Below are 144,179 nucleotides of genomic sequence, written 5' to 3'. Positions count from 1 at the left end.
TAAATATATTTAATATATAAACATAACATATTTTTCTAATATATACTTGCATGTGTATACAGTGTGTACAGAAAGTATTCAGACCCCCTTAATTTTTTCACTCAATGTTATATTGCAGCCATTTGCTAAAATCATTTAAGTTCATTTTTTCCTCAATGTACACACAGCACCCCATATTGACAGAAAAACACAGAATTGTTGACATTTTTGCAGATTTATTAAAAAAGAAAAACTTTTAGTATTCAGACCCTTTGTTCAGTATTTAGTAGAAGCACCCTTTTGATCTAATACAGCCATGAGTCTTTTGGGAAAGATGCAACAAGTTTTTCACACCTGGATTTGGGGATCCACTGCCATTCCTCCTTGCAGATCCTCTCCAGTTCTGTCAGGTTGGATGGTAAATGTTGGTGGACAGCCATTTTTAGGTCTCTCCAGAGATGCTCAATTGGGTTTAAGTCAGGGCTCTGGCTGGGCCACTCAAGAACAGTCACAGAGTTGTTGTGAAGCCACTCCTTCGTTATTTTAGCTGTGTGCTTAGGGTCATTGTCTTGTTGGAAGGTAAACCTTCGGCCCAGTCTGAGGTCCTGAGCACTCTGGAGAAGGTTTTCGTCCAGGATATCCCTGTACTTGGCCGCATTCATCTTTCCCTCGATTGCAACCAGTCGTCCTGTCCCTGCAGCTGAAAAACACCCCACAGCATGATGCTGCCACCACCATGCTTCACTGTTGGGACTGTATTGGACAGGTGATGAGCAGTGCCTGGTTTTCTCCACACATACCGCTTAGAATTAAGGCCAAAGTTCTATCTTGGTCTCATCAGACCAGAGAATCTTATTCAGGTGTTTTTTAGCAAACTCCATGCGGGCTTTCATGTGTCTTGCACTGAGGAGAGGCTTCTGTCGGGCCACTCTGCCATAAAGCCCCGACTGGTGGAGGGCTGCAGTGATGGTTGACTTTCTACAACTTTCTCCCATCTCCCGACTGCATCTCTGGAGCTCAGCCACAGTGATCTTTGGGTTCTTCTTTACCTCTCTCACCAAGGCTCTTCTCCCCGATAGCTCAGTTTGGCGGACGGCCAGCTCTAGGAAGGGTTCTGGTCGTCCCAAACGCCTTCCATTTAAGGATTATGGAGGCCACTGTGCTCTTAGGAACCTTAAGTGCAGCAGAAATTTTTTGTAACCTTGGCCAGATCTGTGCCTTGCCACAATTCTGTCTCTGAGCTCTTCAGGCAGTTCCTTTGACCTCATGATTCTCATTTGCTCTGACATGCACTGTGAGCTGTAAGGTCTTATATAGACAGGTGTGTGGCTTTCCTAATCAAGTCCAATCAGTATAATCAAACACAGCTGGACTCAAATGAAGGTGTAGAACCATCTCAAGGATGATCAGAAGAAATGGACAGCACCTGAGTTAAATATATGAGTGTCACAGCAAAGGGTCTGAATACTTAGGACCATGTGATATTTCAGTTGTTCTTTTTTAATAAATCTGCAAAAATGTCAAATATTCTGTGTTTTTCTGTCAATACGGGGTGCTGTGTGTACATTAATGAGGAAAAAAAAATGAACTTAAATGATTTTAGCAAATGGCTGCAATATAACAAAGAGTGAAAAATTTAAGGGGGTCTGAATATTTTCCGTACCCACTGTATATAAATACACACAGTACACACACATATATTATGTAAACAAAAACTTCTATTTTGGATGCGATTAATCGTTTGACAGCACTATTTAAAAAACAAAAAGACAAAAGAAAAGTTAAGAATCAATTAATCAATCAAAAGCTTAGCATTACTATAAAACGGCTATTTATACTACAATAAATAATAAAGACAGACAGATAAAATTTAATCAAAAACATGTTTCTCAGAACACAGTTTTGGAACATTTTGGACCAGCTTTTGCTTCGGCAATGTCTCAATGAGGCCTAAAACGCTGCCTAAAAAGCTGTCGCTCACTTGGTCTTGGAACAGAGCACCAGTGATCAAAGACGCTTCTGCTAAAATATCAGCTGAAAATTCCAATTGACGTAAACAAATCATTCCTATGTGCCCATGCAACAAGCTTAGGCACGAGAGATCAGTCAGACATCAGCCATCTTCAAAGCGAGCTCTGATTACACAGCAACAAAGTTCACAAAATCACTATGGGTGGACTGCTTACTGACTCACTGGAGGACCAAACATGCCCAGGATGACTGTGTGGGCAAGGCCAGGCAGGGCTGCTCTCGGCTGGGCCAGAGGAGGAAGGAAAGCTGGGGTGTCTGGTTCAGGAGGATGTGAGGGAGAAATTTGGTGTTGCCACAGTCCACCCTTTAATGCCCTTCCCTTCCCCTTAATCATGAAACACTAGCACTTTGGCACGGCCCTGAGACTCACAGGCTGGTGAGTCTGCAATCTGCCTATTCTGGGTGACCCTCTGCATAACTGCAAATACACTGAAAGACACTCTAGTTAGAATAGATGTCACCAATAAGACCACACAGACTACACTGACTAATAAATAAGCAATAAATAACCATTAAGCTCAACGAAGATACATTTTGTGATAATGAAAAGTGTGCAAACAAGTAAACAGGATATTTAAACCTCAGAGCAACACTCACAATGGCATCCAATATTGACGCACTTGCGGCTGCACTGCAAGTATAACTCGCTAACAAAAATGAAAAATAGGTTTGTGCAACGAGACTCGTTTTGACGGGAGTGATGATTAAGAACATGAGTTTTGAAGCGGAAACACACGGCAGCAACAGAGCTCCGCTTACGTACATATATCAATACAAACACGAAGATCGCATGTCGCATAGAAAATATCCGCATAGACTGACTGGACTAAACTGAGAAAAAACTAAAGTATGAGCAATAATAACAATTTTAAGGATGTCATAATTCACCTGTACATGCAAAATCCCAATTTTTCTTTTGCTACATGCACAAGACGGATGCATTCACACACCTACAGAGCTGTAACCGCACAGAAACGATTCTTTCTGTACAGTCATACAGTGAAGCAGCTGTAGGTTGAGTTATCCGGTGAGCTCTAGGTCTGTGGGTAAACCGTGCTCACCTTCAACAGGATGTCACCTAACCAATCACCCGTGACCCAAAGAGTCACAACCGAACAGACAAACAGAAATCAAAGCTGATAACTATCATTTAAAATGTTTTAAACCACTATCAAGAACTCACAGTCCTATTAGGATTTTTCAAAACACAATTCAATATAATTTGAGTATAGCTTACGCTACCATTTATACATTTCATTTATACTATTTCTTGAAAGTTATTACAGTAGTTTGCTTTATTGTTTATTGCATTTAGTTATTCTCATTTATTTCGTAATTTCAGATGCATTAAATCATCAGCATTAAAATGGCAATATGCTTTTGCACAGAAACTTTAATGTCAGCATCAAGATATTTTCTAGAGCAAACAAAATGCATTCTCTGAATTCATTCCCTCTCCACAAATTCCTGTAATTCTGATAAATAAATAAATAAATAAAAAGAGATAATTTAATATACAGTTTATTATACAAAAACAAATACAAAACCCCCCCATAAAAATAAATAAATTCTAACATTTCTAAAAGTTCTAATATTCTTATAATTAATATATATAAAATTTCTAATATAAATAAACTTGCATGTGAGAAAACGTATTTACACGTGTTGTGGGGTCATGAAACAAGAAGGGCTTTATTATAATGCCTTTTTAGTTTAATACTCTATGTACTGCATAAACAAAGAACTCACTCGGATATTTGCATTTATCTTGAGATCTGAATAATTCAACAAAATGCCCCTAATTTTCCCCTAAATGCATAACCTATACTATCATGTGATTCATGCTTGGTTCTGATTTATCTCAGACTTTAAGAAAAACTCCTGCAAAAACACCTATACACTGCTATGTTCAAAATTCGGCACACTTCTGAACTAAAAATTTTTGTGAGTAAAAAACAAAAATCCCCCTTTCCACACTAACATTGCACAGGGGGGCAACTGTAGTGAAATTGGTCAGTTTAAACATGTCTACCTGAAAAAAAGGTGGTAAAACAGGCCCCGTGACTCAGATTCCCGGCTGGATGGGGCTGCAATGACTCGCACGGCTTACCGCACAACATGAGGCCTTGGGCAGGTCAGGGAAACAGTAGCTGCCGATAAAGCTGTCACCTCGCTCACATCTAATGAAATAAGTCATTGATCGATTCTGTTCTGTCTTGCTGCATAAAGCCTTAGTAAGACAATTAAAGACCTTTTGTTCACTGTTCAACACTTAAAAAGCCTAGTTTCTGTAGTACACTATGGCGTAACTTGATTTGCAATCAGTTTATTCACCCTCTTGTGACTCTGATCCGGTATCTGTCTACTCACAAATACTGAGAATAAAGGGCTGATTATTTTCTTGCGTATTATTACGGTCAGTATTAGTAAGACAACTCATACTAACATTCTAGCGAAAAGCTTGGTCACCACCCAGTCACCCTCCATGGGGACTCAACCCTGAGACCTTGGACTCAATGCTGTCTTTGTCCAGTGATGCCTCGAGAACAGGTGACTTTGCCTTCCGTGCATGCTTTCCAGAAAAGAGCAAAAATTTAACTCCTCCATGCCAGGAATTCAACACCAAATTAGTTATTTATGACCACAATTTTAAGCCTACGAGCATACCAGAAATAGCAATGGTGGTCACTCAGTAATGTCTCCTATTAGCACTGGAATGAGTTCAGATCAGTCGAGCTTTGATTTGATTTCTCCTGTCAGGAGTATCTTTCCCATCCATCCACTATTTTCTCTAGGCCTACTTCTCTTTTCTGTCTTGTCACCATCAGTCAAATTTAAAGTACTTTAATTAAAAACAGGGTCATCTGCATATTCTTTGTTTTGATAATGTGACCATTCACGAATGTTCTTAAGGAACAGCAGGAGATACTGTCAGATGGAAATGCATGGAGAAAGGACGCATCCTCTGTCAATCAGTTAGCTGCCGTTCACTTTGAGCTCATATACTGAGTCCATGACTATCAATACGGCGGCAAGACCGTATTTGAATAGGCACAAAATAAGCCACACACAAAAGCATTTTTGAATGAAAACAACCAACTGTCTTCACCAATCAACGGTAATGATATCATCAATGGGAGGGGTTAACTGAGGTGAGACCACAGACTGTTTCAGTATGATTTAACTAACTACACAACACACACGGCACTAAGCCAACACTTAAAGTGATAGTTCACCCAAAAATTAATAATCGGTCATCGGTTCATTTCAAACCTGTTCCGATTTTGTTTTTCCAAAAAGGAGACGTTTAGCAATTTATATGAGTTGCTTTCTTCTGCACAATGAAAGTGGATGGGAACCAGAGGCTGTCAAGCTTTAAAAGGTAAAAACGCCATAAAAGTAGCATAAATGTGGTATAGTCAAGGTCATCTGAAGCCATTTGATAGTTTTAAGTTGTTATCATCTTTGCCGCTTTGGTCACCATTCACTTTCATTGTATGGAAAAGAGCAGCTTGCACAATTTGCTAAATATCTAATTCTGTGTTGCACAGAAAAAAAAGAAAAAAAAAAGAAGTAATTTTCATTTTTGGGTGAACTATTCAATTTATCCTTTTGGTTAACACAATCTGAAAGCAAGCCTAGATGGAGTGGTTTAATATTTACAAGCAAGCCCTGGGCAAGGCATTAGTTCTAAGATCTCTCTTACGATTAGCCTGCAAATCAGGAAATAACAACAATAAGTAGCATTAATATAAGACAGAACAATAAGCCACACTCCATCTGAGAAAAAGGAAAAGCCTTAAACAGGAAATCAAAGCCTTTCAGGACTACTAGACTACAGTAATGTCAAATCATGCATAGTCTGAAGATAATTTGCACTGAGTGAACAAGGACACGGTTCCATTCCAGTAATTGCTTGTTTTTATGTTTTGTTCCGACTTTTAAATTCTGTTTCTCCTCTCGCATCCTGTAAAAAGCAGCTTCAGGACCCTGATATCTCCTCACGATGGATAATTTGGTTAAGTGTACTTCCACAAAATAAGGCAAGATCTGAACTAACTGACATCACAGTTATTAAGCCGCACAGGCCCTCACAAATCAGCTAAACTTGTCAGTGACTTTGCCAAAACTTAATGCATAAAATAACTCTTAACTGCAAAGATAAAAGATTTTCCATTATCAACAGTTGTAATTTATAGACGTCCCACTTTAAGACAGGAAGATCCATATAGCAATAATAAAACACACACTGACCAGACTGAAAACAGACATCCATCATCTAATCGTATGTTTGCTCTTCATTTAAACAATTCTTTAGGGCCACCCTGGCCAAAGTCACTGACCTGGACATGAAATACAATACATAAAGAACTGTAGCCTAAATGTACATGTAAAATTCTTGGCAGACAATGCAAAAAGGCATTTCACTGGCATTAATCTTAAAATGGTAATGTCTGTGCCTTTTTTATGTCTCACAGATAGGATGCATCAAATTGAGCTGTTTTTCTTATTCCCTTTTTTCTACAGATTTTCCTATCTGTAATACTGTATAGTCTCATAGAACTTTGCCTTGAAAATAGTAAATGAACAAAAAGTCAATTGTTAATGTTTCATTACATGTCCATACATTACAGAACAAACAGCTGATTTTTTCCTTTATTTATTTATTTATTTTTTACAGCCAAGAGACTGTCATTGAGTTAGTCAGATCTAAGGCTGCCCCCTAATAGTCGACTAACCGTTGGTCGACCAAAATTTTATTAGTCAAAATAAAAATCCACAGGTGCAGTCCGTGACGGACAGATCATTAAAATCGAATGTTCAATAACCACTAATGATCGCTCAATCTAATGTTATCCTAGAGAAATATGCGCTATTCAAGTGTCTATGCGGAGTGTGGAGAACAGTGCTCACTGCAGGACAGATGGAGGCGGCGATACGATTGCTTCTAAAATACATTTTTGGTCATACAGATAAAATTAATACATCATTCGAATCTGTAAAGACTCTACGTTTATTTATGTGCACTCACAATAACAACAAAACACTGCGCTTTTGTAAAACAAAGAAAGGAAACAGGATGAGCTTTCTGCTGTCTCGGTCTCTGTAAACTTGAGCGCGAAACTCAGAAACTCAGTGTATATTTGCCTTACAGATAAGAAAACATATCTATAGAGAGCGAAATGTCTACTTTCAAATGAACGAATTCAAATGGAAGACAAATATTCTCAGATTATGTAATCCGTATGAAACATGCATACAGATGTATCACTACAGCAGAGATGACGAGTCAGTGTCGCCAAATTCATCTCTTAAACCGAGAACAAATAAAGCACTAGTTTATCAATGAATTATTAAAATGTTAATGCAGCCTCCTTATTGTTTTTCCCTGACACATTCATAAGTATTACTTCTGCCGGTGAGCTGTGGAAAGCTTTATGCGTGTGCTTGAGCATTTATTAGGCTATGAAGGGAATTAAAGGCTCGGTATTATGGTTTAAATGGTTTATTAATAAATGTGAATTTAGTCGACTAATGCTTAAAATGAACGACTACTAGTCGACCAGAAAAAACTTCAGATTCAGAGGGCAGCCCTAGTCAGATCTGATCCTGATCTCCTGCAAATTAACAAAAATCATAAACAAACAATTATATAAAACACAAAAATGCCAGATTCTAAAGTTCAGAATTACATTAGTACATAAACCTGCATGTACGTAGATATTTAAAAAGTAATAGACATTTATGGAACGCACCGTACTTCAAATAACAATCTTTTCTTTTATCTTAAATATAAAAAAGGTTAAACTATCTGTTGCTTGCATACTGCTTGAAAATGTTTTTCCACGCAATTCAGGGTCAACATCCGTTCTGTTATACATTCAAACTTAATGTTCAGCCATGTGTCACATGTATGAATGAAGCCACATTTGCCCTGGTAAAATTGCAACCTTATAAGTAAGAAATAAAGAATTTACCCAGTTTCACTTTGAGGGAAAGAGAACTGAAAGCATTTCCCCATATTTGCATCAGCCAGAAAAGTCCTGCTAACGTAAAAAATCAGAAAGTCATTTTAGACTTCACATCACTGCATGTCTATATATTTCATTACTTTTTCAAAATGTCATAGCCACAATGTCTACATGCAATAGTTTATACATAAACAGGACTAAATTAAGCCTTTAAAATAAAATCTATTTGCACAAATAGCAACTCTCATAATTTCTAGAGCAACCAAAGCAATATTAACACACAGGCCAAACACACAATTAACTGTCATAAAATGTTCCCACAATGATAATAACAAGATACGTTTATTGTAGCAAGAATGCAAAGCAATAAAATAAACTAAATAAAAAGAGTTTATTTATATAACAGCACAAACAGTTGTGTGTGAACAAAAAAAAAAAAAACACTACTTACACACCCTGCTTTTGTCAAAGCAGCACAAGAACATACTTTAAAATAATATGCAAGAGTCTAAATTAAACTTGATTTCTAATCTTCTACACACAAAAAGGAAATCACAATACAAAGCCATACATTTAAAAGGTGTACAGGTCTCAGATTTGTATAATTCAATGATATGTCCTTGATTTTCCTACTGTTTTGGTACTGTTCAAGAGATAGACTGAAAATTAAATGAATCTCACCCTGGGTCTGCTTTTCCATGGCTCTTAAAATCACATTACTGGACAATGAAATAACACTTTAACTGTCACAATTAAGTCGAGCGAAGTTCAGTGATTATCGATGGATCTTTTCACACCTATAAAATCAAAGAGGAGGCCATAACAGGAGCAAGGCAGGACCATAAATGTAGAGGAAGAAGAGTTCATAAGTGGAAGGTAGTAAAAGAGGTAAACATTAACATTTGTGTCATAAAGCCCAGGATACGGTGCAGCACACCATCCAGGCTTGCAACAGGAAGGCCCGCATGACTTTTTACTGGCTTACGACGAAATACTAAAAATTTATTGCTCCAGAAAGTTCACAGCGATGACATGAATATTCCAGAAATAACAGCATTTTATTTCTTTTTGATTGTGTGATGTTATGATAATTGCAGTGTAAATCCAAATGCTCTCTAAGGGATATTTATGAGCTGAGTGTAAAAACTAGTAAATGTAAACTCATGTAAGAGAGCTGAATGTATAGCTTGGGACGTTTTGCCAAAAATGCAAAATCTGAAACAAGGAGGACAGAGAAAAACAATTTAACTTGTTTCACTGACAGAGAAAAATGACTTAAAATGGCAGCAAATAAAATTAATCTTTTTATGCCTTGAGGAAAAATGAAAGAGGGAGGAAAGATCTTTGATAGGGAATTCTGGGTACAATCCTACAGACTACTTCACATCGTAAAAGGGCACATAAGCAGCCCTTTTTTCTATTAAAAAAAAAAAGTAAAGAAAAGAAAAGTGAGGGTTTTTCTAAAAAATCTAGATATTTATCCAAGAAATTCACTTTGGTCTCAGAGCTTTGGTTTCGTAGTTTTTATCTTAATATATCTATTCACAGGTTAGTTCACAAGCACGCACACACACACACACACACACACACACACACCTAGGATTTTCTATCACAGTGGGGACTTTCCATTTATTTAATAATATTTCCATCAGCCCACCCTAAACTTAAACCTCACACACACCATTCTGCGTTTAGATTTTTTATGTGATTGAGTATGTACATTAAGCTCTTTGCTGTTTCACTTTTCACCAAGCTATTTGGTCCCCACAAAGTAGACAATACCTGACCTAGACACACACACACACACACACACACACACACGTCCACAAAAGACTTGAACAAGTAAACTTTCTGATCTGTGGTAAACTTCACATTTCTGCAGTTTTACCTACACTTTCTCTAACACACACACGCACACACAATCCCACAACAACCCTATTTGCACCTCTCACAACAGATGCACACACAAATACACACACACACACACACACACACACACACACACACACACACGCTCAGATGGATTGAAGTTGCATCATATCTGTGCGTGTTCTTGGTAAAACCACAAAAGGACACCGAAAGATAAACAGTAATGACACTGTAAACGCAACTCTCAAATCACATCCAGTTCTTTGAATGAATCTTCATTTTCTCTGTACTACGTCTTGAGAAAAACAAGTCCATAAATAACCCAAATCTGCTGATATTCCCTCCACTTAATTTTGGGTCAAAAACATCATGTGGACAAAAAGTGAGTTTTTTGTTTTTTTGTTTTGTTCTTCATTGGAAACAGATTTGTAAGAAATTCCCTATAGCATCAGCAATTTTTGGAAAGTAAGAGGGCAACAAGCTGTTTTCAAAGCAAAGGGCTGATGCAATCTACATGTGCTGTTGCAGTTATGGCCAGGGTGATTGACACTTTGCATTGTCAGATGGGGCTGCCCCGAAGACAGGTGTTCACAAGCCAAAAACAGCAGCGCTGGTCCCAACCTATAGCATCCTATTACCCTGTTGCAACACTACTGGCCACAATACAGGTGCTTAAAGAGTCTGGGGTTTAACACAAAACAGCATGTGTTTGTGATTCAACATATAGCAGATGGTATCAATGTGGATCTTAACAGCTCAATTTATATAACTCTACTTCCTGTCACTTTGTGGACAGTCTCTCCAAAAAAAAAAAAAAAAAAAACAGTAATGCACTATAATACAAAAGTCTGTAGGTAGAGTAAATGTACAAATACATACTACAACCCCTGAGATACTTAAGCTACACGAATAGGCCTTTACAAACTTTTTAAGGCCTAAGGTGACTTTTAGTGGATATATGAAGTTAACTATGAACATGATCCCACTAACATTTGACAACTAAACAAATACAGCATCTTAATTTTGAACAGTATCCATTAGTGTATAACATATGCAATTTAAAATCATACTTTAAAAAAATGTATTATTTTATTTAGCATTTAACTTAATTTTAATATATAAGAACTGTGTGTTTTTCTAATATATATATATATATATATATATATATATGCACACTACCATTCGCTATGATTTTTATAGGCAATCAGTACATTTTACTCTGCAAGAATGAATTAAATTGATCAAAAGTGACAGTAAAGACATTTGCTTTATCACAAAAAGAATTATATCAGAGTTTCCACAAAAATATAAAGCTGTATAAATTAGTAAGCAATATAGGTCAAGGTCAAAGTCTTACTAAAAAAGAAAATACAGTTTACAGAACACCAAACAAATATAAAACATAAATATATATAAATATTGATTTCTGAAAGATCATGTGACACTGAAGCCTGGAGTAAATTCAGCTGCTGAAAATGTAGCTTTGCCATTACAGAAATAAATTATATTATAAATTATATAAAATCTATTAAAGGGGTCATATGATGTGATTTTAAGTTTTCCTTTCTCTTTGGAGTGTTACAAGCTGTTTATGCATAGATAATATCCCTGAAGTTGCAAAGACTAAAGTCTCAAAACCAAAGAGATATTCTTTATAAAAGTTAAGACTCCACCACGCCCTCCTAAAACGGCTCATTCAAACACGCCCCCACATGTCTACGTCATGGTGTGGGGAGATTTGAAAAACATCGCCCAAATGTATACGCAAAGAAAGGGGGTGCGATTTTTATTCTCGCTGTAGTATTGTTGCTGCTTATGCACCATGTCCTGGAGACGCTGTGTTTCATAAGCCCCTTTCACACTGCACGTTGGTCCCGGAAAATTGCCGGAGTGCCTTCTGTGTGAATGCAAACACGTCCCGGGATTGATTCCGGGATCGATCCCAGATTGGGGACCTAGTAACATTGCCGGGTTCAGTCCCAGAACGAGCGCTGTGTGAACAAAAGCCGGATCAATGCCATAAAGGGTGTGTCGTAGTGATGACGCACGTTATCGTGTGACTGTTTTACTGGGTGTTTTGAAGGCAGATCAATGTTCGCGACGAAAAAATATGTGCAAACTGTAATGAAGCAGAGATCAAGGAGCTCCCCACTATCTGCACTGAAGCTGAGATCCTTTGCCAGCTTTAGTGAAACGGAACGCGTCACATTACCCGTCACATAATTTCACGTGTCTTTACGGGATCTTTACGGGCTGTGTGTGAATGCAACACAGATTCCGCAAAATCACTGGCAGTGTGAATGAACCAAAATCAAAGATCCCGGGACAAATCACGGAACACATTATCCGTGTATTTTCTGGAATCTCTTGTGTGAAAGGGGCTATTGTGAAAGCGAAATTACTTTGTTTGGGCTTCCAAAAGAGGACACAACTAGAAATCAGTGGTTAAGTTATATTTACAACACCGTTCCAGAACAGTTCAACCCAAATATTCGAGTGTGTGCAGCGTATTTTACGGAGGACTGTTTCCTGAACCTGGGAGTAGCCTGCCAGCTGTGCATAAAGGCTGTTTCTATAAAGTGGGGCAATTCCAACTTTGCAAGGACAGTCTGGCGCTTCCGACTCACAGCCTGTAAGTACCTTTTCTTATTTAAAGAATTTGCCACTCACAGCTCAAAACTCGCGTTTGAATAGTCAGAGTAGCGCTTGTTGTTTGTCGTTTCTTCGATCACAAATGCAGACATGGTAATGATTAAATGTTTAAAAAGACAGTATAAGGCCCTGATCACACTGAATGCGTTTTTTGCAGTGAGAGGCGCCTTTTTTTTATTGTTTTCTGTTGGCAGTGAGCGTTCTGCACGCTGTTTATGCGCCCCGGGCGCCTTGCGTTTTTGCCGCCTGCTGCGCCTTTTTGGAGGAGCGCTCTGAGCGCCTGAAGTTGAAAAAAAAAGCAACTCTGAGCGGAAAAGAGCTCCACGTCATCGCGTTTTTTTCCATTGTCCAATCGAATGAAAAAAGAGGCGGGCCTTCTGTTGTGGTGGCGAAATTTCCCCAGTTGCTCTGAAAGTCCGGAGACTGCAATAATGCAGGAGAAAATTTTGGTGTCTGTCGCAGGTTACCCGGAGCTGTATTTTTTAAGGTTTTTGCTAATATGTCAAGGTTTTTACCCAAACATTTTAGAGCGCTCGTGCTATAATCCTTTGATTAGACTGACAGGACAGCCGATTCGGTGGTTGCCTAGCAACATAAAAAACACAGTGCACTGCTCTTTTTTTAAAAGTCACCAAAAAAAAGGCAGTGCGGTGCACCTCGCGTTTTCAGAACTAAAAAACGCATTCGGTGTGATCGGGGCCTAAGTCATTATAATCAGTAATTATGTCCCCACTGGATGCAACAAATGCCTCGTTTATAATGGGTTTTATAGTTTTTGTGTCGTCGCGCCGGGACACGGCATCACAATACAGTAAGGGGCGTAACATTTCTGTCTCACGCTTGAGGTATTCGGCCATTACAACGCACTGGATAGCTGGCCAATCAGAGCACGCCTCGCTTCTCAGAACGATGAGCTTTGTAAAAATCGGCGCGTTTCAGAAAGTCGGAGCATAGAGGAGCAACAATAATGTACAATATGTGGAAAATAATGTGTTTTTTGAACCTTAAACCGCATAAACACATTGCATTACACCAAATACATAAAATAATGTTCTTTTTAGCAACGTCATATGACCCCTTTAAAATAGAAAACAGTTGTGTTTAACACCATGCCAGCTTCTGTGGCTATTTTCACGGCGATAAAAATGATGGCTAAATTATATCAGGTTTTTTTGGCTTAATTCTGTTAAAAATCTCTTCAAAAGTGTTAACTGAATAAAAAGGTTTTCTCACAGGGTTAAAATCGGCACAATATGATTAAACATGCTTCAGGGATAAAAGCTTCTTAAAACAGTTTAAATTATAATAATATTTTGCAACATCATTGTTTATTTTCAAATCATATTATCAAATATTATCAAATCATAAGGGATTTCATTCACAAATATTAAAAATCTTACAAACTCCAAACTTTTCAACTGTAGTGTATATTTAATGAAATATAGCACAAGCACACTTTTTAATGAAAACATTTCACAAATGAGGAATGTTAAGTTTACAAAATCGGAAGCAATAGATATATTGTTCAAATCGAAAACGACAAAAAGTCTTGGACACTCTCTGGTTGTCAAACTTCGGGGAGCATGTTCACAGTTAATATGATAAACTACATCGGTGGTTCCTCTGATTGGACATTGTGAACCTGAGGGAAATTGATTTTGTACATCCGTGAAAAATTACCTCGACACCAGTTGGTTAAAATTTTTTTTAAAGAGTAGCACTATTCTGTGGTTCAGTGTCCAAATACGTTTTCTGGGACTTTATGTGCTCTAGACTGGAAGAGTCTAGAGCTTATCATAAGATGCATTAGATCGCATGTCCCTGTCTCCCTCAGCGTTTGTCTCCATCTCTCTCTCTCTCCTTCTTTCTCACACACACCCACTCACAGTATTCCAAACAGTTCTTTTAACCATTATGGGATCTTTATGTGAAGTGGCGGTTCGTATGAAACACTCTGGGTGGGCGTCATATCTTCAGATTAGAAGGACCACAGGCCACAGGCCAATGACAGAGACGACGTCAGATCCATTACATGACTGAGCCAAATCACCATCCTGCACTGTCAACAAAACTCCATCCGCAAACTAGGACCAACCTGAGCAATGCCATCAGATCTGAGGCGCAACTGATCATCCCTGTGGGAAAACAATGACTAATACAAGAAAAATTAAGCATTTAAGTTGCATTAAGGCAAGACAGTATACGCATGCACTAGTCAGTTTTGAGAGTTTGTGCTTTTTTTTGTTGTCTTTCTGATTAATGAAAATAAAAACAGACATTTAAATGTTTATTTCATTACACTATCTATCTGTATCTGTAGATTGCAATTACAATATAAAGCCGTTTTCAAAAAATGAGTCAGAAATTTCTATTTCACACTTTTTACAGAGGATGTTGTTCATATAGAATTTGTGCAGTTAAAAAAAGCATTTTATTTCTAAAACATGGTGAAAATGTATTTTTGACAATATTTTCTGATTTATGGAGAGCTAAACAGAGACATCCGAATCCCCTCTGTATAAACATTTAACTCTAATATGTCAAAAAAACAAAAAAAACATGTATAATGAACCTGGCTTTATATAATGTTCTGGCTTTATATAGATTTCTGTTCTGGCAATGTATGGAGACAAGTGCATACATTTAATTAGATAATGTCTATTTTGCAACATTTCAGAAAACAATCGTTGTAATGTGCTGTGTTTAATCGACAGGTGAAAGTATTGTGATATCCATTAATAGAAAAAATGACTCTGTTCACCTGTAATGTCTTGTCTTAATCCCAAAGCTACATCCACATGTCATTTCATGCCTTGCAGAAAGCATACAAGGTTTTAAAACACGTATTAAGCACACAAGCTAAGCTTAGTCTATGTTTGTGAAAGCGATCTTACAGTAAGTTATAACAACAACAAGCAACGTGGGCGTAAAGCATCAACAACTCCTGTCTATCTAGGCCATTTAGCTCTGAAAACAAGATGATGGGAATTTCAGAGCAACGGACAAAGTCTGGACCCCATGATCTCATTTCGGCCTGTAATTTACCAATGGCACGGCCTCCATACTAATTTCCCCAGTCAAACTGTCAATTTGATGTTTTATGGGAACTGTAGGTAGACACCTTGAAGACTATGTACAGGGTTTCCCCAGTGTACACAACAAAGGAGCTCAATGGCACATTTGTCGGTGACTTTCTCTCCTTGTTTTCATTTAACTCTTTCATTTTCCGCTATACATCTAAGTAGTCCACCCACCCTCTCTGACACACCGAAACCACACACACTCACACATATGTCCATGTGCACACACCGTTTTGCCTTTCCATTTGCTCATGGGCCCCCAGATATAAGTCAATGTCTTGAATTACTCACCCAGTGAGGGCCACCATCTGCTCCGCTATATGTGCTTGCTGAAGGTATCACAAAGACTTTCTGTATGAGAGAAAGACAGAATCACTCCATCAGTTATCCACTGGGTGATACACTCGTAACCACATCAGATGCCCCCCTATGGACCCTCCAACACAGAAAATGAGTAGGCAGTGGTCAGCAGAAAGTTTTTTTTTCTGTGATCAGAGGTTAATACACAATATGACACATCTTTGAGCAGACCGACATGGAAAAAGGCCTTATACAGATGGCGTGAGCCTTACAAGGCCCAGGGCTACAGCTAATACACTCGAGGGAGGGGGACTGTGAAAAAAAAGAAAAGAAACAAAAACATGTCTGAAAACCTGACTGGAAGTAAAGCAGGATCAAAGATGGCTCCTGTCCAGTCTAGATCCTGCTGACTCACAAGTTCAGCCATGATAAAAGGCAGGATGGGTGGCGTGGGTGTTGGGGGTAGGGGTTTGTTGGCTGGTGCCTGGTGCAACTCAATCAGTCGGGACTTACTCATTATGTTTTTCTGCTTCAGTGTTTGTCACGGCCGTCATGGCTGAGTCGCGCAAACACCCTCCTTAACGTCTGGAGCCTGCATGATCACATCTGGACGTATTTTCAATTAGCCGTTTCATTTTTAGTGTTTTTGTGTCATCATCTTTGCAGTTAAATTTAGTATGTGTTTTAGTATGCAAACAACCCCCCCCCCCCCCTCTTTTTTTGATGAGCTTAGCGGAACTACTGACTAATTTTGTTATTTGTAATAATTTAATAACTTTTTATAGTGACGATGTTTAACTGTATGCAACTGTTTTTTCTTCTTTCCATTGTTCCATCATCAATAATGATTTTTATTTAATGTTTTTTAAATCAATTTGTTGTATCATTTATTTTTTATACGAGGGAACTGTGGAAATTTTTAAATGTATGCAACTGCTGTTTCATTGTTTCCACGGTTCCATCATCAATAATGAGTTTTTTAACGTTTTTAAATTAATGTATTTTTTTATATGAGGGCTTTGTGAAAAAAAACAAAACATTTCACACACACACACACACACACACACACACACACACACAAAGCCCTCATATGAAAATAAACTACATTAAATATTTTTTACAAATGGAAACATTACAGATAGTAACACAAAAATAGTAATTAAGACATATGATATATGGTTATGTTATAGTACATCCGCATAAATACCCATATTTCTTTTTTTAACATGATATACCAAAAGATCATAATGTGCAAAACATGCAACTACTAGAACACGAGTAGAGCAGCAGATCTCAGTAAGAGATTGTCAGAATAGGGTTAATCCCAATGAAATAAAAGAGAACATTTGAGACGAGTGTGTCATGTTATATATAAAACCATATTGTGTGACACCTGATCCACAGGTGAGGCCATTCAGACATTGTAGATGTATGACTAACACTGACACTATCACTATCACACATTTTCTGTCCCTCACTCTTGCCTAGATGCACACACTTTCTCTTATCTTTCATTTGACTCCTTTCTTGCTCACACACAAGTTTACAAGTCCTCTCAATCTCTCTTTATCCATCTAAATACACACACTCCTATGTCTGTCACTTTCCGCTGCCCAACCCTCACATACACACACACACACAACTTTACCGTAACAGTAAAAACAGCTCAAATCTATTCTTATGAGGGCGTTGCTTTTGTTGTTACTGTTCTAAATGTCCAGTTTAGAATATGAATATAATTACGAGACATATTTATGAATTAAATATTAAGGGGGCTTGAGAAAATATGATATTTGTATACAATCTCACATTTGTTTTTAAGAAAATAATCCTTTCAACAGTATAAGGGAATAAAGCGATTGGGTCTCCTCTAAGCATTTAATTCTAACAAAAAAACAACAACATTAAAATCTCTTAATTCATTTCATTTGTGTATGTACTGCAAGAGTATGTTTATTTATCTCTGTGTGGGTTGATTTCAAACACTGATACGAAGGCAGTATCTTTTTCATTTTCACTATGAGTGTTTTGTCAGCTGTCATAACGGTTATGTTAACAGGTTGTGAGTAAACTGTGCTGAAATTACTAGACGAAAAATTTCTGTTCATACTGTATTTTTCAGGCCCACTTCATTATTAAGAATACGAAGAGGCGAAATTACTACTTTTTTCCATTTTGATCCATAGCCATTTACTGTGCAGGTATTTAAATACACTTATAAATATAGAAATACATTTTAAATGTATTGGTGCAGTATAAAACAAGGTGTAGCCTGTATTAAATATATTAAAAGTGCATCTGACTTCCTAAACCTACACTACATCATTCTGCAAAGATGAAGAAAAACTACTGAAAGTATGCGTTACAGCATATTTGGACAATTTCCACCATAATTTAATACATCTGAGTATGGAATGAATGTTAGGGCGTCTCAATCGAGAGGCTACAGCTGCAACTTTCACAAAATGGAGGCAGATAAAACACAAAATGGCCGCCTCTGATTTTACTTTAGAGTTTAGTTGATCTGAATGCTCCTACTGGCATCTAAACTCCACAAAAATGAAGTTATAGAAACATTTCACTTTTGTAATATACAAATATATATAAAAACATGAATACTTTATATTTATGGTTATGTATACATATTTTAATATACATAGGCAACATATGGAAACATATATTGTACGTTTTGCATATATTTTTGTACATATTGTACGTTTATTTATTTGTCTTTGCATTAAATTAATGAAACATATTAGAACATATTATCTTTGCATATTTTCAAAAGTCTGTACGCCAGGAACTGCTAATTCAAATTCTTTACTGTCAGCTTCTTGTTAGGTGATTATTGTGAATATGAATCAGATATATAAAGAGGAAATACACAAAAGTAAGCTTGTGAACACATACATTTCTCAACCTGCATGAACAACATTATTTATTATATATATAATCGGGGCATCAGCATTACTTCACTACTGTTTTTAAGTAATGTCTTTACTCACCTCAGTGTGTGTCTTCTTCATTGTTTTTCTTATAGCACTGAAAATAAATTCCAGAAAGGGTTTGGGAAAATGTCCTGAGGTGATCCATGACATAGATATGAGATCTGAAATATACAAAAAGATCATGAAGGTCTAGGAAAGCACGAGTAATAAAAAAAAAAACACTTAGAAGTCTTTCATTCTAAATCTATATTTTAAATAAATGCAAAGCAATATAGTGATGGTTACTATTTTTTTTCGATATTAGAGTAAAATATATAAGATTAACACACAAAGAACAACAAGAATCCTTCACTCCGATTCCATAATAAAGCTGATTTTTTAAAAGTGGAAGCTCTGAATAAAACTATGCATCACTGTAAAACAGTGTCATATTCATGCTATTACTAATAACCTTGAAAGCACTTTTATTCGTCAGAACACTTACAGAAAGACGGGTAAGAATTCCTGAGGAATCTCTCGGATTGCAAAGTCTGTTCTGATGGCAAAGATCTAAACAAGAAAAGAGTAAGAGAAAAGTACTATCAGAAAAAGGAGTCGGATACAAATCAACACAAAAGACTGCTAAAACATTTAGACATTTAAGACATTTAGTTTGCCCTTGTGATACACAAACGAAAAACTCTTTTTAAAACTGTGATCTACATTTTAAGCAGAATAACTGAAGGAAAACATTACAGATAAAGCCATTTATATTTTCATATTTTTAAGCATTAAAACTGTATTAATTTGGTATGCAATAATATACTCAAAGACTTGAAATTATGTAACCAACACACACTATACAAGAAAAAGAGGAAAAGCATATTTAAAACTGATAATAGAATAGAATAAAACAGAGCTCATTAAAATCATTTACATCAGTTGTCCAGGGACATTTTTAAAGGCTTAAAAGCTGACTTTACTAATAATTCTTTTTAAAAACACACTCTCTTTGCAGATCAAAATTCATTTGTAGCTTTTCAAGGTTTTACAGCACTCTAAAAATGAATAACATCAAATAAAAATGATGAAGTTGAAGAAATGAAGTTATGATAATACAAAGACAGTAATGAAAAAGATATCATACCATTAAAAATAATAACTGTTTGATTCAGAGTTAAAGAATAAGTGAAATTAAATATATATTTTAGGGATATAAAGCACCTGTCACATATGATTTTTAGTCAAAGACCCTATTTCATTTAAACCCATCGATAAGAAAAGTGAGGCAAATTTGAATACACTTAAAAAAACAGCTTGCTCAAATTTCTTTCATGCATCTATCATGCTTCAATGTTTTTTTTATCTTTGCTTTAAAAAACAAAAAGGTAACGAACACATCTGAAAAGTATTAACAGTATTATCTAATTTCTGATTAAATAAGTATCCAATTATTGTGCAAAGACATTCGGACAGTGAGCTAAATTTATTAAATCATCTGTGTAGTTTAGTTAGACATTACGAGTTTAAAAGCAATCTCAACTCTTGCTTTACACTATTGTTCATCTTAAAAAAAAAAAAAAAAAACCCTCTAATTTTTCACATTACAGTCATTTTTAGGAATTTTATTTCTCCATTTCTCTGTTTAATTATTTAACATGATTTGGGAGGGTTCTTTAAACACACGCAGGACAAAGTGTTGCCACATATTCAGAGAATCTCTTTTTAAAATGGTTTGTATGCAAAAGCATATCAGAATGAACTGATCTTGATGAAACAATTAGAATAAATTAAAACATCTTAAGAATAAGGAATCATAGGAAAGATGGGATTTTAGCCAGCAAACAAACTGATAAAGCAGGAGGAGCATAGATTACAGAACAAAGAACAACGCTTCTTATTTTCAACTGGCAAGTTTTTAAGCACAAAAAAAGGTTTGGAACAGTGCATTGATGGACTTTTCTCTTTGTACATTTTATTTTATTTATTTAATTTTAATCTCCTTACTAATTTAGAAGGGACTCTTTACATTATTAGAAGAAAACCAAAGAGAGAGAGGGAGAGAGAAGGTCTGTGTTCACTTAAGAACAAGTAGTTAATCTACACTAATTACAAGAACTTGTTCTGTGTCACAAATTCACAATTCTTAGAAAAAGAACAAGATAACTATATCATTTTTAAACAAACCAATTTGGTGTAATACTACTCTAAAAACGACAGAATCTTACTTTGCAAATGCATCATTTTTGCAGGATTTTCCCCCAAAACATTACATTCAGTAAAATGCATATGTATCTTACCTAACAGATTGAATTCTCGTGTTCTATACTAAAAAATAAATGAACAAAAATGTCCAAATGTTTAACCCTTACCAGAAAGATCCTTGAATCTTTGAATGACACATTTTAAAATTTCCATTTGAATTGGAATGGGGGACAAGACCAGACGCCTAGGTGCTTCCAGTGAGTCACTGAAAGCTTGAAATATCTGAAGCTTTATTCCTCACAAAAGGCTATTTTACTGAAATGACATGGACTTTCCTGCTGATACCCTTTCTGGGAAGAGGGGTGGTATATATATATATATATATATATATATATAAAAACTATATAAATGAAAAAAAAATCTAGGAAATGATAATAACAGCAGATTCTAAGGGAGAAGTTTTGGATGTTTGCATAAACACCATAGCATTAAGGTTTAGCAGACATGGATTCTTTTAATAGGTTTAAATAGCAAATATATAGATTTCATTTTATTTTATTTATTTATTTTGAGATTTACGGTCTGAGATTTACGGTCGGGTTAAGATAGACAAGCAAACAAGGTTAATATTTCTAAAACAGCAGAATTTGTAGTAGCTTGATTTGCACTTATTTTAAAATTTTCATTTATCATATATATAGATATATCTTAAAATGGAAATTTGAGAGTATTTTTTATTATACAAAGAAAATAATTATTAGGCTACTAAATAAATGGTTTACGATGTTATTCTAAATAATATTTCATGCAAGGATTTAGTTCATTGCAAAAACACTCTATAAATGCATTTCATAATCCTTCTGCACATATGAAACATTCACAGTTCATCTCAGGATCAACGCATTTACATGTTTTTCAATCGAATAATTTTTTGCAGTTCAATGCATACACATATCATTCTCAATTTCTCTCGTATGATCGAAAATATAAACGTTTAACACCCTCTGATCATAAAAATGAGAAGGGGTGCTGCGAGAAACGCTGACAGGTGGCAAATACAATTAATATATTGATGACATGGGCCAATGAGATCATCTTTAATTCATTTACTGTACATAGCCAGAGAATGCTTTTTGCTGCTAGAGATAAAAGTACATTAGCACTCGATATAATGGTCGAAGGGCATGGGAGGGGATTTTTACTGAATCAAACCTAATATGGACATCAAATCGGTCCAAGAAAAGCTGGCAGGGGAGAGAAAGGAGGGGTGATGGGGAGCAGGCAGAACAGCTGTGTTTTGATTGGAGCAACTTGAAAATTCCGAATTTGTTCTGTCCAATCACAAAGACTGTTTGGACACATAGCAACAGCACATTTCATTCCATTGCCGTTTCTCTCTCTCTCTCTCTCTTTCTATAGATTCTTCTGTTCATTTTTACAGTAAACCAGACAAAAATGGTTGTCACAAATGTCAGGTTGGTAAGAGAGGAATGTCTTTTGTTCCGAGCTTGAGCACTCCGGATCAGCTTTAAACCGCAAGATGAAAGCGGTTGATTAAAGAGCGACATTCATGCCCATCCCCGTTACAAACACATCATTCTGCTCCGAGCAGTGAGTCACTTTCAAACGGGCATAAGAAACTGCTGAGTAATGTCAAGACTAAATCACTGCATTCAGGTCCAGTCACAAGTCTCTCATCTGTCTTCAAAGGTATCTTTTATCTCCAGACATCTGTATACACTATTCATTCTCCACCCATCTACCCCACACCGAACAGACGCAGCTAAATGTGTTTACTCCCAATATTAGCAACAAAACAGACCCCATACGACGGACAGAAAGTTATTCTCAGAATGTTTTTGTATTGCTTGTGCCGCTGACTAATTCCCCTTAGTCATTTTTCTTGCACAGCCTAACTTTAACTCAGAAAATAATGCAGAAAACTGATGAGAGCTACATCGAGCAGCTATTTCAGAGTTTTATAGAGCGGTACACATGTAATCATGCCGTTATGTGACGTATTCATAATTCTAGTGGGAAGTTTCCCTCTCTAACCACAACAGTGGGCATCTGACACGATGAATGAGTAACCAGGCTGCTTGTTCTTTATTTCAATCTATTTCAAACTTTTTCTCATGCACATGGAAAATTACCATTTGGCAAAGAGTTCAGCCACCACAACCTCCCCGCGTTTACCAGCTCCGACCCAGCATCCCTCAGGGCAGGGTTTACCAGCAATTACATTTAAGAGATCTCGTCAAAGGTGCGCCTTCAGTAAAACCATGGGAGACAGTTTCGGCTCTCTGATATGCTTCCAGCACTATTCAGCATTTTTTTTTAAGCTTTTGATGTTGGTCATCATCACTTTTTTCTTTTTCTTTTTTCTTAGGGCTTATTTTTAAGTTCATAAGTTCAGAGGGCATATCATTTTTTTTGGAAGCAGTTTTGAGCATATTTTCGGGATGTGGATTTACCCCAAAAATACTGCAATTATATTTAGTGACAGACAGCAAGTCACAACCGACTTTTGTTACCAGAGAAATGACGAAGATTGACGCATATAGACGAAAGACTTCCCTAATCCACATTCGCACCTAATAATATTCCTCTTTCCATGCCACATTCTACAGTTACAGCTTCCCCTTACGTCAATGGCACCTTGGTAACAATAGCAACACTCCTATACATACACATCAACATTTACCTGAACCCTAACACTAAAAGAGTTCATTTAAAGGGAATAGTTACATTTCTATCATCATTTACAGACTCTATGAAACTCAATGGGATCCAAAACAACATGTGACTACATTGGCTTTCATTATATGGAAAACCCCCCCCAGACATTTTTCAAAATATCTTCTTTTTGGTTTCACAGGTTTTTAACAATAAATGGGTGAGTAAATGATGACAGAATTTTACTTTTGGGGTTTACTAACCCTTTAATACCATTTTATCTCTTTATTATTATTATTTATTTAATAAATTAAGATAACAGATTTCAATGGTAGCTTAGAGTTTATTTGCATCAGTTTACGTTTCATTTATACAGAAAGTTAATTTGTCTGTCTGTGGAGCAAGTGAGTTTGCAAAAGCAAATATTAAGCATGATCTAATACCGGAAAATCAGATCGCCAGCTGGGAGAATCACAGGATGATCGTAATCAGGTTAAAAAAGAAATTGTTCTTTTCTCTTATTATTATTCCCATCTTTTTTTCTGAATGAAACCCTTTCAGACAGGCACCAAGACAAACGTCTCTGGCACACATGCCACCAAATATCAAAGTCCTTTATATGAGCCGCTCACTCACTCACTCACACTCACACTCACTCACACACACACACACACACACACACACACACACTCTCTCTCTCTCTTTCTACGGCGTAGCGCAGGAAGTGATTATGGGTGCCTGACGTAATCGGACCGTTTCAGGGAGGGAGAGATGAAAAAAATTCAAATCTATCTATCACAAGGAAGAAAAAAAATGTGCACCCTGGAGTCCACGTTGACAAATTCTTTAACAAGCTGTGGTCAAAGGGAAGCTGGTTGAAGACTGACTCAGCCCCTCCTTTCAGCAGTTTACTGGAAACACGGGGGGAGGCAGGGGGAGGAGGGAGTTTCAGAGAAGTCACATGACCCGTAAGGGCAGGGCTAACCACAGCTCCGGGAGGAGGAGAGGAGCGCAGAGGAATCAGGGCGAGGGGGAGGCAGATACACGCCCTTCCCCTAGCAGATGCCTCCGAATTGGGTTACTTATTCGACTGCCTGGGAGTTGGCAGGGGAGAATTCACAGACTAACCAACCCTTTCAGTGCCGGAAACAATGATTCAGAAGCATTTTTTAACAGTCTTACTCCAAGTTAAACAAGAAACCAGACATTTTTGCTTGTCTTGTTAACACTTGTTTTAAATAAAATAAAAGCACACATAAATATCAATAAGAAAGAATAAAAAAACAAAACAATGCTGTTTCAGTGACTAAAACAGCTGTTGATGACTATAAACGGATGCAGCTGATGAAGTCTCGTCTGTTGAGCTGCTTTGTGCCAGCCTCGCTCGTGTGTCACACACGTGCCATATGTCTGGTGATCTCTAGAAACCAACATGACGACACAGACACTTGACATACAATCCCATGCCCTTGACCTTTGGGCAAAGGACGTCTGGAACCATTCTGTTATGCTGTTAGACGTCATACAAGCACAGAAACACACCTAGAAACATATAAACAAATTAGTAAAACACACAAATACCCATTTAATCAATTCCTGTGCTCCGTCAAAGCTGAAAAATGTACAAAAAAAGTAGACAACTATTGAATATTTACAATGCTATTGCGGATACTGTCCTGGACAAAATGTTGTTTACAAAAAAGCAAGGTACATCTTTTTAAATCCGTTTTGGAGAAAGGGACCCGCTTCGTCTTCACTTGCAACGCTACTGGAGGATGATTTCGGATTCAAAGTGGCAGAAGATTTCGGAAGATTTAAAAAAAAAAGCCACAGACGTAGAAAGCATGTCGTCTTCAGTCTCAGAGCACATAAGGAGCAAAAGGAGAGATTTGGGGGGAATCAGGCTTCAGACTGCACAGGGAAACTCTCCTGCAGCGCCAGCGAGAGATGCTGTGAAGCGGACGTCAGAATGACCAAACAGCGACAGAGAGGGAGTGAGAGATAGAAAAAGAGAGAGAGTGCAGGAGAGAGACAGATAGGAGAGGTACTGTAGAAAAGGCAACAGACACACATTGCAACTCGAAAAAGTTGTGCAAAATAACATGTCAGTTTTCTTCAAACAACTGGCTTTCATCCTCTCCTCTCATTTCTGTTCTGAACTCCCTTTAATTTACTATCCCTTTCTCTCTCTCTCTCTATCCCCACTCCCTCTTTTGGTATTGGGGAGAAAAGTGAGGACAGGACACACACATTAACACTCATAAACAAAATAAATACATTTATACAAAAATATGAGTGGTTCTCAACTGGTGGTTTGTTACCTCATCTGTTTTTTGCGGAGTTATGGACTACAGGGGAAACTATGGGGAATACAAACAATCAAAACTCCTGCCATATCTTATATTGTTGACATCACAGCCTGTGTGCCTAATCGAAGGTAGATTATTTTAGTGCAAATTAATTTGTTAAAAGTTAGCCAAATTAAATGTCAACATGACTACTACGTTTGTGTTTTTTTGTGCAGTGAATTATTATTATCACTGTTGTTGTTGTTGTCGTCATTTTAAAGATTTTTTTTTTCCCCCTGTACTGCATTGGGTAACTTGATATCTAATGCAAAATCGACATTTATGACATAACATACAGTATTAGTCAGAGTACCAGGCCTGTCTAAGTGTAACAAAATGTGTAACAGTGTTAAAAAAAAAAAATAATAATAAAAAAAATATTATAGGCTTGCGCATTTGATGGAAACTGCACATTAATCTAAATGCAGCAATGCTGTTATGTAATCACAGAGGATTTTTTTTTATATTTTTTTTAAGTTAAATGATTGGCTGCTGAGGTGCAGAGTAATTCAGAAACAAAATGACCACGTCAAATGAGTCACGATACATACTTCCATCATGACGGTTTGAGGTTAACAACCAAGATAAAGGTTCCCCGTAAGTCTGACATGACCAGAAACTTCCCATTCACACGAAAGACTGTTGAGAAAGAACTACATCTGTCAGAACACGCACACATAAACTGTTCAGAGATCTTTTTATTGGCTGCTTCAAGAAAATGTTTTAAAGTTGGGTGCAAAACACTTCTAAGGAAATACTACCCATGCAAAACCCAACACCATACTACCAGGATGATTGTCAGGGTGATGCTATGCAGTTGCTAAAGTGTTCTGAAAGGTTAGCATTTTGCTATGCCATTACTAGTGTGTTCTGACTGGTTATCAAGTTGCTACCCTATTACTAGGACATCCTAAATGGTTATTAGCAATTTATTTGCTATGCCATTGCTAGGGTGTTCTGAATGGTTAGCCAGCTGCTATGCCATTAGTAGGGTGTTCTGAATAGTTAACATGTTGCTGTGCCATTGCTACCATACTAGGGATTAGCATGCTGCTATGCCATTTCTAGGGTGTTCTGAATAGATAACAATTTGCTGCTGCCATTGCCATTGTTCTGAATGGTTAGCATGTTGTTATGCTATTGTTAGGGTGTTCTGAATGTTTTCTGTAAGTTGTTTTGCCATTTATAAGGTGTTCTGAATGGAAAGCATGCTGCTATGCCATTGCCACCATGCTAGGGGTTAGCATGTTGTTATGCTATTGTTAGGGTGTTCTGAATGTTTTTTGTAAGTTGTTTTGCCATTTATATGATGTTCTGAATGGATAGCATGCTGCTATGCCATTGCCACCATGCTAGGGGTTAGCATGTTGTTATGCTATTGTTAGGGTGTTCTGAATGTTTTTTGTAAGTTGTTTTGCTATTTATAAGGTGTTCTGAATGGAAAGCATGCTGCTATGCCACTGCCACCATGCTAGGGGTTAGTATGTTGTTATGCTATTGTTAGGGTGTTCTGAATGTTTTTTGTAAGTTGTTTTGCCATTTATATGATGTTCTGAATGGATAGCATGCTGCTATGCCATTGCCACCATGCTAGGGGTTAGCATGTTGTTATGCTATTGTTAGGGTGTTCTGAATGTTTTTTTGTAAGTTGTTTTGCCATTTATATGATGTTCTGAATGGATAGCATGCTGCTATGCCATTGCCACCATGTTAGGGGTTAGCATGTTGTTATGCCATTTCTAGGGTGTTCTGAATGGTTGTTAGCAGAGCTGGGTAGTAACTGATTACATGTAATCTGGACTATGTAATCAGATTCCAAAAATTAAGTATTTAAGATATTAAACTACATTTTCAAATACTCGTAATCAGACTACAGTTACCTTTTTATGGATTACATGATTACATATAGTTTACACAATAGCAAAAAATTATTCAAAATTTATTTAATCTCAATTTATTCACTCTTCATTCTTTTTCATCTTTTAAATTTTCCTTTCTAAAATAGCCTGCAGCTTATACATTTAGAAAGTCTTCCAGTTTTGTGGACATTCACACAAAGACCGTCATTAGTCAGGTGGCCACACAGCATTTGAGCACTGGATTTACAAAAATCATTTCAGGTTTAAGTGTTTCAATATTGCATCTATTACATTTTTTTGTCATGTAATTTCGAATCAGTAACAGACTACAATTCATAAGTAATCTACCCAGCACTGGTTGTTATGCCATTTCTAGAGGGCTCTGAATGGTTGTTAGTAAATTGTTATGCCATTTGTAGTGTGTTCAGAATGGTTAGCATTTTGCTATTCCATTGTATGACATTCTGAATGGTTGTAAATACATTGCTATGCAGTAGCTACTCTAGGGTGGTAAGGGTCAAGTCGCTACTAAAGTGTAAGATTGTGCGGTTTTTAGCACACCTCTCCAATGCAGGACAACTTGCACACTGAAGAGTTTTTCGAAAAAAGTGTCATAAAATAAAGGGAAGTCAGATGGTTGGACACCAGTCTCCAGAAAAGTTGGTTGTGTTTACGACTGGATGAGGCTATTGTGGTTAAACTCCTCTCAGTCATTGTCACAGTTGCCATAGTGATGGGCCTATTGGTTGCAGATTAATCAGAGGAATAAATCATGTGATGTGTCTCCTTAGTAATGATAGGCAAAAAGCCACCAACTCTTCCTGGAGTTTTATGGGATTGTGATATATTTGAGGTTTCATTCATTCAGCCAAAGTTTAATATTTAGTGTTAGGGGTTTGTTCAAATCCCTAATCATAAGCATTAGTGCTAACAGTGATGCCTGTCTTAGCAATTCCCTCTAATAAGAGGTTTTTGAGAAAGGAGAACAAGAAACAGGCATCATGTGAAACGTGGGGGTGTGGTTGTGGATTGAATGCAGGATAGAAAAGAGGAATAAAAAGAGTGCTGAAATAAAAGATAGCAAGAGAATAAGCAGGTCAGCTGGAAAGGTGAGAGAGGGGAGGGATGTGAATGAATGTGATATGACCCACCTGACGATTCTTACCATTGTTGAGTGGAACATCTCTGCAAACTCCTCACAGGCTTCATCACCCGGGCCTGTCCCTGACAACCCGGCCGCCTGGGCTGTGAAGAACGCAGGGACCTCCCCTATCACCGTTCCCACACCATACACCCTGTGAACACACGCCGCACATGAACACTGACATTGTATATATATGACTGTGCATAAAAAGCCAATGAATTCTTCACAGAACCGCATGACTTCAGGATTATTTTATCTGAAATCAAAAAGCATTGTTCCGTGGCGTATCGAATTATGACAGCTAAAGTTCTGAAGAGTTTTCTCCTCTCTTGTGCTGTTGTCAGGCTGACATTAATAGGTCTGTTATTTAATCTGGACATCCTGCCTCACATCCTGTCTCTTCAAAACAACTGGCTTTGATGGTGGCCGACACTGCATTACTCACAATGCAGTTGGCCCTAATCTCCTGGGCAGCTGTCCTATTCAATGCCACTCAGTAGGAGGTGTTTGGTTAGTGCGAGTGTGTGTGTTCCACCTGCCCCTTGGGTGGGGAGTGTGGAAAGCCCACTAATGTCTACAGGGGGTTTGCAGGGTGGCACAGGAACAGATGAGCTCTGCAGGAGAGGAGAGCTCCACTTTCCCTGATAAACCACCGCCAACATGGATGGGTGTGTATGTGTGTGTGTGTGTGTGTGTGTGTGTGTGTGTGTTGAAGTAAGTAATCCTTGCCCTGAGAATACTCACCTTTGAACAGACAGGAACACATGTTTGTGTGTATGTGTGCGGCAGGAGTCCTTCCCCCTTCACCGTAGAAAGCCCTGAGGGTAAAAACACACACGATTGTGTTGTAAATGTCCTTTCTGCCAATGACAGTGCTAAGAACAAGAGTTATGACATCGTCAGTCTCCTGGGACTGGGCGCAGCCTGGCAGACAGTCTGGCATTGCCAGGTGTTTTGAGACCCATATTGCCGCCTTCACTCTCGGTTTGCTTTACTGAAATGAAACTAACACAGGTCAGGCACAGACTCAGAATGGAGAAGACCATTGGAATAATAAGAAGAGTGAATGGAATAAAACCCAACTTTGAATTTATAATATTGATTTCTACTTTATTCTTGGTATTAATCTCAAAGTATTAACATTACCTGAATGTACACAATTTCTTTTGTATCAAGCTCAAAGTGTATCAAACGTTCATCATCAGGTTAAAAAAAATAAAAATAATAATAATTATAATTCACAAGAGCTTAAAAACAGGAAAACTGATAATTGTCCATTATGGGATTTGTTATTTAAAATTTGACAACTTCAAACAGATTTGAAAAAGTGTTTGATAAATACATCAAAATGTATGTATAAAAATACATTTTATTTAAAGGGGTCATATGACGATGCTAAAAATAACATTATTTTGTGTATTTGATGTAATGCAATGTGTTTACGTGGTTTAAGGTTAAAAAAACACATTATTTTCCACATACCGTACATTATTGTTACTCCTCTCTGCCCCGCCTTAAAACGCATCAATTTTTTACAAAGCTTATCGTTCTGAAAGGTGATGTGTGCTCTGACTGGTCAGCTTTCCAGTGCGTTGTGATTGGCTTAATACCCCAAGCGTGTGACGGAAATGTTACGCCCTTACCATATTTGGAAACACACAGTGTCTCCATGACATGGCGGCGGCAACAATGCCTTCTTTCTTTGCGTAAATATTTGGGCGGTGTTATGCAAATCTTCCAACACAGTGACATAGATATGTGGGGGCGTGTTTAAACAAGGCGTTGTAGGGAGGCATGGAGGAGTCTTAATTTTAATAAAGAATCTCTCTTTAATCTTTGCAATTTTACAGATCTTATATAGGCACAAACAGCTTCCAAAGACATTGGAAAACATGAAACTTGAAAAAAATAAATAAAGTGAATTCCTGCACCACTTGTGACAGCAAACAGAATTGCAATCTGTTTGAATGGATTGAATGGGCCAGACATAATAATACTAGTTCAACCAAAGGTGTGAGTTTGGGGCCAAACTACTAGTTTGTCTGACCAAAGTTACACACTTCTCCTTACCTTCACCTTTTTGATTTATTTTGTCAATTATGATATTTTTTGCCTTTGTTAGACAGGACAGTACAATATAAAAACATGAAAAATAAATAAAAATGAGGGATAGAGAAGCAGACTGGAATATGAGTGATGGGAATATTGGATCATTTTACTGACTCGGATCTTTGAATCTTTTTTTTCCCCCCAAGTCATTTCGTTCATTTCAGCAGAATATAATTAACATGTTACATGTTAATAGCCAAATTCCACTACACATCTACTTATGCAACGTTTCAAATAAGACCATTAATGCAATAAAACTATAATGCAGCCAAGGCCAAATAATGAGAAATTGAAACTATTAATTTATTGTTTCAGATTATGCAGTCTGTTAGTTTCCCTCACCTCCTAATCATATCCTTGGTTCTTTTGTCACGTCACATCCCCATAAACTGAAGCTATGCAGTCTGTACCGGAAACAGAATTGATTAGTTCATCTCTCGAGTTTATCACATGCCCGCTTCCCGGCTCAGTATCTTACAATAAATACAAACATTTCACATTTGTAATAACTACACGTAGGTATCTTTGCTTTATCAGGTAGATTTTTTCCTCATCATACTGATAAAGTTTATTACCACATCATGTTAACCATCATGACAGAAATTTACAAATGTTTAAATTGTGAGAAATAAAAAAGCTACAATTTGAGACCAGAAAAGCATCACATAACTGTAAATGCGTTTGTAAGAAAGGTTGGGAATTATGAACTTATTTCTGTATCCAATACTGCTGTCACATCACGTAACAAAAGAATGAACGACTCGAGAAGTGAACTAATCATTTCTGTTTCCTGTAGAACCAATAGGATGTGACGCATGTGCGGTCAACACGAAATGAACGAATCCCACGCTGAGACGACTCGTTGTTATTAAAGCCGTATTAAAGATTAGTTCAAATTGAACAAATCATTTATGAAAGTCACATGACTCAAACATGCATCCCCACAAGCACTACAGTAGTGGGCACAAGTGCCAACTTGTGCACCAAAGCTTTGACAAAAAAACTATGTTTTTTACAGTACAATATGCTGTCATTTATAATGAGTGTGTTACAAACTCATTAAATTTAGGAACAAAGATGGCCAGTCTTTGTATTTGGAAGGAGCTATTTCTATGAATTCAAGATTATACACACACACACTTATGCACTTATGAATATGACTTTACTTTTTACTGTTAATAAATAGCAACAACATCTCAGTTATTTTCTCGACAAGCAGAAGGTCATCACCGCTGCTCCTTTTGCATTTCTAGAAGCTGTTAAACAGTTCTGAAGAAAGTCTTTTGCACATGACGTGTGGACAGACATGAGGTGATAATGACATCACATATATTCAAGTGCATTTCTCATTTCTGAGTGGAAAAATAGCTCAAGAGCATCATTGTGCTGTTTTTCTCCATAATCAAAACTTCCCCAGAATTTTCTAAGAAAGCCTCTTGACGATGACCCCAGAAAAGGTCATTTGAAGTAAAGATATAAACTGTTCTGTACATTCAGACTGAAGACAGACATAAGTGGGGTCATAATCAGCCACTCACATATTTGCAAAGGTTAAAAACATTATTTTAGCTTTCAAAATATAGATTTTTTTATATATAAAGATGCAGAGAGTTGGAAATGATAACAGGTCACCTAACATGACCCTGAACTTTAAAGCCACAACAGTGAACACAGTGCAAGTAAACAACTCTGCATACGCAAATAATAGATGAGGTGAGTGGCAGGAAGACGGTAAGAACATTTCTAGATCAGTCTGTACCATCTTTGCCTTGTCAATAGAATCACTTCCTCATCAAGCCATGCATATGCGTGTGTTTTAAAGAACAGGCTGTACTACTCATAGTAAAAAAATGCTAAACCACATGTCTGGTGTGTAAAGTGTGAAACCGCTAGTAAGCAGCAGCAGGGAAATTCACAAACATTGACAGGTTCTTTCCCCACCGTGCGCACTTATCATTCAGAAAAAAAGACCTCAATGAAATCAGATCTCAATATTAATAACATAAAACTGAGTCATAAGCAGGTCCAGGCAGAATCTGCAGCTTTTTTTGGACGTACTTTGCGGGTTTTGAATCTGCTGAATGAATTTAAACAGGGTCAAAAAGCAAATAATACACTAATTTGCTAAAAGCATTATCGACTCAGCCAAAATGTATTGTGATCCAAACATCTGAGACTACAGTGAAAATATGACATTTAAATCTGGAAATAAACAAATTGTGTGGTCTGATCAACTTAAAATAATGTAACATTATAACGTAAAATGAGTAAGAAATATTTAAGATCATGCACTATTTGTAGGTCACTAATTTTGTGGGATTGACTATATAAACTCCTTTGAACAAAAGGTCAGATTTTCTTGCCTGCAGCTGTGTGACTCTTCTGCAGTCCAGATCTGGTCAGTGTAGGGTGGTTTGGTGGAGAGTCACACTCATGAGCCAGTAGCATCACATGTGACGACACTGCAAGACAAAAACAGATGATTATAGAAATGTACATGTATGATGACTGATGTCTATTCTATATTAATACAAAACAAGATTTACAATTAAAAGGACTGTATACCAAAAAAAAAAAAAAAAAAGTGAATGGGAACTAGGGGCTGTGAAGCTCCAAAGCATGGCAATGAAGCAGCTATTAACATTAATATTAGAATCTTTCTTAACAAAATCTTGCATGACAGTTGTGGCCACCATTCACTTTCATATTTTGAAAAAGAACAGTATGGGCTTTTTGTTTTTGTAAAAAACTCCTTTTGTTTTACACAGAAGAAAAATGGGCTTATAACGGCATAAGTCCCTAAATACATCATAATATTAATATTACCAATTAATCTTATTTCCATATTTCATTTTTTTTTTTTAATAAGCAACCTTTTTTCATTATTTATCCCTTCTTTTACCTTTTATCTCAGCAAAATGTTCTGATGATTTAAAAAATAATGCAGTTTTTGTTATCATGTTGGCTTCATACAATTTTTAAAAAATGTTTATAGGCTAATCTTTTCTTCTGAAAATGAATCATTTTTAAAATATTTTTTAGAAAATTAAAGTTTAATAATCGAAGTGATGAGGGTCTATAGGGGTCCTCTCTGCATGTTACTAACTAAAGTTTTTCAATAATATTGTATATTTATATCAAATGTTTCGGTAACACTTTATTTTAAGGTGTCCTTGTTACACGTTACATGTCCTTACTATTATAACAATAATAAATGATGCATAATTACATGCAAGTAACCCTAATCCTAACCATTATAGTAAGTACATGTAGTTCATTTATATTACTCAGTACTTAAATGTATAATTACACTGTAACAAGGACACCTTAACATAAAGTCTAACCAATGTTTCATAATTTATATATATATTTCTTTTCCAAACATTCCAAACAACAACATTTAATCCAGAAATTAAAAACGCCACATCATAGACTTGGTGTATTCAAGTCATGGTTTTGCATGAATTGCATTTGAATAACTTATTAGACTGAGACAAAAAATGAGCGTCACATCATTGACCCTTGTAACAAATGAGTGGGAGACAAAATGGAGGGTGGTGATAATTGGAAACCCAGGGGGCAGAAACGAGCCCCGGATCAAAGGAGGAAAGAAACTCTGGGGAAGAAACGACCGTTACTAAGGGTGAATCCTGCACCTGTGCCAAACACACTCTGACAAAAAGGCAAAGAAGCATGAATGAGCATCAGAGAACTTTCCATTATACACACACACACAACAAAAAAAGCACAGGAACACACACATACTCACTGCTTCTCTGCAATCCATTCATATCACAAATACAGGAATGATGTGTCACCAGCCAACTGTTGCTCCATATAGGGAGATAAGAATGGTGAGAGTGGGAGGAGAGATGAAGCAGAGTGACCCCGTGACCTTAATCAGAGATGAAGCTCTCATAACCTTACCTAGTTCACCTAGTCATGAATGAATGGCCTTTAACACTAAGCCTTTAATTTCATAACAGACACAAGAAAGCGAACAATTGATTTCTTGCTTTTCATGCCTCATGATCTCTCTTAAGGTGTTACTGAATGATTACCACATTTACACAACATTATTTTTATGAGACTTTGAGGTATATTAAATAAACATAAAAATTTGTGAAAAATTACAAAATGGTGATGAGCACACTAACAGGAAGGAAAACATATCAGCATATTGTTTTGTGAAAATTGTTCATCTCAGATATGGTGTCAAAAATGTAATTTGCATTTAATAATAATACATTTAATCATTTAGCAGACGCTATTATTATTTATTAAAAGTAATATAGAAAATAGTAATAATAATAAAGAAATAGTGTATATTTATGTAACTAACGAACTAGTTTTTAACAGAAAGGAAAAAATTTCAGGATATAGTGTGAAAATGGTTAATCTCTGACATGCTGTTAAAAAAAATTTAATTTATAAAAGCTGATGTTCACATTTAAGATAACTATTTTTTTTATATAAACTAGTTTTTAACAGGATCACCATGTTGTTTTGTGAAAGTCTCAGACGTGATGTTAACTTAATTAAAAGCAATAATTATAATTATTACATTATAATTGAGCAATTTGCATTAAAAAAGATTCTGTCATTTTGGAAAGAATGATTTACTAATCTTTTCTTTATAACATCACAATGAGTATTTCTTATACAGTACAAATTACCGTATCAAATGGGGTCACTGCCATCTAAAACTTTTAAAAGCTCCAAGATACGCACCACAGAGAAGACAGCAAAGAGTTACAGTGATGGTTAAATTCTCATCTTTTATACGAGCGCAGCTGCAGCAGGCCATGTTTGTTTTTATTCTGCTGTGTTTTCTTTCCCAAAAGGAGGCCGGAAAAAAACCCATGAGCAAGTGCAAGGATCAGTATGACTTAGCACATGAAGGAAAGAACGGAATTGTGATGATAAATCCTAAGCTTGTTTCAACACATCTTCACACGCACAGCTGATGACCAACATCCAGCCTGTCCCGACAAATCAGGAAGAGCACATTTAAACTGACGATACATTCTCCTACACGCCATTCACATGCTTCTACTTGTACACACATACACACACGACACCACCGGCCATTGTGTAAACAAACGTGGCCCTTTCAGATAGTTGTTTATGAATGATTGGTTGTTTAACAGGGTGTAAGACAGGAGTGCTTGCTGACGCACATTCTACAAACAAGCCCGAGAAGGATTATGTAATTGAACACTGAAAAGGCCTTTTGCAACAGGGTGGGGACCTGACTTCCGGTACAAAGTAGGGCAAAACTATCAGAACTAAACCAGGCCAGAGAAACAGATCCTTTAATAACGGCACTATAACCGGCGGGCATATTCCTCTCGTGTCAGGAATGCTTCTAGGAGTCTGAATCATCCAAGTAATCATACCAAACTGTCACTCGTTTTCCAGGGTTTGCATCTAGGCTTTATAATGAGTCAGAGTACTCCTGATATTGAGCAAAGGCGAGAGCTTCCTCAAAAAAACGAATGCGTTTTTGAGAATTACACAATGATGCGAGTGATTCTGAGGTGTAGTTTCTACCTTAGAGAGGATTTGTCGCAACGGACCATTACGCCAAATGAGGGGAAGGTGTTGTTAATTGTTTAACAATGACGATTTCACTTTTTAAAAAATGTACTGCATGACTTAGGTGATTTCGCCAACAGCACCTGTAAATGTGAGGCAACTCCCAAAAAACATTTAGGTGAGTGAATGTGAGAAATGATGAGCATTTTCTGACAGTATTGCGCGCATTAGATGTGTTCACCTCGGACCTGCTGTTCTTTTCAGCTTCATGTTCAGATGCCTCATTGTCTTAAAATGCCCTCTGTGTGTAGAAACAAGATATAGTGGGCAGATGAACAAATAGAGCAGCATGTATTAAATGAAAGATTTGTTTTCTGGCACTGAGGGTTGTGAATAGATATGAGTGTTTACTTAATGCATAAACTGTAATATATATCTCTGATGAAAGTCTGATATATCCATCTGATATAGTTGAAGAAAAACCTGTTTCGTTATCAAAATCTTAGGTTCAAATTTATATACAGTGGGTTCTATAAACTGTTTTAGAATTTTGAAAGTTTAAAAAAAAAAAAAAAAAAAGCGCGTGACAAAATGGAGAATAAATTTGCTTATATGTCAACATATTGACATTACTAGGCTAGTAATCAAATACGTAAATTTCTGACTTTGATCACAAATCAAGTATTATATACAAAATATACAAATGTATTGTAGTTGCTTTAAGTTCTCACCAACTGTTTCATCTTTTTGCAGTCTGTGGTGTGATAACTGAACATATCTGAAAATATGACATTATAAAACGGCATGCATAATAATTAGAAAAAAGTAAATGTATATTGTTTGTCAAGGATATTTAACCATATTCTCAAAGACTATATTTTTTAAAAAGTATGTATTCTAAATAAAATGCATGTCTAAATAAATGTTTCCCACCTCATTGGCAAGAAAAGAATTATAAAATGTCACATTAACTATGTTGTGATTCTGAGTGGGGTGTAAAACTAAGTTCCACAGCACATTTATAGGTAACAGATTCAATTAGACTGAGAAATTGAGAATCGGGCACTTGGCTCTTAATTTGAGTGGGAGCTTGTAATCATCTAGCAATAACAAGACAAGAGGAGGGGAAAAGGAGGAGATGAGTGAATAAAAGGGGAGTGAATGAGAGTAGATGTGAGGAAAAAAGAGGGGTGTACGGATAACGGCCTCTACACAGGGAGCCGTTTACCCTCCCTGATGTTCCACAGCGGAAAAAAAAAAACACGCTGTTGAATTATGTCAGCAGCTGTGAAGTCTATAAAATGGCCTAATACTTGTCTTTTTTTCCACAATAGCCCGTCTGCACCAAACACCGGTCCAGGGGCCTAAGCCATGGGATAATGGAAAGAAAATAGCGGACATTCTTGTGGCGGCCCACAGAAACCGGGGCCGTGCAATAAAGACAGACAAGATCACTAGTAAAGTGTACACACATTGAAACAGAGGAAAGATGCAGCCAACTACACCACATGGGAGGGAAGGACCTGGGGTCTGGCAACCCTCCCTTATAATCTGTGAACTGGCAACCGGCTGTTCTCTAACTGCTGGGCCCAACTGATGTTTGGTTATGAAAAATGAAAGTGATGAATTATTACTAATCTGTGGATCATTTTCTGTATTAAGCCGACCAGACTTTTTTCCCCCCCTAATGTTTGTTTTTAATCACGAAGGAAACAGGAGAAGAAAATGCCTGACCACATGTGCGATTTCTAATTTCTTTTACAGGACATGTATAATAATAAGAAAAACAAACAAGTCATTTACAAATTAGCGTTATATAATGCTTAACATACCTGTTTTATTCAAGTGAAAAACATTATTTAATGTCATATTTGTGGTGCAGATGCTCATGCTTGAGAGTTGTTGGCTCAGCAACCCAGGTTTGAGTCCGACTTGGGTCATGTCCCATTCCCACTCCCCTCTCACACCCCTGCTTTCCTGTCTACACTTGGATGTCCTATAAAACAGTGCAATGCAACAAACAATTTTTATATCTATAGGTAAAAATAAATAAATAAATAATAAATATATATTACTTTATTTACTTATTATACCTTTACTATAACTGGATCAGTCTGCGAAAATATGAATTATGCTGATCATATAACAGACTCTCTCTCTCTCTCTCTCATATATATATAGTCTGTTATATGATGTATATACACACACACACACACACACACACATATAATATATATATATATATATATATATATATATATATATATATATATATAACTAACAAAGAATCATTCTTCATCACTCAAGCAATTATTTACATTATTTAATATTATCTAACACACACACGCATATATATATATATTTCAGATTTTTTTTTTCAAAGTAATGAAACAAAGACGGATTGTGCAGTCCAAAAAAATACTCATACATCATATTTCAGTTTCTTACTTCAACATTTCACTTTTAATTCAGTGTTTTACTTCCTATTTCTTTGTAACTGTTGGTGAAAATGGAGTTTTTCATAATTTTCTAAACATTTTTTTCAGTGTATACACACTCTCTCTCTCTCACTCTCACACACACACACACACACACACACACACTAAAAATACACAAAGGTATGTAAAAATGAATAAATAAAAAAGAAATATATTAGATACAATTCCTTGAATTATATCAACCAATTTCATCCCTTCATAGGATTTTCAAAATGAATTTGATCTGATTTCATTATGCTGTTCTATCACATTACTTAAGGTCTATATCAGGCTTGGACGATCACTTCAGACTATCAGTGAGGTCATCTGTGGCACCCACAAAGCTTCTGTGAAATTCATTTTCACATGTGTGTAGGAAACATCATGCAGTTGACTTTGGACTGCACGATCAATCGCCAATGATTGGGAATGTTCAGTTTGCAATCTGGAGTGAGAGACAGTGTGTATGTGTGTGTTTTGGTGACTATGAGACAGTGTCCCCTGGGTTGAAATAATGTGTGGTTGGGTGTGTGTGCATGCGTGGGGGTTAGTCCATGATTTATCAATGTGGGATTTTCAACCACATGAGCTCATTCTAGTTCCTCCACCCACTGCAATGCCACCGGAACACACACATGCTGTCTGGCCCAAAGACAATGAGGTGAGGCTGTCGGGGAGACTGGCCTCAAACATTTATTATGACCATTCCTGGCACAAAAAGTGCACGATTGACTGGTTAGTAGACACATTTGGTCTTGCATACATCACCGATGACATAGGCTGATCAAAAAATTTCAAAACAATTAAAAGCCCTGCCATTTATGCCCTAATTTGTTTTGATCTGTCAGGAGGGAAGGGAGTGTCCCGTTCTAGAAAGACATCAAGCGGCACTAACACCAACGCCTTTCTAATTCATAATTTATTGGCCTCATCACAAAAAAAAAAACTGCCAACTCTCCTATTCAAAACTGCAATGAACCAGATTCTCTAGATATCAGAGTTTATGTTGTTACAAATATTTTAAGACAATGGTCTGCAGGTGACAAGACCTTCAACTGAAAAATTAATAACACTTTGCAATAAGGTCTCATTTGTTAATATTAGATAATGCATTATCTAACAAACTAACAATATTTTTAAAGCATTTATTAAAATGGGCTAATTCTAGTTAATAGAAATACAATTTACTGTTTTAATGTTAACAAATTTGAGTAAATGTTAAAATTAACATTAACAAAGATTAATAAAGACCTGCAGTATTGTTCATTATTAGTTCATGTTAACTAATTTTTTTAATGATAACAAGTGAAATCTTAAATGTAGTTACTAAAAAAATGGGTTATACTATTTTAAGGTGTCCTTGTTACAGTGTAATTATACATTTAAGTAGTGAGAAAAATTAATTAACATGTACTTACTATATGGTTAGGGCTAGGATTTGGCTTAGTGTTACTTACATGTGATTATGTAACATTGTGTAACAAGGACACCTTAAAATAAAGTGTTAACAAAAAATATTTTAAACGGACTACAGGATGTAAACGGGATTATAATTATGACACAGATGGTACAGATTATTCTAACATACTTCTTATAAAACCCTCAAAAAACACTTTGCAGCAGTTGAACATTCATTTTCAATGAAAGCTGACAATGTCTCGAGTCATGCAAAACATCCCCTTACAGAATTCTTTGACTCTTTATCAATCAAAAATGTTGCACACTATCTTGTTCTGGAGAGCTTTTCTTTAAGATGTTAACATTATGGTAATCTCATAGGCTGAGCTGCTAGTTTTATCAGTCATGGGATGAGTGTCACGCCATTGTCCTTCTGGTGAATGAGAGAAATTAAATCAATGAAAACACATGCATTTCATTCATCCCAAAAACAAGTTTCTCCAAATATAAAAAGAGCTTTTGTCCATGTCTTAGCACAAAGAGGATATTTATTCATTTTTAAAAAAAAAATTAAAATAGAGAGAAAATGATACTGGAATCTTAAGACCTCGTGCCGAACATCAGTACTGCTTCACCTTTAACACATAAACAGGCACGTCTGCACACATTTACACCTGTCACATCCCCCGTATGAATTGGCCGTTTCCTTTCGTGTGTCTCAAACGCGGTTTCACGGCCCTGAGCAGGTACAGGTCTGACTCACAGCTCAAACCCGCCCACAATCATGAATGACGTGCACAATTACAATGCCATTGTGTGGCGATTGAGGGGACGGGGAAGGGTGAGGTATGTGAGTGTGTATTTGTGTGCACCTGGGCAATGCTGTTCACATTTATGATTGTAAGTGGATTTGGTATATTACTCAAATTTATGTCACAAAAAGAGTTTCCCAAAACAGTAAGAAGGGCTTCAGAATCTGGATAATGGTTAATAGTGTGTGTGTGTGTGTGTCTAACATAGACAAATTTACTGAACATATGCCCAGAAGTTAGCAAACTCGAACTCGAAAAAAGAAAAAAATCAGAAATTGAACAAGTATCCTTTTTCCCCTTTTCCTTAATTTTAAAAACTGTGTTTTATTTTAGAGTTTGTTTTAAAATGTCTCTATAGCCATTTGAAACCAATTAAAATTGTTTCATGGCAGGCAAAACATTTGTATAGCAAGAGAAATTTGAGCCTGTGCATGTTAACGGACAGTTAAACTAACTGCTTAAAAACAAATAGATAATTGTTCTGTAAAATGTTTTAAGCAACCTGTGGATTTTTTGTCCAAATGTATGTATTGATTGTATTTTAATTAGGTTTAAATTTTAAGAATAAAATAAGAATCTAACGTAAAACTGTTTATCACACAAGCAAATCTGAGAATGGCAATGAAGAGACGGTGGAACAATAATGTGATAAAGCACCGAATGTAACACACTGAAAGACGGAAGGAGAAAATATTTTCTTTTATGACAATATGCCAAAACGGGATAAATATAGACAATACTTTTTTTAAGTATGTCCACTCTTTATAAAAGTAATTTTGTATGAATTAATTTTAAAGTACCAGAATGATATTTAACAGGTAATTAATTTTTTGGGCTTAGTGCATTTGAAAGTTTATGAATAAACAGCGACACACCAAATCTATTGGAAGATGATATGAAACATAATATACACTGACCCAACCCTGACATTTTTTATTGTCGTAGCTGGTAACAGCTTCAGGGCAGCAATTGCAATTTTATTTCAGGATCTTTTTCATTTGTGCACACTGCACAGTCCCTCAAACACACTTTGCACTTTCCGCAACAGTTGTAAAACTTTATATAGGGAAATGCAGTGTAGCCAGGTGCGTTATTTCAAATGCACGAGAGGCTTAAATCACACTGATTAAATACACTAATAGTTCTTTGCCTTACGTACACAAACGTGTTTCAAAGCTGATTACGGCAAAATGATATTGTCGGAACACACTGGCTGTGTAAATAGCTGGAGGAAAACTGCCACACACATGCTTGTGCGACGGATTGTCTAAATGACAGCTTTTATTCAAGTGTAAACACTGAAATACAAAGCCATCATGTTTTTATACTCAAATTGAGAATAAACTATTGATTTACAGGAAAATGTGGCAAATTCCAAACTGACAAAAACAGCAATGACAACAACTATTATTGACAGCAATATGGTAATAGGTACTACTGTGTTTTTTGAAAATGATGCCATATATATATATTTTTTTTTTTTTGTGGAAATATACTACTGTAATACCATGGTGTTCCATAACGTACCATCATGTAAATACTATTGTATATGATATGAGTATTTTCCTCTTATTTTATATGTATATATAAAACATAAATATAATATTTAATATCATCTAATATTTTTATATAATTTGTTCATATATACAGCATTGTATATTTCATTAAATACACACACACACACACACACACATTATAGTGATTAACATAATAGTCCAATTAACTTAAAATTGAGTCGGTACCTCTGAAATAAAAAGTAAGAGGGACAAAGTATGTTATTTTACAACGCAAATAAAATAGTGGTCAGCGGACTGGTTCAAAGGTCCATAAAAGTGCCCGCTGGTTGAAGTTATAACAACTGACTTTCCTGCGAGGGGGTAGAGTACACGTGGTCCTGCCTCCCACTGAGAGAGACACAAAGAGAGATGTTTGGGTCGAACTGTGACTCACACAAGTCTGTGAGATACTAGACAAAACAGCCATCAGAAACAAATCACGAGAACTTCGTAAAGAAAAGTCTTGTTTGGTAAGTAACAGTCTTTTGCGGCTCCGAATAAGCTGGCGACAGGGTCACCTGTCATTCATTAGAGGCCAGTAAAAAAAACTTACAACTCCATAAATTTATATTGAACATTTTCATCAGTTTTATGTATCCTTTCCATATTCCTGATGGACTGACAGCTCCATTAGGAAAGAGTGACTCCACAAGAGTGGGACTGAATTAACATCAAATAATTAAATAATTATACCGTTCACCCTCTGCTGGACAACTGTGAACACTAAACGTGCATCACCAATCACTTAATCAAAAACAGTCAGATAACATAAAAAGATAAATTTTGTTGTGAAAGTAAATTTGATAAATAGCACTAAATGAGTTCTGACGTGATAACGAATGGGCAAAATGTCCAGGCCATAATTCAACTTAAAAAGAGATAAAATAAGACATTACATTTTTGCATGAAGACAGTAAAGCCTATGAGGATCATTGTAGGTTTTACCTTCCGACATTATTTTCACATAAATTAAGCTAATTTCCCCTCTAATTCTTAATACTGTGTAAAACAGAAAGAGTTAATATCAGAAGGAAACAAGTACAACTTAACTAATACAACCATTGTGTTTACTTACAATTGTATTTTATAATTGTAAAAAATAAATAAATAAAGCATCAAACAAATACACTCTAAAGAAGTTCTAAGCGACCACAAAATGAACTAGGTCAAATTAAAATGTAATGACTCTGTACAACAATAATTATTTTAGTGAATCTGCAATGTAAGCATCAAACGTGCATGAAAATATATATATATATATATATATATATATTTTTTTTTTGTGGTAATTTTCCTTATGCAAAGTATAATAGAAGAACTGTCAAGAAAAAGACTTCTTGATCACCTGGATATGCCAGAACCAACAGAACAACTACAACTGTATTTTCACTTCCAGCAATGTATGTGCTCAAGCCCAAAAAAAAAAAAAAAAAAAAAAAAAAACTGTATTCAATTCTGTTCACAGAAAATTACATAGAGATGACATAGTCATATGATACACTGTGTGTATACAATATGAGGTGTGCCATTACATCATCCAACAAAGTACACATGTTCTGTGTCACAAAAGACCAATAGGAAAACATGACTGCCGAATGCAGGTCAGGCAACAACTTCACCGGCTGAAAGAAAGACACCAATTATCTCTCTAGATAAGAGAAATTCACGTCGAAAAATTTAAATAAGCCTCCTTTAATAGTTAAATGCCCCTACAGGTAACAAGACTATTCATTTCTTAAACACAATGTGGGGCAAAAACGTGTGGATCTCAGAAACTAACGTATTTTTAGTAACAGCAGGGCCAAGAACACTGGTCTACGGCGCCATCTCCTGGACATTTTGTAGACTTGAAGGAAAAAGAATACAAGATGAGGTCTATAAGGTATGATGCATTATGTCAGTATCAGTCCCAAACATTTCTGTTTTTAAATTTTCTAAATTGTTAAACTCATTATTATTGTTGTTTTTTTATTGAACAGATGATATTACAAATGTATTTATAAAAATGTACTTGACCAAAAAAATAACCAAATAACTAAATAAATACATATAATAAGATAATAGATAAAATAGTTAAATACATAAAGAAAGAAAGAAAGAAAGAAAGAAAGAAAGAAAGAAAGAAGAAAGAAAGAAAGAAAGAAAAAGTAATTGTATGGTCCAAGTGAATTTAGGAATCTTAACATTATAATAAACAATATAAAAAATAAAAATATTCCTTTAAAAAAAAAAAAAAAAAAATCAATCAATAAATAAATAAATATTATACTGGCTGAAAAGAAAGAAATAAATCAAACAAACATCAGGCAATAACAAACAATAAATCTTAGGCAATATAGTGTTGATATAATTAATATCCTTAAACCATATCCATAACACAGCATCAAACTGTTACTCCTGTCAACTACATTTTTAATGTAATACTAAACATATTTATAAACCTGTACACACACACACTTATATAAGCATGAATCTATAAATATCATATCTGCTTAAATAAGCTCAAGTTACTTTCAATATTTGTAGTTTCTAACTAAACCAAACCAAAGCTAAGAGTTAATTAAAGGCAACGATGCATGACTAACTTAATTTATCAGTTCCTAGTAAGCCTCAATGAATCCGAGGGGTCACTGGGTTCGTCTGTTACATAACGAACCACACGATGTCGCTGCAGCTCTAGCAGATAACAAGAGAAACATAACATGCCAAACCGTAGAAAATCAAGTCACTAAACCTTCTCAAATTACATTTAGGGCAGGAAAGTTCTCTTTCCAGAGGAAGTTTCTAGTTCTTTCTTTCAGCGCTTGAATCCAGTGACGGTGACAACTGAAACATAGCAAGTGCGTAGCGCGTGTGACGCAGAAGTGTATTCACAGTTAGTCTGCGCTCTCTAAAACCTACCAGCTGTTTGAAGCCTCTGTCTGTGGCCGTGCCAACACCTGTATGTCAAAACAGAAGCTTAAAGTAAACAACTTCGCGATATAGGATTTTTAAAAAGCAGCCCCAGACCGAGACGAAGGGAAAAACACAACAGGACTCAGTGAGAACAAGGCAGAGCGACGTGCGTACGTGCGTGTGTGCGTAAGGGAGGGGCGTGTCCTCGGCTAAACCGCGGGTCAACGGGTTCGTTCATTCCAATAGCCTCGTGAAATGACAACCGATCCCAAACACGATGTGCAGATCTGACACACACACACACACACACACACACACACAGAGAGAGAGAGAGAGAGCACGGAACCAAACACCACCCGTTATCGACACATATGAACACACACACGCACCTGCAGACCCCAGACACTGCTGTGTGACTATCACACGCACGTGGATTCACTTTCACCCTGAACTACATGCAATGTTTACACACGCATATGCAACAAGGAAGCAATGTGTGGGTTGCACAACCACATTTACACAAGCTTTTAGAAAGACGCAACTTGAAATTCATACAGTATACATTTATGAATGCAGCAGTCTCCTATATGAAACTATAATAAAACACATTTGCATGGTACGGACATGGTGCAGGTGGTTCTTACCAGCTGAAGAAGCTGTGCACGCCTGTTCTCAGTCCAACAGGACAGAAAATAAAACGCAAACTTTCTTCAGTGCATAAAGTACAGCAGCACATCTGAAGCAGACAAGTACATGCGGGAGAAAGTGAAAGAAATGAGAAAGGAGGAGAGAGAGGTACGACTTATGGGAAGAGAAAGAGAAGTGCGACACAGCAGGAAAGGGGAGAGGGAAATAGATAGAGAGAGCGCGAGAGTGAGAGAGGTAGAGAGAGAGAGAGAGAGAGAGGGGCACCTCAGTGTGAGTTCTTGCTGTTGCAGAGAGGGGTGGTCGGAGCTGTAGGGTACCAGAGTTCAAAGCACTGAGAGAATAAGAGTGTTATTCTGCTACAGCCAGCCAAGTCTTACACAACACCAACCAGGGGCAGCAAGTTCCTTCTGCCTATCTCTCCCTCCCTCAGCTCATTCACCAACTCGCTCACTGTCTCGTTTCCTCACTCACTGATTCCCTATTCTTTCCATTTCTACTGTTTCTATTTCACTTATGTGGTTGCTCTTTTCCTTGGATTTTTCTTCATCACTCCCTACATGAAAGCACAACTGAAATCCATTTAATCTCTTTTCAAATTACATACAGAGCAAATTGCTTATTGGGATAGTTTACCCATAAATGACAACGGTGTCATCATTTATTCCCCCTCATGTCATTCAAACCCGAATGACTCTTCCGTGGAAGGAAAACAAGATATTCTGATTTTAAACATAACAACAAAAATCATATTCCACAGAAGGTGACAGTTTTTCATTTCTTTTCTTTTGAGTTTTAGAAGAGAAAAAAATCCCAAACTATACTCTTCCAAGATTCTTCCTAGAGCAAACACGATTCACGGTCATTTTATAGCTCTACGTTCTTGCTGCATGTCAGCAATTGAGTATAATTTGTGTCTATTTTTATTGCTCTTAAGGAATTTTAGAAGAAACATCTGAGGGCGAATCCATTAAGTGGCCATGAAAGAGGATGATTTGAGCTGTAAAATGTTCCTCTGGCGAAAAAGGGCAGGTTGTTTTGCAGTGAAACTTGCGGGTTTAGGTTATTATGGAAGCATTGAAGGGTTTCTGGAAGAGGGCTAGAGATCTGCATCACTGGAATTCCAGGAAAGCAAAACAGTAATAGTCTCATTCCCCGCTTCATACGACACATACTTTGTCAGTGTAGACCTTTCAATGCCATTATTAAAGCATGATGGATTGCTTTTATAGCTAGCATAAATGTAAGAGATCATGCACAGCCTGTACATTTGGATTTTGGCGAGGATTTGATTCAGATGCAAGGTCACAGCTGGGTTAAGTATTTGTATTTAAGTTGATAGTCTGCCCAAAAATAATCAATTACTCAAACTTGTATTGTTCTAAATCTGTATATCTTAATCTTCTGTGAAACACAAAAGATATATTTTTAAAACGTTTAAGTGTTTTTTTTGTGTCTGTTCAGTGAAGGTCAGTGGGGTCCAATATTGTTTTGGACCATACTGACCTCAATTAAATGGACTAAAAGAGTTCAAAATATGTTCTTGCAGAGAAAATACAGTTATACAGGTCTGGAAATTATTATTATTATTATTTTTTTTTGCTTGAACTATCCCTTCAAGTATTTTATTAAATAAGGTTTTTAAATATGATTTTTTGCAAGATGCAGGTAGAAACTGTTTATATAAGGCTGATACAAAATCTGCAAAATCATCATTCATAAATCACTGGTGTCAGGTTAAGCAAGAGAGCTTGTTGTCGTGAAGAGATGGAGATGTCAAGGCATGTTTTTCTGCTGAGCTAGAGGAGGTATTATGCAACCATGTTCACAAACAAAAAACCTACTATAAATCTTTAAAATAACAGTATCATAAATTAGATGCAATTTTAATGCAATCAAATCAATGCGCGAAGTGATCCAAGATCATAACCAGGTCATCATAGTTTCAAAGACCTGACAATATTGGAGTCTAAAAATAGACAGAAAGATTTCATAATTGTTACATAACAGCAGGCTCAGCTTCACCTTCTGAAGTGCTGCCTGAATGGAGATGGCAGCAAAGAGGATGAGGAGGAAATAAGGCCATAATTTGACCTTATGTGCATAAACTGAGGATTTGCTAAAATAGCAACAACGCAAACTAAACCGACACATACAGTCTTTAAAAACAGTCTAGGTCGGAGCTGTGGTCTAGCAGTAAGCAACGACACATTAGGCCAAGGAGGAGTCCAAACCTCCATAATTCCAATTCAAATCTCTGCTATCTCTAACAAAAATAAGTGGAAGAAACTTGTAAAAGAGTCTACATTACAAAAATGTCTTGTCTGGACATCAACAACTGTGCTTAATGTGGTAATACCTACAGTAACTAAATGATGTTACCAGTAAAAGTCATTTTAAAAGTCTGATCAGGTAGATAAAGGTTCTTAAAGGAGCAGATCACCCAAAAATGAAAATGTGCCTGAAAATGTACTCAGGCCATCCAAGATGTAGATGAGTTTATATCTTCATCAGAACAGATTTGGAGAAATTTAGTATTACATCACTTGCTCACCAAATGATCTTGCAGTGAATGGGTGCCGTCAGAATAAAATGATAAAAATAATTCACAAAAAATCCACACGACTCCAGTCCATCAATTAACGTCTTTTGAACAAACAAAAAAAATGAATCCATAATCCATAATAATACTTCCTCCAATGAAAAAGTAAATTTCCTGTTGTTCTCTCACATATGAATCCACCGACATAGCTGTTTAGAACTGTTTTTTTTTTTTTTACTTTTTCACTGGAGAACACAATATTGTGGATAGAACACTCATATTTTAGCAACGGTTTGAAGTTAAAACACCTTATGCCATGGTCTGTCTGAATACTCGATTCTGATTGGCTGGCAGGTGTTGATTAAATTCGTTTAACTGCACAGGTAGTTCCAGGTCAGTTTAATCACGTTCTATATTAATGTGCTTCCTATAAACATTGGTAACCATAGTAACATACAGTTACAGTTGAATAGTAATACAGACGAAAATAACCGTCATTTTTATCTTTCCGGTCAAATATTGCAGCTCAAATATTATTAACATCTTTAATATGTGAATGCTGGCAAATGACCATGGCATAAACGGGATAATCAACGGCTAGTTGTGCATTAAACGATTTGAATGCACTTCGCGGAGGCTGCGCGTCGGGTGGTTCTTCGCCTCCACGTCGTGCATTCAAATCGTTTAATGCACAGCTAGCCGTTGATTATCCCTTACTTAATGATGGAGTTGTTTCTTACAAACACACAGCTTTTCACAAGACATTAAGTGATGGACTGGAGTCGTGTGGAATACTTGAGGTTTTATTGTGATGTTTTTATTAGCTGTTTAAACTCTCATTCTGACGGCACCCATTCACTGCAGAGGATCTGTGGGTGAGCAAGTGATGCTAAAATTCTTTTTAGTTGAAGAAACAAACTCATGGGTGAGTATATTTTCAGCACATTTTCATTTTTGGGTGAACTGTACTTTTTAGGAAACATCAATGACACTACTTCACTACGATCCCTTTCCCTCTCGTGTTAAAAATGAGCTGTGAACAAATGGGAACTTGCTCAGGGGAGTGGAGCATCCGCTGGCCTATTTTGTAGCAGTCATTTGCGTCAATTGAACGCAGCAGTGTTGGAAAAGCCAAAGTTAGACGCCTGGTCCGGGAATGTCAGACTTAGTCATATTAGAATCATTTCCACGTCAGTATTACGAGTCAGAGCGGTTCGCCTTATTAAACGCTCCCACACATGCTGAGAGACGACTTGAATTTCTCTACATGAAAGATCTGTTTTTCCATGTAAACGTGCCAGTTAAAGCACAATTAAATCTGCACATTATTACTAGCCCCTGAGAAAAAGTAGTCAGTCAGTAAGAAATGGTAGGCTATAAGAAGCGAGTTTCTGTATTATCTAATATATACAGGACATACAATGCAATATTTACAAATTTGTCATGTGCATCATACTACATAAACATTAGAGTGGCCTGCTTGAACACTATGTACTCTTGAAGCACACGTAGACCACACTCTATCACATTCAGCTGTGTGGGAGGAAACCGCGCAGAGGCCCCTGGTTCTAAGTGTTTAACTACTGGTATTACATACCCGCGGCTGTTTCGCAAGAACAGCCTTACTCACCTAAGCCTTTTCAAGCCTCTTCTGCAGAACTGAAACAAAATCTATTAAAATAATCTCAGGGGGTTTTATTAAACCCAGACTAACTTGGCAAAGACTCCAACTTGCAGTTAGATGTCAGTCTTAATTTGTAAGAACCGCTGCGAGTGCTTTTATTGGATTAAGACAAGGCTTTGAGATGTAAATGACACTGTTAATGGTGATTCTTAAATCTTTTTGAGGCAGAAAGAATCACATAGTTTTTCTGTCAAATGCATTTAGATTTAATTTTGAGAATGTTTCCTATTTCTTCATCAACTTCTTCAATATGAGTGTCGCTAGCATAATGAGTGTCCTAGTGTCCTCTACAGCACATTTTCTTGTCCATTTGTTTCTACTGCTTATCATCCATTTACATGCACACATATATGCACATTGCACATTTAGGGGATTCTGTTACTACTTTGCTGTTCCATAGAAAAGTTTTATATACAGTGGTGTGAAAAAGTGTTGGCCCCCTTACTGATTTTTTATTTTTGCATATTTGTCACACTTAAAAGATTCAGATCATCAAACAAATTTGAATACACAAAGATAATGCAAGTAAATACAAAATGCAGTTTTTAAATGATGATTTCATTTATTAAGGGAAAAAAGCTGTCCAAGCCTACCTGCCCCTACGTGTAAAAATTAATTGGCCTCTCCTATTAAATCATGAAAGAACTGTGATTAACCACATTATTTTAGAAAGCTGAGTTAAATTTCACTAGCCAAACCCAGGCCTGAATACTGCGAGACCTGTTGAATCAAGAAATCACTTAAATAGAACCTGTCTGACAAAGTGAAGCATGTTTAAAGAGCAACACATCATTCCGCGATCTTAAGAAATCCATGAACAGATGAGAAACAAAATAGTTTACATGTATCAGTCTGGAAAGGGTTATAAAGCCATTTCTAAGGCTTTGGGACTTCAGCAAACCATGGTCAGAGCCATTATCCACAAATGGAGAAAACTTGGAACAGTGGTTAACCTTCCCAGGAGTGGCCGGCCTACCAAAATTACTCCAAGAGCACAAAGACGACTCATCCAGGAGGTCATAAAAGAACCCAGAACAACATCTAAAGAGCTGCAGGCCTCACTTGCCTCAATTAAGGTCAGTGTTCATGATTCAACAATTAGAAAGAGACTGGGCAAAAACAGCATCCATGGGAGAGTTCCAAGGAAAAAGCCATTGCTGACCAAAAAGAACACAAAGGCTCGTCTCACATTTGCCAAAAAATATCTGGATTATCCCCAAGACTTTTGGGCAAATATTCTGTGGACTGATGCGACAAAAGTTGAACTTTTTGGAAGGTGTGTATCCCGTTACATCTGGTATAAAACCAACACAGCATTTCTTAAAAAGAACATCATACCAACAGTCAAACATGGTGGTGGTAGTGTGATGGTCTGAGGCTGCTTTGTAGCTTCAGGACCTGGACGACTTGCCATAATTGATGGAATCATGAATTCTACACTATCAGAAAATCCTGAAGAAGAATGTCCAGCTGTCAGTTTGTGACCTCAAGCTCAAGCGCACTTAGGGTCTGCAGCAGGACAATGACTCCAAACACAGCAGCAAGTCCACCTCTGAATGGCTGAAGAAAAACAAAATGAAGACTTTGGAGTGGCCAAGTCAAAGTCCTGACCTGAATCCTATTGAGATGCTGTGGCATGACCTTAAAAAGGCGGTTCATGCTTGAAAACCTGAATTACAACAATTCTGCAAAGAAGAGTGGGCCAAAATTCCTCCACAGCGCTGTAACAGACTCATTGCAAGTTATCGCAAACGCTTGATTGCAGTTGTTACTGCAAAGGGTGGCCCAACCAGTTATTAGGTTTAGGGGGCGAGCACTTTTTCACACAGGGCCATGTGGGTTTGGATTTTGTTTTCCCTTCATAATAAAAAACTTCATTTAAAAACTGCATGTTGTGTCAACTTATCTTTGATTAATATTTAAATTAGTTTGAAGATCTGAAACATTAAAGTGTGACAAACATGCATAAAAATATAAAATCAGGAAGGGGCCAACACTTTTTCACACCACTGTGTGTATATACAGTGAGGAAAATAAGTATTTGAACACCCTGCTATTTTGCAAGTTCTCCCACTTAGAAATCATGGAGGGGTCTGAAATTGTCATCGTGGGTGCATGTCCACTGTGAGAGACATAATCTAAAAAAAATCCAGAAATCACAATGTATGATTTTTTAACTATTTATTTGTATGATACAGCTGCAAATAAGTATTTGAACACCTGTCTATCAGCTAGAATTCTGACCCTCAAAGACCTGTTAGTCTGCCTTTAAAATGTCCACCTCCACTCCATTTATTATCCTAAATTAGATGCACCTGTTTGAGGTCATTAGCTGCATAAAGACACCTGTCCACCCCATACAATCAGTAAGAATCCAACTACTAACATGGCCAAGACCAAAGAGCTGTCCAAAGACACTAGAGACAAAATTGTACACCTCCACAAGGCTGGAAAGGGCTACGGGAAATTGCCAAGCAGCTTGGTGAAAAAGGTCCACTGTTGGAGCAATCATTAGAAAATGGAAGAAGCTAAACATGACTGTCAATCTCCCTCGGACTGGGGCTCCATGCAAGATCTCACCTCGTGGGGTCTCAATGATCCTAAGAAAGGTGAGAAATCAGCCCAGAACTACACGGGAGGAGCTGGTCAATGACCTGAAAAGAGCTGGGACCACCGTTTCCAAGGTTACTGTTGGTAATACACTAAGACGTCATGGTTTGAAATCATGCATGGCACGGAAGGTTCCCCTGCTTAAACCAGCACATGTCCAGGCCCGACTTAAGTTTGCCAATGACCATTTGGATGATCCAGAGGAGTCATGGGAGAAAGTCATGTGGTCAGATGAGACCAAAATAGAACTTTTTGGTCATAATTCCACTAAACGTGTTTGGAGGAAGAAGAATGATGAGTACCATCCCAAGAACACCATCCCTACTGTGAAGCATGGGGTGGTAGCATCATGCTTTGGGGTGTTTTTCTGCACATGGGACAGGGCAACTGCACTGTATTAAGGAGAGGATGAAAACTACAGGAAACGTTTGACCTCTGTAATTGCAAACAAACGCTACTGTACCAAATATTAACATTGATTTTCTCAGGTGTTCAAATACTTATTTGCAGCTCTATCATACAAATAAATAGTTAAAAAATCATACATTGTGATTTCTGGATTTTTTTTTTTTAGATTATGTCTCTCACAGTGGACATGCACCTCGATGACTATTTCAGACCCTCCATGATTTCTAAGTGGGAGAACTTGCAAAATAGCAGGGTGTTCAAATACTTATTTTCCTCACTGTATATATTAGCATAGTACAATGATTTTAGCATAGTACAACAAAGTTTAACATAGTATAATGATTTCTGAAGCGTCATGTGACGAGTAATGGCTGCTGAAAATTCAGTTCTGCCATCACAGGAATAAATTACATTTTAAAATATTAAAATAGAAATTTTAAATTGTAATTTTTTCCCCACAATACTACTGTTATATTACTGTATAACTTAACATAAAAAAAATCTTACATTCATATAAAATTATATGTAGAAGTTTAATTTTAATCTGTAGTTGTACCACATAGAAAATCAAGTTTAGACACAATACAGCTCCTATTCAAATACAGTGCTTGCCAAGACTCAGCATGGTCAGTAAGAGTGTTGAAAAATGTAATTTAATATCACTGAGATACTTTTATTTGAGTTGTTTTCCATTTTAATTTCAAAGTAATTTTGTTGAGTGTTTATGTCACATATATAAATTTTTATTCCAGTTTTAGTTTGTTATTTCAGTACTCAAGTTAAATTAAATGCAAATGAGAAATGCTGCCTTGGCAAGGTTTTTAACTTGTTTTTATTTCAGTTAACATTTATTTTATTTTAAGTAACAAAATGTTTTTTTTTATGGTTTTAGTTTTAGTTTCAGCTATAACAATAATAATCCTGGGATGAAATCAAATAATTAGGCCTATATTTACATCTGAAAATTGCATTTGCAAAAGAACAAGCATTAGGTGTGCACATTTCTGTTCTATAAGGTCAATGAGTACATTAGAAGAAAGCCTGCAGGGCTGACCTGTCTTTCCAGAGCTCTGATTGTGCTGGTCCCATAGTCCCACTCTTCTTCAAGGAAACTTCAAATCTGTCCCATTTTCAGCCATCTCATTATAGACAATCATGCACCTGTGGGACAGATAATCACAATGTTTAAAGTGTCTTTAGACCCACACAGGAAGACGGGGAAGGGGGAAGAGAGCAATACAGAGTCTGCATTCACATTTCTTCTCTGTCCCAGATCATTCTGGTGGCTGCAGTTCTCTGCTGTGTTTTGCAAATTACTGTAACCCAATCGGACCTGTGTATGACCCAGTGATGCAACCAACTGCATTGCCAGAGTCATCATGGATGCCAAGGCAAGAGTACGAATCACATTATGTAAAGCTAAAAGCAAAAAAAAAAAAATCATGATTCATTTCCATAATTATTCCATTCTGGAACCTAAACATCCCATCCCAATGATAGTATAATATATTTATTACTGTGGAACACAAAAGGAGATATTTAGCAAAGTGGTCAAGCTGCACTTTTACATACAGTATAAGTAGAGTAGTAATCTTCTCGGAGATTGTGCTAAACTTTCTACAGAAGAAAGAAGATCATTTAAAATGACATAAAGGGTGAGTAAATAATGACATTATTTCATTCTTGGTTGAATTATCCCTTTAAGATTACATGTGACAAATTCACAGGAAGAATGAGTATTTGTGCACTTAACGATACCCTAGTGAGAACTCACATTCACTAAATAGGCCAGTGGCATGAGAGTCTATATAAAGACTCTCATTCCAGTTACCAACCACACAGAAAACCCTGAGGCCCACCACAAATGCACCAAAAATAACCCCAAGTATAGAGTTTTGACAACAGGCATACAAAAAGTTTTAACAGTACCATCACTGCGGAAGGTACTCTGCGTTGCTGTGAAAACACTTTGATGGCGGTTTTATCTTGAACACAATCTTTTCACATCTCTCTCTTTCGTTTGTCAAAACGGTCAGTACTTGTTCTTGCTTCTCCAGTTTCACTGTGCAGCAACAAAGACATCAGGGGGGGGAAAAATCTGATCTAACAACATTTGAAATGCACGCTTAACATAATGTAATGTACCTTTGTAATTGTGTTCATTTTTGTTCTCTTAACGATTACTGATTTCACTTAGTCCTTCATTGGGGATGAATAACCTTCACTGCTGGTGTTAAAGCAGCAGATGAACAGCAGCCTGAATAAACAAAACAACAAAAAAAGAACCAGCAGGTAAGACAATCTCGAATGTCAGAATCAAGAACATTTAGTCAGTAGTTTAAGTCTTACACAATCCACAGCACACCTGCTCTCCCAGGGGTACACTAAGGGTGCAAAACCATGAGAGGCCAGACCCGAAAAACACAGTGTCTGGTTTCAAAGCTTCTTTACACTGTCTTAAATTAGGCTGGGTCTCTGGGGCTCAAAAGAGTGAAGAATTAAAAGTACCCAGATAAGAGTTTGGGCCCTAATTGTAGGAATAGATAGGCTGCTGTTAATGCATGCACCTGTCTGTAAGTGACTGGTGTAGCTGGGTACTAACTCGTGATACTCAAAATGCTGTCTAGGAAGGTAGTGTGCTAGATTTTGAGGCATCACACTTACGTTTTAAATGTTTTGCCATACGTTAATTAGGCAAAAAATAAAAATAATTGCAACAACACCTTTTCACCGCCTAATGAAATATGATAGACAATTTATTTCCTAAATAATTCAAAATAAAGGTGTGAAAGAAAGGTGAAGACTTTAAAATATTAATTCATGAGGATAAATCACACATTATAGAAACCTGACTGGATTCTTGCCGAATTTTTCTCGGGTTTTGGCGGTTGCTTTAAACACGTGACGTCATCATTGAGCGTCGGTTTGAAAGGAGCGGCTCGTGGAGTTTGCGGGGAACTACAGGTTGCTGAATCATTTTGATTTCTGGTGAGTCCGGTTTCAAATGTTCAGAAACACATTTATGCTCAATAGTCTCACCAGCACCGGTTAGTATACTTAAAAGCTCGTTAGAGGGTCGTTTAAGCGAACACGTTTTTACCTAGATTTGATCCAGCCGGCTGGGCTGACAGCATTGACTTTGACGAATGTAACGTTAGTGCAGAAAGCGGTCGTTTTATAGATTATTATTAGTAGCACAAATATGATTCTGCTTATTTGATTCTGTACCCATACTGCAGATCCCAGTGCTTCCTCTAAAATACTATAGTAACAGTTATTGTTACTAATATAGAAACATAATAAACATCAAATTTCCTTCACACGGTGTTTTCATAATCATTTAGTTTAGTTATATTTGCTCTTTTTTCTTTTTCAATTGCACAACGAGGCTAATGTGATCAGTTATGAGCATTTAGATTTAAAACTGGATGTCAAACTGGCTTCTTAAGTCAGACGCGAGTATTAGCATATTTTTATTTACATAAATGGTAAACCATAGTTTCCCGAGGTTAAAATACTATAGTAACCGTTATTGTTACAGTAAATTAACGTGTGATACAAATCTTTTTGCTGTTTGGTTTCACTTAATGTGCCATTTGTAGATAGTACCAGATTTGTTGCAGTAACATTCACCTTTGTACTATGGTAACATGGTAATTTTGTGTAAGGGTATAGAAATGCACTGATGTTTATGTTATGGATCACTCTTGTGTTTCATCAGATACGAGGATGGATTCTCTGTATGGGCCTGTCGCTTTGGGTATGCTGGCAGGTGTAGGCTGTGGGCTCTGCCTCGGATGGCAACTCAGTGGGCGTTTTGGCAGATCGTCCCGCAGCATGATGGCAGCTTTAGGAAACAGCGCCGGTGCTGGCAGCGAGGCCAGCATGATGGGCGAGAGCGGAGAGTTCAAAATGATCCTGGTGGTCCGAACAGATCTGAAGATGGGCAAAGGTAAAGTGGCAGCCCAGTGCTCCCATGCCGCTGTGTCCGCATACAAGCAGGTCCAGCGTAGAAACCCAGAGCTCCTGAAACAGTGGGAGTACTGCGGTCAGCCCAAAGTGGTGGTCAAGGCTCCAGACGAGGACTGTCTGCTGGAGCTGCTGTCCCACGCCAAAGAGGTCGGACTGCCGGTCAGTTTAATCCAAGATGCTGGAAGAACCCAAATTGCACCAGGGTCTCGGACGGTTCTTGGTGTGGGACCGGGACCAGCTGATCTTATTGATAAAGTGACTGGACACCTAAAATTGTATTGAATAACACTATTGGATTAAGATGGGACTAAACTTATCATTTTTTATACAACTAGAAAGAGTGGTGAAGATGAATTAAAAAGGTTAAAATCACACATTGATTTATAGGTTTAACCATTTATTTTAAGTAAACGGTTCACCCATTCCATCATTGAACACGAATACATTTTTTATCATTATAAGTCTTATGTACAGAAAATTTTATTTTGGGGAATCTCATTTCTATCATATTTCATTCCCCTCCCCCCCCCATACCCAATGGAATAAATGACTTTTGTTTGTTTAGCTTTGATTTAGGTGCAAAAATCACCTCCTGATCATTTTTCAATCACACAGCAAAGCTTGTATAATCCATTTTGTGAACATTTTGATTTAAAACACTGGATTTATGTCAAACTGGCTTCTTAAGTATTAACATTTTTATTTACATGAGTGATTAAGCCACAAATTCCCGCCTTAAAGCTTCATTTATGTTATGAATGTCTGAAACGGTCCAGTGAGTATGAAGGGGGAGAAATTACAAAGTGTGTTGGGAAAAGAATACATGGCACATGAAGCTATGTTTAGACCAGATTTTTCTTGACAAACAAGAAGCCTTTATTTATAATGATAATCTGGGTGAGGAATTTCATTCTCTTTGTGCACAATCAGATCACTACAATATACGTGTATAATTAATCTCAACTCAGTGAAAACTGAGTACAGGACACACAGGTTAATCTTTGTTCTTAAACCATTTTTGATTTCACTTCTTTACAAATAAAGGGTAAACTGAGTTTAGGAATAACTGGCAGGATAAACTGGCTTTCTAGTCTCATTTCGGTGCCGTACAGTGACCTAAACATCACAACAACCAGCATACACACATACGCACACATACACACTGCAGCACAGAGAGGTAAGGTTAGTAAAACACACACAGGTGTGGAGAGCCGCATATATATTTATATATATTTTAATCATTATCCCTCCTCAAATGGATGGTCCCACACAATGAGTACGGGTTACTGCACAACAAAAGTTTGTTTTTCATATGGAAAACAAAAACTGGAGAACCTGCATAGGTCAGGGAAAAAGTTAGAAGTTGCCATATGAATGCATGTTTATGCATTTAAAAGAACCCTTTTTTATATATATTTCGAGAGCTACGCACCCCCATTGAATTACTGGTATTGAGTAGTGTTTGTTTGTGGAGGCGGTAGTTGTATATTTTTTTCTCGATTTTATTTTCTTTCCTGGAATATACAATATTAAATGCTGACAGACTGAACAAGTTGTTCACACACACCAAAATGATACATTAGTTTTTCTCTGACTACGGAGTGCAAATCTGAAGTTGTTTTGTCATTTTAATTAAGCTGACTTGCTTCTCCCACAAGTCTCCTCATTGTAGACACCATTCCCCTTTTATTGACAGATAAACTGACAGGAAATTAAATCTAGTAAGTATCTGGAATGTGAAAAAAATAATTCTTGATGAAATCTTTGACAATATAGAAATAAAGTCCTTCATGATGGTATAAAGAAAACGCGATAAACAAAAACAATCATTTTAAAAAAGGTAAAGTAAAAGAATAACATTTGCTCAAATCCCCCGTTGTGAGCACAAAGTGGTAGAGTCGGACTGGTGGAGGACTGAGGAAGAGAGATCCATGGGGGTGCTGGACCGAACCAAGCGGCAGCTGGAAGAGGAGCGAGCTGGAAATGGGGAGGTCCTTACATGCCGTAACCGAAACCCGGCTGGGCCTGAGGAGCTGGGGGGTAGCCAGGCGCTGCTGTGTACCCATAGCCGTAAGCCTGCTGCGGGGGGACAGGCACACTGGGACCGGCTGTCAGCATGAGCTGAGGTGTGCCTGAGGAATGAGAGATATTGAGAAAATTGATTTAATAAAATGTATTATTTAAAAAACAAACAAACTAAATACTAGTTAGTTTCCATTGCAATGTACTTTCACTGTTTTACCATAAACAATGGGTTGAGTCTCTGTCGCCTGCTCCTCTTCTTTCCTCAAGGATTCAGAGGTCTCCAGCTTGTCCACCTAAATACAACAGAAAAAGTTTTCAGTCTGTATACGAAAATTCTATTATTCATTCTAATTAATTCAGAAATTAGTATTCTGATAATTGATGTTTTCATTTTATAATAATATCTTATACTAAACTGAAGTATGTGACTGTTAAATCACATTTCAAAGTGAAAAATAAACATTTTAAAAATTAATTAGCTTAATTTCTCATGTTTTTATTTTTTATATATTGATAATGTCTTCATTTTTATTATTTAATTATTATAATTTAAAAATTAATTGAAAATGTAATTTTAGCCATTCATAACGTTCAAATTAATAAAATAAAGACATCAGTTATCAATATAATACTAATAATTATAATATTTTATTAATTATACAAATACAATTTACTGTATGTAAATGTTACTAAATCACTTTTCAGTTATGAAATAATTCACAATAATTAAAGTTCATTTTATTTTTAAAGTGACATTCCTAGTCCTCCATACATTTTGTTGCCCATTTTAGAGTAGCAGCCCATCCTTACCTTGCTGAGGTATTCCCTCATCACCTGGATGAAGTAAGGCATGGCAAAGTCCATGATGTTGTGTCTCCACGCCGTCTCCAGCACCACATCAGGCCTGAGCAGGTCGTAGCAGGTGAAGAGGCAGGCGGCGAAACACTCCTTCTTATCTTCCTGAAGGAACCACTGCAGCAGCTCCTCGGCCAGTTCTATGTCCTTCGACTCAGACGCGTACTGCATGGCATCCTGGGTAGAAGAACACACATGGCTGTCACAAATCAGATCAACTACATTTACACATAGCATGACTAGACAACTACCCCATCATCCAACTCACCTTGTAGAGTTTGTCTTTCTTGCACAGCTCCACACTCTGCTTCCATCGGTTGTTGCCCTTGAAGAGGTAAGCAGCGATTCTCCTGAACTCGATCAGCTCGTGTTTCTCCAAACGCTGGGCCAGTGAGATGTTGTCAAAGTTATCGTATGCGTCTATAGATGTCCTGAGTGCCTGCGGACGGGACAGTTGAACAGATGATGAGGTGGCGGACAATAGCTACTGTAAAAAGCTACTATAATTGTTTTTTTTGAAAAATACTTTACACTGTTGTTTGTACCTGATAGTCTTCCTCTGAGATGAAGAGGTTGTTAAGTGCTTCATTGACAGACTTGTTGTTATGATTTTGTACTGACCGCAGATAAGGCTTGACGAGAGGAAGCTGCTTGACCTGAAGAAACCAAAATGTCATTTTAGCAGATTTTAAACAAGCATGAAGTTCAAAGTTCAAAGGCTCACCACACAGGCAAGGAAGCCTTGTGCTTGCTTTCTGTACCTTGCTGAAGAAGTTGACGGCACGCGAGTGATCCAGTCTCGGGGAAAGAACTATGAGCAGGTCGTTCAGTAACAAGGGCTTGAACTCCAGATAAAACTGGATTGCTTTGTAGTACAGTTCCACGTTGGCCACCTAAACAAAACAAGAAATACGATCACAGTAATTTAATTCATTTCCTGGTGGTGTTGTAATAGTATTGTTTATATATACTATTATATTATTTAATAACATTTTTAAATTGTTTTATTTTTATATGATCAGTATTCATTTTAAATGTAAAATGTTATTTATTTATTTTCATTTATGTTTCTTTTTCATTTAAAATGTATTCCCTTTTATTTTTTAATGTATATATTAATAATGTCTTAATTTAATTTAGTAAATTGTGTATTTTGTATATTTATACTAATAATTAATAGTAATCATACTCATCAATATTATATATTAATTTATGTCAAATAATTGTTTTTGCAATACTAATAATTAACAATTATACTTGTAAGTATAATATATATAATTAATAATAACTATACAATTGGCACTATGTAAATGTTAACAAATCACTTTCAAATGGACAAATCATTAGATGTTTAGAAATAGTTTAGATCATGTTTATATTTTATTTTGGCTTTATTTCTGTTAGCAACCACTGATTGTTATAGTTTTATAAAACAATAGTAACACTGTAAAACGTCATCAGAGTTTAAACTCAAATGAAGTTTGCTGGAAGTGTATTTATCTACACAGGAAAAGCAGTTGAACTTTACCTTGGTGATGATGTCTTTGAATTGTCCCTCTTTCCAGGCATCTGAGGGATGGCTCATCATGGTGATGATGGCATTGTCGTATTCTTCATACTTGTCGTAGAGGAAAACAAGCTCTGCCCACAGGTGAGCCTGCTCTGCAGCCCTCAGGACCTGAAAAAGAAAAGACGTCAAGAAGTGAAGGAGACAGACTTTGTAACATCTTTGCATTGCAGATGGTGATACTATGATCATCCCTTTGGAGAATATCAGATTACATGTTGAATTAAATTATAGCTGGAGGGGGATGATGGAAGAAGAATTCAATGAACTCCTGCTGTTCAACAGAACTGAGTGAAGGACACTTAAAAAAAGATGAGCGTTACAAACCAACATCTGAAATAACAATCATCTTTAGTAGTGCTGTGTACCTTTGGGATGTTGACTCTGGACCAGAAGAGCTCCAGGTGTTCCCTCATCTTCTGTGGTTTGAATTTAGAGTAGAGGATGGCCAGCTCTGTGAACATGCCCATGTGAGCGCGCTCCAACCCCAGCGCCGCCTCCAGCATGGTGATCAGCTCCTCGAAGTAGCCACGGTCCTATAGAGAGCATTTTAAAACCATATAAATTAATTCCATTTTTATCGCCTCTGTTAGTTGCAGAATCTTCTTGGAGGATCACAACTTGCCTGGTAATAGTTGATGAGCTCTTCTAGTTCGTCGGCATGAACCACGATGTGAAGACCGCATATCTGAGCCAATCTGAACTCTGTCCCATCCACACAAGCAAAGCACACCTCCTTCCATGTGCGAGTGCTGTTAGCTTTGCGGGCGCCGTCCACAGCGGCTTGATACTCGCCCAAATGGACCAGGGTAGAAGCCAAGCGGCCGAAGTTGGAGACGTTATTGTACAGAAGTTTTGCCGCATCATACATCTTCTCATCATAGCAGCGATCTCCAACCTGTGAGCAATAATAAATAAACAGTGTTACATAATATATTTTTTATACTTCTATAATAAAGTACTCTTAATAACCAGTGTTGTTACTGATAACTAAAACTGTATGAAATTGTTTTCGATAAAATAAAAATAAATGTTTTAAAATAAAGCTGAAATAAAAATAAAATACAAATATTTAAGATATATATATATATATATATATATAAAAAATTTAATTCTGCCCTGGCAAATTAAATTAGTTTAGGTTGATGTATTAAAATGACTAAAACTGAAATGAAATTAAATATAAAATAAAAATAAATAAAAACTATATAAAGTTATATGCATGTATATGTATATATGTGTGTGTATATGTATATATGTATGTGTGTATTTCGGCTGAATTATTTATTTAAAAATTGTTAAATTGTTAATAAAATTTATGATTTTGCTGAAATAAAATATAAAAATAAAATCTAAATAAAAATATTTACAAAAGCACATAATAAAAGTACCAAATGTAAGTGAATTGAAAACTGAAAATAGAAAAATAAAAGCCAATTCAAAATACTAATAAATGCTATAACAGTATTTTAATAATACTATAATAACATTGTTACAAGACATTAAAGAATTAAGGAATTCATTAACAGTATTTTAATAATACTATAATAACACTGTTATAAGACATTAAAGAACTAAGGAATTCATAAAACACAATTGTGCATCACCTGCTGGATGTGTGCATTATTTGGTCCATTTATAAACTCTTCCAGTTCAGCGAGACGGTTGGTTTTGGCCAGTGCAAAGATCAGCTCTGTCTCCACATATGACTCTCTGGCCTTCTTTCTGGCCATCTGCAGAAACTTCACCAGGTCCTCCCAGTTACCTGAGCCAGGAAATACAGTTGTGAATACAGAAACAGAGGAAAAATGTCCTTAAATGCAATCATTTATTATCTAGAACTAGAACTGATCAGGACGTACCACTCTGGGAAGCGACCTGAACTACCTCCATGTAGGCAGAGGGGTCATCAGCCTTGATGTAGGAGTCAATGGACTCTTTGACGAGATCCTTTTGCAGCTGAGCCTTAGCCAGCTGGCTCCACACTGCAGGTTCATTACAGCGCTCCGCAAACTCATACGCCCGGTCCAGATTACCAATGTGCTCAATCAGAACCTGAGGAGGACAGGAAACATCAGCTCTTTCCTTGTCTGCTATTCAATAAATCACTTCAGAAAGCCTACACTTGAATAAGAAGGCTACTGAAAGTATGGCTCAAACACATACCTGCACTGCAGAGGTGTTGACATCAAACTTCCTGAAGATAGCAAAGGCCTCCTCAAACAGTTCGCTGCTGATGGCGATGTTGGCGATGTCTGGGGCGTCATAGTTATCCAGGCGGTTGATGTATTCCATGACGCGGGTGCGGTCCGCTTTGATGGCTGTTAGGATGAGCAGGTTCTGTAGGTTTCTAGGAATGAAACGAAGATTGGACTTAAATTAAATTGCATTAAACGGTTGAACAAGACAAAGAATTTCAGTTTTGGGCTTTGGAAATCCAAAGAATTTCAGGTCCGTAAAAGTCAGAAAACACACAAAAATGGCCTGTTCCAAATGTTCATATGTTGGAATATTTTTGGGCTTATGCACCTGTGTTCACTAAAGACCGAGTTGTCCAGGACGATCTTTTCCAGCAGCTCAATGAGTTCATTGGGCAGGTCAGCAGTCATGAAGGCCTTCACTGTGACAGACACCTCCTCTGGGTCCTGGGTCTCTGACAGGGCTGTCTGCACCACCTAAAGACACAAACAACAACTTGATATTCAAAAGGGAATCAGTTGGCCCGTTGTTTTGGAACCTGGCGCGTTTCCCCCCTTACCTTGGTTCGTTTGGACATATGTGAACACAATCGTTTGGGCAATCGTGCTTGGATCCACGCCTGAACAAGGTGGTCTCGGCTCGATTGAAAACGAACCCTGGAGTGGTTCAGTTGTAGTGAGAAAGCAATTCGATCCAACGGACCAATGAACCAGGCTATATCACAATGTATGATGGGTAATTACGCAAGTTCCATGAAAAGCATTAGCTTTGTCGTTTTGCTAATACCTCAAAATGAACCTGTGAATGTCTGTGGGTGAGCACGTCTTCGCCATTCAAAATCAAAGCACACTTTTTCATTTTATAATGCCGTCTTATTGCTCTTCTTCATAGTAGTTGCATTTTAAAAATGTTTTCCCGATGAATCCTGGACTCAAAATGATAAATTAATATAACGACAGCTACAAAAAAACCCCAACAATAAGTCCGCGTAGCTGCTGTCGTTACATCCTGACGAATGACAGCTGTGACAGTGGAATCCTGGAAAATAAACCGCGGAAACTGGTGGATTTGACCAATGAGAGAACAGTTTACTCGCACGTGACTTGTATTAACAAAGTCGGTTTAGAAACTTTGCCGTGTCAAAGCAAACCGCACCAAGAATAAAAAGCAATATTGTAATAATTTTAATGTCTGTTTCGGAACAAAGCAATCGATCTACAGGTGTGAAAGCACCCAGAGATTTTTAGACATATTACTGATAACAGGGTTCTTACACCTTTTCCAAAGTAAAATTCAAGCACTTTCAAGGTGCATTTTTAAGATTTTCCAGCACTTTAGGTAAATTACATGTTTACATACTGGAGTTCTTCACTTCAAATCAGATGTTATTGGGCTATTAAAACCCAACTATATAAATTATAAAAAAGGAATTAGTCAATTAAGTTATTATCTTAATTTAAAACACAAACACACACCTTACTTTGTTAATCGTTTGGATTTTTGAAGGCACATTAGCAATTTTCGCATTGTTCTGAACCAGAACAGCAAATTGCCAGCAGGTGGCGCATTTGGAACAGCACAAAACGGTTTCCCCGGTAACGACTGTACATAAAGCAGCACTGTGCTCATTATACGCAGGCAAGATGAAATGAAAATGCCATCAAAACTTTTCTGAGGGCAGGCGGTTTCCTTTAGAGATTATCATATCAAATCACCCGCACCGCGTTTTGACGTTTTGTTTTGTTTATACAATGAAATCATTCCCTTATGGAAGTTTAATCATCACATTAAGCTATATCATGATTCTCGTCTTTCCGTCTTCAAGTTTAAGACCTCTTGAAAATATATTAAAGTCTTTTCTTGTACCGTTTAAGACATTTAAGTCTTTTTATGTCCTTAAATTTGAAGTGACAATGACGATTACGTTTTTGTGTGGGGGGAAACGACATGTCAAATTCATGACATTCATTATAATGGTTATTTTAGTAGCATGAGAAACAAAATGGTTATTCAATTTGGGATTAAAACATACAGAAAACGAGTAACAAACATTCCCCATCACTGAAATTGATGGGGAATTGATTGCAGTTTAGATTATTGTCTAAACCGCAAAATAAATTTCATATCTGTGCTGAGCAGGGGCATTTTTGTTCAACTACACATTTTATATGGCTGGAAACCGCAGACTCTTCCATGAAAAAACTACAAGTATTTAGTTCTCGTTTTAACTATAATTTGTATTTGTTATTTTCAAGCTGCTGACTGAAGCGGCAACCTCCTGGCGTTTTTATCTCCAACTCTGTTCCATCAGAGGGCGTGCGCCAATAAAGACCGGCAGATCACACTACTGTTACACGCGCGAAAAAAAAAAAAATGAATGACTGACGTCTGTTACAAAGCCTAGTGAGCCTATCTAGGAAGAGTATTAAAGGATCACAGGAACGCTTTCCAAAGACTGTTCAAAACGGAAGGTAGAATAATTATGCTGATTCTCGGATGGCAATTGTAAATTCAATGCATTCAAGTGTCGATAACACTCATCTATTTCACCCAATATTAATGTGAAATTGATAAAAACATAAACAAGCACTTTCAATTCCTCTATGATCCATACTTGTATTTTGTGAGAGATGAAAGTAACACACATATGTGTACCTGGTCAATAAGGGGCCTCCTGAAGGGGTTGGTCTCCAAAAGCACGCTGGCCCAGAGCTCTGGGTCTCTGCGGCGCACCAGGTAACGGGACAAACTCTTGAACAGTGAGTTCTCATTGCACACCTGTAAAGAAAAATAAAAGATACAAATTTTATGCTTTATATTGTCGTTGGTTGCTCTAAACCTGGTATGAAAAAGCTTATTTATGGACAAGCATACTAACGTTGATGAGTTCCTGGTCGCACTGTCCTCTCTCATAGGCCACACAGGCCAGGTGAGGGTCTCTTTTCTCACAGTATTTCCCCACCACCCGGCTGTCGTAGTACGGGTTTTCCCGCAGGAAGCGTTCTGGGTGGTTGTTGCTGTCGATGTAGATCTTGGCCAAAGCATTGTGGGTAGCTGGCTCCTCACAGCCCTCGTGGATACGAGACTCCAGCCATGGCAACAACAGCTTCAGTCTGCAGAAGACAGACATTTAAAGAAAGACATTAATATCTAAAACTGTTTATGTTTAGTTAACTTTTATGTTTTTTCCAAAATCAGTCATTTTTGCCCCTCACAAAAATGACTATATAGCACATTGCAACTGCTAGCGCTGTAGTTAAACAATCAGAACAGCTACTGCTGTTTGTGTTCTTTGTTTACTTGTGCAATCAAAGTTTCATCTGGAAACTCTCATGATATACACAAACAAATGATTAAACATCACCTAAAATAAACAGAAGCATCCTGTAGTAGTTTTGAATCCAAGATAGCATAACATCATCGTCTCAAGTGCTTTGTTTCGAAAACTTCTGGTTTGATATTGACGTTTGGATGCAAAGTGCAAAGTTTATACCTGTTTCTCTTCTCCACTTCTGCCACCAGCTCATCTGTGGAAAACTGGCCCCGCACAACCAGGATCAAGTTTTTGATGACGTCCTCGGAACAGTCAACATCCAGGAGCCCTCCAATTACCACAGGCAGACGGCTTGGGTTCACCTATATACACACAAATAAATGATCATTTACCGTTTGTTCACTGCCTGACTACAGAGGCTGTGTGAACGGTAAGTAAAAGTTACTCACCTTTTGCACATAGATTTCGATGTATTTCTGGAGGTTGTTTCGATACAGGTAGAGTACAAGATCATGGACGAAGTCGAAGCGATCGCACACAATAATGAGAGGCAGCTGGTCGGTGAGTTTAGCTTCCTGTCAGTCAAACGATGGGGAAATGAGAAGATAACGTCAGATGTCAGATACAGAAGTTTAAGAGTAAATTCTAAAATGAATTTTAAATTCAAGACATTTCATTAATTATTCAATATAAGACTTAATGTTACATAACTTAAGCTGTTTTAAGTTTATGAAACAGATTTGAATCTTTTTGTTAAAAATAAATACTACTAAAATCACCGAAAATGATTAGTTCTACAATAAACTACTAAGTAGTTTATAGTTTAAAAAAGTTAATATTAAAGCAATAAAAAAAAGTTGTATAAAACCTGCCAAGTAACTAATAATTTAAAAAAGAACAATTTAAAGCAATAAAAACTAGTTCTACAAAAACCTAATTCATAATTTAAAAAAATATGAATGCAATGCAAACTAGTTCTATAAAACCCTACCAAGTAAATAATATTTTAAAAAGTAAAGCCATAAAAAGTTAAAGCCATAGTTCTAAACAGTTCTAAATTCATCATTTAAAAAAGTAAACATTAAAGCAATACAAACTAGTTCTATAAAAACCTACCAAGTAATTCACAATTTAAAGACATAATAAAAAATAAAAAAAATGTTAAAGCAATGAGGAAAAAAAGTCAACCATGACAAATTGATTCGAGGAGAACCGAGTAGTCCACAAAATGTTTTTTGAAGAATTGTGTGGTAAAAAGAAAGTCTATAACTGAAAACAAGGCTTGAATCATGTCAACCTTTGAGGTGGCAGTACTACTCCCCCTGCTGGCTAAAACATTTAAAACTTATTTTGCCACACAGTACAGTTTACAACACATATAGGATTAATGAACTGGGATTGCACAATTCACTCCACAGAAACGCCACAAATCAACCTTCAACACATTAAGCGCGTCTACAGATATTTACAGAGGCTGAACATTTGCAGTGAAGCCTTAAACAAGACTATATTAAACTTGAACAAGTCTCAAAATCATTCCACAAAACTTGGCTTTCCGGATCCACCCTTTGAAGCTGGCAGAGTCCAACAGTAAAGTCAACTTTATAAGGTCTGACTCTGGTGGAATAGATTCTGAAAAAGACCCGAGGCTTCCATTTCTGCAGAACATGGTCACCACAAATCAACCACAGCCAAACACACATCAACACAATACCACAAAACCACAAACTCAATCTCAGCCCGGTCACTCGCTACGATTTCAAGTTTAGGCCAAGAGGGTTGTTCCCAGCAGTCAATGCTTTTCGAAACCTCCCTGTATGTGCATCGCACACACCAATCCCAGTATTAATCCTTCAACTGACCACTAGGAGAAAAGAAGGGATGACAAAAGAAAAGAAAAGGGAACAAAGTAAAGAGAGTCTTGTGGTACTTGGGGTTAATTTACCTGATTCAAGTCCTGAGCATCCCATAAGTACAGGGTAAAGCACAGGAGATAACAACAGTCGCCATCAGGATAAAAAAGTGAGATCAACTCCCTAAAACTAGAAAACTACTGGCACATGGCTGCCTGATCTAAATGGAGATCATTTGTTAATAAAGAGAGAATACAACCTGTTTTGGATTTTTCCCTAAACTTCCAAGATATTAAATGTTCCGTTTTATTGTGCATATGTTAAGTCAATTTCAAAGACATTAAAACAATGTACTGAATCCAATATAAAATCAAGCTCTTTTAATAGCATTTGTAACAATGTAGACTACCACATAAAATAATTTCAACTCATCCTTTATTTATTATCTTAAATTTCATTTTTTATTTTTTTTTTATTTTATTATTTATTCTATTTTCACAGTAAAACATGTCCAATGGATGTAAACCAGGTCAGGGTTCTGGAGGGTTTAGAAGCAGAAATCTGAAGCTGGTATTTTTGTTGAATTGTTCAGTAAAAATGGTTTATTATTTGAGCTGGAGAATTTTCCAAATAGCTCTATTGACTTAGGAATACCCTTCAAAGTAGATGAATTTCTGGTTATGCATTTTTGACATAATTCCTGTGGCCATTATGTCAAACGAAGTTGGAATATTGAGTTAACTTAAAGGGATAGTTCACCCAAAAATGAAAATTCTGTCATCATTTACTCACCCTCAAGTAGTTCCAAACCTGTATGAATGTCTTTGTTCTGCTGAACACAAAGGAAGATATTCTGAAGAATGTGGGAAGCAGAGCAGTTCTGGGGCACCATTGACTTCCATAGTATTTTTTTCCCTACTATGGAAGTCAATGGTGCCCCAAAACAGCCAGGTTACAAATTTTCTTCAAAATATCTTCCTTTGTGCTCGGCAGAACAAAGAAATTTATACAGGTTTGGAACTACTTGAGGTTGAGTAAATGACAGAATTTTCATTTTTGTTTGAACTATCCCTTTAACACACAAGGCTTGCAAGTGATTTTATGTGCAGTTATTAAAATTAAGCAATTATATGTTTTAGCATGAGACTATTTTGATGGAATCACTTACTAACCTAGTCTGTATAATAACGAATAAATAAAAAAATAATAATAATTAATAATAAAAAGATAAAAATACAAAAGCTAATAAAAGAGCTTAATTTGAGATCCTTATGAAGGTTTCAATCTTGTGGCTTGTTTCCAAAACATGCATATTTAATATTTATTTTAACTGTATTTAGTTACCATAATTTGTGTTGAATTTTAAACTGTTTTAATATTCCTTTACATATTTCTTCTTTTTCAGTGGTAACTGACATTGCCGCAAATAGTGTCAATAGAGCTAATGGAACTTGTATTAAACCCAGAATATTCCTTTATCATAAAATGAGAAGGATAAAACAGTTACAATTTTGTCCGCATGCATCTGAAATTGCAAAAGGCTTGCATGTAAATGATAAAAGACAGATCAGTAGAAGAGAACAAAACAGGAAATATAATGAGGGAAAGTGATGGAAAGAGTTTTAACAGATGAGAAACTAGAGAATATAATGTGCTTTTTGCGGTCAGCTATGGATCATTTCGAGGGGTTTCACTGACATAGTCTTGGCAGTACCTTGAGAAAGTTCTTGACACGTTCAGGGTCATAGCAGTTGCTTTCCCGACAGATCCGCTCCACCTCTTTGATTTGGCCCGTCTTGCATGCGGCCTGGATGTATTTGAAATGCACCTCTGGGTCCTGGCTGAAGTTCACAATCGAGCCAAGGAAGTAGAACAGACCTGCATCCAGCACAGAACAACAAATGGAGCTTGACTGTTATTGGACAGATGTCTGATTGTGGTTACGGTTTGATCTACACGTTTCGTATATGCAGATTTTGTATGATACTTTAATGGGATTTTTGTTCTTTTAAAATATTTTATGTTCCACAGAGGAAAGTCAAACGGGTTTGGGACGACATGATGGTGAGTAAATGATGACAGGGTGCACAGACCCTTTAAATTACCGATTAGGCTGCTACATTTGCATGAGCATTGCGTTTCCATTAAAATTTAGCTCCTTGTCAAAAGCACTCTTGCTTTTGCTGTCATATGAAAAGCCTGAAGGATTGTGGGTGGCCGCAGGCCCTGTGCCGCTGCCTGCTCTGATTGCCAAACCTTTTGTCCTACTTAGCCCAGAACGGAAGGCTACATGCGGCTCCACACACAGAACAGAGGCATTATACGGCCAAGATACCAGTCAGATTGTGTCTGCACTATGAAAGGCAACCAGCAGAGTGACCACAAGTGTTTACGTACACGTTTAAATACACTCAAGAATGACTTTCTAGCAGTGTCTGCCAACAGAATTCTTAGGCCTGCCAGATATATCGGAAGAAACTACATGGGCAATGTATACTCTAAGTGGGATTCATATGCAGGAAAAATGTAGAGTTTATCCAACCCTTTTTATTCAGTCTTTTTGTTTTTGAATGTACCTTATGAACTTTACAGTTGTTTGTGGTTATTGGTTTTAGCTAACAAATTTGTTGATCTGTTCGTTAAATCACTTACAACAGACTTTTCTTGTCTAAAAAAAAAGAAAAAGTTTTAATGTTCCCTGATATTTCCAGGTTGTCCCATGTCAGTGTTTGAACTTTCCAGTGACACCAGGTTAATAAATCATGAGGAATCTAGTTCTTACCCTCAAAACTCTTGAAAGACTCGAAAAGCTCAGTGAGGGCCTGGGTAGTCAGCTGTTCGTGATACTTGGAGGCCACCTGGACACAGATCTGAAGGTTCTGCCTGATGTTAGCAGACAGCATGGCTCTAAGACACTCCACAGAGTCCTCCACTGACAGAGCGCCAAAAAAGTTCACCAGCCACTGCAGACATTAACCGAGTGCAAAACGAAGAGACAGGATGAAAAAGGTGGTCACACTTCAATTCAGTATGATAAAAAAGAACTTGTTGGGTACCTCTGGGTTGAGCAGGTGTGTGTGTACGACAGCTCGTTTGATGTCATACAGGTCAGTATAGTGCTCTAAAGCTCTCTGCAGAAGCCCTGCCTTCTCACACAGCTGGGCAATGTGGGCACGATCGTAGTTGGTGAACATCTGATTTCCTAGGATGGCATCTGCAACCTGCAAGAGACCGTTTTGCTTGAAAATTGTCTAACACCATGACAGTAAGTGTATCCAGATGCTTTTCAGTGTGCAGTGTTTACCTGTGGTGCATGCATCAGGTTCATTTCCAGCAGACGGGTCTGCAGTGGACCTTCTGATGGGCGGTTGTTTTTCAGAGCATCCAAAAGGAAGGACGTGCACTGCTGGACCAGGTTATACTCCATAAACACATCAACGATCTGGGAGAAAAACACATTTTTTCAGGAAATGTCTTTCTGAGCTCCTTAAATGAGTCTTAACAAACAGCCTCTGGGTCACATGGTTTCTCTTTAAATCATTTGAAATCTTTCTTCTCAACCTCCCACTCCTTTCTTCTCCTCCTCTGTTCCTGACCTGTGTGATGTCAGCCAGCGGTTCCTCATCCTGAACGAGCATCTGAGCAAACTGCAGACCCTGATCCGGACTGATCCGCATCACGTTCCTCAGCAGGAAGATCCAGTCTGGAGTGTAGCCCACCTATAAACACCAAATGAGGTATGAGTATGTTTTTATTGGAGTGCATGTGTCTATTTTAATTCTTTCAATACTTTTTAACCTTAAAATTGACTGATCAGTCATCATACCTTTTTGGCATACAGGACAATCTTGGGGAACTGGCCAGTTTCTGCGAAACACTGAATGACTTTGTTGGGTACGTTAGCCCTCAGGTAGACACTAAGAGCAAGAGTGGGGTCCACAGACTTCACCAAGTCGCCCAATTCCTCTGAGCATTCAAGCTGAAGAGAAACAAAAGAAATGTACAATTAAGGTTAAATACAATTTATGAATGCGGTGTTAATTCAAAGTCATTTGATTCTTAAGAACCGTTTCTTTTGACAAAATGATTCACAAAAAAGCGTGCCACAAATCCAGTCTTCAATATAACACGATCCTTTAGAAATCATTTTGATATACTGATTTGGTGCTCAAATAACATTAAATAGAATATCATAATCATCATCAATGATAAAAATGATATAATTGCTGGTCAATTTAATGCATCCTTGCTGAATAAAAGGAAAAAAAGAAAAGAAGACTGTGAGGGTCCAATTGTAAAGTTGAAACGAATACAAGGAAAACTTTATTTGGTAGTGTGATCTTTGTGTGTATTTTTCCATTCAGAATATTTCAGGACTGAGCATAGCATCATGGTCCTCAACTCTCTAAATAAATCATGCTTGTGGAACAACAAATCACGTCCGTTCAATCAATAAACCAAGTCGAGAGATGTAACTCGTTGAGGCTATGAGAAAGAACATTTTATTTCAGTTATATTAAGTGCAGATTGTAAAAAAACTGCCTGGAATGAAACCCAAGACTTTCCTCTGTGCTTTAGAAGGAAAAAACCCAAACACCCCTTCGCCCCACATAACAAACACATGACATCACATCTAAAGCAAACATCTTAGATAACAGACACACACATTCACACAAAACACGGTCGTTCTCACAATCCACACAGTCTGTTTTCACACACAGACCCCTTCTTTGTCACAAAAATATGGAGGCATTCTTTCTGTTTGTGGGGGGAAAAAACACATGCGACGAGCACACCCTGTTCCCTGAGCCTCTCGCACAAACACACACACACAGGCGTACAGAGGAAGAGGCTCTTGTGGGTGTGTGTGGAGATAACCATCTCCCCTGCGACCTCCTCCACATACCTTGTCCTCCTTCAGCCATTTCTCCAGAAGCTGTTTGCGGCCCTGCTGAAGGACGGGTCTGCACAGCTCCAGAGACTCAAACTTGTTGAGCTGGCCCTGGTCCAGTAGGATCCCGAAATACTGCAGGAGTGGGGATGTCTGGCCGGGCTGAGCCGGGACGCCCTGGAACCGACGGATGGTGTCAGGAGTGCGCAGGATACCCTGAGATAAACAAGAAGAGAAGTATTATATAATAATACTAAAATGTTTATTATAATAACATATAATTATTATAGTGCTGTGTTTAAATTAATTATAACAAATGATTATATTTAATTTAATTTATAATGTTATGTTATTATTAAACGTCATATTACAAGAATATTCAGCCCTACTTCACCTTTGGAGCATTAGCAGCCACTTTAGCTGCCTCCGAGTAGTTTCCTGCGGCAAAGAGGTTGTTAAACTTGCGGGCAAATAGCTCCTCGGCTCCTGCCAGATTATTTCGGACTGCCATCCGTAAAGCCAGGTCTGGATTCTGCAGCACATTGGTGATGTACTGGATGATGTTCTCCTCCTCAACACACACTGACAACACCTATGAAACACACAAAATGAAGTGATCAAGTTTAAGATTTATGTTTGCAATTAGTAAATTTACCTTCAGGCTGTCGAACAGGAAGGTCAGACAAGACGAGACATTTAATCTTTCAGAGTACATTTCTATTACATACAGAGAGCCAGATAAAAAAATAGAGGAGAATGAACAACTAACACACGTACAGTGAGCTTTTTGGGGAAGTCATGGCCTAACGGTAAGAGAGTTGGACTTGTAACCTAAAGGTTGCGAGTTCGAGTCTCAGGTCCGGCAGAAATTGTAGGTGGGGGGAGTCAATGTCCAGCGCTCTCTCCACTCTCAATACCACGACTGAGGTGCTCTTGAGCAAGGCACCAAACCATCAACTGCTCCCCGGGCGCCGCAGCATAAATGGCTTCCCATTGCTCCGGGTGTGTGTTCACTGCTGTGTGTGTGCACTTCGGATAGGTAAAATGCAGTGCACAAATTCCGAGTACGGGTAACCATACTTGGCCACGTCACTTTCACTTTTTGAATTAAACATACTGAGAAATGTCCTCACTCTCCATTGTTAACAAACAGCATCAGCTTTTGTTTGAGTATGTGCCCACGCTTACATTATTATGCGACAGGAAGTTTGTGCTACAGACAGTCGTGAGCGTGCTGAGAACTGTTTGCCCAGGCAGTGGATTAAAGGTAGTAATGATGTAAATAATTTTAATTTCCTTGCACAGACGCACAGTATTGTCAGGAGCCATGGCTATTAATTTGGTCTTGCCTGTATATGTTTTTCTGACTCTCAAAAACGGGCAACCAGAGACATGCAGTATATCAATTACCAAGGACAACAGTTTCACCTAAAAATCTTCTTTATTGTTCCACTGAAGAAAAAGTCACCTACATTTCACATGGCCTGAGGGGTGAACTAACCCTTTAAATTACAATAACAATATTATTGTTGCTGCTATTTTTATCATTACTATTTTTGTTGTTAATACTTCATCTATTTGTTAATACAGATACTAAAGCCCTATTCGGACGGGACTAGTTCAATATTATCAGGGGGTCGTTAGAGAAATGTGTGTTTCACAGACGTACTTAGTGATTTTAATCCCGTCCGAATCTGCCATGTCTGTGTTTTTCTCACACAACCTCTGTAATAATTCCAGAGCAAATTACCTACTGTTTTTCAGCAAACTCAGAGATACTCTGAGAAAACAAATCCCGTCCGAATGCGATGTCTGTGATTGCCGATGAGATTTTTTTTTCACAACGCGTTTCATTGTGTGTTTTGGCCAACGTGAATTACCGTAGACGCTCTTACCGCGCTCATGTTTCATATATTTGCCTCCCAGCAAGGAAAAAATAAGTAAATAAATTAAAAACAATAATAAAATCAAGAGTCAGATCACATAAACCATTCAGACTGGCTACTGTAATATCTGCATCAGGTAAAATTACTCTCGTTCATTTCTGCACTCAATTACATATGCACCTTTATGAAAATTAAACACGGGTTTACTATAAATAAAGTAAAACTAAAGCAACCACACATTAACATGGTTTTGCTATACTTCACCATGGTATTTGTAGTAAAACTGTTATACTAATGGTAATCAATCCGAATGACACGCAATGCACGCATACAGAGCACGTGATCTCTGAAATGCCCAGATGTACAAAACAGCCCCTCCCACCTCTGTAATAAACACAGAGATGTTAGTCCCGTCCGAATTGGTACATGAAAATCACAGACGTCAGGTGATAAGAATCGAAACTCAAACGTAGTTTAGAAAACTAGTCCCGTCCGAATAGGGCTTAATATTACTACTAATAATAATAGTAAAATGTTCTCATTGATTGCTCAATGTTTTAAATGTCTTCTTTTCTCAGCAGAGCTTTCATGTAATTTAGCATATTCACAGGAAGGAGGTACAAATAGGAAATTCCCTTAGTAGTTTTCTTGGTCACTTTTACCTGCATAAAAGCACACACACAGCACAAGTGATCTGTTATATAATATCAATGACTCCTAATGAGAAAAACATAACACCTCGTATCAGCTGACATCCTCGCACTGAAGCTAAGGTGCATACTAATGTTTGTCTCTAGTATGTAACATGATCAGATGCAGGAGTGCAGCAAGATGTAAAAGGTGTCCCCTTTCAACCAAGATGTCACTGCTTTGACCAAACATCTTGTATCTATGAGATCTCTAGGAATTATGTACCAGCCAAGAGGTTGTTTGAGAGATGCTTAAAGTTTGACATTATTACTATAGATGTTTGGCCAAGAGAGACAAGCTGAAGCCGCCAAAGCCCATCAAAGCACAATGTTCTGCAATATTTCTCTGGAGGTACAGTACATATTGAAGCCTGGAAGGACGATTTCCTCAGCTACTAGGTTGAAACACTGACATCCACAAACCAATAAAACAGATTTATGATGCTTAACGCATGCTTAACTTGTGTGAACAGATTACACTGGACAAGTGAGGCCGGTTTATTATAAACAACCAAGATTAAAATGTTTTCCCCCAGTCTGGAACTATTTTTAACTGCTTGCGACCAAGATCACACTGTAAATTTCTGTACCTCTGTAGTAAGTGCATGTTATAAGTGTTTGTACGCTACTGTGTGTTCTAGATCGGCATCAGCAGGTCAAAGTCACAGGCGTTGTTCTGCATGGATGAACATCACTCTCTGCTTAAACCCTCACGTCCCACCCCCAACAATATGGGTCAGCTCGCCCAGAGATGGAGGAAGGCAGGGACACTAAAGAGAGGAGTAAAAATAGAGCAGCTCATTGTGTCTATCAGCTTTCCTCCACAAAGAGGCAGTGAGAGAGAAAGAAAAGGAGAGGGCAAGTGAACGGGAGATTACATTTGCGTGCGCGTGTGTGTGTGAGAGAGACAGACAGAAGCTGCAGTGGTCCATGGGGGGAAGAACGCTGCATTGACGTCAATAAAAGCCCAATGCTTGAGGAGATGATGATAGTAATAATGAGTCACTCCTGATGAGGACCCCAAACACAAACATCTGCACAGAGCACATCCCAGTATCTGTGCTATCAGACGGACAAGATAATACCCATCCTAGTTTCTTAAAAAAAAAGAATTTTCATTCATTCTCAAATGAAAAATGCATTTTTAGGCAGCGTGGCAAAACTCAAAATAATACAAATAATGCAACCATTTAGATTAAAAAGTGTACAAAAATTATTTCTAAATAATCTGGACATTGCTATTAACCATGACAACAATAACAACTATAATAATAAATACAATTATTATTGCTAATAATTTAACTTTAATCTATCCATGATAAATTGCTTATGTTATGTAAATGTATTTATGTTAAAAAGCAGAACCACATTTTAATTTTATTATTATTTTTAGTATATAACAAACAGTTAACTATTAACAAATAGATACATTATTAAAAACCATAATTTAATAAAATTACCACTACGTTAATAATATTACTAATATTAGTGTATTACTAATTATTATAATTTATTATTATTATTAATAATAATAATAATAATAATAATAATAATAAGCATCTGCTTTTTGAAAAATACATTTTAATCTATTTGTTTATTATGCCAAATTTGATTTTGCCATAATACAAGAACAAAACGTGTGTGCAATTTATATAGGTTAACATAATACAATGTGTAGTGGTTCCGTTACATAAAATCTGATTTTTTCAAGTCTTTATGAGCCGTCTAGGGTCTGAAGTACTAATACACCAGACATTTATCTTATTGAGAGTCATGTTACAGCAGTATAGTAGGCCCGATCAAAGAAAAAAGGGAGGGCAAAGTGTGATGTCACAGAAGCTGATGACGCATTCTGCCTACACGCACTGTGATTGGCAGTCAGGCTCTGCCTCTGTTAACGTGAAAGGATTTAGGACGCCAGTCAATGCCTCCCACGGCAAGATCACATGATAACTGACACTTTTTTTTTCTCTCTCAGTCCGTCTCCCTCTTGCATTCTCCACAGCTATTTTCAGTGAAGGCTCTCTCTCAAGGTCACTACGCTCACGAGTGCAGACGCAGCTGGTTAGAACCTGACTTTTCATCACCCACCAGTGCTGACTGGTGCAGAGGACAGGAAGATGGAGAATGCCAGTACGAGCAGGGGAAACGGAGACAGGAAGAGAGATCTGCATTCCTTTTCCTTTACCTACACTTAAATAAATCATATTCAGACATGAAATCCATCCATAATATATTAGATCTTACTACCAACATGTTAAATAACAGACATGCTTATTGTAACCCAATTACGTAATGCTCAAACTAAAACACAAATAACCCTACAGAGAATCAATGCATTAACGCTATGCCTTTCACCTTTGTGATGTTGTGCATGGCATTGTTGGTTGACCGAGGTGGAGGTTCTGTATTATTGACAAAGGAAACTGTGCTCTCCAGGTTCAGCGTGACACAGTTTGGATTGGCTTTCTGTCACGCACTGAATAATTCAAGACTTTCTCTGGCATGAATGGAAAATTATTTACACGCTCACGGGATCCATTAACAAGCTCATAATGGAGCATTGTGAACAGAGAGTGCCGGCAGACAGGAGCGTCGACTCACCTGAGATACTGAACACCTGTTTATTTATAACGTTCTGAGATCAAGCAGAAATGCATCCCCCTTTGACATTATCTAAGCATCATGATGCTTCTATTGACTATGGTGGTCTTGATCTCCAAGTTCAAGTGGAAATTTCAGGATGAGAGATGCTTTAAGCTATGCAGAGAGGAAATGAAAAAAGATGAACTATGCAGAGGGAGGATGGGTGGTTTCCATGTCTCTGTAAGACGAGAGTATTAAATGTTCTGCCTCTGGGGTAATCAGCTGAGTTGTCTTGTGTCCTCCTTAGATGCCCTCTGACAAAACGTAGATCTGACCAAACACACACACATAGAGCTCCACGGTGCAGGATCAAAGTGACAGCTGCTAAAAATGTGAAAAACTGACATTACAGCTGGAGCGTGTAATTTTTTCAGAGTTAATATACTTCCTCCTAACCCAGCTTTATGTGCAGAGACAACTATAAGTAAGCCATTTGAAGGTTGATTTCCCTGGAAATTGTAAACATTGTGGCACTTTTATCATTGCTCAGTTTAATTCACATGTCATTTATACCACTTGGGTTCATTTTGAAATTAAATGTTCAGCATGTACCTGTCCTTTCCTGTTCACGCCGATGATTCCAGAAGTGGCTTCATGGGGTGCCGTCACAAAAATGGTCTCTCCGCTGATTCGGTTCATGTAGATGCAGGTGCCCGTCTCCAGGTCATACAGATGAATGTAACCGTATTTAGTGATGAGAAATACGACGTCCTGTTTAGAGCTGATCTGTGTGACGAGAAATATGTTCCAAGATGATCAGTTCAAATCTGGATGAATTTATATTAGTGTTCAAAACTTTGGAGTTGGTAATGTGTGTGTTTTTTTTCCTGCATTTATTTAATCAAATACAGTAAAAACAGTAATATTATGAAATATCACTATGATTAAAAAAAAAAAAAATTATATTTGAATATATTTTATAATTATTCCTGTCACATGATCCTTCAAAAATCATTCTAATATGCTGATTTGGTGCTCAAAAACATTTCTTGTTATTATCAATGTTGAAAACAGTAAGGCTGTTTAATATGATTTTTTTCAGGATTCTTTGATGAATATTAATTTCAGAAGAACAGCATTTTTTTAAAAAAAAGAAGGGACATCCAGTAAAGGAGGAAGGAAGAAACAAAGTAATGCCTCTTTCACTGGAAAACGGTACAAGAAACCACATACCTGCATGGCAACGGGGAAGTCATTCTGTGCTTCTGGAGGGAAGAACACGTCCACAGCTTTCTTTGGGAATGGCTGGTTGCCGGTTGGTGGCGTCCCCACTTCAATAATGTGAAGCTGCATAATAAATTCTTTAGTTAATTTTATGTTTTGAAGTAATACACACAAAATAATGCAAGTGCAAGTGACAAATTAAGTGATCGTCAATAATTAGCTCTGGAGAATCATTAAAATTAAAAAAATGTAAAAATTAATTAAAAAAAACATACATCTGAAACTAAAACTAGCAAGCTAAATGATCTCTTCCTCAAAAACTGTAGTTTACACCCAAAAAATCAGCCCAGACCACTTCCTCTCTTTCTTAGACAACTGTGTTATGGATACTTACAGTTTATGCCTCTTTGCTAAAGAAATTATTTCTAGTTAATGCAATTAAATGTGATAAATACATCTGGAAACGCACCTTTCCTCCTGCCTGACCTCGCACAGCAAAACAGAAGAGAGTGGATTCTTCTGCATTTCCCTCCATTTTGAACTGTCCAAAGCCAGCGGCATGACCCTCGATAGGCTGGGACACCTTCCTTTCAACTGAGTAGAGCTGCATGGCACCAACAACTCGGTTTTGCTGTAACAAGATTTGAAAAATACCCTTGATTCAGTATCCAACATTTGACTGAAAGAAAGACAGACAAAAAAAATAAAGAAATAAAATACAACTACTACTACTAATAAATATAGAATCAATAATAAAGGAAATAAGGTACAGGAAAAAAAAATGTAAATGAACGAGAAATGATAAAAGCAAGAAATAACAAACATCTTGAGCATGTGTATGTGCAGAACAAGAGCAATAATGTGTGTAATTGTAGACCAAAAAATCCAGAATGATTATTTAAAATGATTATGGCACCTGAGCAGAAATGCCAATGAGCAGCAGCCACTTCTGCTTGGCATCGGTGCGATAGTTGATGATTTGACAGCCTGCCAGGCTGGAATGTCTGTCGAACACTTTGACTGGCTGAGAGTCTCCCTCCATGCTCCAATGATAGACAGCGTTATCAGTCACCAGGGCAATGGTGTTAAGAGAGATCCACTTCCAGAAAGTGACATCATCAGTCATGGTGTGGGCTTTCATCTTACTCTTCATCTCGATGTTAAAGATCTGAAGGGTTTTGGCAGCTGGGAGAAATAGAGGAGAGGAGAAACACCATGGAAAAAAAAAAACATTTTATATTTACACACACAAAACAATTAAATTAGATTACAAAAGACATCAGGGTAGAAATATTGTCAGTCATGGCTGGAAATGCATCAGGCAAGCCCACCATGACAGCTCATTCAGCAGTTAAGACAAATGAAGCAAAGCAATCAAAGCGAGTGTAGAGAGAATTTGTGAAAGGAACAAAATTAAGACAACTGAAATTAAACATCAGAGACTGATTTCATCTTAGCACAAAGCTTACTGTACACTGTGATTGCGAATAATGTGTGTTATGGGAAAGGAAAACTTGGCGGCAACTCACCTGATTAACTTCCAACCGATAATTTATAAAAGCACTAATCTAATTACTTCCTTCAGGCCCCAGTTAATCTGAATTTGGCGTATCACTACAATTAGGACAAGGATTGCAGAATAACAAATGTTTCTAAAGTCAACATGAAATGCACCTGTTTTTACTTTCCCAACATGATTTTAGTACCAGCTTTCAAGGAGGCCATTTGACCAGGATGTGGAGGCTAATAGTCAAGTTCACCCAAAATTGATAAATGTCAGATGCAAGCCTGCAGTTTTCACAGAAACATTGAGTTTGATCAAGGTAAGAAAGAATTTGATCAAATAAGAAGAAACGTATACATGCATTAATCATTCACACTAAGATCAATAACATGCAATTGGAAAATAGACTGGGTGAATTTTCATTTCATGCCGACTTTAAATTCTATGTAGAACTAGTCTAAGATTGCAGGATGCTGTGAAGCTGATTACTGGAGAGGTCAGAATTTAGTCGATGTGCATTGACAGAAGCATAAATGACTATTTACAATGATTATGAAACCTGACGACACCACATTTCAGGCCTATAGATAGATTCCCATAATACAACCTAACACTCAAATCACATGACAAATGTGGGAGCCAGAGCATTGGAAAATGAAAAAGGGATAGAAGGGATTTGAATCCACATTCAAGATTGTCTCAACATAATAAGAGAGCAAGAAACGGCACTATAGTCCTAAACATACTTAACAGAAGACAACAACAACATCTTAACGTAACAAATAAGTCAAGGAGTTAAAATCCTGCTTTCATAAATCTAACTTAATATAGAGTACCATTCCAACCAAGCTCAACTTAAGACCTTAATTAATTGGTTCGTATCTGTTTATATGCAGTGTGAACAAAGGCCAGAAGCAGGACCGAGCAAGTCAAGATCACTTGAGGCTAAAATATTGCTCAGGAAATTTGCTGGTTGATTCATACAGGCTATTGCGAACCCGAAATAAGCTAATAAAATGGTCTGTAGCCACAAACAAGCAATCGATTAAACACTAATCTAATTTTAAACTGCGACAGTGACTGTTCTGGCTCATTCACTGCTCTTTTTTCCTCTATTGAAAAGGCAAATCAAACTGGTTTGATGCTTCAAATAAACTTTGTTCAAGCAGAAAATTTGATTTATTATTCCATGTCACCCATTAACATAGTTTAACGTAGCAATTACAAATAATAACATGCTAAGAATTGGATAGATGACTATAAAATAGCCAGTTGTACAGCATGACAAATCTTTAAACTCTACACAGGCACTGAGCTTAGTGTAAAAAGCTACTGATATTTATTCAAACATCAACTAAGAAACTGATACTGTGTTAGTCACAGAGTTGCTACCTAAACAAAAGCTGCAAAGTGATTAAAACACAATGGACTATGAACTACCACAAGAACCATAAATCTATGAGGCTACCTTTACCCAGGTTCATTTAGATGGACTTGAAATTTATATGGAGATGCTTGATGTTAAGATTACATAGTGAAGGTGTAGAAAAAGACTTAATATGGCAAGCACTTAAATTATAATAATTAGAATTAAACAAAGAGAAAAAGCAAATGTATGCCCAACAATATTTCAAACCCCAGAAAGAGAAACTTATGTCTATAGAAATCAACATGATGTGAACATTCAAGCTATGAATTTTGTGAAAGTTAAATCCTGTTTAGCCAAAGTGGGTTAATTATGTGGTACATTGTTGGCTAAACAGTCTTTATCTATGTAAACAATATCAGAGAGATGCCAGGACATGTTTGCTTTACATTGCCTATCATGGCTTGAATTTGCATGGGGCCTAAGTCCGAACCTTGAGGCACACCGCTCCTATATTTACAACAGCAATATTGTTGATTTTGAAACTGCCGTTGTTCTCAACACATTCACTACAATTCAGTTCAGAAAATATCTAGATTTTTTTTTAGTTTTATGTTAATTTCATAAAAATATAAATACGTTTTTCCCCAAATGGTCAGGAACAATGTGTATGTGTAACCTGAAGTATTTATTAAATTTTCTGGCTTGAAGTGGAGGCTCTAGAAACACCTACACAAGGTTAAGCAATGAGGCCAAACAACTTTACATAATGTTCATTTTAGAAACAGGATTATAACTTTCACAAATCATTGTACCAAAATGTTAACTCACCGTCTGCATACACATGAGAAAGCAGCAACAAAAAAGGAAACAAAACAAAAAGACAAAGCAATTATGGCTGCATGACAGAAAATACACAACATATCATGTTACTGTAAGCTAAGATGTAGCCTATAATGAGGAAAATGTAAAAAACACTTGCTACAGAAATTGGTCTAGCATAATTTAAACTAAAAAGGAACTCTGGGTGAATGAATGAAGCTAAGAAAATAACACTTATTTTCTAGTTTAAACAACAATGGATTGGATCAGTCCTACGATTCAGTTGTGCTAAAAATGCAGTCATTACAATTAGGTTAACATGAGTATCCCTGGAACTAATAATTTATATCTCCTACCTTTAAGTGCAATGACTTTGCTCGCAGGGTTCATGATGGCGCTATCTGCAGAGATGGGCCTGCGGATGGGGGTGTTTGGGTCCGCCATGTCGATGATCACCACCTGTGCCTGTTCTCCGACCTTCTCCCGGATACAGATGAACTTATCAGACTCCATCGTCAGGGTGCTGAACCCAATGTTGGCTGGGTTGATCCCCAAATTTTGGAGCTAGGAAAAATAGAAGTTTTATTTGCTTTAATTTGAATTAATGTATTATATACTACTGAAAATTAAATATTCAAAAATCTTAAAACTTCACACAGGGGGAATGCTTCCTGAATGATATCAGGTTTCTCTTTGACCCTGTGAACCTTTCTAAGAATTGATCTTTTAAGAAAAATCAATGACTACGTGTTCCACACTACAGATTAAAATGGATGAGGCATAATTTACAAGGGACACAACCAGACCAAACAGTAACAGCAAAGACCTTAGTTCCAATGTAAAGGTGCTTTTTCATCACAGAATTTCAGCAGTAGCAGTATCTCCTATTAGGAGATTTTTTTTCTAAATTTTTTTTGGCACAGAACAAGCAAAACCTCTCTTATATCTCATATATATATATATTATTTAATCATGTAACATTCTGGCATTCCACAATTCAATTGAACAATTCAATTGGTAAAAGTGCTGTTTTGTTTGTTTTTCTCGTAATTTCCACTAAATATTGATGAACTGGCTCAACAGGGCTAATTTACAACATATGCACAAAAAAAGAATGGTGATAATTTGTAAAGACAAATACTGTACAAATTCCACAGTAAACACCTGTTAATTGGTTAACTCTAAGTTACCATACATGTTGAAAATTTGTTAATTGTTTAACGTCACATAAAATTTTACTTCAAAATTCTGCCAAATGGATGTATGTTTTTGCATGTAAAAACTAGTAAGTACTGTGTAATCTACATAGAAAAAAAGTAAAAGAACATTCCCAGAAGCCCCTTTAGTTATTAGAAGTACAAATTGCAACAGTCACTAACAGGCTAACCTTTTTTACAAGCACACAAAAGCTCTGCTTCCAGAAAGATCAGAGGAGAGACAAAAACACTTCCATCATTTAATAGAGCACTTGAACATCCTCAGTTTCCCTCGATTACCTCAGATACAAACACAGCAGGTCAGACTTTCCTGGCACAAGATGCTCAAAAAAATTCTTCAAGACAACAGCCAATAACAGCTAATAGCTAATTATAGGCCTTTCACAATAATAATGCACAGTAAATTATTAAGCAGTCAATCTTTAATAGTTGCCTTTGCTTATGCTGATGGTTTTAATTCGATCAATAGTCAAATGCTAAATATCAGTCCCATTTCTACCCACTAATTTATCCTCATAAGGAGGTTATGCCAGTTAACTCTCAACAACATCGACACCGAACTCAAATCTGCTAATGAAGTGTTTCAAAACTGGTTTCAGTCTATTAAAGAGACACTTCTCAGTTCTTCTTAAATATTAGAATTAAACCAACCATGACAAAACTCAGGTATCAGTCAATTACAGACAAAAATAAAAGTCAGTGGGAAGCCAACTCAGCAGCACCACACCAGCTGCCTGAAGTCTGAGTCACCGAAGGCTCAGTCAGAAAGACTGACCCTGAGACTGAGAATAAGATCTGCACTTCCACACAGGAAAACAGTGTGATCTGCACGCTAATAAATGCTGATTTTTTCTTGTACAGTAAATTAGTCTAATTCTATGATTCACACCATATGACTAAGCACCACATGTAGACGAGACAATGCAGCGACATCAAATCTGAAGAGAGACTTACATTTGAAATGTGTTCAGAGATGAGCAGAGGAGGAGGATTTAGTGTAGGAGACATCTTGACTTCAGGCATTTTCAACTAAACTGACAGCTGCTTCTGTATCGACTCTTCTAAGACCAAGTCAGATGGCTAAAAGGCTGAAGTTGTAGCTTGTCGTTAAACCCAGCCTTGGTTTTTATCAGCCACCAGACAGATCTTGAATACCAGTACGCTCAAACAGAGGCGGCAGTCGAGTTTGTGACACTGACATATCGCCAATCACGATTTTAATGCACCAGCTGCAACACATGCTGAATTACAGAGATCAGAGCTGACAGCTGGACACACAGGGATGAGAAGTCTTGGTCTTATGTAACATACAGCAGTGAATGATGCTGGATGGGAGGAAAGTCCTCTGTGACATTAACAAAGCTTTCAATGGCCAGTGTTTAGCAGTTAGTTGCCAAGGTGCTCCAAGCTATTGAAACCAAGTCCATTTGCTTTGTCTAAAATCCACTTTACAAATGAATTTGCATTGCATTTTTGGCTGATAAATGTCTCAAAGAGCAAAACTGACTTAAACCTGACTTGAGAGTACAAAGAAGAATTTAAGAGATAAAGTAGTCAGATGTCATTATTATTGTGATAATATTCTGCTTAATACAAACTACAAACATACGTCTTCCAAAACTTGGAATATAGTGCATGAATCATTTGGACTTGATGGTTTTGTGATTTTTATTTTTATTTTATTTTATTTTTTTTAAAGAGCTTTGACAGCCAAATCCCCATCCGCTTTTATTGCATGGAAGAAAATAGAACCCACGTCAGAACTTCTGCTTTTGTATTCTACAGAAGAAAGAATGTCATGCAAGTTTGATATGACATGAAAGTGAATGATGACAATTTTTCATTTTTGGGTAAACTAACCCAAATTACAATTGGTTGTGAATTTGTATATCTAATACAGAGGTTGTAGGTTAAATAATAAACATCACTGACTAATTATTGAGAAGGGTGTCAAGGACTTGGAGTTTTGTACTTTAATTTGCTAAATACTAAATTACTAAACTAAGAGACTAAATATTAACTAATATTGGACGGTGAACACTCAGAAAAAGCATTTCATTACTGGCTAAAGGTATCTCTGGCTCATGCTGCAGCTCTCAGGCCTAATCAAAGAACAGGAAGGAACAGGAAGCACATTTTCTAGGAAGAGCTCAACGGAATCAGCAGCACCTTTTATCAATTGAGAGCGGACGCCGGCACACCCGAAGCCACACCCACATTCCTTTGTCATGTGGCACAGAAAGCCACATCATCATTACTAAGAATTGTGAAGAAATAATGAAGAAAAAAAATAAATAAATAAATAAAATAGAAAAAGGACTAATTCTTAATTTCCTTTGAAACAGAGTAACAAATTGTGCTTAAATTAAGCTATTTTCAAGACAGGAACCCAGTAAAATTAGTTAAAACTAGGTATATAAACAAATACATATTTAAAAAGGAGATAAGAGATAAACAGACAACATAAATAATTCACAGAAATATAAACAGAAAACAGAAAATCAGAAAACAAAACTTAAAAAATGTAAAACAAAAAATATAAAAAGAAACACTGCTACTAAGAGAACAGTAGCCTGCTCACGCACACTTCTGTGACCTTTATTACTGCATTTTATAGATGACATCACGCATGATGACATCACTACTGAACAGGCCGTTCCGATTGGCTGAAGGCAAACCCTGCCCTTGTAAGCCTCAAAACGTAACGAGAGACACTGAAGCAAACGTAAGGGAAAGAGAGCTTGCTGTTGTAGCATCAGCCTTAGGCCAAGCGTGATTCATCCACAGCATGTAACTGCTGCTTGCTTCAGCGTCGTCTCAGACATGCCCAGAAACTAACCCTCTTTCCCATTAGGTAGCTCACTGTCCAGCCTACAAGAACATGCTGTGTGGCTCCAGAAACATCTACTCGAAAATAGCCAGTTCCTTCCTGGATTTTTGTAGCATCACTGGTAAAGGAGGATGTGATATTGATTTTATCCTGGCAAAGAATTAAATATATATATATAGATTTTTCTTTATGCCAAAAATCATTAGGATATTAAGTAAAGATCATGTTCTATTAACATATTGTCAATTTCTTACCGTAAATGTATAAAAACCTCATTTTTGATTAGTACTATGCATTGCTAAGAACTTCATTTGGACAACTTTAAAGGTGATTTTCTCAATATTTAGATTTTTTTTGCACCCTCAGATTTTCAAATAGTTGTATCTCAGCCAAATATTGTCCGATCCTAACAAACCATACATCAATGGAAAGCTTATTTATTCAGCTTTCAGATGATGTATAAATCTCAATTTTGAAAAATTGACACTTAAGACTGGTTTTGTGGTCCAGGGTCACATATATATAATACATACATGTATACGTCAAACTTGTGCAAGAGCCGATATACACTATAGGTCAATATTATTCTTTAAAATAGTAATCTTGGAACTTGTCCAATTAATACAAACAGACACAGTTGCAAACAAATTGGAATTATCAAGCAGATCAAGCATTGACAATCTCTCCCCTGCCTGCTGGTCTACTTGACTTCCCTAGACTGTTTATTTTACAGTGGTTAGATAAAGATCAGTGCAGTGAACTTCACCAGCGAGTTAGCAAACTACAAGAGATGATGGCATAAACAACAGATGAAGAAAGGAAAGACAGCCGTTAGCTGAATCATGAAACCTCCTAAAAGTGCTTTTCAACGTACACATTGAGATTCATTCAAACAAAATATTCAGATGCAGAGTATAAAAGTCAGTCATGTGATTCTTTCATTTATACACTAACTATGAATTATTTTAACAATTAATGCATTGAATTATTACTTTTATTCAGCAAAAATGCATTGATCAAAAGTGACAGTACAAAAGTTTTTCAATTCAAATAAATGCTTATCTTTAGAATTATTCATTAAAAAATCCTCATAAAAATGTATCACAGTTTCCACAAAGATATTAAGTAGAACATCCGTTTTCAACATTGATAATAAGCAATGCTTCTTGAGCAGCAAATCAGCATATATTAGAATGATTTCTGAAGGATCAAGTGACTCTGAAGACAGGTGAAAATTCAGCTCTGCCACCACAGGAAAAAATTCCATTTTAAAATAGAAAAATCTGTTTCAGATTTAAATTGTAATAATGTGTCAAAATATTACAGTTTGTAATATTTTGATTAAAAATAAACATACCTAACATACGTTTTAGAGGCAGGATCATGTGCATGTAGAAATTTATTAGCAGCATTCTTAGCATTCTGCTTCACAAATACTCACATAACATGCTATCATCAGAGGATATTAAACTTGCCCCTCTGCTGGCATGTTCACTGACCATCGCCAGTGTGGCATTCCACATTAACCCTTAAGAACTGCCGCGGACACTTGACTTTACCAGGTTAACTAGAGTGGTTGTTCTGTTATGCTGACCTACACTGAAGTGTTCATGCATTTAGCACATTTCAATGGGCAAGCTTTGCTTTCACAAATCTGGACGAGTGTGAGAAACGTTTAATACTTGAGTCTGAGCAGATCAATTCAGCACGTTGTTTAAATTCATGACTTTTTAAAGCTGTCAGCGCATTCTTTTCTCCAACCTCCTGTGCTCGTTTAACCCTTTTCCTTCTCCGTCCAGAGAAAAATGGCACCTTGCTCAGCACAAAACCCTGATAGCAGAAGGCTCGGGGAAGGATACACAATATGCTGAGGCTTGCACCACACTGCCACTGTCCTCCATAACAGGAAGCCAGGATCCATTGTGTAGAAAGCTAAATCAACATGTTAAAAGCTGTGACCATATGACCAAAGGTGACATGTGACCAGCCTAGCAGGTTCAGTATGGACAGCGGAGCGGGAAAGGGAAAAGGAGGAATGAACACGCACAGATTCCTCTGCAATGAAATCCAAGTTCATTCAGTGCGGAGCAGTTCAAAACGGATAATGTATCTCCATCCACACGAGACAGTCATGTGTGATCAGCAGGGTAGAGATCAAAGATCAAATGCATTCGCAGGGCTTCAAGGTAACGTATTAAACAGCATCACATAAAACACATGAAACCCATCTGCAGATCATCTGACTTGCCCCTGTATCATGCATATGTTACTCTTAAAACCAAAGAGTAATTTACTTAGGTGATTTGCATTGAAATCAATGCACTACAGGTTATTAGAAACAACTAACTTGCTGCACTTGTTGTGTGCATAACTGATGTGCAGCCATTATCCAAACATGAATATATTACATTGCCTGGTTTTTACAGCTTGCATCGCTTAGGTAAGGCAATTGCAAACTGATAACTCTGAGAACATCTTACATATAGGCCTGCTGCACCTATAAAATAATCTAGTAAGGTATAACAAACTACAAATGATGTATATGGAAACAGGGGGCAGTTATGGTGGTTAGACACCAGTTTTATAAACATACATATCGTTATACTATTAATTTTGCCATAGAGGTTTCAGCAAATCAAAATAAAGCAGCACCACAATGTGAATCAGACAACATGAGCAAGTTTTGTCTTAATGATACTGTCTTCCTTGTGCCATTTACAGCATTATGCCACTGACTCCTATTGTACCCTGACCATTAGCTGGCACTTCACTGGAAAAGTGCTGTGCTACATTTGCATTTCATTAAGTTAAAATACCACCAGAGGGCTTCAGGCTCTTTTTGGTCCATTATGCTCTTTACTTTTGCACTATTCTAGGATCAGTATCCCAAAATCTGACAAACTTGGACAGGATATACAAGTGCATTTGACATGCTCAAACTAAAAACGCATAACACTCATTTCCACACACACAGTAATATGGTAACTCTGAACGTTTAGTACAGAAAGATATACACCATAATGTACATCCACAGACAGTCTGCACGCTTTCTCAATCTAGTAAGATCTAATTGGCTGCAATGTTATTTTAGTATTATTTATAAACTTTTATAGTGTTTATTCATATTTTGAATTAGCTTTTTTAGTTTATTTTTTTGGTTTTCATGTGCTGTTGTTTTTAACATTTCTATTTGGCTATATATTTCAGTTACAGTCTTAGTAATTTTAGTACTTAGGCAGTATTTCTAATTTTCATTTTAAGATATTAAATTCTAGGTTGATTTCAAATTTTTCCAGCTTTACATCAAATAAACATAGACTATTTTAATATTTAACATCATCAACAACAGTGATTGGCTTACTTAATAAAACTTACGAGAAAATGTTCAATCAAACAGCCTGAAACTACAACTGTCTTGAAATAATGAGTGAATAAGTTTGCAACTTTTTTGACATCTAATCATGTCTAAATGAGTGGTTTTGTACACAAAAAAAAGCTCCGATGTGGACAAGTGGTCACTTACGACACAAAACTATGACAAATGACAAACACAGACCATGCACGCCTGACACCGTGTAAATATGATGTTCAACAATACCGAATTGATCCAGCACTAGGACTGTTTGTCATAATATGACAATATGTGTCAAGGACACAGAAGCAACAATACACAAAAAAACAAAAATGCACTCAAAATGTCTGTGATTACTTTAAAGACAAAATGCATTACACGTATAACTGGTGATTAAAATGAGTTACACCAAGTCCAAAAGGCCTTTAAGCTGAATGAGAGTCTCAATTGATATAGACTAAGAAGAAGTGACAGCAAGCAAAATATGAGTTCAGTGCAAATAATAAAAAGAAATTTAAAAAAATTGCAGAGGCATCATGAGACCATACACATGTCTATAGGTGGGGCATTTTACACCTGCTACCTGAAGCAGGTAATCTCGACACCTCAATCACAAATCTGTTTTATTATAATAGGACAGGGAACAGGAAATAAAACAAGTGTGAATTTCTTCTGTCCTAAACAGTGATTAATTTCAAGCAATAAAGATTCTACTTATTTATTTATTTTATATACTAGGACACAAACAGAGGCAAAGACAGTTGACTAGTTTTGATAAGCCCTGTGACTGCAAATCTCAATATATTCTAGAAACGATCAATTTAAAATTTTCAAGCTACATTACAGTTTCAATACACTGGATTTACATCCATACATATATACATAACCTAAGCAACCCTCTAAAAGATTGAAGAATTGTGCTCAAAAATGCTGTCTGGGAAGGCAAATTACTGGGTTTTAATTGCGACACAACCAGAATATTTATTATTCGGCTGGATAACACCGACAGTAGCTAAGCTAACTCCTCTGCTAACGTACTACTACAGCTGCTGAGGGGAGGTCATATTCACCGGGGAATGGGTTACTACAATTGCTTATTTAAAAACACACTGACGTTTTCACTATAAACTCATAATAAAATAAATAAGACCCTCATTTGAAGATGTTTTAAAGTCCTTACCTGCAGGTGCTCCTGGAATCTAATGGGCAGGATTTGAGCCATGATGATGGTGGTTCCTCTTCGCTTACCTCTCTAATTCCTGCTATTATTTCTGCCTAATCTAAACTACTCCAGAGCCGGGAATGAATGGAGGAGGTCTTGTGTTTTTTGGGGGGGCAGATGAACCGGGAATGTGTTAGGTTACTCTAGTCGCCCGCTGAATGTAAATGAGGCGCTTCAACTCCAGAATGTCAACCGCCGCTGAGGGGAACTCTAGAAACCTGCAATGGCGGCGGAACCCGTCCGGTGGAGAAACGCACCGGAAAGAGACGTAGACCTCAATGAAGGCGGAGGGATACGTGTTCTGTGTGGAAGAGGGATTTTAATTTGTTTGACAACGACATTTTAGTACTTAGATGCAAAATACACAGAAATACATCGCGAATGTGTTATGAGTATATTTGGATATGAGAGAAGTTAATAAGATAAGTTTGAGCGAAAAGGCTGACGGTACTAGTTCTTTACGAATCGCCCTTTGCTTTTTGCCACATCATTCGTCCTCGTGAATTGACGTCAGTTCCGATATTATTTCTCATGTTTTATTTGTATATTACAGGCAGGGGCGTTTCTAGGCCTCCGTCAGTACTGGAGAACGGTGCTTTAAGCGCTTTCGGTGAATTGGTGGTGTTTTGATTGTCTATTGATAGGAAGTGCAGTACAGAGTCGTTTGCAAGCAGCAAATGCAGTTGTTGAGCTTAAATCAGGTCTTCTTCGTCGTTAGCAAACGATAGGATACATTTGCAGGTTTGGTTTCAATTTAATGTAATTAAATCGCTATTTTTGTTATTTGTGTTCAAAGTATCTCATGTTTTACTCACACTGAAAAAGCGCTCCGAACGATTCAGTACCTGAGCTGTTCGACTCATGCGAATTGATTCGCGATTCATTTTCTGACCGAGTTGCTGATTCGTTTGACTAGTTCATAGAAAAGAGCCGACTCAAAAGAATGATTCATGTATGAATCATGCCCGAATCGAATCTGGTAGCACTACTTTGGGAAAATTATGTCTGTTTTATTTACTTGACTATCAAGATTTTATTTATTATTTGTAATATGTGCATCTGTTTTTGCAACCTTAATCATATAAAAACAGCATGCTGCCTATTTAGGTCAAATACATCAGTTGAATAAATTAATTGACATTTATTTGCACTAGAAAAAAAAACAATTAGTGTTGTGCAATATGAAATATAATTGTAATGAAACACAAATACTGTTGAAGTGTGTACTAACAGCAACCTGTTTTCCAAGCACAATGCGCATATTGGATGCACACTACAATAGTCTAACAGACAAGGGTGTTGAAAAAAGCGAAGTGAATTTGTTAGGCAATTCCTCTCGAATCTGTAATGGTGGGATTGATAGCCATGAATTGTAGTCATTTCCTCTTAAACTTGGTCAGAGTTTGTGAACAGTTTGCTCTGCTCAGAGGAAGGTGTGGCAAGCTAGTGAACTTGCTGAACTGACTCGTGAAGAAACACATCTGTACTACTTGTGTCCATATAAAACTTCCAAATGCCACAAAATAACCGCTTGCGAATGAGCTAAATAAAACTGTACTATAAAAAGAGCACTGCAATTCTATACTATTTAGAAAACGAGTTAAAAGTATTGTACACCAAGACATTGTTGGCTGTGCCCTAATTTAAAGTGCGCAGTTATAAAGAAAAGGAGTGAAATATGTCGTACTGCCACCTAGTGTTTTTCTAACAAAACTACAAACACACTAGTAACCTCAATCATAAAGATTTCATATTCTTGAAAATGTTTTTTAATGTTATCCATAATTTAAGTGGTCTATGCAATACATAATACTTTACTGTGAATAAATAAAACATTTGGGTCACTGAAACTATGACAAAAACATGATGTAAAGTGTTATCAAATGATCCCATATAACATAAATACAGCACATTTCCATTACCATAAAAATTGGAAATGCTTGAAATACTACTAATCCAATACGTACGAAGTTTACCTTATACATGTTCTATTACAAATACTCTAAAGTGCAAACAGTTACTGTTATCATTCTTTAAAAAAAATTTGACCAGTCACAAATTCAAAAAAGCAGAACTACAAAAATACATTTTAAAAAATTTGGTCAGTCATCTTAGTGGTAACTTCAAAAAACACTTTCCAATGGAACACCCCTCACATTGACACCAATGAACTTTCATGCTGTAGTAACAGTGGTCACTGAAGCTGGTGTACTAGGTTTGAAGTGCTGCCCCAGTAGCCATGTTTGCTGCGGTACCCCTGCTGGACCCAGCTGTGCGGTTTAAAGGAATGGTTGGGTCTGCAAGGGGGGCGCATCATGTAGTGTGGCCGCTGAGGGTAATGCCCTTTCCCGGGGATGAACTTCTTCCTTGGTACAGGATTCCATACTGGGGCACTGGCATATACAAGCTGTATTAATAAAAAAAAAAAAAAAAGACGACAGCAGATATAGTTAGAAACAATGTTTAAAAAGACAATATATTTTACTGATGAAATTAAAACTTAGCTGAACTACCCTTTAAAATTGTCTACAAATCATAGCTCCACTTTCAATAAAATGTACACTCAAAATATAATTTTTCATGCCATATCCATTATACTCATTGCATAAAAACTTATATTCACATGAAAGTTAAAGAAAGTGCTCAACCAGCTGAAGAAGGAGGTGCAACCAAAAATCAAAAGGTCCATCTTGCTGGAAGCAAAGGTGCAACACTAACTTTAACTTTAAGACTCAAAGGCCTTGAGGATAGCCAAAATGTTACTTTTTTTTTTTAAAAACAAAGTCTGTTTAGTGAGTGTTGCACCTTTTCTTCAAGGAAAAAAAAAAAAGAGCCCCTTTTACACATACAGCCTTTATTGGTAAATTACCGTTAAGAGACCATGTGCGAACAGGACCTATTAAACAATACTGGTAAATAGGGCTGTGCAATTAATCGTATTCGATTATCATGCGCATCTCGTCAGTAAAGCCAGTTTCGTAATTAGCAGTAAATTGCCATCACCTGCTTTGACAAGCTAGGCAAAATCGCGTTCATAATTGAAGACGAATCGCCTTTGTTTATGAACGCGGTTTAGCGTAGCTTGTCAGTGAACTACGGCTCTGTGTATTAACTGCTGCTCCATCTGAAAGCAGGTGATGGGGATTTACTGCTGATCATGAAACCAGCTTTACTAACAAGATGCGCATGATAATCGATTAATGGATTAATTGCACAGCTCTACTGGTAAATCAGCAGCACTGCTGCTTTTAATTATTTTCCCTATGTAAACATGCGCTAGACAAACATCCAACCATTGCTCCATGTATCGCACTCAAGGCCTGCCTTTTTTCCCCATTCACCAGCACCACAGCTGTGCATTAAAGTAATTGTGGTACTGTTAGTATCTATAATGCGTCTAGTGCAAAACACATTCTGTGTAATCACCCCATAATCAACCCTTATGCCTGTTACTCAGAAGTAAAAAAAAAAATGTTATTAGACTGGACAGATTTATATAAAGACGGTACAGCTTTTAAAGGTAATTTCCAGTGACTGACATCAGAGATTGTGAATGAGTTTGGGTGCTGATGTGTGTGAATGGTATCTTCGTGGAAAAAAGAAGGAATGTTGTTGCTTGAGTGAACAGCACATTAGTGTATTTACATGCTGTCATGCTGGTAATTTTCCAGAATTACAGTGTGAAAGGGGCTATTAACTATAAATTTCTTACAACTGTAAAAACAGGCACAGAAGATTTTTCAGTTAAATATTTGATAGAAATAAGCCGAATCTAAATTTTCCCAGGTGAAGCCTTTTTAAAAACATCTAATGACGACATTTCTGAATAACACTGTTGCCTAGTAACATTAAAAGGAGAGTCCTTAGAAATATTGTTAATATTGTGTTAGTCAACAGACCTACACTGTTGTTCAAATCATGAGGTCAGTAAGACTTCAAGAAATTCAAATTTTTAATCAGTAGGGATGGATTAAATTGTTTAAACGTGACACTGAAAGACATTTATAATGTTCCAAAAAAATTCTATTTCAAATAAATGCTGTTGCTTTGAACTTTATTTAAAATCCTGAAAGAAAACCATATTACGGTTTCCACTGAAATATTGAGCAGCACTTTTGATTGATTGATTGAGCACCAAATCAGCATATTAGAATGATTTCTGAAAAATCATGTGACACTGCAGTTTGCCATCACAGGAATAAATTATGTTACTAAATTGATTAAAATAGAAAACTGTTGTTTAACATTATAATATTTCACAATATTATGGTTTTAACTGTATTTTTGATCAAATCAATGTCACTTGGTAAGCAGAAGAGGCTTCCAAAAACAAAAGAGCAGCAACTTTTGAACAGTAGTGTACCTGTAGCAATCAAGGCATTTTGTACCTGGTATGGAGTGTGGTTGTGGAGAGGTGGGGTGTACTGGGCCTCTCTACAGCTGGTGTCCTCATCTGAGGAGGATCCGGAGTGGTAATCTGACGTGACCCTCTCCACAGCACTCGTCACTTTCTTTGTCACATCCTCTTTATCATCATCGTCATCACTTGAGAAGGTGGCTACAGTGAAACCATGATTCCTCTCGCCATACCTATGGCCAATTTAGAAGTAAAGACATGTCAAAAAACAAACCAGCAAAACACTTCTATACAAATAGAAGCACATCTGCTTTATTTCATGAACTCACCTACAGCACACCTCTCCGGGGTCGACCCACAGTGTGAGCTCCTTAGGCAGACCGAGGTCCTTGTACTGCACTCCACTCTCAGCACACGCTCTGAGCAATTCAGCATCCTCTTTATGAAGGCGATTCACTCTGATGCACCTGCACAGGATACATTTATAGCTCATTTTAACATGACACATCTGTTCTGACTATCTGTGAACCCAAGGAACATGAAATCTTTGTTATTAGGATGTCAATGAACAGTACTACTTATCGGAGTGCTGTACCTGAATGCTTGGCCCTTGCTGGGGTTGTCTGGATACCAATGACCCTTGTACTTCTCCTGCAATGCTACTGTTAACCGCTCCACAAACAGGTCCACCTTTTCTGCATCCAACTTCTCAGCCTTCTTTATCAATCGCTTCAGAAAAAATACCACCGCTGCTATTTCTTTCTTCATCGTTAGCTGTTCAGCTGAAATTCAGGTCCAACTTCTGTGAATACAGAGTACAAATACCAATGACACCCTGTGATTTTAATTATTTCCTATGAATATAAGTTTGTAAACAAAACATGATTTCCAATTTAAGAAATCTGGTCATAAACAATAAAATTGTGTAATTTAAATAATTATATAAATTTTTAATTGCACAAATGTTTTTTTATTTATTTATTTAAAAAAAAAAGACAATTATGTTGCAAAAGATTCCCATTTCAAATTATTTTTGTTTCAGAATCCTGAAAATGTTTCCACACGTTCCAAGAACATTAAGCTAAAAACTGTTTTCAACATTGATAATACCAAGAAATGTTTGAACATTAAATCAGCATATTAGAAAGATTCGTGAAGGATCATGCGACACTGAAGACTCCTGAAAGTTCAGATTTGCCTTCACAGGAATACATTTTTATTTGAATAAAATAGAAAACAGTTATTTTAAATTGTAATATTACTGTTTCTACTGTACTTTTGGCCAAATAAATGCAGCCTTGATGAGAAGAGCATTTAAAACTGTAAAAAAAATCCTACAGAGCCCAAACATTTTAGCATGAATGCAATTTGTTTATTCATTTCTTAAATAATGCATTAAATAATAAAAACGAATCAACACATTAATATATTTTATTACTACTGCTACTACTAAAACTAAGAATACATTATAAAATATAGAAGATCCTGCTTCATACTTTTTCATAAAGTTCAGAAAAGGTTTCATTCTAAACCATCAAATTCGAAAACAATGTACCAGAAACATAAGCTCCTTAGATCTTCTCTCTATGGATACTTCATCTAGTGTGCACTACATCAAGTGATCAACACAAAGCTGGGCGGTCAGACGGCGGGACAGAACAGCAGGATGGCGCGCTAAATACATCAGGACCGTTTGAAACACAAGACCATAAAAGAAACGACCAGTAATAATCTATGGACCTTAACGGCACGAGTATAAAAAATCGTTTTTGATCTCTAAAGTACATTCCGTTTAATAATAATCTCATCATTTTGAAATGCTGCGTCGTAGTTCAACCTAACGTTACCAATTATTATCTAGGGCATTTGCGGATAAAAGACTTCACAGAACAAAATTACCATTTTTTTCACTCATTTATTGATGATTATTGCTAAGTATTTGTGCAACAGTTTTGACCAGTTAACATTAGTCACACAGGAAAAATTCAGTTGCCCAACTAAACTTAAGTAACACGAGATAACGACGGCCTTGTTTAAATGCCATATATTAAAACTACACTCAATACTAACATTTCCACGTATTTCGCTTCAAGAAATATTAAAATAATTCTCACAAACCGAAATTTGCTAACGTTAACTGTAGCTTAGCCGAAGTTAACGTGGCCTCGATTTTATTTTCGGTTGGCTTTTCTGACCGTTTCCTTTACAACCATTAGTTTCAAGTTATACTTAACTTAATATTTGGAGTTTATAAACATATATTAGTTATACGCGAGCTCACTACATCACTACAAACAGATATACTGACCGTGTTTTCCTTTCATCCACATGTGGACAACTCCTGCTGCCTTGAGCACAAGACACTTTTCAGATCCGCTCCGCGCGAATACGGGTGACGTGACTTTGTCTTGTGCGCATGCTCAAAGGAAATGATTCAGGAGTCGATTCTTTTGACTCGTGAAGCGAACGATTCATTGTAGTTGGTAGAGGCATACGTGATAAATAGATAAAAACTAAATTGAAAAAGTAAAATAAAAAGCATTTATTATGTCTACAGGTAGAAGAACACTCATATAAATAAATACAGGACGGAAATGTTTCACTAAATTTGACCAAATCAAACGACAATTAATCAAAATAAGCATACCGCTCTGAATTCAGTAAACGTGAAGTATAAGGGTAATGGGCCCGTGTGGTCATTTAGGAGGTTTTTTTTTTTTTTTTTTGGAAATATATTGATAAAGTAAAGGCTGGGGTGCAATGGACTGTGGCGTTTCTATAAATTGGACAATGGCGCCCTCTAGCTTGAAAAGTGGTGTATTGCAGGCAAAGCTGTTACCCAGAAGCCTTCTCGATGAATTGTGACCCTCACCCTGGACCACAAAACCAATAAATTTCCATTGATGTATGGTTTGTTGGGATAGGACAGTATTTGGCAGAGATACAATTATTTGAAAATCTGGAATCTGAGGGTGCAAAAAATCTAAATATTGAGAAAATTGCCTTTATAGTTATAGTCCAAATGAAGTTCTTAGTAATGCACATTAACAAACAAAAATTAACTTTTGATATTTTTACAGTAGGAAATTGACAAAATATCTTCACGGAACATGATCTTTTCTTAATATCCTAATGATTTTTGGCATAAAAGAAAAATCGGTAATTTTGACCCATACGATGTATTGTTGGCTATTGCAACAAATATAAATGTGCTACTTATGACTAGTTTTGTGGTCCAGAGTCACAATTGATAAGCTTTTGGACTTCTGATAGAGTGTCTGTGTTGTGAAAATTTGACCTATCCACTCAGAATTACTAATCCTACCTTTAATTTCATCACGAAACGAACAACATCTTGTCAGCAGGAAATATTTATCAGTGCATACACAACAGTCAAAATAAATGTGCTGAGCTGAACTGAGCTGGCACATCTTGTCAACAGGAAATACCTATCAGGATGTAGCTACTCCCACTCTAGTAAATGTGTTAAAAATGTGGGTAGCACTTCATACACTCACAAGGATGAAATAATATCACAAGCTGGATTGCATGGGACACACTAAAACTGAAAACACCTGACAGTATGTTCTGAATTAGTATGAGTCATGATTACATGTATCAAGAGGAAAGTCTGTTGATGAATAACAAATATATATTTAAATATATTATTGTTTTTTTCAATACAAATGTGAAGATTATTATTTAAATGGCTCTGTATCCACTCTACAGATCAGTAGGTGGCGTAAATGCATTAGCTACATTTCTTGGAAGATGGGCAAAAGAAAGTGGAGGTTTTTAGGCAGGCTAAAACCTTCTCCACTTCACACAAAATCAGTCAAAAAGGCCAGTTAAAGAAAAACCCACCAATCAGGGTTTGAAACTTAGACATACTTTATTTTTTGAGTTACAAGTCTACATGTCTCACTAGAATAATCAGTTTTGTGGAGGTGACAGTTGCTGTATGAAACTGGATGATGACACTGACACTGAATGGAGGGTGAATGATCCGTCTGGGTTGGTTTTGTTAATGCTGTATGTGAGAGAGGCGTTCTGAAATTCTCCATTTCTCATCCACAGCTGCTCTAAAGCAGAAGAGTAAACCCCCTCAGAGCTGCAGAGCATCATGGGAAATCCACCCAGTGCTCTTATATGAGACACAGACACATTGTGTTGTGCTGTAAGAAAAATAAGACAGTTATAATAAAATGCGTATTTATCAAGAGCACATATGATACATGGTTACAGCTGATATTGACTGACATTCCTCGATGAACAGTCTGAACCGAGCTGCTGTGAGATGTATGCCCAGCTATAACAGTTGAAAAAGACGGGACAGCAGCGATAATAATAATAATAACATTATTATTATTATTAATAAACTTTATTGAACTGAATTGTTGCATCACACCAAAATTTGTATTCACGTGAAAAAATACTATAGTAATTTATAGTAAATACTATAGTGTTTTTGAACCATACTGTAGTAAAGTGTATTATACTGTATATATTATAGTATTTATTTACAACACTTTGTTAATGAATGCTATAGCATAGTGAACTGATAAACTGTAATAAATATTGTAGTATACTTTAGTTTTTAATACAGTAAACTGTAGTGTATTGTAGTATAATATACCCTATAGTTAGAAAGTACAAAGTATTGGGTAAAGTAATTTGTTTATATTACTATAGTTGTTATATTATCACAGCAACTACAGAATTACCACAACAAATTAATTCAAGTACTTTACTATGGTTCAAAAACACTATAGTATAGTGTTTACTATAAATTACCGTATTGACCCGAATATAAGACGATGTTTTTTTCTTGGAAATACATCTGAAAAAACGCGGTCGTCTTATATTCAGGGTCTAGACTTTGACATGTCAATAATTCACCCACAACTATAAGTGGCGCCAAAAACGCATAAAACGAGTGTGCGATGAAATATGTAATGTAATGTGTGCTGTAAAACAAAAGAAAAAGAAAAGCTTACAGCGGCACGAGTCGTGACTGTCATGTTAGCCTGATGGGACCAAACTTCCTCTGTAAGTGATTTTAAAACATAAGACAGTACCCAGATTTGAAGACTACAATAAGATTTCACTTCTACTGTTAATAAAATTTTGGTAGGCTACTATGAGATGGATAGCCTAAATGTTATATAATTCAGATGGGCTACCTGTTATTTTTATGGTGCCTATATCAGAAAGTGTATATTTTTCAATGTCATTGTTGGCACATTTGATCAGTATTTACCATACTTTCGAAACAAAAATTAAAATAGGAGAAATATGCAATATGAAAATAATTTAAGAAAAAATGTGTTTTACAGAGAGAGAGAGAGAGAGAGAGAGAGAGAACAAGATTTGGTTTTAAAAAGCCTTTTTCCAAAAGGTACTTCTGGAAAAAGGGGGGTCGTCATATATTCGGGTGAATACGGTACTATAGTATTGTTTTATCTGGGCAGTTAATATTACAATTCAGTTCATTGATTTAATAAAAAAAAAAAAAAAAACTATTAATGAAATAAAAAAAAAAAAACTATAATAAATAAGTTTTTTTTTTTTAATTACATAAAATTACTTAAAATTGCATTTTAACCTGGGGTTCAATATTTGAAATTAATTTGACAGATTAAATAGACTCATTACCAAAAAAAGAAAGAAAGAAGCATCCACACACATGTGGTCACACTTTTTACTCCTTACAATTATATTTCATCTTGAAAAGTACATTACATTTTTATTTTATCATATACACATTAAATATGGTAAACAGAAGCTCAAACGTGCGTGACTGCTGTGAGAACCAGTGGTCATTGTTTTCATGCATCAAGCACACAAATTTCTACTTCAGTTATGACTTTCATCAGGTAAATATCTGGCTTCAAAAGTTCACCATCAAATCTGAGGAAGCATATTGAGGTACCAAAGTTCCGTTTTCCCAAAAAAAGTTTATTCATTATTCGTTCTGTTTTGATAAAGCCATAGCTGTGTAATATATCAGCTGAATGCACAAGATTGAGTGCAAATAAAAGCAGTGATTAGAATTTAAATACAATTAATATTTTGTGGGAATATTTTTTCAATTAAATAAACATTGTATATTAAATTAATTGTAATTCATATTTAGTGATGTTCTTACCAGGTAGTGGATAAGTTGTATTTATAATATGTCATTATATTATACATTGAGTAGGAATTAGGACTGTCAATGAATTAAAAAAAAAAAATCTTAATAATTACATGATTTGCTCATTAATTAATCTAATTAGTTCACTGAATATAAACCTAACAGACCACTCAGATCATTAGGATCGAGTCAGTTAGAAATACCAAAGGTTCACACAAAACAAGGGGAGTCCGCTTTTAGCTATTATGCCAAAAGTTAAAGTTGGAACCAGCTTCCAGAAGAGATCAGATGTGCTAAAACATTAGCCACATTTAAATCCAGACTCAAAACTCATCAGTTTAGCTGTGCATTTGTCAAATGAGCACTGTGCTACGTCCGAACTGATTGCACTATATATAATCATTTTCTATTCTTAAATGTTTTTAATTCTTTTAAAATCAATTTTTAAATCACTTTGTTTTTATTGTTGTGATTTTTATTATTTTTAATCTCTTATTTTTAATGACTATTTCACTTCCTTTTATGTAAAGCACTTTGAATTACCATTGTGTATGAAATGTGCTATATAAATAAACTTGCCTTGCCTTGCCTTGCCTTGCAAATAATTATTTATCAATATTTGCTGAGAAAAAAACTCTAAATGCCCCAAATAAACAATTAAAAGATTAATTATCCTTTTAGACAGTGACATTGAATAGACAACACAAAACAAGTGGCCTTTCAAAACATTACTTTTGTAATTCTATGACTCTCCTCATTTATTCAACACATTCTTGTATTCTGGGATAGTTCTGGGATAGGGATAGTTCACCCAAAAATGAAAACTCTCTCATCATTTACTGACCCTCATGTCATCCCAAATGTTTATTACTTTCTTTCTTAAGATGAACACAAGCAAATATTTTTAGTCCAGATAATGCAAGGGGACAGAACCACTTCAGAAACCACACCAAGTGAACATGACAGTCAAGTTTATGTTAGTATTTGTATCCAAATTAAAGTTGTTTTTAATCTATCACTCCTAGGGTTCTTACTAAAGTACTTTTATAGCCTAACAGTTTTGTTTTGTTGAGGAGCCAGTCACAACAGCTGTCTTCTTTTAGGCCTTCATTGATTAGAGTCTAATTGCTCTGAAAGCAACTCAGGGTTTAGTTTTATTCCAAGCTGAAAAAGAAACATTATGACTTGCAGCTATGTGACAATGTCTAAAAAGTGCGTAGGAATTCAAATAGTGAAACCAAATAGATCTTATTTGCTTGTATTTGTCTCCAACAAAACTCCTTTTTAGAACAACGTCTTCATGCTCTGACTGTACAGCTGAACTGAGAAAGCAATGAAATGGTCAGGCTATTTTAACCACACCGTGTTTACATGTTTGATATAGGTCATGAGAAAACTGTCAAAGACTGTACATGTGATATAAACAAAGAATTCATTTTTTAGAGAATTAATAAGCCAACACAGGAAAGAAAACTACAATCTGCAAGCCATTTCATTGGTTTTTACGTGCTGAAGCTGGCAGAGAACACAGGTCTTATATTTTGTATGTGTCATATACTCTGTCGACAACATATACACTCAACAAGATGTTAATGGAAGTTTAAATAATCATATGTAAATTATATATTACATACACAAATTTGGTATCAGGTTACTGAATAAGATAGAAATGGATCTGGATATCTATCAATGTAAAACATTTGGTGTTCATTGTGGAGATGAGTGAACTCCGACAGGGCTGCATGGGACTGGACGATGGTCACCCAACAATGAATATACGTCATACTGCAGGTGAGACTGGAGATCAGGCTCAGGTGTGACATTCACTCTTCCAGGAGACCTGTGATGTGCTCTTCCTGGATGAACATGAGAATAATGACTTGATCAGAATATTTCTGATTATTATAACATTTGTTTTAGATTTCAACAACATTATTCTGCCATGAAAAACTTTTCAGTGAGTGAGAACTTTGGTTACTGAGATTTAAATTGATAAGTAAAAAGACACTGTGTGTTGGAGATCAATTGTTAAACTCACTGGAATGCTCGCACGCAACCGTGATGAGTATGATGAGAATCAGCAGCGCAGAGGTCACCAGAGCTATGCATACATTTTTATCTAGAAGAAGGTTATTGAGCAGAATTACATAATAAAACTGATTGTGTAACAGAACTATATCCCATGAGACACACTATGGTATTTAATGCTATTATGTACTTTAAATAAAAAATACGTAATACCTCTGTTCCCATAACAATCAAGAGACATGTTTGTTGGCTGGCTCAGGGATGAGTGGTTTACCCAACACGAGTAGTGTTCACAGTCAGATACATTCAGGTATGAATGGAGGGTGAATGATCCGTCTGGGTTGGTTTTGTTAATGCAGTATGTGAGAGAGGCGTTCTGAAATTCTCCATTTCTCATCCACAGCTGTTTTAGAGCAGAAGGGTAAAACCCCTCAGAGCTGCACAGGATCGAGGCAAATCCACCCAATGCACTTATGTGTGACACAGACACAATGGGCCGTGCTAAATGAAGTATAAGACGGTTATAATAAAATCAAGAGCAAATACTGTAAATGATACACTGTTTTACCATATATTCACTCAGATCACTTGTCATTGTGATTTCTGTTTCATAATAAACTTACCAATCACTTGAACAACTGTTCTTTCTTCGCTCAGAAGGACGGAAGGAGGTGGTATTAATCTTGTCACAACACATTTGTAAGTGCCAGAATCATTTATCTGCAGATTTGATATCTCAAATGTCATTTGCACAGTTTCTGGATTCCAAATAAATCTACAGTGCTTTCTACATGGCTGATATATCCATGATTTGTTACTTTTCATTGCTGAGCACAATGACGTACTATTAGTACTCAGTGCCACTGTGTCATCACTGTCAGTTGATGGTTTGTAGTTACAGCTGATATTGACTGACATTCCTCGATGAACAGTCTGAACTGAGGTGCCGTTAAATAATGCATGTCCGACTATAAATACAGAAAAAGACAGGACAGCCAATAAATGTTCAGTTACATTTGAAGCCATTTTATTGTCATTGTTGTATTATAGGATGAAGATTTAATTCAGTGATTTTCCAACAAATAATTATAATATGTGCTTAAATTTTGAACAGAATTGCATAATCATTACCAGGTAACAAAGAGAGCAGCATCCACACCCATGTGGTCAACGCGTTACACTTTGATAATATCTATTGAGAACAGCAAGATAAGTCAGAAGATAGTGATACATTTTGTATTATAGATACTTTGTTGTGGTTTGTTTTGTGATAATGACCAGCTGTATATTATCTCACTTACTGCATGGGTGCTTAGTTAAATGTACATTAAATGTTGATTTGAACTGAAATTACTTCGTTAAACAAAAGAAATCAAAGGATGTGAAAAACATGAAACTAGCACAAGTATGAAACTGCTTGCCAAGCCGAACTCTCAGTTGTACACTTCAGTGGTTATTTTAAATATATTTAACAATAGACTGATCAATCAGAATCAAGCGTTTCAAAATATAAGCTTTCTGTGGTGTGATATAATGCGAGACTATATTTCACATGCATTACTGTATATGCATCATAAAACAGCCCAAAACAGGTATTGTACATGATTATGTCAGAAAGCAAAAGCTGATTCAAGCTATTTGCCAAATTCAACCAATAATATTTTTGCAGGTATATATTATTTTTGATCTTATGTAATATGAAAAATTCTCACCATTTCATATTTCAGAAAGTGCATCCTCTTTTGTATTTTGCAGAGACCTGATGTACTAACTCATGATGGTGCAAATGAAGAAGTGATGCTGGTTTGAGGTAGCGACGTAATTTTGGTCAAGTCAGCTCAAGTAAGCTCGAGCAATATGATGTAACACAGAAATAGTACCTGTTTTGTAGACTGAAATAAAAACAACTTAAAGCTTAAGCCATGACAATCAAGAGCAATATGTGTTCTCATGCAGTTACTATGTGACAAACAACCTACAAAGTTATCTGTTCATCCAGAGCCAATCACAATGTTCTTTTCTCTCATTCTTTCATTCATTGGACCAATATAAAAGAGGCGTTACTCATTGTCTAAGATACAATAGAGAAGTAACATCATGGCCTGCTGCTGTGACAATCTAAAAGTGCAAGGGACTTCAAATGGTTAAAGCAAATGTCCTCCATGTCTCATTTGCCTTTAACCTCTTTTGTAGAGCATCTTCGTGCACTGAAGAACCGGTGAGGTCTAATTATTTTAACCGCACAGTGTGGGAGGTTGTAAGCACGTGTGATGCAGGGAAGCTTTCATTTAGGTCATGTGTGAAAACGGCAATAAGAAATAAAAGAATGAATTATGCCATGACCACAAAGTCGATGCATGGATGATGTGCTCAGACCGAATTACTGCCTGCAGTTGCACACAAGTTTCAGTTGCATCTTAAGGCTGTCAGAGGAAGCTCTTTGAAAGTGGCTTCCTCATGTTTATGTATACAAAATGTGGAATGCTATTTTTAGACTTGTTTTGTGTGTTGAAGCTATCCAGGTTGGAAAACTCTACACAACTTTGTAATCTGAACAGATTTTTAAAACACTTTCCGACTTTGTATATGGTTACGGAGGAAAACTGGACATTGTACATTAAATGACTTTCAAACACAACAAACTCAAACAGAAACATGTAAGAGATACATAACAAATGTAGTTTGACTGGATGAAATAGCTGTACAAAAGTTGTGTAGTGTATTTCAGCTTTTTGTGTAATGATTGAAAACTGCAGAAAAAGAGTGACAGTTAAGCAGCCACAGATAACCAGAACCATGCTAATATATTTCGGCAAGCAGCATGTTTGTGAGTGTTAATATTAAGTTACTTATAATAGTAACTTCTATGTTAGAAGCAATATTGCCAGTTACTTTGTCCAATATGGCTCCACCAATGAAAATAGTTTGAAAGGAAGCCACAGCAGAAAGAACCACTGAGTATCTCATAACAAAAGCAATGGTATTTCTGTTTTTGAACTGATCAGTTCACGTTTTGTTCCTGAATCATTCTGAACAAATCAACTGACCTATCAGTAAGCCCCTCCCCTCGAACGCAGACTAGCCAATGGCAGTCGAGTATCAGTTGCACGGGGAGCGGAACTCGGACATCTTCAGGTTTCAGCGCCATAGAGAAACACTGGACGAACCGAAGCTTGCAGCGGTTTTATGGGGTTTATGCTTCAAAAATGGAAAAACGATGTGCCTGGGGTACTTGTAACACTGCTTCCAGGTATCCTGAGAGGATAGGCAATATAATTTATTTTATTACATTTTCTGAATCCAAACAAAACAGAGCAAAATGTCCCTAAGTATTCACCCCAATACAAATGAAGACAAAAACGTTCATTTTCTGGTTGTCATACACTCATTAAGTTACAGTTTTCATCTGCTCAAGCAGAACGTTAACGTTATCTTGTGCTTTAGGTATCTCTGGCTAAAACTAACGTTAAAGTTAGTGAGTCCATGCTAATGTACAAACCTAAATAGCGGACTGTTCTCGCGTCTTGTACAGTCTACATTTCAGTGCCTCTCCATATTAAACTGGTTAAATGTACATTAATTTAATCGTAGCCTGCGATACATGAACAGTGTTGATCCTGCATGTTGTCATCCGCGATCGTGATGACCGACCGTAATATGAGACTTCTCCCGCTTACATTGTGATTGTAAACCCTCGCTTCGAGTTACCCACCGTATTTATTTTAAAATATTTTATAAATCCCTCCATGGAATATTTAATTCCCATTTGGTGGCCTTCTGTGTCCAAAATTGTGCAAAAACATCGTGGGACAAGGTTTTCACACTGTAGCTGTCATTGAAAGACAGTGAGCAACTCCGTTTGTTTGTCCGAGGGAGCAACAGTAACTAAGGGGGCGGGGCTTACCGATAGGACAATTGAAGGCATAATTCAAAGACTGATTTATAAAAACGGTCACTTGTTGCTTGTCATATTGATGTATCCTGCAAGACAGACTCATGAATCTCTTTTGCTAATGCACTTTTGCATCAAATCAAATTTTAGTGAGTCAAATTTTAAGACCATGAGCCAGTTGCATTAACATAGCCACTATGTTAAGACTGTGTCTGCGTCCGAAATGGCATACTTGAGTAGGTACTTTTTGAATAAGTTATTACTTTGTGACTGCTAAAAGAGTATGCTCTATGTCAGGGGGGTAGGCAACGTCGGTCCTGCAGAGTGCCGATGTCCTGCAGAGTTTAGCTCCAACCCTGAAAAAAACCTCACCTGCCTGTAGCCTTCCCTGCAAACAAGCCTACGGTGGCCCATTTAGGGCTAGTCTAAGGCCCCCCAGTGGGCTGCCAGCGCAGGACCCCTGAGAATTTGCTCATTGGCAAAACGTTGGACCCTTAGCACTGGCCCTGCATGAGCAGCCCTCATTTAGCCCCCAGGAAGCCCTCACAAGGCCCACATAATTAATCTAAAACAATACATCTGTTTCACTATCAATACTTCTCAGCTACTATAATTTAAGTCTTTGGGGAAAAACAGTTACTATACATCTGAAATGGAAAACGCTCTCGGTTACTAACGTAACCTCGGTTCCCCGAAATGAGGGAACGAGACATTGCTATGGGAAATACCTTTTCCTCGAATACTACTGAAGCCTTATTGAATCACGCCAGTGAAACTGGCCAATGACGTTCAAGCGCGCGAAAACGTCATTGGCCAGTTTCACTGGCGTGATTCAATAAGGCTTCAGTAGTATTCGAGTATGTCTCGTTCCCTCATTTCGGGGAACCGAGGTTACGCAGAATCGAGCGTTCAATTCGGTCACTCTACATTGCTATGGGAACGTATAAAATCCCGCCGTGTCACAGCGATGGAGCCTGGTTCGACAAGTATGTCGAGTTTCACAACCAGAGCCGTAATAAGAGCGGCAATGATATTGGCGCTCTTTGTAAACACAGCTCAGGTCTACAGGACCTAGTCGAAACCATGTAAAAGTCAGGGGGAGCGCGGCAGCAAGACGATGCCGCATCACACCAAGGGCGGAGTTAACTCCGGTGAAACAGAGAAGTGAAATGGCGGCGGCTTCGGCACTTTCACATATAGATTAATTGTAATTGTTTAATTTTAATGAAATCATGTTATGATGTACTGCCGTACCGGTATGATGGTGACCAAGTCCTAAAAGACGTGGTGAACTATACCATAACACTGTGATAACTGACGGGAACAGCATTGAATTGGTGGTGCGTTAATACAGGGTGTATACGACCTAGTCGAAACCACTCTGATACACATCTCAGATCATAGCTGAGGCTGAGTAGGCGCGTGCACTGACAGCACATGCGAGGCAAGCGACGACACATCTAGGTTATAAAACCTCGCGAAAGTGCTGGGTGACGACCAACCTGCCGCCATACAAATGTCCTGGATAGACATGCCATTTGCCCAGGCCCAGGAGGACGCGAGTCCGCATGTTGAGTGGGCCCGAACCCCTATAGGACATTCCCCGCCCTTAGAGCTGTAAGCCAAAGCAATTGCGTCGACGATCCAGTGTGACAGCCTTTGCTTGGACACAGGCAATCCTTTTGTACGTCATTTATGTGCGTAAAGACGTCTCGTGGAAGGAGCCCTAGCCTCAGAGATAGTGTTCAACACCCGCTGAGGAAGTGCGTCTGTTACTGACAAGCTCCGTCGAGCGTCCAGACATGAAGGCTCCATGACTCTGGATTTGGGTGCCAAATCGTTCCTTGTGCTTGAGAGAGGAGGTCTCTCTTCAGTGGGATAATCCATAGGGGGGCTACCAGCATCTTCACCAGTTCTGGGAACCACAGCTGATTGGGCCATTTCGGTGCCACTAACAGAACAGATTCCTTTTCCTCTCTGATTTTGCAAAGCACGCGAGGCAGAAGCTTCACTGGAGGAAAGGTATACTTGCGTACTTTTGGCCAGCTGTGAGCTAGCGCATCCACTCCCAGGGGAGAGTGTGTCAGTGAATAAAACAGCGGGCAGTGAGTGTTCTCCGCTGATGCGAAGAGATCCACCTCCGCCCTGCCGAACACACTCCAAATCATATTGACTGTCAGAGGGTGTAATCTCCACTCCCCGTGGATTATCCCGCCCCTCGACAGTAAATCCGCGCCGTAGTTCAGGCGTCCGGGGACATGTACTGCCCGGATGGAGAGGAGGTGTCGATCTGCCCACAGAAGGAGGTCTCTCGCCAGTTGCAGCAGTGGTGGCGAGTTCACACCGCCTTGGTGATTTATAAACGCCACCACTGTCATGCTGTCCGTCCTGATGAGAACGTGACGTTGAAGAATGTCTGGAAGAAAGCACTCGAGCGCTAGGTGTACAGCACGGAGCTCCAGACAGTTTATGTGCCATGACTTCTCCGTTTCCGACCACGTCCCGAAGGCTGGTCTGCCATCGCATACGGCTCCCCAGCCCGTACTCGATGCATCTGTCGTAACATTCTTTCTCCTGATCACTTGACCAATACGAACACCCCGGCGATACAGAGTCATATCGCGCCAAGGGTTCAGTGTATGCAAACAGTTGCGCGTCACTTTGATGCGCAAGGTGCCCGTGCGCCATGCTCTTTAGCCAGAGCTGAAGCGGACGCATATGTAGGAGTCCTAGATTGCACACTGTCGAGGCAGCAGCCATCTGGCCGAGGGTCCTCTGAAAGCATTTCAGCGGGGGAGAACGCCCTAATTTGAAGACTGCGAGAGAACTGATCAGTTTTTGTGAGCGCTCTTCCGACAGACGCGCTCTCATATTGATTGAGTCCAGCTCCGCTCCTAAAAAGGAGATTTTCTGGCTCGGAATCAGCATGCTCTTTTGCATATTTACAGTCAGTCCTAAGCTCTGAACATGAGCGAGGAGTCTGAGTTTGTCGCTGAGCAGCACGCTCTCTGATTGGGCTAACACTAGCCAGTCGTCGAGATAGTTCAGGATGCGCATTCCGCTCTGCTTCAGAGGAGAGAGAGCAGCATCCATGCATTTCGTAAACGTACGAGGGGCCAGACATAAGCCGAAGGGCAGGACCGTGAATTGGTACGCTATCCCTTCGAATGCAAATCTCAGGAAGCGCCTGTGGCGGGGGGCTACCTGAATGTGAAAATAAGCATCCTTTAAATCCACGGAGATAAACCAATCTCCCGGTCTGATATGTGAGAGGATTTGTCTCAGCGTAATCATTTTGAACGAGCGTTTTGAAAGCGCGCGATTCAGCGGCCTCAGGTCCAAGATTGGGCGGAGTCCGCCGTCTTTCTTTGGCACCAGAAAATAACGACTGTAGAAGCCGCTCTCGCGTTCTGTAAGAGGCACTGCCTCTACCGCGCGCTTTGTGAGAAGTTTGTGTATTTCCTCTCGCAGAACTGAGACATTCTGCTCCCGCACAGTGGACATTAACACACCGTTGAAACGGGGCGGTCTGCGAAAGAACTGAAGCGCGTAGCCGTTCTTTATTGATTTCATAACCCACTCTGATACCCCTGGCAGTCCCTGCCACGCTTCTGTGAACTGTGACAGCGGGCGAGGCGGACTGCACACCGTGAGGGATAACTCGCTGTTGGGGGGCGGGGAGTTTAATACCACACGAGTGTGAGAGTGAGTGATGTGGGAGAGGGGAGTGAGAGGAGGAAAATTGCCCTGATATTGAGGTGGTTTTTGTATTTTTTTTTTTACTTTATTGCACTGCACTGTGGAACAGTCAAAACACAAACATGACAATCGTTCTTGCCGCCCGCAACAGGCAGGGGGGCGTGGTGAACACACACAGCGGAGCGAGCAGACTTTCTCAGTGGCTCGTCTTCGGCGCTGAGTGAAGCTTTCCTCCTCCAAGAGACAGCATCAGGAACGCGGCTTTAATCCCGGAGCCGGTGGCCTGCCGTCTCTGTCAGGGCGGGGTTTCTGGCCCTTCGAGCCCTGGCGGCGCTTCGGCCACGGCTGTCTTGATCTCACCGCCGGCTCATGCTCGCGCCGAACAGCAGTAGGAGGGGCGAACGATCTTCCCGCGCGCTGCGCTGAGGAGGAGCGGGAACGCGCAGGAGGGTTCGCACCGGCGCGCTTCGGTAAGAAGTGGCTAATGGCCTTCGACTGCTTCTGCGCTTCAACGAAGCGCTCCGTGAACGTCTCTACCGCCGCTCCAAAGAGACCTGAGGGATTCACGGGAGCGTCCAAAAGAGCCGTCTTCTCTGAGTCTTTCAACTCGGTCAGAGTCAGCCACAGGTGACGATCCAGCACCACAAGATTACCCATATTGCGGCCAATCGCTCGAGCTGTCACCTTCATCGCTCTGAGGGCCAGGGCCCGGTTGCATGAATCTAAGAAATCCCTTAGTTATAAGGTTAAGGGAACCCTTAGTGAAACTTGGGTTGCAAGAAAAATCCTATGGGTCAACTTAAAGGAACCTTAAGGTTGTCATTAAATATTCCCCTTAATTATCTAAGTGTTCCCTTAAGCATTGCTACAAAGTCCTTAGTAACTATTTCACCTTGATAAATTTAAGGGACCAAAACAGCTCCCTTAAATCATCTTAATCTCAGTATTTTTAAGATTTTTGAGCTCAAATGTAAGACTTAACACATTTTTTAAGACCTGCACAAATAAAATATCATATAAGCATAGTAGGGCAATGACTATGGTAACATATTAAACTGTAAAATGACTGTAAATTACATGACTTACAGGTTTTCACAAAACAAAAAATAATGTATATAATTTAAGAAAATGGATGAGTTGTATTAATTATTATAAACTTAAACAATTATAATTAATCAATTATTAGCCTACATTAATTAAATAACAATATAAATGTAATGTATGCCTTAACTGTTTAACTTTTTATAATGCTTTATCTTCTTGTCAATCCACCTGTTCACATTTACAACACTGCGTGTTTGCAGCATCAAAACATGGGTTAATTTTCACATTTATTAACATTTCCGTCATTTTTCAGCAGGAGGCGCTTTCACTTTAGAAACAAAGCGGTTTCCTCGGTAATGACTGTACACAAAACAGCGCAGAAACGGGCAGCGCTCGTTTATTTGTTCGTGTTTTAGTTGGTTAGGTTTGTATTTCGTTATGTTCTGTTTATTGTCAGAGATATACATATCTATACAGTTTATTGTGAGATGTAGTAACTATAGCAACCGCGGCGCCCATTGCCGTATGTTGCCAGGAACTACCGTGAAACGCTTAGTATAAACGCTTAGGTAAGTGTGACAGTTAAGACGTTTGTTGCAACACTCTTAAAGAAATCCCTTGCCTCAGGGATTTTTTTCCCCTCAGGGATACTCCAAAGTCAAATTACTTAAGGACTTTCATGCAACCGGGCGCAGATCTGTGGCGCGTCTGAGCTCTTTGAAGACTTCAGGGTCCGGGCCACCTTCATCCAGGGACTGAAGGAGCTTGGCCTGATACACCTGAAGTATCGCCATCACATGCAGTGTTGAAGCTGCCTGGCCCGCGCTGAAAAAGCCTTGCCAGCGGTTTGCGGTGGCTCGGCAAGGTTTAGATGGGAGAGACGCGTTGTTTCGCACCCTCCAGTTTGCCACGGCTGCAGGACAGAGGTGGGCAGCGACGGCTTCCTCCACAGGGGGGAGTTTAACATACCCCGCTCGGTCAGCGCCGTCCACAGACGACAGAAGGGAGGATCCCGGATTGTGCACTCGACTAGTGAGCGGCGCGTTCCACGACTTCGCTATCTCGTCGTGCACCTCCGGGAAAAAGAGGCCGGGCCTCCGTGGGGTGTCCTTTCGGCCGCGATCCGACTGGAGGAACCACTCGTCCAGACGGCTTCTGGCCGGCTCGGTAGGAGGCGCCCACTCCAGACCGAGCTCATCAACTGCCTTGGTCAGGACGTGGAGGAGCTCAACATCACTCTGATGGAGGTCCCCAGCGTCATTGATGGGCGCAGCGTAATCCAGTGGGCTGTTGGACCACTCCTCTCTCGCGGACGCTGCCACCGAGATGGCATCATCCTCATCCTCCTCCGTGGCTCCGAAAGACACCACATCTTGCGCGCTGGGGGAGGGGCGGAGATTAGCGGCCATGAAGCGCACTGGAAGGGGACCTGCAGCAGGGGGGTGAGGAGCGCGTGGGCACTGAGCCGGCGCGGTCTGGTCACCCGACCCGGACAGATCCGCGTCAGTAACTCGCGGCACCTTACTCCTTGGCTCAAAAGAGGCTGCAGAGGAAGAGCACGGCAGAGTTAATTGGGTGAGTTCATCGCCTTGGACGATGGCCACACGGAGCCTGAGAGTCCGGAGACTCATATCTCCGCAGTGGGGGCAGTCCGACCCCCCAAGCGCACGATTCGTGGCCATCAGAGTGTTCGATTGGCTCTACGCAGGAGAGGCAATCGAGAGAGGTTATCTCTATCCGTCCGAAGCTCACCGGAACACAGCAGGGGAAGAAAAGGCGTGTCCGCTGCAGAGTGTAGATCACGGTGAGTAGTAGATTTCTTGATAGGCTTCTTGCTGAAGGAAAAAATTCTGAATGGATGATGTACAAGCACTGCCTTATATAGAGTGGGATCCCGCTCATATTTCGCGCGCTTGAACGTCATTGGCCAGTTTTACTGGCGTGATTCAATAAGGCTTCAGTAGTATTCAAGGAAAAGGTATTTCCCATAGCAATGTAGAGTGACCGAATTGAATGTCTGTATTGTCAAAAATGCACAGTAGTCAAAGGGATTTCAAATCAATTTATTAAGTACAAAATAGAAAACATTCAATTCGGGTTAATACAGCTATAGGCGAAAATGTAAATACACAAAAGTACAAAAAAAAAGAAAAAAAAAAGCAAAGCAATGTAAGATTGTAGGATTTCGTCATGTGAAAGTTGGTGTGTGCAAAAGTCTCATCTGTCGTACAACAATGTCCAAACACTGTCCATAGCTGAAGTTGGCTGATAGCAAATGAATAATCCAATCTATAATGAAAACACGCCACAGCTCTCAAACACTAGACTCTTCCTAACCAGGAACAGTCAAAAATAGTCCAGACTATGGTCTCACATCGAAAAGAACTTTAAATCCATATTCAAACTGGACCATGATGTGGTGACCTCACCAATAAAGAGTCCTTCTAAAATGCATACAAATACACTGTCTTAATCTCTTAGCATCAATCCAAACATAGACCATACATACATGTAACATATCTGCAAAAAACATCAACTCCTTACTTTAGACTGGGCCTGAAATGACACATTTCCCAACCAGGACACAGCACAACATGTTCAACAGGTGAGCTATGCTGGCTACTGCTGCTTGCTATTGCTAGCTCCCTCTACCACATGGCTTTACCTAAGGAAACCTAAAACACTCTAGCATCCCTAGCCTGGGCACTCCAGGACCGACGTTGCCTACACCTGCTCTATGGCTACGTTCACACTGTCAGTTTTTGGGATTGACAACCGCATTTTCTTTACAGGTGTGAGTCTCGAAATGTCTCGTTCACACAGCAGCTTACAGTTGTGTTTAGAATACTGTCTGTATGAACGTGCAACGGGAGTCAAGCCGGTATTCCTCATCAGTAACCATAGCGACAGTGACCAAAGTAAAATCAAAGATGGCGACGTGCATAAAACTGAAAGTTTTATCACTTTCTGACACGACAAGAGTCCAATCGAGCCGCGAGTTCATTCGTCAAATCTTCATTATCCAACAGCAGCTTTTATATTTGGGTGAATAGCGGAGCATTTGAATCGCACGCAGAACACAAAACTGACAGGAGCGGCTCCGGTGGAAAACTGACTGGATCCATAACTTTCAGATGACACCAAAGACTATAGAACACACAGCTCATTTCTCCATCACTGTAAGTTACCAAAAACACACAAGAAAACACTCACCACGCGGTAGATGCACGTTTGTGCGTCAGAGTGGCTCTCTCACGCTGTATGACGTGACAGACAACTAGTTGTCCAGTCCTGTTCCGTTCACACAGCGTGTGTGTTCCGAGAATAGGGTTGTGAATCCTGAAAATTTAGGTTCGGTTACAGAATGCAGTTGTCACGCCTGTAAATAACCATACTGTGTGTGAACGTAACTGTTTTAAGGACTCAAATACAGGATTGACAACCGTATTCTGCTGCTGTGTGAACGTGGACATTATTATCATGTGATTTACCAGCTTGTGTTGCGTCACTGCCATTCAAAAATCCTCTCCCTTGGCCTCATGGGATAGTAAAGTGTCCATCGTATGCACATATCAGAATATTCTGGAAGTATTAGTTCATCCAGGTACTTTTTGCCCACTGTTTCATGAATATTGTAAATTCAAACATACATCTTTTGTTGCATGCTGTTTTTGCCTACTATATATGGAAGTATGCAGTTTCAGATGCAGCCATGTCTTCTTAACTAGTTTGACCAATAGCAGTTCGCCAATAAGTAATTGTGTTACTTTTGTTACGTCCAATGACGTATTCACTGCGTTGTGTATTGTGATGTTTTCTTGTTGTTGTGGTTTCTCTCTCTCTCTCTCTGCCTCCTGCTTCTCTGGCTCCTCCCACTTTTTCCACTCTGGCAGGTGGCTGATTGCTCTTCCCAGCTGCACCTGCTTACCAGCTGAGGACGCAGTAGTATAAAAGCCAAGCAGAACCCTCAGAAGAGGAGAACTTCTCTCCAGAGCATGTCCTGTGCCCAGCCCTGCCCAGCTCAGTTTGTTGAAGCTTTTTGGAGTTCTGTATGGTTGTTATCTTCACTAATCTAACTGTTGATTAACCTGCTGTTGTGGCTAGAAGCTAGCTAACCTTTGTGCCCTTTGTTGAGCCAGATATTGGAAGATACTTAGCCTACAGTTTTGATGTTTAATCATTTATTCTGTTTTTTTCCCTGCTACCAACAGCTTAAGCTGCTCTCTCTTAATTGTTTGTTACCCTTTTGGAAGCCGTAGGGAGGTGGGCGCCTTTTCTTTTGGACTGTACCTTTTTCTCCTGGTTTGAGGATTAGATAGGGAGTGAGAGTATAATTTTGTTGTTGATTTTCCTCTTATTTTGACAGGTGTAGAAAGAATTTATCCCCCCCCAGAATAGAAATGCTTTTGTTTTGTTATTTTGGCGACGTTCCCCCTCCTGAAGTTTTTTTGCTTTAACTTTTCCTTGTTTGGAAGCTATTGCATACTCTCTGAGCTGTGAATAAAACCTGTTAAAGGATTGTTGTTGTTGTTGTTGTTGTGCTGTGGCAGGGGCTTGGGCTAATGCTCTTTTCAAACCCTTAATATTGTTATGTTATCTTTACACCCCTAGACACTTAAGACGTAACACTTTTTTGATTCAAATTGGGCCAGTCAACCTTTTTGTAACTGACTTTAAAAAGTTATGACCAGTCTTGAAGAAAACTAATTAAATTATTTTTTAAGACAAGTTCATGCAACTGGCCTTATAACTAACTGTTGTTGTATCAGTGTAGTGAAGAAGATGCACACAAATCCGACATTGTGCTCATTCAGTGTTTATTGTACAAATGATCGGACAACGGCAGGGCTGCACGGGACTGGATGATGGTCACCCAGTGTTGAGTACAGTATCTCAGACTGCAGGTGATCATGGAGGACAGGCTCAGGTGTGAAATTCACTGCTACAGGAGACACAGACTGCTGACGTGCTCTTTCTGGAACAAGATAAGAGCAGATTTATACACACGATGATAAAGGTTGATCACATATGAGATGAAATGAACACTCAATATGCTTTACATATATGTGGGCACAATCAGTTTCATACACAAAAGTTCTGTCATGACACTCTAGATGGCGCAAGCTGATCTTTGGTACCTGCGACATCACTTGCAATCCACACAAATCGTGGGTGTCGCCAATGGAGACAAGATGCTGTGGTGGTTAAATGATTAAAAACTAACTTAATATCATTACATACAGGGTCCTGCAAGTCATCTGTAAGAGAAAAAGACAAGACCTGCAAATCCGTGGCCACAAAATGGCAGAATATGAACACAATGTGCAAAGTCTCTCATTAAGCGCTTTTAAACCTCAGAAAACCATAAACACTTAAACGGGTCATCGGATACAAAATTCACTTTAAAAATTCAAGTTGTTTGAACATAAATGTTTGTTGGAAGTGTGTGTACACATCCATCCTATAATGATAAAAATCCACCCAGTGTTTTTTTTTAAATCCCCTTTCTCAAATCAGGTTGTTTTGAGATTCCTGTCAGAATGACGTAGTTCTGTACAGACCGCTCCCACGATAGTTGATTGACAAGACCGTCTTAACTTAGACCCGCCCTGAGTGAACTGAGAGCTGTCCGCCATTATGTTGACTCCGGTGCAGGGGAAGACAAGATGTCTCCGATTAAGCGATTGAGGCGTTCTGTTGGATGTAATAATGAACAAAGCAGTTGTCAGTTACTCCCAACATCTGAGCCGCTGAAGACGCAGAGGATTAACATTACTTTCATTTTGAAGGGAATGCGCTGATCCCCGATCTGCCTAAATGCATCTATGTTTGTGCAAATCATTTGTGATCCAGCTTCATCTACAGAAGACGTGAGTATAAGGGTTTTTTATGAATCTTTGCAAATCGCCTTTCCTAATAACGTGCTAGTTAGCCAGTTTCACGGTTAAAGTAAATAGTACTGCTAGTCACCCCAAGGAAGAGAGGGGCGGGGTCAGCAGAGCTCATTAGCATTTAAAGCAACATGGACTAGAATGGCTTATTAAAAACAGAGCTGATTTTGACAGGGTAAAAAAGGTGTTTTTTACAGTACCATTGAGAAATTTTAACCAAAGTATGTTATAGACTTTTCATTAAGACCCTAAAGAATCATATCAACTTAGTCTAAATCAAATGGGCATCCAATGACCCCTTTAATATGGCTTACTGTGTTAAGATAGTGCTATTAAAAGATCAAATTCGATATATTGTTTATTCATTTAATGTACTACAAGGCAAGCATATGGCCATGAACACAACGAGCAAACTTTCACTTTTCCTCCCATACAGCAAAACGCATAATGTGGCATAGCCTAATAACGGACTAAGATGATAAAGACCAAATTCAGAAGGCTTATTTCATATTGTAGATGCAAACTACAGACCTATGAACGGAAATGCATTAAGAAATGCATTAAGAAATGCATTAAGTGATATTAAAAGGACCAACTCTGTGCAGGCAAGCAGACGAGCCCAGAACGCAATGTGTTAAATTGCACATTAAACGTTTTCCTATGAATTAGGAATAAAACATGTAGGCTAATGTAGCTTAATGGACAAAGACAATTATATAAAAGGGCTGCAGACATTTTATTCAGAATGGGAAAACGCGAACTGGGCTCACCTACTTATCTGTAGCCTACATATTAATTATATTTTAATAATGAAGAGGAGCATTGAGTCTTTATAATCTTAGTCCGTTATGCCACGTTATGCGACATTTTGCGGTATGGGAGGAAAACATGTAGCCTACATATACATTATATTACTAAACTGTATATTGAATTAGATTTTTTAATAGCACTATCTTTACACATTAAGCCATATTAAGTGTTTATGAGGTTTAAAAGCGCTTAACGAGAGACTTTGCACATTGCGTTCATATTCTGCTGTTTTGTGGCCACGGATTTGCGGGTCTTGTCTTTTTCTCTTACAGATGACTTGCAGGACCCTGTATGTAATGATATTAAGTTAGTAGCAGTGTAGTAGATCTGTTTTGCCAAGACCAAATTAACATTGCCTTGTATATTACCATGCTAAACTCTCTGAGAATGGTCATGACAGAACTGAGGTTATAAGGTTTACCAGTAAAACCAAGAGCTGGTTCTGTATTTGTAGATACACACTTTTAACAGTCTTGTTTTGCAAAAATGGATGTAAACAGTTTCTGTTAATGACAATTAAATCAGAACAAACAAACCATTAGCATAAACACTTACTGAGACTTACTGTAATGTTGACGTATGACTGGAGTGATCAAAAAGACAGTCAACACCACTGTCAACATGACAAACACTACTGTCACAGTCACAGGTACACCTACGAGACCGAACAATTGCCAAGGCCTCATCAATACAGTATATAACACATTGAAATTAGAAATACATAACAGCTCTAAACTTACCCCCACTTTCATAGCATACAGAGCTTGATAAATTGGCCACCAGTGGTTTGTTTAATGATGAGTGGTTTACCCAGCAGGAGTAGATTGTATCATTGAAGGTTTGTGGTGGCAGTATAAGGTATGATTGCTGACTAAAGGATCCATTGAATGATTTGTTTGAGAATGAGCTTTCGAGGATGTGTCCGTCTCTGATCCACAACTGTTCAAGAGAATCGTGGGAAAATTCCGCAGAGCACAGAATCATGAGAGATCCGTCAGGCCTCTTCACACAGGACAGAGACAAGACGGGATACACTGTGAACAGTGGAAGGATTCATACACAAATGATTAATATACAAATATTACATATTACAATTTTTCTGATTATAAAGAAATTATTTACCTATAACTTGAACTCTTTGAACTCCCAGGTCCATTTGAGGTGGTTTTGCAGTCCTCCTCACAGTACAGGTGTATGTGTCGGTATCCTTAATACGGAGATTTAATAGTTCAAATGATATTTCCTCAGCCTCTGAAATCCATATGAATCTGATATGATCTTTACAGTTTTGTTTTTGCCATGAATTCAAATGTATGTATGAACACATGCATGTATGATTAAATGTTTTAAGTTCCACTGTCATGATTTCTGTGTCATCTGTTCGGCTGTAGTTGCATCTGATTTTGGCAGACTCTCCATGATTGACAAATAAAGTTGTAGTGTGCTTCACTGCCGCATTGCCAAACGCTGGAAAACAAAGACAGCAACAACTTGAATTTCTCATGGCAAGCGCCGAATTGCACATTTGGGTTCTCTTTGTACAGGTGCTTCCTGTGTAAGGCACAACATGTATTTACAATATATTTTACAACAAGTACTTGATGTTGCATCGTGACATTTTTATGTCAGAGGAAATTTCATGTCTTCATATTGTTCAAAAAGTTAAGATTGAAGCATATTAGCATTAATGTCAACAAAAGATAGAAGACATTTTTATTACCGAAAACTGAAGAAAACAGCATCAACCCACAACAGATCAGAGATAAACACTGAAAAAAAAACTTTACATATTAAACAGAAATGTCATTTGAAATATACAATTTTAACCAAGATCTTATGTATCAAGTAAAAAGATTCAGTGTTGAACACTGAAATTAAAGAAACTTTTAGTTTTTTAGTTAATTTAATACACTTTTTTTGCATACAGTAATAGCTGCGGTTTTCCTGACATAACGACAAAAGCGGAACTTTCAACGCATTATATTTACATTTTATCTAAAATAGCTTTCAGATATCTTCATAAGAATCACACACTCACCATCTCTCTTTCCAGGGAACGCGCTGTTTGTGGCTTCTGCCTCACTGTTTTGCTAAAATGTCTTATGCTGTGACACTAGGTTGAGGTGGTTATTTCCTCTTTAAGTAAACCATCAGTCATAAACAATTGACAGTCTGGATCTGGATCCCATCAAATTCCTATTTCAATGACTAGAAACGTTCTAACAATGATGGACTAATTCTATACTAGACAAAAGTTAGACAAAAAAAACAAAAACAAATAAGAACCAAACAAAATCTTACACCCATGACTGTTTAATCCATTTCCAACTACCAAAAGAGTAATATGAAGAGGTATAAATTAATTTCATTTATTTATTTTAATTTTTGATCCTACAGTTGCATGTTAGCCGGATGTGTGAGAAAAGATTTGCATCACATCTCTATATGTACTTGTAAACCACAAACACTAGGCAGACAAGACTGGGAAATTTAGTTTCAGGTTTATGACGCACCATGTGTAACGTGTGTAAACAACTAGCATATGCATAGAAAAAAACGTTTACCAGTGCCTAGAGATGGTGTGAGATAGTGGCAGTTTGGTTTTGACAGTAGAGTTCACCAGGGAACAGAAATAGTGTAGTGTGACATTTTCGTTTCATTTTATTTATTTAGAATAAAATACATTTCATAAAACACAATTTTATGTGTTTATGTGTGCAAAATGCTCCTACCACAATGAAAACAGTTACCCCAAAAATACTAATTGTAAGTGCCTTATTGTGGATTCTCAATTATAAATAATACAGACAATTTGGTTTACAATCATCACACAAACCTACTTGAGTACACGTCAGCCTACATGTTGCATACTTGCAACAACTGCAAGGCCTGTCAAAGGTTATGTAAGCCAGAGTACTTAATCAAACAAGCTGTCACGCACACCCTGGAGTGCACCACGATACCAAAGTAGAGACGACCTGTAGGTGGTCAGCTCAGCAAGTCGAATCTGCACTTGTTCAGGAAGAAAAGCAACATGCATGCACATGCATGTTTGTTTGTTTATTTATTCATTTTTTATATTTTTTTTTTAAATGGTCCACAAAAAATGTGTAAAGTTAGGGAATTTGTGGGAAATGTGGAAGTTAGTGAGAAAATTATTAAAGAGCAAATAACTTTAAATTAAAATACTATTAAAAGTTACTGGAAAAAAAATGTTTGTTCAAAACTTTGAAAGAACCTTGCCAGAACATTAGCCAAATATCTGAGAACATTTGTTAGCTGGACTTACACAGTTTTTTTAGATGTTGGTCTGAAAATATAAAATGTCGTCTTTAAAATTTTGACATCATGGTGAAAGAAAGCAGAAACAGACATAAGGAAGGATACTGATGTATTTATACGGAGAGGTGTTTCAAGGGAAACCGAATTCTTCCACCGAATTCTTGACTTCTTTTTTTAACTGCTAAACTATTTCTTAAATGCATTAATGAAGTAAGAACTTCAACATAATTGCTATATGTACCAAAGTTAACATACATATGTGACCCTGGACAACAAATCCAGTTAAAAGTCGCATGGGTACATTTGTAGCAATAGCCAAAAATACATTATATTATGGGTCAAAATTATCGATTTTTTTTTTATGCCAAAAACCATTAGGATATTAAGTAAAGATCATGTTCCATGAAGATATTTCATAAATTTCTTACCGTAAATATATCAAAATTTAATTTTTGATTAGTAGTATGCATTGCTAAGAACTTCATTTGGACAACTTTAAATGCGATTTTCTCAATATTTGGATTTTTTTACACCCTCAGATTGCAGATATTCAAATAGTTGTATCTCGGCCAAATATTGTCCGATCCTAACAAACCATGCATCAATGGAAAGCTTATTTATTCAGCCTTCATATGATGTATAAATCTCAAAAAAAAAAAAAAAATTGACCCTTATGACTTGCTTTTGAGGTCCAGAGTCACACATGATTTTTGTCAGGCATGAAAGTAATGATTTTTTGATTGGATTGTACCAGTATAACAGATGTACAGTGTAGTAATGCTCTGAAACAAATGGTTACACCAAATGTCCTGTAGTCCTCATTTGCTGCCTCCAACAAAACCTTTCTTATAGATCAACATCTTCATGCTCTGACTGGGCAACTGCACTTAACAAGCGATGAAGTAGTCTGGTTATTTTAACCACACCGTGTGGGAGGCTGTAAAGATACGTTGAAGCAGGTGATGCATCAAAGTTTTATGTAGGTCATTGGTAAACATGCAAAGGGAGTACATGCAAAATTAAAGGTTTAATTATGACCTCTATTGCCTGCACTTGTACACCTTTTTGCTGCACTTCATAAGACTGTCATATAGGAAGATCTTTCCTCATGATCATTTGCATAGCCTATATATGAAGCTATAGCTACCCTGAAACAATTTCCCACCCATGCCATTCATGTAATTTAATGCAGCAACTGTTCTGTTGATTTAGCACAGCTTGGCTATACAATAGGAGGTCACAGTACAAGTGCTGCAGGCAAAACTATTATTGTAAATGTCTTCAGTCAGTGTTTATTGGCTGCACGGGACTGGATGATGGTGACAAGTCTCAGACTGCAGGTGATCACGGAGGACTGACTCAGATGTGACACTCACTCCTAACATTGGGTGTGTCTCCTTCAGCTCCCTAATTCATTAGTCAGGGCACTGATCAATAATCGGCCACTTTAGTGGGTTTTCTGTCGCAAAATCCTTCCAGTGAGTGCAGCAATGCACCATAAACCCAGGGAGTATCGATCATTACGCTCTATACTGGAAATTATGACACGTGATAGATGATTTGACACATAGGCCTATGCACACATCGCTAGAAAGGTAGTGAACACATCTAGTTACATTTATAATTCATATTCGGCTGAAATGTTGTAAGGATATGTAACAATGTAGAGGTAGGTTGTGCCTGTTGCTGATTAATACCAGCGGTGATGTCCAAATATGAGCCAGGGTCAATACCAGTACCTCACTTTGTGAGCATGATATACTGATTGACAAGCTATATAGGGTACTGATTGAGACACACCCACGGACTAGTGAAGTGCTCATCCTGGAAGAGCAGAAACACACAAAGTGATGAATGTTGATCACATATGAGTGAAATTAACTCCTTATTAGCTTACTTGAAAGAAATAACAGCGGGGGTTCAGACAAACAAAAACAAAAAAATCACTTAAGGAGCCATTGGTTTATAAGAAACAAAAATTTGCACCAAATTTATTTTTTTTAAGTGCCACAGAATAATTGTTTTATTTATTTATATTTTTTTTAACACTATAACATTTCAATCATACTGTCATGTGTTTATGTGTCCCTTCCTTTACAGCATCAGCATTTTAACCCATCTTGTAAATGTCCTGGGAATTTTAAAGCTGATACTTTGTTTATTTAAAGGTAACAGAGCACAAAGCTTATTGCGATTATCTTAAGCTGCCAATTGGAGCCATGCTTGTAGCTGGTGTTCTGTCAAGCTGGTGTTCGGCAGACGAGAAGACTGTTTAAAAGTCTTTTTTTCCTTCTAAAACTTTGATGCACATCGTCTCAGTTTATTACGCCAACATAGCAAAAGATATGATCGCAAAACAAGCAGGATAAAAGGCATTACATGCAAATTTTAAGTCACAACATATAGGCTAGTCGGAAGTGGCGATGTCAGCAAAAAGTTTATTCGGAAATGAATATTTTTTGGTGGAAAATGCGACCATTTTAGGCGCAGTCTGGAGCCCTGTAACATCTGTACATTTGAATACAATCATGTTCATAGACAACTGAGGTCATTAGGTTTAACAATCAAATTAAGAATGGTAATAAGCATTCCAGTATTCAGTTACAGAATCAGAAGGACATTTAAAATAGAAATAAAAAATAAGATTCTTAATATAGACACAGAGTTCATTCCTGAGACTTAATGTGCCAACAGGACTACAAAAATCATCCAACAGACTGTCAAAACTGCAGAGATAACAAATGCCACTGCCAGAGCCTCGATTAGATCTACAATTATTGCAAAAGCCTGTTATAAACCACATTGTAGGTTATTTCTTACTGATACGTCATTATGTTGTACAGTATATAACACATTTAAACAAGAAAAACTTACCCCCTTTTTCATAGCATACAGAGCTTGATAAATTGGCCACCAGTGGTTTGTTTAAGGATGAGTGGTTTACCCAGCAGGAGTAGATTGTATCATTGAAGGTTTGTGGTGGCAGTATAAGGTATGATTGCTGACTAAAGGATCCATTGAATGATTTGTTTGAGAATGAGCTTTCGAGGATGTGTCCGTCTCTGATCCACAACTGTTCAAGAGAATCGTGGGAAAATTCCGCAGAGCACAGAATCATGAGAGATCCGTCAGGCCTCTTCACACAGGACAGAGACAAGACGGGATACACTGTGAACAGTGGAAGGATTCATACACAAATGATTAATATACAAATATTACATATTACAATTTTTCTGATTATAAAGAAATTATTTACCAATAACTTGAACTCTTTGAACTCCCAGGTCCACTTGAGGTGGTTTTGCAGTCCTCCTCACAGTACAGGTGTATGTGTCGGTATCCTTAATACGGAGATTTAATAGTTCAAATGATATTTCCTCAGCCTCTGAAATCCATATGAATCTGATATGATCTTTACAGTTTTGTTTTTGCCATGAATTCAAATGTATGTATGAACACATGCATGTATGATTAAATGTTTTAAGTTCCACTGTCATGATTTCTGTGTCATCTGTTCGGCTGTAGTTGCATCTGATTTTGGCAGACTCTCCATGATTGACAAATAAAGTTGTAGTGTGCTTCACTGCCGCATTGCCAAACGCTGGAAAACAAAGACAGCAACAACTTGAATTTCTCATGCCATGCTATAAATTGTACATTTAGTTAGAAGATATTTATGTCATATTATTCATAAATATATCTTTTTTTTTACTGAAAGCTGAAGACAGAAGTATCCACCAACAGATCACAGAAAAACACTGAGGAAAAAAGAAAGACAAAAGAGAAAAAAATGTAAGTCACATAGGTTTGTGATAACATGATGGTGAGTTAATGATGACAGAATTTATGTTTTTGGTTGAATTATTCCTTTCGGTATTTTTTCTTTTTAAATAGAGTGATATGAATAACTACTGTTTTAATATAAAAACTAAAGCAAAAGATGCTTTCAAGTTGCATAATATTCACATTTATCTATAATAGTTTTCAAATATCTTCATATGAAACATACACTTACCATCTCTCTGTCCATGAAAAGCGTTGTGTGTTGCATCCGCCTCATGTGTTTTGCTTAAGTGTCACATGCTGTGACATGGGTTAAGGTGGTGATTTCCTCTTTAAGTAAAGCATTGGTTATGAACGGTCGACAGTAACACATCATCTGAATCCCATCAAATGTCTTTTTGTATTTATTATACATTGTACAAAGAGGAAATGAATAGAAACATTCTAATAAATGACTGACTCATACATACTGTACATACAAACATTGAATAAAATAAATAAGAACACAATCTCAAGTCAAGTCAAGTCAAGTCAAGTTGAGCTTTATTGTCATTCCGCTACATGCGGGGGCATACAGTGGAACGAAATGTCGTGCCTCACAGGACCACGGTGCTACATAAATACAGGCATACAACAATGGAGTAAGACAATATAAACCTATACACAACTATCCTACTGATAGATTTTGACTATAAATATAAATATACTATCTATAAAAAAAGTACCTATACAAACTAAAAAATACAAACTATACAAACTATACGAATGCTTCAGATAAGTACTGTACATGTGCAAGGAGAAACATTGAGTTCAAGCAGCTGGCTGGGGAACAGTGCAGGATGATTTGTAGTGCATGAGCATGTAAACATACATATATTACGGAGTTCTTTTGTGGGATTTGTGTACACACAGCAGTGTGTGTGAAAAGTGACTAGTGCGCATAGAGGAGAGTGTGCTACTACAGGTGGTTTGTACAGGCCCACTCACCTGTGTGTAGCACACTTCGAATTGCACGTTACATGTTACAGGAGGTAGGGGGTTTGTATGGGGGTTCAGAGAGGGGCGGGGTGATTTGAGTTCAGGGCTCTCACAGCCTGGGGGAAAAAGCTGTTGAGCAGTCTGGCAGAGCGGGCTCTGATGCTCCGGTACCGTCTTCCTGATGGTAGGAGCTGGAAGAGACTGTGGGAGGGGTGTGTGGAGTCCTTCACGATACTATTGGCTTTGCTGGAGCATCGTGTGAGGAAAATATCCAGGATGGAGGGGAGAGGGGCACCGATGATCCTTGCAGCGGTGTTCACTGTCCGTTGTAGGGTCTTGCGGTCTGCTGCAGTACAGTTCCCGTACCAGACAGTGATGCAGCTGGTCAGCACACTCTCAATGGTGCCCCTGTAGAAAGTGGTGAGGATGGGTGGAGGAGACTTGCTCTTTTCAGCCGGCGGAGGAAGTGTAGGCGCTGTTGTGCCTTCTTGGAGAGTGACATGGTGTTGGTGGACCAGGTGAGATCCTCTGTGATGTGCACCCCCAGGAATTTAGTGCTGCTGACTCTCTCCACAGGCGAGCTGTCGATGGTCAGTGGGGGGTGATCACCGGAGTTTCTCCTGAAGTCCATCACAACCTCCTTTGTCTTACTCACATTGAGGGACAGGTTGTTAGTGCCACACCATTCAGCCAGCTGTGCCACTTCCTCTCTGTAGTGCGTTTCATCGTTGTTGCTGATGAGGCCTACCACTGTTGTGTCATCAGCGAACTTGATGATGTGGTTGGAGCTGGACTTGGCAGTGCAGTCGTGGGTCAGCAGCGTGAAGAGCAGCGGGCTGAGCACACAGCCTTGTGGGGCACCTGTGTTCAGTGTGGTAGTGCTCGAGGTGTTGTGGCCGACACGGACTGACTGAGGTCTTCCGGTTAGAAAGTCCAGGATCCAATTGCAGAGGGAATTGTTAAGGCCCAGCAGGTTGAGTTTATTTATGAGCTGTTGTGGGATTATTTTGTTGAATGCTGAGCTGAAGTCAATGAACAGCATTCTAACGTAGGAGTCTTTATTTTCTAGGTGGGTAAGAGCCAGGTGGAGAGTGGAGGAAATTGCATCGTCTGTAGAGCGGTTCGGACGGTATGCAAACTGGAGCGGGTCGAGTGTGTTGGGGAGGCTGGTTTTGATGTTGTGCATGACTAACCTCTCAAAGCACTTCATTATGATTGGAGTCAGTGCTATGGGACGGTAGTCATTTAGACAGGACACAGGTGATTTCTTTGGTACCGGTATGATTGTTGTGGATTTGAGACATGTGGGGGCTCAGCGAGGTGTTGAAGATATCTGTTAGGACATCTGTCAGCTGTGCAGCGCAGTCTTTCAGTACACGGCCAGGTATGTTGTCGGGACCCGCAGCCTTGCGTGGGTTGATCCTAGATAGGGACTTCCTTATGTCGGCTGGAGACAGACAGAGCGCCTGGTCGTTGGGAGGTGTGGGCAGTTTTTGTGCAGGTGTGTCATTCAGCATTTCAAACCGTGAGTAAAAGTGGTTGAGTGTATCTGGGAGGGATGTGTCATCATCACAGGCCTGTGGCGGGGGCTTGTAGTCTGTGATGGTCTGAATGGTTTGCCACAGACTGCGTGTGTTTCTGCTGTCTGTGAAGTGATTGTTGATTTTTTGAGCGTATGACCGTTTTGCATTTTTGATGCTGCGGGACAGATTGGCTCTTGCTGTTTTGAGGGCTGCTTTATCTCCTGATCTGAATGCTTCATCTCTGGTCTTTAGCAGCCCACGAACCTCTGCTGTCATCCATGGCTTCTGGTTGGCGCGTGTGGTGATGGTCTTGGTGACTGTCACATCATCAGTGCACTTTTGGATGTAAGCAGTCACAGTTTCAGTGTACTCCTGCAGGTCTGTGTGAGAATCTATAAATTCTATAAATCTATAAATTCTCATTTAGACCAAAAAATAATATATATTCTAAATATATACTGTACATTTTCACTAAATAAACCATAGGCATGTACTCACAATAACTTAGCTCCAACTATGCCCATTATTTAGTGATAAAGTGATTTTTGCATTTTTCATTCCAACCCAAAGATAATCAGAGGACAGAGATGTGAATGAGAGTGAAATCATTTTCTGCAAAGTTTGGTTTGACAGCAGAGAGGCTTTGACACAAAAGACTTATAATGTATTATTTATTTACAAGTAATGAAATATTACAATATAATTAGTCTAAATACCATACCAAAAACAAAATTTATACAACAAAATGTGCAAAGAGAAATTTTAATAATGCCTTGGCATTGTATGAAAAAAAATGGATATGAGATCCTTGCTCATTATCATAATTTAATTTAGAAGACATAACAGTTTAGTGAACAGGGTTGCCTGAAAAAATACTGATTGTTTAAAGTGCCTGCTTACAGTTTTTGAAGTCAGTGAAGGCATTGTAAACAATACAGTGAGCTTTTGCTTCACATTCGCAGTGCACCATCAAATATCTTCGCAAAACCGCTTCACACACTTTTGCCTACATCATACTGCCTTCGTAACAACTGGGCCAATCTGGGTTTAAAGCAAAGGCTATATAAGCAGCAGCAGTTAGTTCTCATAAACACACTCTTCTGGCTGTGGTTTCTCATTGGACTGTGTGCTCTGACGGGCCATGGCGAAACTGAAGTTCTCATAGACTTTATTGCTGAACACTATAGATCCATTTTCTTCTTGCTTTCTGCCTACAAAATTAAACAGACACCAAGTTAGACAGAAAAAAAAAAAAAAAATTTTTTTTAGGTTAATTTAACATGTTTATATAATTGAAAATCTAAAGTTAATCTACTGAAATAATTGCTTCAGCTGTAAATTTATATAAAAATACATGTTCTATCTCTTTTTGAACAGTGTAGAAATATCCTTTTTTATGATAATATTAGTGTTACCGCAGTAACTTGCTGGTTGGCTGGCCTCAGCTGATCTCCCAGCCTGGTCAAGCTGGTTTTCAGCTGGTTTAATATGGTTGGTCAACAGCCTGACCAGCTAAAGAAGTGGTCAACCCCCCTCTAAAACCAGCCTGCAAACCAGAGCAGCCCTGAAGACTAGCTAAACCAGCCAACCAGCTGAGGCCGGTTTCAGTTGGGAGCGATTAGACGTTTGTTTTTGTCACCATCTAGTGGAGGTCTATAAAAATTAATTTTCAATATCGACCGGTGGGCCTACGTCTATTGCCTTTATATCAAGTTTTGAGTGATACGTGAGGACTATAAAAACATCAGTAGACAAATTTACTGTACCTGTTTACCTTCCCTATGTAACTGGCTACTAAAGGTGTTGTTTTCAGTTTTGTTAAACTGTGGTAACTTGGTCTATTCGCTACTGAAAATAAGAAAATGTTGTTCTTAACCTCGATTAAACAGGTCTCCCAGTCTCTTCAAGCTGGTTTTCACCGGTCATGTCGGATGGTTTTAGAGGGGTTTTGTCAGCTGGTCAGGCTTAGAGACGAGGAAGACTAGATCAGCTAGGACTAGCAAACTTAGCTGATTTGGTCACCGTATGCTAAACAGACATGCACTGTTTTTAATTTGAGATATTTCCTGAAAATATAAAAATGCTGTGCGTAAGATTTTGACGTTACGTTCACAGAAAGCAGAAATAGACATAGAGAAGGATGCTGACGTGTTGAGACAGAGAGGAGTTTGACCAGAGGGAGGGCGGCAGTCATTATTTCCGTCGAATTTCCGGGGTTTTTTTTAACAGTCAAACTATTTCTAAACTTACATTATTATGAAACATGACGGAAAGAAAAAGAAAAAAACTTTCTTCACATGCAGCTTCCTATTTTTATCAGTCACAGTTCTTTAATGTTATTTAATCTGAGTTATAATAACTGTTAAAAAAGCAAACATAATTATATTTACATTTGCAAATAACAATGGTGAGGATGATGCAGAGGATGAGGCCTGCAGCAACACTGCATGAGATGATCAGCAGCAGGACAACTGTAATGGTCATAAACAGGGTACCATCAGATCATGAACATCAGACAGATGAATGTTTGACAGACAAAAAGGAAAAAAGCAACAATCTCAACTGACTGGACCAAGCAGTCTGCTCGAGACCATCACAGAGACATCCTACTGTAACTCAGAATGCTAAATCTAAATTGTATACTAAAATTAATGTTTGCTTTGTATTTTTTTTTTTTTTTTTAGTAATAACCTTGACAGATTGCTTGACAGAACTGCTTAAGAACATTAAAAACATTTAAATAAGTTGTTATTAAGTATTTGGAGGTACACAGGCGTACACACATGTATCTTTCACATCATATATGTGACCCTGGACCGCAAAACTAGTCATAAGTAGCACAGGTATATTTGTAGCAATAGCCAACAATACATTGTATGGGTCAAAATGATAGTTTTTTCTTTTATGCCAAAAATTATTAGGATATTAAATAAAGATCATGTTCCATGAAGATATTTAGTAAATTTCCTACCGTAAATATATCAAAACGTAATTTCTGATTAGTAATATGCATTGCTAAGAACGTCATTTTGACAAATTTAAAGGCGATTTTCTCAATATTTAGATTTTTTTGCACCCTCAGATTCCAGATTTTCAAATAGTTGTATCTCAGCCAAATATTGTCGTATCCTAACAAACCATACATCAATGGAAAGCTTATTTATTCAGATGTATAAATCTCATTTTCACAAACAATTGACCCCTATGACTGGTTTTGTGGTCCAGGGTCACATATGTATTTTAGTCTGGTTAAATTCGAAGCCCATTATTTAAACAAACTGTTCTATATTTCTAACATTTAAACAAGCATGTGTGTGTTTTTTTCTACTAGCAGTTTGGCACACTGAAAGCAATTTAGGTTAGTGTAAATTTGCTGAATTGTTACTGATAGTGGTTTATTAAATTAAATATTAATGCTCTAGTTTGTCCTGGTTAAAGTGATAGGTAGTTAAAATGACCCACCATTGTCAGAATCTTTCTGTGAAGTGAGTTGTATACTTTGGGTTTGGTTGTCTGAGTAGCTGACGTAACAGGTGATTGTGTCTCCGTCACTCCAGTCAGGTTTACACAGACGCAGCTCACTCTTCGTGGCATGAGATGTGAATGGAAGAAGTGACCCATGATGACCCTCTCGGCCCCAGGTGAAGTTCACCTGCTCAGACGTCAGACCTTCCAGAGAGCAGAGCAGATGGACACAGGTGTCAACACTGCTGTTCAGTTTCAGCAGAGACAGACGTGGACGAACTGCAGTGGAGAGAAATGTTATGATGTTTATTACCGACATCTAGGCTATAGCCTACAAGAAGTAAACACTTAAAAAAATTATAATTGATGAATGACACTCACCTGCAACTTGGAGTGTCACATTTGTGGTGTTGTCTAATGAAGGTGGTGGAATTATTCTTGATGTTTTACAGCTGTAATGACCAGAGTCACTGGGCTGAACATTTTCTATACTTAGTGTAAAAGACTTTCTGTTTAATTTGAAACGAGGAATGCATTCTCCAGCGGGAGATCCCTTAATGGTATTAATATTGAATTTACAAATAGTTGTGCTGTTATGTTTTGTCCACTCTACAGAAACTTGTTCACTGTCATTAGGAGGTGAGTGGCAGGGCAGATAGACAGTTTCTCCTTCAACTGCTCTGAAAACATTCTCTGCATCTGTGGATTGAGACACATTTCAGTGTAGCTGACAACAGAATGTTGCCTTAAATCATACAGTACATATATCACATCCACTGTGAAAGAGATCACAGTAAATTTACCACAAATGAGATGTATTTTTTTTAAACCTAACACGGATCCTTGTTATTAGTCAAAAAATTGTTATAGTATAAGTCGCAACTGAGAAATTAGGCTTTGCTTTAAAACAGAACTGAAGTCTCTTACCTGTATGTATGAGATAAATTAAAGTTAAAAATAAAAGACAGTTTCTAATCCACTTTAAAATCATGTCGATGCGCTCAGAGTGTGTGACACTTCTACACACGAACACGTACACTGAGTGAGGAACTTCCTGTCCATGTGCCCACCCACAATCTAGATCACAAGTCAAAATAAAAAAACAATCTTACTTCCGTTGGTCAAAGACTCAGAGATTCACTTTGATAGCAAATTGTGCTTGTTTAAAATGAACAATACCTTCACCATCGTTGCTCACCTCCGTTCTGTGCTTATAGACGTGATCTATTTCTGTGAGCAGAATGTCTTTTATCTTGAATGAATTTTATCTTTTATCTTGTGTATTTGATGGCATAGAGGAAATGGAAATAAAGAGTACTCGTAACATTTTTAAAAATGCATTTTATTTTGAAACATGGAGGGATATAAAAACATGGAGTCTGTTTTTCAGAGGTTCTGCTTACCTTGTAAAAGCATTCATGAAAGGGAGACCACAGAATTTCACAATCCTCCTACTACAGTACAGAAAGAAGCGTCATGGTCTTAATGTTTTGAGGGGGCACCAGGGACAGTCTAGTGGTGTAATTTTAGTTAAGTAAGGGGACCAAGCAAAGTGAACTGAACTTAACAGCCAAAGTATTTTTGTTGTATAGAGAAAAAAAAACAGTTTTCACATTTTGATAACTTTTATAAATGTCATAATTTAAGATAAAACTTTAAATTATCACTGTGATAATTACCACCACATCCAATTATATACTTTTGGAAACCTAAGCTAATAATGTCAATGTATTCTGTGGTCCATATAATGATGGATTTAAAACCTTTGCTTTGAAAGGTTTTAAGAACTGAAAGGGTAAAATGCAGCTTATCTTCATGTTTTGTGAATCGGAGGCTGTTCATGCTGGTCAAACAAAAGATGCTGACATTTAAATGGATATATGATAAAAATCTGAATAAATACAACTCTTCTGTAGTCTGACAAATTAATATATTGTTTAAAAAAAATTACGCTCCCAAACACTCGCCTGCAAAAACTCTTCTTTATTCGACAATTAAAACTACAAATTTGATCAAAATGGTAATGAATCTGCAACACTGAAGTATTATCTACAATAATCATAGAATGTATTAACGGTAAAAAAAGGATCTCCTTATGAGGGTGCAAGGGCGTCTTCAAAAGAATAGTTTACACAAAAATGAAAATTATGTCATCACTTACTCATTCTCATGCCATTCTATATGTAGTACTCTCTTAATAATAAATGAGAGAGACAGAGACAAGAGTTAGTGGTTGCCCAAGCGGTCCTCTTTGTTGTCTTTAATATACATTGTATTTCATTAAGACACTTTGAATCACAGTAGTCATCAACACATATAAATACTTAAATCAAATCACAGTCAACAAATAAATAGATAATAATATGTACAGAAATGTTGCAGATCTTCCACACATCTGGATTTACTCATAAATATCTCAGATCAACTACTCCGGTAAGTATTAAAGGTAGTATGCAAACGACTCATATAAACTTCTCTATGAAACGGGTATGAAAATTACACAATTACACAAATGATCAATTTAAACAAATTATTAACACATTAAATCATGTAAACTGTAGTTTGGCATTACATTTTAATAACTTTAACTAACCTTAATAATAAATGAGAGAGACAGAGACAAGAGTTAGTGGTTGCCCAAGCGGTCCTCTTTGTTGTCTGAGGATGCGCTGCAGTTGTCACGGTAACTCTACTCTCTCTCAACTGCCACCAGGAATTCGGAAAATGCAGCTGGACTGTCCAGTGCAAACTCATTATAACACATTAAAGTAATTTTAATTTAACTTATATACACATGTAAATAGAAATAGACATACCTAAATACATAACAAAATATATACAAATAATTTAATATTGTTATGACACAAACTCCATGCAGCAGGGTGGTCACACTCTCCCCAACAAAATAAAATGTCGTCCCGACATCAAAACACTCAAAGCCCTAAACCAGTCCATATTGTTTTACTTCACACTTGTAAAGGTATCAGGTCACACAGTTTTCAATACTTATTCTCAATTTTCATTTTTTTTTTTTTTTTTTTTTACATTCAGTACATACATTCAATAATCACTCATCATGTTCCTGTTTTACAGACAGTCCTTGTTAGCTGATTATCAGCTTTTCTGAATTCAAGTCCAATGAGCTAGTGCCCCAAACAACAGTCCCAGAATCAAGGCACTAAGGAATGTTCATTAAGTTCAAGTGCAACAAATACTTCAAGCCGTTCTCCGAGCTTCTTCAATGAAAGTTTCAGAACATTCAGCTCATTTAATTTGTCTAGGCCTTTAAACAGTCCATGTTCTTTCAAAGTGTACAGTCCATTTAATCTGTCTAGGCCTTCAAACAGTCCATGTTTTCTTTCGCCCAACAACAGTTTATTCTATGAGTGTCACAGTCCCTTTGTTGGCAACAGATAAGTGCAATCAGTTAGGCAGTTAGTGTCAATATGATGTCAATGCAGTTTGTCAGTACAGTTCTGCAGTGCCACCTGAGACCTGGTCAAGTGAAGGTTCATTGGTGTTCTTTAATTTGCTGGATAATAGATAAGTGAGGGCTGAGAATAATGAATCTGCATTGGTACCCAAGAATTCATATTTGGTGTCCATGTGTGTATGGGGTGTGAATTAAAGTCATTTCTTGCATTTTGTACACTGTAGCATGTAGGAGTTCCAAAATTTTCATATGTGAACCTCTTTGGTGGTCGTCGTTGTCGGATTCTAGATGGTTCCTCTGCAGGATTCCTCTGTGCAGGTGAGTGATGTTCTGGTTGTTGTCGTTCTTTGACAGGTAAGTGTTGTCTAGGTGAGTGTTGTTCAGGTAAGCAGTGTTCTCCAGCAGGTAAGTCAACATGTTCTATTACATCTTGTTCCTGTTCAGCTTGATGTGGCAACACTGTCAACTCGAGCATTTGTTCTGACTGAGCTGATGATTTCTCACTAGTATGTAACAGGTGTGATGTGGTTTCCTTTTCCATCTGATTATGACTATTTGGCTGTGTTCTGAACTGGTAGGGTTCAACTTGCACATAGTACTCTTCATCACTTTCACTGTCATTCTCTGGCTCATGTTCCTCCCTTCTCTCGGCAGGTAAAGCTGTGCTTTTCTGTTGGTGCTTTCTCAGTGTGGCATTTTGAGTCTGTGTGGTAACCTGAGGTAAGTGATCACAGGGGAGAAGATGATTACGATGCAACACTCTCGATCTGCCTTTACCCTGCTCTGGTTTCACTTCATAGATTGGAGTATCTTCAGCAGCCTGGCGAATGACAATGTGGACTTCATCCTCCCAGAAATTTCAAGTTTTCCTGGACCCCTTTTGAGCCAGATTTTTCACAAGAACTCTGCTGCCAGGACATAAACTAGTACATCTCACTTTTGGTCATAATTTCTTTTGTTTCTCTCAGTACACTTCTTTGCATGCTCACTGGCAATCTCATAAGCCTCTTGCATACCCTTTGTCCACCTCTCCACATATTCACTGTGGTCGATGGAACCTTTGTTTGGATTGAGGCCAAACAATGCATCAACTGGAAGCCTTGGAGAGCGACCGAACATGAGGTAGAAAGGTGAGAATCCAGTCACTTCACTTTTAGTACAATTGTAGGCAAACACTAGCTTATTCAGTTCCTCTTTCCAATTCAATTTCTGTTTTTCTGTGAGAGTTTTGAGCATCTGCAGAATGGTCCGATTGAATCTTTCTACTTGTCCATTTCCTTGCGGGTGGTAAGGGGTCGTTCTAGAGGCAGTGATGTCGCTGTATTTTTGGAGCTGATCAAAGAGTTGATTTTCGAATTCCCTGCCTTGGTCATGGTGAATTCGCGAGGAACCCAAACCTCAGGGCAAAATCATTGAACAAACGATCTGCTACAGTTTTTCCAGATTTGAAGTTGTAGCATATGCCTGCACGTATCGAGTGAAATGGTCGATGATCACCAGGATATACTCGTAACCCCCCTTGCACTTGTCTAAGTGAAGGAAGTCAATGGATACTAACTCAAATGGATGTGTCGTCTTGATGCTCTTGAGGGGTGCCCTAATCTCTCTGCATGGTTTTTTCTGCTTTATGCATGAACAGGTTCTCAGCACATAGTGTTCAATATCCTTTTTCATGTAAGGCCAGAAAAAGCGATCTCTGATGAGACTGGTTGTGCGGTCAAGACCTTGGTGACCCATCTCATCATGCAGTTCCCTCAAGACGGTACTCTTAAACTGGGCAGGCAACACTAGCTGCATTCGTTGTGATGTTTTGCGGTGCAGTATGCCATACTCGTCCAACACCAGCTTGTCCCACTCACGCATTAGACCTCTAACTGTAGGATTGGCTGACCGCCACTGCTTTGAAGAAGGTCTACTTCCCGACTGTAAGTAGTCTATGATTTCTTTGACATTCGTGTCATCTCTTTGTGCTTGCCGGATCTCCTCTTTTGATAATGATTTGTAGGGTTCATCACCAATCTCCATGCTTGCTGGCGCACACTGACAGACTAACGTAAGGGGTGGATCTGGGTCGTGCTGAACCTCCACAGCTTGTATTGTGGCTCCACACATTCTGATGAAAGCTCCTCTGTAAATTCTCTCATTGCTGTTTCTATATCAACTGGCATTCTGGATAGTGAATCAGCATCCACATTCTCTTTACCTGGGCGATAGTGAATGGTGAAATGGAAATCTGCAAGTTCAGCAACCCATCTGCATCCAGTGGCATTTAACTTTGCAGAGGACAACACATAAGTGAGGGGATTGTTATCACTGTACACGGTGAAGGTAGGTGCATAATATAGGTAGTCTCGAAACTTTTCTGTTATAGCCCATTTGAGGGCTAGAAACTCCAACTTTCCACTGTGCAGGTGGTAATTTCTCTCTGCATTGGTCAATGTTCTTGAACCATAGGCTATCACCCTTAACTTTCCGTTCTGGTTCTGATACAAGACCGCACCTAGACCTTGATTGGATGCATCTGTGTGAAGTACGAATGCTTTTGAAAAGTCTGGAAATCCCAATATTGGAGGTTGAACGAGACAATCAATCAGCTTTGACAATGTTTCTTGATGGTACTCTGTCCATTCGATCAGCTTACTGGATGGCACCACGTGACTTTTTCTGTTGGTAACTACTTTGTAGTTTCTTTTCTTTGTGCTCTCATTTTTCTCATTGCTCTTCAGAAGGTCGTAAAGGGGTTTAGCAATTCGTGAAAAGTCTTTGATGTACTGGCGATAGTAACTCAGTAGACCTAAAATTTTCCGTAGCTCTCCCACAGTGCTTGGTCTTTTCTCTTTAAGTGTTGTTACAGCAACAGTGTCTGCAGGGTCCATTCTACTGCCTTCTGCGGAAACAATTCGGCCTAAGTAGCGAACCTCATTCTTGAACATATCACACTTTCGTGGTTTCAGCTTTACTCCATGGGCTTGTAAACGTTGCAACACTTTTCTCATCGCTTCAAGATGTCCATCAAATGTCTTGCTGAAAACCAGGATGTCATCCAAGTAAGGCACACAAATTTCATCTCTAAGTCCTTCTAAGCACTCTTCCATGAAATGCTGAAATGCTGCAGGTGCATTCATGAGGCCAAAGGGAATACGAACCCACTCATATAAGCCCCATGGTGTACTGAATGCTGTCAATGGTCTGCTTTCTGGAGACATAAAACCTTGATGGTAAGCTTTGCCCTGATCTAATACAGAAAACCAGGCATTACCTCCTAAACTGTCTAGAATGTCTTGTACTCTCGGGATAGGCTGGCGATCAGGTAGTGTCTTCCTATTGAGGTCTCTATAGTCAATGCACAACCTAAGGCTGCCATCTTTCTTACGAACACATACGATTGGTGAAGAGTAGGGAGAATGGGTTTTCTCTATCCAGCCCTGGGCAATCAAATCATGCAGGTAGTCCTTCATTTCCTGATACAGTGGCTTGGGGACTGAAGTGTACATGCGGACAACAGGCGTATTGTCAGTCAGAGAGATACTTAGTTGAAGATCTTTGATGCACCCAATATCGTCATCTGACCTTGAAAATGAATGGCACTCTTCTCGTAGTAGCTGTTTTACTTTATTTTGCTGGTGCAAAGGTAAGTGGCTTACATCAGCAGGTGGGTCCCACAATTCTTCACTGTTACTTTCATTAGCATTGGTGGTTTTTTGAACCTCGCTGATCATGGCTGTTGTTGCACAATGTGATACTGCAGTTGGTAGTACAGATTTTATTGATTGCATTGTCCCAAGCTCAGTTTTCCCTGCAAGCCTGATATCATGGTCTGTGATGTTCTGTATGCTGATCTTGACCACTGGACGCCTTCCTTTCTGAAGAGTTACTAGGGTTTCCAGAGGTTCCAGACCATCTGTACACTGTGGGTTTACATGTGGTTCAAACAAGAAAACAGTGTCTTGCTTCATATATGGCATTTTAACTTGACACTGTATCTGCATAATTGTGCGTTTTGGTATGTTCACAGGGTCTTTCATTGTTTTCACCAAATATTCACCCAGATTCTCAGTAGTCACAAGATTAATGAAGGTCTGTATCTTATTTTTCTTCATGCCAGGGAAGGCATACTTGACAATCTTGTGCAAACGTCCTTTACTCACTTCATTCTCTTCACTTGCTTCACTCTGTCTCATCACTTGTTCAATCACATTGTAGCCGATGATTGGTTTGGATAACCTTTGATCTTTTAAGACGAGGACAGGAATGCCTAACTCTTTTACACTATCAACAGGGAAGCCAATTTGAAAGTTATCTCTACCCATCCAACATAAGGCATACTGGTCCCATTAGCTGCCACAAGCTGCAAGCCATCTGGAGCTTCTGTTGCCTCAGAAATGTCCTTCAATTTCACTTCAGGTATGTACTTGTCTCTCCATTGTTCATCTACAATACATACTTGAGAACCTGTGTCCCATAACGCCTCAGTTTTGTGTCCTTGTAAGTAGCAGGTTACCAGACATTGTTTGCCGACGAGAGAAGTGACAGGTGAATATTTGTTAACTTGACATGAAGCAGTTAAAATGTGATCAAGTGGAGGCAACTCAGACAACTCTTGTTCTACATTCTCAAAGTGCTGCTTTGGACGTTGGTGGGACATTTTGCAGTTCGGGTCACTCCTGTCCCGTGGAGGCAACCCATTTCCGTTTAAAGGCGTTCTACTTTGAAATCTTGCACCTCTGGTTCTGCAGCCTGCTGAAAAGTGCTCACTGCTACCACAACAATAACAATGGGTGCATAGTTCCTCTGGTCCCCTTTGCTGGCAATAAAAGCACTGTCTTGTTCTTGGGGACGTGGCTGTCGAAACTGCTGAGGGTATTGTGGTAGTGGCGATGTTGCTGTATACTGTTGGGCGCTGAATTAAACTGTGGTGGGCGAGGCTGTGAGGTTGCATATCGTGATGGATGATTCGCATACTGTGTTGACGTTGGATGTAGCAGGGGCTGCTGTAATGGCATTGAACATGGTTGCAGACTGTGAGGCTGTGATGTCATATACTGTTGTTGTGAGTTCTGTTGTGATTTAGGGTGGTGGAGTTGCAGTGGATACTGATGTTGTTCATGCGTTGGGTGACTTATTCCCCATGTTTGGTTTGGCAGCTCTTTATTCCACTCTGCTACTGGCTGGTAACTTTGTGAGAAATCTTGTAGCGGCTGACGAGTCATCGTCATAGCTGGAGCCTTGTTACTGACCGCAAAACACTGAGAAGCAGGTGAGGGCTGTTGGATTGTTTCTTTAATTTGCATTATCTCATTACTTAAGCTTTGCAGTTGCGACATCAGGTCAACTTGTGTCTGTTTTGATTGATATTTTGATTCATTTAACTGTGCGACATGCACAGCAACACTGCGTTCGGACTTCCGTTTGTTTTGTCTTTCTGTCTCATGGGAACATGCAACATTTAATCTCTCCAACAACACTTCATCTGAAATTGTGGGGTCAGACAGGAATGGCTGGAGGTCACTCTGAACACGGTCATTCTGTAAGCCAGTCAACACGGTATGGAGGAACATGTTTTGAACTAAAGCCGGGTCATATTTTAAGCCAGACTCATCTTCTTGTGAAGCGAACAGAATTTTCTGTCTCAGATCAAGAACACGAATGAGAAAGCTTTGTGGTGTTTCTTTAGCACGCTGGGCCTCTGCAGTGAGCTGTTTGTATAGTTCTGTTGCATTTTCTCTTGATAGTGAGAGCGGAGAATTCTTCTTAATGTTGGAAGTGTGAGGTCTGCTTTGCCTTCAAGATAACTACGTAACTGAAGTCCAGGTGTGATCGCTCGAATGACTGAATCAATAATATCTTGCTCAAGGTAGCTTTTATTTAACCCACTCTCTATTTGACGCGCAAGACTTGAAAATGACAATCTGTCCTTCTGACCTGGCTCACCAATGAGGCCTGAAATTTTAAAGTCTTTGCGCCACAGTGCTGGTGGGATTTGTCCCTGTAATGCAGATGTAGAATCACCACGTGCATTGTCAGTCGTTATCTGTCTTCTTGTCATGCTCTGTGACACAGCAGGGCTTATATACATGGCAGACAATGATTCAGATGCATTGCCAAGTTGTCTCAATTGTCTTTGAGCTAAACTTTCTCCTCTTTCAGGTGGTCTTAACTCTGTTCTCAGCTCAGTTCCATTTATATCAGTCATCATCAAATCACTTAATTTCTCATTGATGCTGAGAAGCTCGGCCATGCCTCCATCCTCCAGCTCTTCTAATTCTTTTCTTAAGAGATGATTACTGAGGAGGTTTACTAAAGACAGGCGATTTGTGTTTTCAGTGTCCTCTGCAGAGATTTTTAAGAATTGGCAGAGTTCAATGAGCTTTCCTCGTGTTAGTGCACATAGCCGTTCACCTATTTCTTCGTGAAGGCTCTGAAGTGAATCCATCTTTATCTGCAGTGGCTGACAGTATGATGAAAGTGGATGTTTACCTCACTGACTTGACTTTTGCTGCCTCTAGTAGTCACTGTACCTCAGGCTTATGCACAGTTCAATCAGTTTTGCAGTACCACTTCACTCAGCTGCTTCACACTGCTGCTTGTAGGTAAGTATGAATGTTACAGGGTGGGGCTCTGCTGATCAAGAAGATGAACCACCCTATAAACATCCCAGCGGTGCCTCCAAAATTTGTAGTACTCTCTTAATAATAAATGAGAGAGACAGAGACAAGAGTTAGTGGTTGCCCAAGCGGTCCTCTTTGTTGTCTTTAATATACATTGTATTTCATTAAGACACTTTGAATCACAGTAGTCATCAACACAT

The 144,179-nt window shown here is 37.9% G+C and overlaps 6 protein-coding genes and 1 long non-coding RNA gene across 10 annotated transcripts; 1 reads left to right on the top strand and 6 right to left on the bottom strand.

Moving 5' to 3' along the window:
- The first annotated feature begins 56,565 nt into the window (after positions 1 to 56,565).
- ptrh2 (peptidyl-tRNA hydrolase 2) lies at positions 56,566 to 58,585 on the top strand. The gene is made up of 2 exons (XM_058789569.1): positions 56,566 to 56,704; positions 57,438 to 58,585. The coding sequence occupies exon 2, from the start codon at positions 57,446 to 57,448 to the stop codon at positions 57,968 to 57,970; it is 525 nt and encodes a 174-aa protein (XP_058645552.1). The 5' UTR covers positions 56,566 to 56,704; positions 57,438 to 57,445; the 3' UTR covers positions 57,971 to 58,585.
- Positions 58,586 to 58,906: 321 nt separating this feature from the next.
- Positions 58,907 to 93,523, bottom strand: cltca (clathrin, heavy chain a (Hc)). The gene is made up of 31 exons (XM_058789568.1): positions 93,009 to 93,523; positions 84,786 to 84,993; positions 81,654 to 81,922; positions 81,207 to 81,368; positions 80,747 to 80,860; positions 80,126 to 80,299; positions 74,747 to 74,944; positions 74,368 to 74,568; positions 73,288 to 73,440; positions 73,058 to 73,180; positions 72,766 to 72,903; positions 72,518 to 72,682; positions 72,244 to 72,424; positions 71,176 to 71,339; positions 68,058 to 68,183; positions 67,828 to 67,970; positions 67,213 to 67,447; positions 66,990 to 67,112; positions 64,665 to 64,810; positions 64,302 to 64,485; positions 63,998 to 64,190; positions 63,743 to 63,900; positions 62,761 to 63,033; positions 62,504 to 62,671; positions 62,097 to 62,246; positions 61,330 to 61,461; positions 61,114 to 61,224; positions 60,837 to 61,007; positions 60,524 to 60,745; positions 59,931 to 60,006; positions 58,907 to 59,820 (listed from the first exon to the last, which is right to left on the bottom strand). Exons 1-31 carry the CDS (start codon positions 93,048 to 93,050, stop codon positions 59,684 to 59,686), a joined length of 5,040 nt encoding a protein of 1,679 aa, XP_058645551.1. The 5' UTR covers positions 93,051 to 93,523; the 3' UTR covers positions 58,907 to 59,683.
- A 793-nt stretch (positions 93,524 to 94,316) lies between these two features.
- btg3 (B-cell translocation gene 3) lies at positions 94,317 to 99,852 on the bottom strand. Of its 2 annotated transcripts, XM_058788317.1 has the most exons (5): positions 99,716 to 99,852; positions 98,003 to 98,209; positions 97,737 to 97,874; positions 97,439 to 97,640; positions 94,325 to 95,457 (listed from the first exon to the last, which is right to left on the bottom strand). In XM_058788317.1, exons 2-5 carry the CDS (start codon positions 98,173 to 98,175, stop codon positions 95,245 to 95,247), a joined length of 726 nt encoding a protein of 241 aa, XP_058644300.1. In that variant the 5' UTR covers positions 98,176 to 98,209; positions 99,716 to 99,852; the 3' UTR covers positions 94,325 to 95,244. The 2 variants fall into 2 exon arrangements, with proteins under 2 accessions (XP_058644301.1, XP_058644300.1); XM_058788318.1 differs by lacking the exon at positions 99,716 to 99,852 and having other exon boundaries at positions 94,317 to 95,457; positions 98,003 to 98,194.
- Positions 99,853 to 104,423: 4,571 nt separating this feature from the next.
- Positions 104,424 to 107,404, bottom strand: LOC131548583 (rano class II histocompatibility antigen, B-1 beta chain). 2 transcript variants are annotated; one of them, XM_058790014.1, is made up of 6 exons: positions 107,284 to 107,404; positions 106,703 to 106,763; positions 106,195 to 106,539; positions 105,785 to 106,072; positions 105,582 to 105,662; positions 104,424 to 105,399 (listed from the first exon to the last, which is right to left on the bottom strand). In XM_058790014.1, the coding sequence occupies exons 1-6, from the start codon at positions 107,305 to 107,307 to the stop codon at positions 105,251 to 105,253; spliced, it is 948 nt and encodes a 315-aa protein (XP_058645997.1). In that variant the 5' UTR covers positions 107,308 to 107,404; the 3' UTR covers positions 104,424 to 105,250. The 2 variants fall into 2 exon arrangements, with proteins under 2 accessions (XP_058645997.1, XP_058645998.1); XM_058790015.1 differs by lacking the exon at positions 106,703 to 106,763 and having other exon boundaries at positions 107,284 to 107,323.
- Positions 107,405 to 119,014: 11,610 nt separating this feature from the next.
- Positions 119,015 to 123,327, bottom strand: LOC131548365 (uncharacterized). 2 transcript variants are annotated; one of them, XM_058789613.1, is made up of 6 exons: positions 122,946 to 123,327; positions 122,628 to 122,676; positions 122,030 to 122,374; positions 121,648 to 121,941; positions 121,463 to 121,562; positions 119,015 to 119,181 (listed from the first exon to the last, which is right to left on the bottom strand). In XM_058789613.1, the coding sequence occupies exons 1-6, from the start codon at positions 122,946 to 122,948 to the stop codon at positions 119,130 to 119,132; spliced, it is 843 nt and encodes a 280-aa protein (XP_058645596.1). In that variant the 5' UTR covers positions 122,949 to 123,327; the 3' UTR covers positions 119,015 to 119,129. The 2 variants fall into 2 exon arrangements, with proteins under 2 accessions (XP_058645596.1, XP_058645595.1); XM_058789612.1 differs by having other exon boundaries at positions 121,473 to 121,562.
- Positions 123,328 to 126,606: 3,279 nt separating this feature from the next.
- On the bottom strand, positions 126,607 to 127,948 carry LOC131548606 (uncharacterized). Its single transcript, XR_009273199.1, has 3 exons — positions 127,902 to 127,948; positions 127,446 to 127,790; positions 126,607 to 127,357 (listed from the first exon to the last, which is right to left on the bottom strand). It is a non-coding gene; the product is annotated as an uncharacterized LOC131548606 (long non-coding RNA).
- Positions 127,949 to 131,128: 3,180 nt separating this feature from the next.
- Positions 131,129 to 135,006, bottom strand: LOC131548324 (uncharacterized). Its single transcript, XM_058789561.1, has 5 exons — positions 134,866 to 135,006; positions 134,320 to 134,637; positions 133,936 to 134,217; positions 132,864 to 132,944; positions 131,129 to 131,684 (listed from the first exon to the last, which is right to left on the bottom strand). Exons 1-5 carry the CDS (start codon positions 134,927 to 134,929, stop codon positions 131,551 to 131,553), a joined length of 879 nt encoding a protein of 292 aa, XP_058645544.1. The 5' UTR covers positions 134,930 to 135,006; the 3' UTR covers positions 131,129 to 131,550.
- Positions 135,007 to 144,179: the final 9,173 nt, after the last annotated feature.

This window comes from Onychostoma macrolepis, chromosome 10, assembly GCF_012432095.1.
Source record: "Onychostoma macrolepis isolate SWU-2019 chromosome 10, ASM1243209v1, whole genome shotgun sequence".
In the NCBI taxonomy this organism is placed as follows: Eukaryota; Metazoa; Chordata; class Actinopteri; order Cypriniformes; family Cyprinidae; genus Onychostoma; species Onychostoma macrolepis.
This window is presented reverse-complemented; position numbering and strand designations above follow the sequence as displayed.

Bases quoted from the DNA above. Each gene is read 5' to 3' on its own strand.
- LOC131548365 (XM_058789612.1), bottom strand. The intron at 122,375-122,627 runs GTAATAAAAATG...TTTGTTTTCCAG, and splicing joins GCTGTTTTCTTCAGTTTTCG to CGTTTGGCAATGCGGCAGTG. The intron at 121,563-121,647 runs GTAAGTTTAGAG...TCGGTCTCGTAG, and splicing joins TGTATGCTATGAAAGTGGGG to GTGTACCTGTGACTGTGACA.
- LOC131548583 (XM_058790014.1), bottom strand. From the start codon at position 107,307: ATGCACTTTCTGAAATATGAAATG. The intron at 106,540-106,702 runs GTAATGATTATG...CTGTATTTATAG, and splicing joins GCTGCTCTCTTTGTTACCTG to TCGGACATGCATTATTTAAC. The intron at 105,663-105,784 runs GTATTACGTATT...ACCTTCTTCTAG, and splicing joins TGATTGTTATGGGAACAGAG to ATAAAAATGTATGCATAGCT.
- btg3 (XM_058788317.1), bottom strand. From the start codon at position 98,175: ATGAAGAAAGAAATAGCAGCGGTGGTATTTTTTCTGAAGCGATTGATA. The intron at 97,875-98,002 runs GTACAGCACTCC...TATCCTGTGCAG, and splicing joins AGCAAGGGCCAAGCATTCAG to GTGCATCAGAGTGAATCGCC. The intron at 97,641-97,736 runs GTGAGTTCATGA...AATTGGCCATAG, and splicing joins CCCGGAGAGGTGTGCTGTAG to GTATGGCGAGAGGAATCATG.
- cltca (XM_058789568.1), bottom strand. From the start codon at position 93,050: ATGGCTCAAATCCTGCCCATTAGATTCCAGGAGCACCTGCAG. The intron at 72,683-72,765 runs GTAAACACTGCA...GGTCTCTTGCAG, and splicing joins ACCTGATGCATGCACCACAG to GTTGCAGATGCCATCCTAGG. The intron at 67,448-67,827 runs GTATAAACTTTG...TGTCTTCTGCAG, and splicing joins GAAGTGGAGAAGAGAAACAG to ACTGAAGCTGTTGTTGCCAT.
- ptrh2 (XM_058789569.1), top strand. From the start codon at position 57,446: ATGGATTCTCTGTATGGGCCTGTCGCTTTGGGTATGCTGGCAGGTGTA.
- LOC131548324 (XM_058789561.1), bottom strand. From the start codon at position 134,929: ATGATTTTAAAGTGGATTAGAAACTGTCTTTTATTTTTAACTTTAATT. The intron at 134,638-134,865 runs GTAAGAGACTTC...CTCAATCCACAG, and splicing joins AATTTATCTCATACATACAG to ATGCAGAGAATGTTTTCAGA. The intron at 131,685-132,863 runs GTAAATATAATT...TTAATTTTGTAG, and splicing joins CACCATTGTTATTTGCAAAT to GCAGAAAGCAAGAAGAAAAT.